The sequence below is a fragment of the Artemia sp. Qi Xiang Cuo genome, chromosome 7, assembly GCF_049724085.1.
Source record: "Artemia sp. Qi Xiang Cuo chromosome 7, ASM4972408v1, whole genome shotgun sequence".
Lineage (NCBI taxonomy): Eukaryota > Metazoa > Arthropoda > Branchiopoda > Anostraca > Artemiidae > Artemia > Artemia sp. Qi Xiang Cuo.
Window position 1 is genome coordinate 28,764,408 of NC_142800.1, and position 144,179 is coordinate 28,908,586.

The following is a 144,179-nucleotide window of genomic DNA, read 5'->3' on the forward strand; positions in this document are numbered from 1 at the left end:
ATTTTAATCGTACGCGTTTGAGAAAAAAGGGCGGGGGTGGGTGCCTAGTTGCCCTCCAATGTTTTTGGTTCCTTAAAAAGGGCACTAGAACTTTTAATTTTAGTTACGAGCGTTTTTATTAGTAATAAATATACGTAACTTACGAATTTTCTCCAAATTATTTAAGAACGACTTCTGAAACACTATATTCGTTTAATTGGAACAATGAGAAGCTATTTTTTCATTATAATGCTGAATCAGCATTATGAACCCATTCTTTTTATATATTTACTGACATCAAAATTCCGTTTTAATGTTTCGATTCCTATTGAGCCGCATCGCTTGTTTTTTTTATTGTTTTGTATTACGTATATGTTATTACGTATATAAGGGGGTTCGCCCCCTAGTCAATACCTCGATTTTTGCGCTAAAGTTCGAATTTTGTCTCGAATCACAAACCCCTGAATCACAAAGGCCACTTAATTAGAGTAGATAGCTTTTTTGAAAGTACACAAAAAACACTTTAGCATAAAGAGCGAGGTTTTGACTTGGGGGTGAACCCCCTCATATACGTAATAATTTCTGTTCGTTATAAGTTTTAATGTTTTTCCTTACTTTTAGTTGAAAAAATCCATTTTTTTTTTATTTAATTTCTGATTTTTTTTTTTAAATAACGCTGGTAAATCCGGCGCCCCCTTCATAGAAATGTCCCTTTCCCCAAGAAAACATCCTTCATGGAAAAGTCCTCCTACGTAACCCCCTCCTCTGACCCCTCGCCACCAGAAAAAAATCATTCCTGAAAACGTCTGTATACTTCCCAATAATCAATACTATTTGTAAACAATAGGCAAAGTTCATAACTTGTAGCCCTTCCCCCAGGAACTTTGGGGGATTAAGTAGTCCTCAAAGACATATTTATTAAATTTTCGCCTATGATGAACAAAATGGCTATCCCAAAATTTTGATTGGACGACTTCGGAAGAAATGAGCATGGGAGGGGGCCAAGTCGCCCTCCAATTTTTTGATCACTTAAAAAGGGCGCTAGAACTTTTGATTTCCATTCAAAGGAGCCCTCTTACGATATTCTAGGACTGCTGGATCGATACAATCACCCCTAAGGAAAAAAACAACAAAAAAAAAAAAAACAAATAAACACGCATCCGTGATCTTTCTTCTGGCAAAAAAATACAAAATTCCACTTTTTTGCAGATAGGAGCTTAAACATCTATAGTAGTATTTTCTCTTACGCTGAATCCGGTAGTTTGATGTCATTGAGATTCTATCACTTTTAGAGGGTGTTTCCCCCCTTTTCTCGAAAATAAGGCAAACATTTTCAGGCTCGTAACTTTTGATTGATGAGACTAAACTTGATGAAACTTATATATTTGAAATCAGCAGAAAAATACAATTCTTTTGATGTCTCTATTGATATAAGCATTCCGATATTTAGAGTTTCGGTTACTATTGAGGCGGGTCGCTCCTTACTTACAGTTCGTTACCTCGAACTGTTTGATAACCGTAGAAAGTGGGACATAATATCTGATTCACAATTATCCATAACTCAACATATATCTCATAATTTTCGACCGATACAATTTTTTGCATTTTTGTAGGGGCCTGAACCTCTACAATAGGGGGCTCCAATATACTGAATTTTAATGGTGCAACTTTCATCATCATCACTCTCCCCGTTGTGGGGGAATCACTCTACCCTTTACTAAAAAATTCAGCAAATCTTCTCAAGCTCGTAAATTTTGGTGGATAGTTTTAAATGTGATGAATCTTAAATAATTAGAATAACCATAAAAAGTTAATTCTTTTGATGCATATTTCATTACCAAAAATCTTTTCTTAGAGTTCTGGTTATAATTTGTACAAATTGCTCCTTACTTACATTTCGTTAGCACAAACTGTTTGGGCTATGAAGATGCCAAAAATTCGCTTACTTTGCAATCAAATCGACAACAAACACGCACCACGTTGGGTGAAATCTCACGAATTTGCCCAGTGATTTGACTGATGGTAAGGCACTTCTAAACCCCCCTCTGCCCCAGGCAAAGGTCTGATTTACTGCAGACCCTAGAAAGGTGCAACTAAGAGCCTAGCTCTTGCTTCCCATTAGATTTGAACAGGGTCATATACCTTATCTGGCTAGATCTGCGAAAGAAAACCCCTCTCCTCCTTCCCCGCACAGAATTTGAATTGGACCCAACAGAAGGCTCCAAAAAGGCGCAAATAGGATATTAAATGGTGCTTCTGACTTATTAGGCTCGTTCTTTTGCACTAAGATCTTACCTGTAAGATCTCACATCTTTCTGAAAAGATTTCCGTTCTTTTAACTCATCTTTTTTCTAAGAACTTACAGCTCACTGATCTTAGGAAAAAGTGTGAAAGAAGCTATCTTTCTGCAATATAGAACAATGATGAGAGAACTTTGATGATATACTCATCATTGTTCTCAGACCGCTGATCAGAGCAGAATGATGAAAGACGTTCGCAAAAGAACGCCAAAAGATTTCACTTTTAAGCGTTCTTTGTCAAAAGATGTAAGATCTTAGCACATAGATGAGTAAAAGAACAACCCTATTCTGTTTGGGATCCAACAAGCCCTATTGACTGATAGCCTGATGAAGAAAGTTTAAGCCCTTCTCTTCCGAAAAGATTCTATGTCATGGAATACAATGGTCTTTCTCTGAAATATGCTCTGATGACAAAAATCTGAGGGATCCCTCTCTATCCAAAGAGGTCCGATGGGTCACAGCCCCTTAAAAGACACAACGAGGGAGCCAACTATTATCTTTTATCACGTTTATTCAGCTTGAACAGCCTCTTTGGTACATTCCCTGCAATAAGAATTTAGGGATTCCCTGCCCTCTCCGTACAGAGTCCAGGTTTAACCACGGCAGCTGTTGAAATATAAAAATGAAGTTTGGTTGATTTATTATTGCAAAATTTATCCCCCTTACAAGTTAGGATTAGGAATGGGGCGAACCTCTTAGAGGCATAAGTAAAAAATAGCTTTTAATTTCAATCAAGTTGGGTCTGGTGGTACGACGACCTTTTTTGTTAGATATAGAACTCTTGTGACGACAAGAGTTCATAAACACTCTTAGTATCTCCCTATGTAGCTGAGATTGGGCAATGCCCCCCCCCCCCCAAGAAAAAAATTGCAACTCTTATTTCTTACCTGGTCTGGGAGATCTCCAACGACCTTCCATGCAGATCCGGTGATGCAAGAGTTAAGAAAAACCCTCCAATCACATTAGTCTGATTGGGTAGGGGTTGCCAGAAGGTATATCTAGATAATTAGCTCTTGCTTCCCACCAAGTTTGTTTGAGATCTGACAACCCTTTCTGCTAGCTGTGCTTCTGGCAATACTATACAAAACTCTCCTTCTCCCATTTATTAGTCAGATGGCAGTCTGACTTGTTCTCATCTAGTTCTGGATCTAAGGCTTATGTCAAAACTTCAAAAATTGAGGAAAATCAACGATTTCATAGAAAAAACAATTAAACCTTTGGGATTTCGAGATTGACTTTTCTTAGAATTATTTTCTGGAAAAGTGTAAAATTTATGTAGTTTTAATATTAAGTTCTCGAATGGATAGGCCCCTGCTCCTCACGATTCCAACATCACTTGATCAATGAAAGGTTTATTTCAGAAATTAAATAAAAAAGACAAGTTTTTTTTAACTGAAAGTAAGGAGCGACTTTAAAACTTAGAACGAACATAAATTATTCTGTATATGAAAGGGGCTAACCCCTCCTCAACGCCTCACTATTTTGCTTTTATTGTTTTGAAAAATAAAGTTGTGAGACATAGTCAAAATTTAGCGTAAACAGAGAAGGGTTGAGGGGGGGGGGGGGACAGCCACTTTAAAATACGGAATAATTTTGTACGTTTTAAGTTTTAATGTCACTCCTTAATTTTAGTTGAAAAAACTTTTTTATTTAATTTCTGAATGTTTTTGAATTAATGCAGCTTTGATTTTGGCTCACCGTACATGAATAATTAAAACGAAATTTGCATATTAATTTTACTTTTTTTGGCTAAATGGCTTTCACGAAATTTTGTTCTGACGTAACTTACGAATTAACTTACGTAACGAAATTCTATATTCATATATTTTATTACGTTTATTAGGGAGTTTGCCCCCTAGTCAATACCTCGTTAGTAGTAAGCTATATAAAGTTTCTGAACCTACATTGAATTGCGAAAGAAAAACCCATGCCTGAGACATTAAACTTACGCGTGAACATTTTAAAAGTTGGCAAGGTTTTTTTTTTATAAGAATTACACAATGAATGTATCGTTTGACGTTGGCATTTTATGAGCCAACCAGAGGCATCAATTCTTATTCAATATATGGTAGCTTGATTTTTGGTTGGGGTTTACATAAAAGAACTGGTTTTCACTACAGTTAATATTAATAACACAATTGAATTCAGAGAGAATAGTGTATTTGAGAGGATATTAGTGAAGAAAAAAATGAGTGGAGCATTTACATTATTGGAGATTAATGATGGAACCGACAGCAGTAGCAACGATAAACGAGTACCCAATATGGCTGTGAAAATAACCGCTGGTTGTAGACTATGCCTTGAATGGGACACTATGTATGCTAGATGCGTGATATCATTAAGCAAGTTTATGCAAGAGGAGCAACTATGTTTTGCTGGAAAAGTGAATATTCTCCATATAAATAAACTTCGGTCAGCATTAGATGTCCTATCGAAATATATTGATGAGAAAAAAAATGCATCAGTGAATACTATTATTGTAATTATGTTCAATAAAATTGCTTCTAAATCAAAGGTATTTTTCTTTCTATAGTAGACTAGAGTATGTTTTATAGAGTACAAAAAATTCTGGTTAGTCTGAAGTTGTTTGTGAGAGTGTTAGGACTAAAAAATCGATGGATTTGAGAAAGAGCAAATCTTGGGGAATCTAGTGTTTATGGAAAAACATTTGATTATAGATGATGATTTTCTAGAGTTGTCTATTCAAAGGAAGATATTTTCTCGGGGAATGCTTGTCGATATAATGAAAACTGATTCTCCATCATTAAACTATTGTATGAAGCTTCTACATCGTGGTCCAAATGCATTTACACAATTTATTGATATATTGATCACGACACGGCAAAATGATATTGTGGATATGCTTTTAAACATAAGTTTAGAAATTTAGGACTTTTTTTTTCATGAGAAAGACGGTGCTCAAGGATGATTTACTCCTCTCTCTCTATCTCAGACAATTTTTGTTGTTGGTAGCTCAGTTTCATTTTGGCAGTGAGAGTGTCAACACATGAAAAAATGTTCCTTACATGTCCCCTATGTATGTAGACACTAGGAAGCTGGTCATCATGTGAGAGTTGCACAATGATTGATGAGTATGATGAAAAGTGGAGATTATGCAACCCGTGTAAAATGCATAGAGGATATGCTCTACAAATTAAAGGTTGTGATTCCTGTCTTGAAGAGGTGTGTGACTCTCATCTTAGAGGCCACCTATGCTCCAATTGCCATTATGACAAATTTAATCAGTGGGAGAATACATATCCAGATATGATTGGAAAGAATCCTAACCGTGATTTTAGTTTATTGCTACGAGATAGGTGTCGTCGTGGTTTTAGATTGTTCTAGGAGGAGGAGCCGGGTCAGTGATTAAACTGCTGGAACAACAAAACAATATGGTTTCTAAGTCATTGTTGTGAAGACATTGGGTCTTAGGATTATAAGCCCACTTATATTTATTTGGCGGTGAAGGAATGTGATTCGACACTTGAGGACACTGTTTATGAAACTGCTTCAAATAGGCAAATTGAAACATGTGAATTATATAGAATGAATAAGAATAGTACCCTTAACTATACAAAAAGATATGACAAGAGTGAACTCACACTCTACTGTAGAAAAGGTGACCCTGACATTGCAGTACTTCAGGATCAGTACACTGTGAATTCAGATGATCTACCTTCACTATTTGTTGTCGACAAATACCTATACCTAGTAGAAGATGAAATCTAAAGAGTAGAAAAGTCGTTTTATCATTTACATAAATTTTTTTATTAATAAACAATTTAACATGCATTTTTAGAACATTTTATTTGTAGGGCACTAAAATCAATATTCAACACGTTTGTAAGTATATTTTCCACTAGAAAGTCGTTCAATCGAGGTAAGTCAACGTAGATGTCAAGAAACTGCTTGTAGGTGTAGCCACGAAATCTGAACATGAAAAAGAGTAGTGCATGAAAGCCACATGTCTTAGTCGTTAAATCCTGTACTCTTCGTTGATTTTGAATAATGGTTTTCCCACTGCTTTCAATAAAGTTGCTGATGTATGGCGTGTAGAATTTATACGATAGGCCAAGAGGATAAAAAAATTCAATTTTCTTCGCTGTTTGAAAGATGCATAGCCAATGGCCAGTCTTCAAAGTCGATGGACTGCTATTGACAATGATTAGGGTATTGTTAACACTTGGAGTTTTTTCAATGAAGTCCGAAGGTATACAATAGGACTTGTACTGGGACATGTATGGATCCATACTAAATACGTTGATTATTTGGTTTGTGTTCATGGTGCTAGGTCTAGTAGAACACTGCCGTCAGGTGTGATTTCCCAATAGGTTTCAAATTGACTCTCAGTCGTAGCATCGGCAAATGTGCACTCTAAACGTACATTCCCTGTTCGTACTATGCTCATATCCTGAGACCCCGACAAGTCCAAAAGAGTAACGCCATAATTTTCTGAAAACATTGATACAGTTAGTACATTTTCAAATAATTGAGAGTCATTATCGATGTCGTGCTTGGTTAACTTATACAGAGTGTAATCATATTTTTTATCAAATGATATAGTGTACTGAGAAATACCCTTCACCTTACACACGCGGCTAGATATACCAAACAAATTAAAATCATGGGGGGATTCAGTTCAGGATCCAACGGCACTACCACTTTTCACAAAGACCAAGGCCAATTTTGATGGGATTTTTCCATTGATAAATGATGAATCGTTATAGCTTCCACAGCCGGTGAAAATCTGAATTTGATTGGTGATCGTCTGAGGAACAAAAAAGTTAATTTTGCTACCATTGGCTCTTAGCCTTTCCACTGCCGATGCAACAGAGCTCATAACCTGTTGTTTTCGGACGTGGGGAATTGCCGATGTGATAATGACATTTGCATCGGGTGCTGAAGGAAGTGTTTTTCTCAAAATGAAATTCGATGGGGCCAGCTGTAACTTTATGTCAATCTTGACATTGGGGGGTAACCATTGGGATATATTGAATATCTCATGATTTAATTTTACAGCCAGATGATACTCTTGGGTCACTGCAGTAGTCAACTCGCCATCAGTATCAAAACCTGGTCGATATTCATAGCCCAATGATTGTCCTCTTAACTCCTTGTATGCCTTAGATGTCATCATCATAAATTGTATGTAGCTTGCATAGTTGGATAAATTATTGCTAGTGCTCACCAAAGTACCATTAATAAATACATTAATTTGCTTGAACAGGTTGAGTAGAATACAGTTCTCGTAGGAGAGACCTGTCGGCAGCCGTTGAAGTTGTATCATACCACATTTTCTTTGCCGCAACATTTAAATCAATAAATGTTGACGACGAATCAATGATATAGTCTTCATTGGAAAATGTTTGAAAGTTTATATTGTCCGAGAGAGGTTGTTGGGGGTAAAATTGTTCATAGTAGCCATACTTGACACTGACATCACCATTTTCAGCATTGAATAGGTTCAATGAGGAATTGATTGATGGATTTGATTCCTTGTGGGGGAGATAAGTCATCTTAAGAGAAGAAGTACTTCTTTGATCTAACAATCTTTTTCTTTTTCTTCTTCTTCTGCTTATTGCTCTTCCTTGTTTTATTCCTCAAAGTTCTTGTTGATGTCCTTCGCTTCCCGCCTGGGTGGAGACTGATAAGTGAAAGACACGCACACATCCTTTTCAATCCCTCCCCATTTTGCCGAGATTTTAGCTGCTCACCAGTGGCTCTTGCTGAAGATCTAATATTTTCCTTAAAATTCTCCTTGAAATTCTTGCCTGACCACCAGTCCTGTAGTGTGGAGGCAGCAAAATTTGATGCAACAGGTACAAGATATTTTCTGTCAAGGGGTAGTGCAGAACGAAATAGCCTAGCAAACCAGCTACCAAGACCTTAGCAAGACATTCTAGTACGACCCTTGTAGTAGTCCAATCCCTTGCCTATTTGATGTGGACTCAAAGCACCAACATAACACTCAATATCGGGACAGACAAATGAAATTCTTCTATTGTTAATTTTAGGTGATTGTGCTTTTGCCGACAACTGGTCGAGAATGACATGTAATCACTGCTAAGCCTTTTGTTATTGCTAGAGGATCACCCAATTCACTTCTTAGTGTTAACTGGTAGAGTTCCAAATACGAAGTGTTTACAGGAACGTACTGAAGATGCCTTAAACTATAGTGATGAATCAGTTCATGAGATGTTTCTCGTTCCACAACACGTAAGAGGGAGACATCTGAATTACTGACTCTTGATGTTTCTGCAAGGAAAGCATATAAAAATGTGCAAGAGTCCTAGTTGATATCAGGTAGATAGTCAGTAAAAATAACCTGATCCATCCCGTAAACGGTGCCAGGATTTTTCCCATTGATCATATTCTGTTTAAAGCCAAGAACGTCTCTCAGATTATCATTGAGAATAATTATTTCACTGTCAACACGTGAGGCAATGTATATACTGTAATTTTAAAATAACTTTTTAAAAGAAAATTTACAGTTTTTGTGATTCAAGATTTCTCTATTGACCGTACGATAGATATATGTCATCGAGTTTTTGATTCTTCAATTTAGCATGTGGATTTTTGCACTAGACGAATACCTTAATAATTGCAGCGTCAGAACAAAATGATTACTCGAATTGTATAACTCTTATATCATACGTACAATCCTTTATCAGAATGTCATAGGTATTTTTGAGAATAAAGTCGAAAAGAGTCACTTCATACGCACCGTCAAATTTGATGGCGGGGGAGAGTTTTGTCGAAAAATCACTTGTCGTATTCAAGTCGTTGTAGAGAGGATCGGAAACATTGGACATAAAAGTTACATAGAAATCATTGGGCATTGTCAATATCTTCAACACCGATCCAAGAATCAAAATTAGAGTTGTATCCTAGCCACCGAACAAGTAACTGTTTCTTACCCCTGCGAGTACGAGTCTTTAATATCTTTTCAATTTGATAGATTTCACTATTATTTTTAACTTTTTGTAGTTCATAGTCATAAAAGCCGCCGAGAATCTCTTCATCTTCGGTATCACGCAAACGATAAGTTATGGGTTTAGTGTCTAGGATTTTTGCCACTTTGAAAAGTTCTGTGGACCACAAGTAATTCCCCTTTTCAAAAACATTAGTTGTCCTATTGATTCGAACAGTATCACCAACATTGAATTTATTTTTCTTCTTGACAATCGCTTCATTGGAATATTGTTTAAGAAAGGTGTCAATTGTATAACAATCAGAATGATGAACTTCCGTTTGCATTGAGTTGGCAAATCGTTGAAGCGGTTGCTGACTAATAATGAACATAATTTTATCTAGACCTAAAGGACTAGCCGATGTATTTTTATATACGCAAAACATTGATATCTAAAGTCAGATTGTTACTATCAGTCGCTTGATCAATGCAGCCTTTATAGGACTATTGCCTTTATAGAGCAGTGTATTATATTTCTATAGTACTTTTGCAACATGAGGATTAACAAATTCACTACCCCGATCCGTTTGAATTTTTTTATACGAATCATGTTCGAAAATGCTTTCAATGATCCGAGCAACTTCAACGCCTCTCTTTGATCGCAATGGAATTGCATATGCATAACGACTGAAAACACTGATTGCAAGTAGAATGTACTTGTACGGTGTATTGTGATGTCGTTGAATCTCATCTAGAGTAAGGAGATCTGCTTGAATTATATGCAATGGGTAAAAGGCTTTAGTTTTTCGATATTGATTAGCACGAAGTCTATGATTTCTATGTAGAGTTTAACCTGGTTCATTTTGTACATAGTCTTGTACACTTTTAGTGTGAAGACCAGCGACTTTGGAAAGAGTGGTGGGGGAACTTAAACTCCCCGCATCACTAATATTTTCATTAGCACCTTTCAGAACTTCAACCATTTTGAACGTAAACACGTTGTGTAACGTCCACTACCCTTTTGTATACTGGATGGTGATGGTGACATGATACGTTTTCGCTTTTTCCTCGCCACCTTTGTCAAGTTTTTCCACTAGGTGTGCTAGTATTTTCCAAGATTGATTTAAAATCTTCTTCTTCTTCTTCTTCATGTTAATGTTTTAATGGTGTCGATGATGATGATGATGTTAATGCATGTTCATTTATTTGAATTTGTCTATTGCTAATAAGACTTTTGGGGAAGTTTAATGTATTTAGAAAGTTGTACAGATGAGCGTCAAATGATAATGGTCCTTTACGACTTGTAACCATATCATATATTAAATCAAGTAGATTATAGCTCTTGCCCTGAATTATAATCCCTTCCCCATTGTTCTCAAGTTGAATGTGATCTTGACCACTTTCCAAGAGATAAGCTAGGAGTCGTTTTATTTGTTAACAATAATATTGGGGGATTAGATTTACAATTTTAAAAAAAAAATAATACAAATACTCCTTATTTAATTGTGTTCCAGCAGCAGCAGACAGTTGAGGAGATGATTCTTTTTTGTGATCAATACCAGCAGCAGTAGCCTTCACACGATAGGGTTTATATTTGTCCACTCGGCAAAGTACATCTTAAAATAAAAACAGTTTTTATCATCTTCAATGTTCTCATTGTCAAGTTATTTACTCATATTGTTCTCAAAGTGTTCCACGGTTGAGAGAGCGAGTTCTATTGGAGTCAATTTATAGGGCTTTGCCATTGTCTCTCTAGAGAAAACTGTTTACAAGTCCTGTAATTATTAGCAGTAAAAGTTTGAAAAAGCTACCGCCCGCCTGAAAAAGTCTTTTCCTTTTAAAACTCTTTCCTTTGCTTTTAGAGGTTAATTTATGTAAGATAGAACAGTGTTGCTTTGCCCGTTACTCATCTACATCTGGAAGTTGGAAATTGCTCTTGAACAGACTTAAAAGAAGTTTCGATAATAGATTAATGAAGTCATTGTCAATACCATTGTTCTGTATGGCTTACCTAAGTAGCGGTTTTAAATTCCTTAGAACCGAAAACAAATGTGTGTTTTCTTGTATTTTTTTCTGTGTCAGCATAGCAACTAATATGTCTTTTTGTTATTCACAGGGAGATATACTGTATTTTAATTTTTGAAAATATCTTTGACTACGCGTAGATCCTTAGGACTATTTTTACAAAGATCCGACCGGATATAGCCGTAGGTTTTATTATTTGCCGGATTATATGCTGAGAGCAGAAATTTGGGAGCATTTAGATGAATTTGTTTATTGAGAATTACTAGCGAACGAGAAGCACTAAATACTCTATAAATGATATAGTTGGTTCAGTGCAATGCAAGTGTTCGCATACATTTTGTCTGATGGAAGAGATTCTGTAAAGCAAGAATAACGGAGATATGTTTTTGATGAACGAACAGTGAAAAACTGTAGCATTTCATGGGACCATTGTTAAATTGACTCAGCCAGATCGTCAATAATCAGCCAAGAGTTTGGTTCAGTAATGCTGAAAACATCAAGTCCCTGTATGAATTATATCTGCACCAATCCCGTCGTGGTAGCAATTACTTTTATTTTATCGTTTGACTCCTGCAAAATACTGTATCAGTAGTAGATTTTTTCGGCTTTTCCACAAACATTTTATCGCAATTTTTAATTAGTTTAGTTAAGAGTTTTGTTTTGCCTGACATTGACAGCCCACACAGAAACGATCTGAATGGTGTTTTAAATTGATACATGTTCCCTTCAACAGTTCACCTGGACAACTAACTGTAGACTATGGATGTCTAATGACTAAATAATTTCCCTATTACTACTCCGTTCAAGAAGAAGAAGACGAATAAAAAATCATATTATCTTTTATTATATGCATAAAAAAGTAACAATACTTAAAAAAATATTACATTGAACATGAAAGCACATTAAACATGAAAAAATAATTTTTTTTAAATTTATTTATAATAAAAAATACAAAATTTACATAGTCACAGAGAAAAAAAACACTTAAATAAATACACTTTTTTTTGTTTATAGAAGAAATTAAACGTTTAGTAGAATAATGCACTAAAAATAATATCACTTTTATTTACAGCTTTTTGTATGGAATCCCCCCCCTCCCCCGGGGGGCGGCCTCTGCGGCACCCGGGGGTCCCCAGCGGTGGGGTGGGCTGCGCCGCGGGCTGGGAAGCGGAGGGGGGGGGGCCGCTGCGGCGGGCTCGGGCCGGGGGCATTAAATAGTGGAAATTGATCTGCCTTGCACACACACACATTGAAAATTGTTTGTGATATAGAATTTGAAAGAATTAAAAAACACCCAATTATCCAAAAAACCCTCCCACCCAATTTATACTTTTTTTAGTGAATTTAAGTTAATTTTTTTAGACCGAGTTGTTTTCTGTAATCTGCACATTAAAATCGGTCTGAAATTAAATAATGACCGTGTGGTAGTACCTTCACACCAACCTCAAGTACATAAAGTCTATGTACTTGAGGATGATGTAAGGTACTACCACACGGTCATTATTTAATAATGACCCCCGCGTCCCGGCCCGCGGCGCTCCCCAGCCCATCGCAGTGGACCCTCCGGCCGCGGCAGCGGCCGCCCCCCGGGGGGAGGGGGGAGTGGGGGGGATCTCATACCAAATGCTGTAAATAAAAGTGATATTATTTCAAGTTCTTTATTCTAATAAATGTTGTATTTTTTCTATAAATAAATAATAACTTAAGTTTATTCACTCAATGGTTTTTTTTCTCTGTGTCCATGTATATGTTGTATTTTTTATTATAAATAAATTAAAAAAGTGTTTTTTTTCATTTCTAATGTGCATTCATTTTCAAAGTAATATTTTTTAAGAATTTTCACTTTTTATGCGTTAAAAAAAATAAAATATGATTCTGTATTCGTCTTCTTCTTCTTCTTCTTGAACGGAGTAGTAGTAGGGAAATTATTTAGACATTGGACTCCTATAGTCTACAGTTAGTTGTCTAGGTGAACTGTTGAAGGGGCCTTCTATAAATTCAAAATACCATTCTGATCGTTTCTGTGTGGGCCGTCAATTTCAGGTAAAACGACACTCTTAACTAAAATAATTACAAATTGTGATAAAATGTTTGGGAAAAAGCCGACAGAAATATAATACTGCTACAGAATTTGGCAGGAGTCATACTATAAAATAAAAGCAATTGCCTCCACGCGTTTGGTGCATATACAATTCATACAGGGACTCGATGTTTTCAGTATTATTGAACCAAACTCTTAGCTAATCATTGACGATCTGGCAGAATCTATTGAACAATGGCCGCGGGAAATGCTACAACTGTTCACTGTTCGCTTTCATCATCAACAGATTTCTGTTACTCTGGTTCTATACACTCTCTTTCATCGGAGCAAATGTATGCGAACACTCGCATTGAACTGAACCTTCTACATCATATAAAGAGTTGTTCGTGCTTTTAGTTCTCTGATAACTCTCAATAAACAAATCCATCCAGATGCCTCCAAATTTATGCTCTCAGCATATAATCAGACAAATAATAAAACCTACGGCTACATCCTATCGGATCTTAATCAAAATACACCCGAGGATCTGCGTGTAGTCACAGACATTTTTGACAATGAAATTACGGTATATATCCCCGTGAACACTAAAAAGACCTATTAGTTGCTATCATGACACTGAAGAAACTACATGAAAATAGACATCTGTTTTCAGTTCTAAGCACTTCCAAACCTCCGCTTAGAAAAGCCATACAGAACCATGGTATTGACAATGACTTCATCAATCTATTATTTAACCTTCTTTTAAATCTGATCGAGGGTAAATTCCTACTTCCAAAAGTAGATAAGCAACGAGCAAAGTAACATCGTTCCATTTTACGTACATTTGCCTCTAAAAGCAAAGGAAAGAATTTTAAAAGGAAAAGACTTCTTCAGGCAGGCGGTAGCTTTTTCACACTTTTACTGCCAATAATTGCAGGACTTGAAAACAGTTTTCACTAGACAGAGAATGGCATAACCCTATAAATTGACTCAAATAGAACTCGCTCTGTCACCTGTCGAACACTTTGAGAACAATCTGAGTAAATTCCTTGACAATGAGAATATTGAGGATGATAAAAAACTGCTTTTACTTCAAGATGCACTTCGCCGAGTGGACAAACATAAGCCCTATCGTGTGAGGGCCACTGCTGCTGGTATTGATCACAAAAAAGAATCATCTCCTCAAGAGTCTGCTGCTCCTGGAACACAATTAAAGAAGGAGGAATTGGATTTGATTTTATTTAAAATTGGAAATATAATCCCCAAATCTTTGCTTTAAAAATGAAAACGACTCCTAGCCTATCTCTTGGAAAGTGATCAAGATCATGTTCAAGTTGAGAGCAATGGGGAAGGGATTATAATTCAGGGCAAGAGCTATAATCTACTTGATTTAATATATGATATGGTTACAAATCGTAAAGGACTATTATCATTTGACGCTCATCTATATAACTTTCTAAATACATTAAGCTTCCCCAAAAGTCTTATTAGCAATAGAAAAATTCTAAAAAAATTAAATGAACATGTATCATTATCATCAACATCATCGACACCATTAAAATATTAAGGTGAAGGAGAAAAAGAAGAAGGAGAAGAAAACATTAAATCAGTCTTAGAAAATATTAGCAAACCTAGCGGAAAAAAACTTGATAAAGGCGGCGAAGAAAAATCATTGACATATCATGTCACCATCACCATCCAGTATAGAAAAGGGTAGTGGACGTTGTACAACGTGCTTACGTTCAAAATGGTTGGAGTTCTGAAAGGTGTTTATGAAAATATTGGTGAGGTGGGGATTTTAAGTACTCCCACCACTCTTTCCAAAGTCACTGGTGTTCCCACTAAAAATGTACAAGACTATCTATAAAATGAATCAAGTTACACTCTGCATAGAAATAATAGACTTCGTGCCAATCAATATCGAAAAACTAAAGCCTTTTACCCATTGCATATAATGCAAGCAGATCTCCTGACTCTAGATGAGATTCAAAGACGTTAAAGTGTAAAGTGACCGTACAGCCTTCTAGAAAGCGGTGTTTATAGCCGCGATAACCATGCCATGCCATGGTAAAAGAAGAGTGCCGCTGATGTTACTCAGATCCTCGAATGCTTTATCCAGAAGGATTCGTATAAAAAAAATTCACTCGGACCGCGGTAGTGAATGTTCGATCCCCCATGCCTAGCAAGTAGCTTAAAAGCTTAGCGAGATGATTTATAACATTCACAGTCCTATAAAGTGAACGATTGATAAGAACTATTCGACTTTTAATTTCAAGATATTGTACATTGAAAAATACACCGGCGTTTATTCATGATTTAGATAAAATCATGTTGATCTATAATCAATGACCTCATCGATCATTGTCCAACTCTACGCCAACGGGAGTTCATCATTCTGATCATGATACAATTGACACCTTTCTTAAACAATATTTCAAAGAATTGATTGCCAAGAAGAAAAATAAATTCAATATTGGTCATACTGTTAGAATTAATAGAACAACTAATGTTTTTGAAAAGGGGAATTACTTGTGGTCCACAGGACATTTTAAAGTGGTAAAAATCCTTGACACTAGACCCATAACTTATCGTTTGCGCGATACCAAAGATGAAGAGATTCTAGGCGGCTTTTATGACTATGAACTACAAAAGGTTAAAAATAATAGTGAAATCTGTGAAATTGAAAAGATATTAAAGACACGTACTCACAAAGGTAGCAAACAGTTACTTGTTCGGTGGCTAGGATACAACTCTGATTTTGATTCTTGGATCGGTGTTGAAGATATTGACAATGCCCATTGATTTCTTTGTAACTTTTCTGTCCAATTTTTCTGATCCTCTCTACAATGACTTTATTATTACAAATGATTTTTGGACAAAACTCTCCCCCGCCATCAAATTTGACGGTGCGTATGAAGTGGCTCTTGTCGATTGTATTCTCAAAAATACCTATGACATCCTGATAAAGGATCGCGTGTATGATATAAAAATTATACCATTCGATTGGACATTCTTTTCTGACTATGAATGGATTGAACCATTTGTATCTAGTGAATATCTATATGCTAAATTGAAATATATTGAATATGATAATATGATAGATTTGTGTTGTAAAATCAATAGAAAAATTTCGTATCGTAGGAATGGTACGTTCCATTTTAAATATTCATTGGAACACGATAGGATTTACATTACCTCACCTGTTGACACTGAAATGATTATTCTCAATGATAATTTGAGGGACGTTCTTGGCTTTAAACAGAATATGATCAATGGAATAAACGCAGGCACTGTTTACAGGATGGATCAAGTTATTTTTTCGGACTATCCACCTGGTTTCGCCTCGGACTCTTGCATATTTCTCTATCCATCTTGTGTGGAAACATCGAGAGTTGGAAATTCAAATGTCCCCCTCCTACGTGTTCTTGAACGAAAAACAACTCATGAGCTTGTTCATCACTATAATATAAAGCGTCTTCAGTATGTTCCTGTAAACACTTCTTATTTGGAACTCTGCCAATTAACACTAAAAAGTGAATTGGGTAATCCTCTAGCCATAACAAAAGGCTTAACAGTGATTACATGTACTTTTTGACACATTGTCGGCGACAGCACAATCACCTAAAATTAACAATAGAAGAATTCTATTTGTCTGCCCCGATATCGATTTCTATGTTGGTGCTTTGAGTCCACGTCAAATAGGCAATGGATTGGACAACTACAAGGGGCGTACTACATTGTCTGGCTTGGTCTTGGTAGCTGGTTTCCTAGGCTATTTCGTTCTGCACTACCCCTTGCCAAAAAATATCTTGTACCTGCTGCATCAAATTTTGCTGCCTCAACACTACAGGACTGGGGGTCGGGCAAGAATTTCAAGGAGAGTGTTAAGGAAAATATTAGATCTTCAGCAAGAACCGTTGGTGAACAACTAAAATCTCGGCAAAATGGGGAGGGATTGGAAAGAATGCGTGCACGTCATTAACTCATCAGTCTCTATCCAGGTAGGAAGCGAAGGACATCAACAAGGACTTTGAGGAATAAAACAAGGAAGACCAATAAGCAGAAGAAGAAGAAAAAGAAAAAGATTGTTAGATCAAAGAAGGATTTCTTCTCTTAAGATGACTTATCTCCCCCACAAGGAAGCATATCCATCAATTAGTTCCTCATTCAATCTATTCAATGCTGAAAAAGTTGATGTTACCGTCAAACATGGCGAATATGAACAGTTTCATCCTCAACAACCAGTTTTGGAGAATATACACTTTCATACATTTTCAAATGAAGACTATATCATTGATTCGTCATCAAAATTTAATTATTTAAATGTTTCGAGAAAGAAAATGTGGTATAATACAACTTCAACGGTTGCCGACGGTCTCTCCTACGAGAACTGTATTCTACATAGACCCCGAAGCCGCGCTGAAAAGTCGGCGGCGCGCCGCTGAAAAAAGACGGCGGCGCGCCGTCGACCTTGCATCAGCGCGCTGACGCCGCCGCAGATTCTATCGGCGGCGGCGTCACTAATACGCCGCCGTTTTTTTGTTTTTTTTCTCTCTTTTTTGGTTATAGATATAGACCTCCGGGCTTCAACCGTCATCCCGGCTAATCTGTTTATTAAAGATAAATACTTTCATCTTGGGCTCGCCATGTATATCGGTTCGTATGAAGGAGAAGAAGAAATTTTTCTTAAAACAAAAATTCTACCTTCCACTTTAATATTTTGTTAATTTTTCTTTCTGGTTTTTTCGGATGAAAAGAGTTAGATAAAAGAGCATTAGGCAATAAAGGATGTTATCATAGGTAGCGCAATCGCGCTGCCTAAGTAAAGAACAATGTTGGCACAATGTATTATTTTTTTCCATAACAGGGCAATTTGTATCGAAGAAATTGCCGTAGAAACTTCGAAAAGGGCTCATTCGATTGGAAATTGGAATAGCTATTGCCCTTTTAATAGTCCAAAGTGATTAGAAGGCAGCTAATACCCCTTCCATGCCCACCATTTCCCCAAACACATCCAATCAAAATTTTAAGATAGCCATTTTGTTCAGAGTAACTGATTTCCAAAGAGAAAATATTTTTTTTTTAGGAGGTTACTCCCCCACAACCCTTAGGGCAAGAGTTTTGTTGTTATGCCCTGGGGGTACATAAGAACGATGTTGGAACAATGTATTATTTATTGTTTTTTCCTTTAGACCAGGGCACTTCATATCGAAGAAGTTGTCGTAGAAACTTCGAAAGGGGCTCATTTAATTAGAGATTGGAGTGGCTTATGCTCTTTTTAATAGTCGAAAATAATTGGAAGGCAACTAACACTCCTTCCACGCCCACCATTTCCTGAAACACATCCAATCAAAATTTTGAGAGAGCAATTTTGTTTAACGTAGTTGAAAGTTCTGGAAATTAGGTCTTAGACGATGACAACCACCCTCACAGCCCTTAGGGTAAGGGTTGTAATTTATGCCCTGGGAGCATATACGGTGTTTATAGAAAGCGTTGCCGTAGAAACTCAAAAAGGGATCATTCGATTGGAAATTGAAAAGCCTAGTGCCCTTTTTAATAATCGAAAGTGATTGGAAGGCTTAACATTTTTTTAGTAGAGATCGATGCGGGTATAATGTATCATTTTGTTGTTGTTGTTTAGACCAGGGCACTTCGTATCGAAGGAGTTGTCGTAGGAACTTCGAAAAGGGCTCCTTCGATTGAAAATAGAAAGGGCTGATGTCCTTTTTAATATTCGAAAATGTTTGGAGGGAAACTAATCCCCCTCCCACGCCCACCCTCCCATTTTCCTTTATGTTTAAAAAGTAAATGTTGCCTTAAGATTAAATCAAAATGCACTGTGTTAATGCTAATTCCCCATAAGGCATTTCAGCAGTATCCCAAGAACAACTGAGGGTATTATGTTCCAACTTTTTGAGTTTCTTCTGCTCTTAAAATTTGACCAAATCAAAATAGTGTAATTGTATCCAAGCTTTCAAAGAAAGTAAACAAATTTTTTTGTGAATGTTATCAAGTTTTCCCTTTCAGGTCAACTACAGGAGGTATGAAACTAAATTAAACACTACTATTTGTGTCCAGATTTTTAAAAGAGTCTATGTTTTTAAATTTTGCTGAAATTTTTTTTCCAGCCTACAAATAGCAGGCCGAACTATAAATTCTTAAAAAAACGAACAGATTTAAAGTATTATTTTCCTTTTCCCTGAAAAGACTATGTCAATATAAAACGAACAGAAATTAATTAAAAAACTGTTTCCGCAAAGTAAGTTTTTCAAAGAAAAGTAAAGAACTCCATTAAACAAAAAATGAGCAAAATTAAAATCAAATAATCTACCAAGCGTGAAACTACTACAATTCAGCATCGATAAATAAACGAAACCCAAAACAAACAGAAATTACAATAAATAACCGCGTCAAACTCAAAACGAGCAAATCAACATAAGTTGGGCTCAAAACCCCTATCCCTTCCCAAGGCTAGAACATAATTTGCACTTTACAGAAAAAAATACAAATGAATATGCATTGTCAGTTTAATACACATACACTGATATTTAGTAATCAAAATGTTAATAATATTTGATTTATTAAATTTATAAAAGTAAAAACATTTATATTTTTTCAGTAAAGTGAAAATCATGCTCTGCCTTGGGAAGGCATGGGGGTTTTGAGCCCAACTCATGTTAATTTCTGCTGGTTTTGAGTTTGACTCTGTTATTTATTGTAATATCTGTTCGTTTCGGGTTTCATTTATTTATTGATGCTGATTTATGGTAGTTTCCCGCTTGGTAGATTATCTAGAGCTAGTATAGAAATATATCTATAGAAATTGATTACATTTTTTTTGCACAGTTAGCAGAGCACACTGAAGTTTAAGTAGCCTTAAACTTTGACTTGAAACGTTATAACTTGACCACTTCTTTCAGAAAAGAATTTTGGAGGGTTATTCCGTGTTGATAAGAAAAGAGGGTAAAGGTGCAGTTTAGTTCTTCCTGTAGTGTAGGGCAAAGGAGCCCTATGGTAAAGGTGCAGGTTTGTTCTCCCTTATAAAACAACTTATTTCAGCAGATACAAAGAAGAAGCCCATTTGCGGCATTCTGTGGGACCGCAAGGTCTAATACTAGCATCAGATCCCAAGAGTGGCAGTTTACGCTCGTCAAGTTCTGGCTATACCGGCCACATGTGCCCCAGCTAAACGGCTTTTTAGCACGACAGGACTGATAGTGACTGCAAAAAGATCAATGGATCCAGGCAGAGCAAAAAACTCACTTTTGTTACATCAGTTGTAACTGAAGTGATGTAACCGCTGATTTAAAATAGTTGGTGTTGTTAAGCCATGGTATCTGACATGTATACAGTGTTTTTTCGATGTTGTTATTTTTTTTTGTTTTTTCACTTCCTTTTCGTATGTATTTGATGAACAGGAGATGTTTGAACTTCAAACTTTGAAAGTTATACACACATTAGTCCAAATAATTAACAAGAAGGAAATGACTAAACACGGGATTTTATAGGAACAATGCGATGTTAAACATAAACACAACAAGTAAGTACGTCAAGTAAGTCATGTTGTTCCTGTATGTTTTTAGCCAACCATTTAAAAATCCCTACTAAAATCAAGGTTGAACGTGCTTGGTGAAGCGGAATTTTATTATTATTTTTAATCAGAAAAATCGGCGCGCCGTGGCGCGCCGCCGGTCTAAAATCAGCGGCGCGCCTAATGGCGCGCCGCCGCCGCTACTAAATCACACATTCTCCACCGTCATGTCGGCGTGGCGCGGCTTCGGGGACTAATTCTACACAACCTGTTCAAGCAAATTAATGTATTTATTAATGGTACTTTGTTGAGCACTAGCAATAATTTATCCAACTATGCAAGCTACATACAATTTATGATGATGACACCAAAGGCATACAAGGAGTTGAGAGGACAATCATTGGGCTATGAATATCGATCAGGTGTTGATACTGACGGCGAGTTGACTACTGCAGTGAGCCAAGAGTATCTTTTGGCTAGAAAATTAAACCGTGAGATATTCAATATATGCTAATGGCTACCCCCCAATTTAAAAATTGACAAAAAGTTAGAGATGGCACCATCAAATTTTATGTTGAGAAAAACAATTCCAGCAGCACCTAATGCCAATATTATTATCACATCGGCAATTCTCCACGTCTGAAAACAACAAGTAATGAGCTCTGTTGCTTTGGCAGTGGAAAAGCTAAGAGCCAATGATAACAACATTAAACTTCTTTTTTCCCTTACAATCACAAATCAACGTCACATTGCCACTGGCTCTCGTAGCTATAGCGATTCATCATTTATCAATGGAGAAATCCCATCAAAATTGGCTTTGCCCTTTGTGAAGAGTGGCAGTGCCGTTGGATCCTGGACTGAATCCCCCCATGATTTTAATTTTTTTGGTCTATCTAGTCTTGTGTGCAAAGTGAATGGTATACCACTGTACACTCTATCATTTGACAAAAAATCCTATAGAACTCTGTACGAGTCGACCATGCAATCCGTAGATCATGACTCTCAACTATTTGACAATGGAATAACCGATTCAATGTTTTCAAAAAATCATGGGGTAATAGTTGTGGACTTGACGGTTACTCGAGATGTTAGCATAGTACGAACAGGGAATGTACGTTTAGAGTGTTAATTTACTGATGCTCTAACTGAGATTGTCACACTATTATCATTGAGTCAATTTGAAACCTATTGGGAAATCACAACCGACGGCAGTGTTCTACTAGACCTAGCACCATGAACACAAACCAAATAATCAACGTATTTAGTATGGATTCATATATGTCCCAGTACAAGTCCTATTGTATACCTTCGGACTTCATTGAAAAAATTCCAAGTGTTAACAATACCTTAATCATTGTTAATAGCAGTCCTTCGACTTTGAAGACCAACCATTGGCTACGTATCTTTCAAACGGTGAAGCATATTGAATTTTTCGATCCTTTAGGTCGTTAGTACGAATTCTACACGTCAAACAGCAGGAACTTTATTGAAAGAAGTTGGAAAACTATTATTCAAAATAATCTACAAGCACAAGATTTAACGACCAAGACACGTAGCTTTCATGGACTTCTCTTTCATGTTAGGATGTCATGACTACACCTATAAGCATTTTCTTGACATATACGTTGACTTACCTCGATCGAAGGACTTGCTAGTGGAAAATATACTTACTAACGCAGTGAATACTGATGTTAATGCCCTACGAATAAAATGTTTTAAAAATGCATGTGAAATTATTTATTAATAAAAAGTTATATACATGATAAAATGACTTTTCTACTCTTTAGATTTCATCTTCTACTAGGTAAAGGTATTTTTCGACAACAACTAGTGCAGGTAGATTATCTGAATTCGCAGTATACTGATCCTGATGTATTGCAATGTCGGGGTCACATTTTCTACAATAGAGCGTAACTTCCGTCTTGTCATATCTCTTTGTATAGTCAATGCTACTATTCTCATTCATTCTATAGAATTCACATGTCTCTATTTGCGTATTTGAAGCAATTTCACAAACAGTGTCCTCAAGTGTCGAATCACATTCCTTCACCGCCAAATAAAAATCAGTGGGCTTATAATCATAAGATCCATTGTCTTCACAACGATGACGTAGAAACCATTTTCTTTTGCTGTTCCAACAGTTGAATCGCTGACCTGGTTCTTCCTCCCAGAGAAATCTAAAACCACGACGATACCAATCTCGTAGCAATAAACTATAATTACGGTTAGGATTCTTTCCAATCATACCTGGATATGTATTCTCCCACTGATTAAATTTATCATAGTGGCAATTGGAGAATAGGTGCCCTCTAGGATGAGAGTCGAACACCTCTTTCTGGCAGTTAACATGATCATCAACTTGTACTGCATCGCCCCTAAGCAATCCTCATGGTTCGTACAGTCCACGCTCTTAAACTTAAACGACAATCCGTGTTCAAGCCCCGCATGATGACTTGCTGCCCAGTTTGCACAAGCATAGGGGGTATGTATGGAACATTTTTGTGTTGACACTCTTACTGCCACAATGAAACTGAGCTAGCAACAACAAAAATTGTCTGGGATAGAGAGAGAGGAGTAAAACATCCTTGAGCACCATCTTTCTCTTGAAAAAAAGTCCTAAATTTCTAAACTTATGTTTAAAAGCATATCCACAATATCATTTTGCCGTGTTGCGATCAATATATCAATAAATTGTGTAAATGCATTTGGACCACGATGTAGAAGCTTCATACAATAGTCTAATGATGAAGAATCAGTTTTCATTATATCCACAAGCATTCCCCGAGAAAATATCTTCAGTCGAATAGACAGCTCTAGAAAATCATCATCTAGAATCAAATGTTTTTCCAAAAACACTAGATTCCTCATGATTCGCTCTTTCTCAAATCTATCCATTTTTTAGTCCTAACACTCTCACAGCCAACTTCAGACTAACCAGAATTTTTTCTACTCTAGAAAATATTCGCTAGTCTACTTTAGAAAGAAAAATAGATTTGATTTAGAAGTAATATTATTGAAAATAATTATGATAATTGTATTTACTTATATATTTTGTTCTCATCAGTATATTTCGATAGGGCATCTAATGCTGACCAAAGTTTATTTATATGGAGAATATTCACTTTTCCAGGAAAACATAGTTGCTCCTCCTGCTTAAACTTGCTTAATGATATCACATATCTAGCATACATACTGTCCCATTCAAGGCATAGTCTACAGCCAGATGTTATTTCCACAGCCACATTGGGTACTCGTATATCGTTGCTGCTGCTGTCGGCTCCATCATTAATCTCCAATAATGTAAATGCACCACTCATTTTTTTCTCCACTAATATCCTCTCAAATAAACTAGTCTCTCTGAATTCAATTGTCTTACTAATATGAATTTTAGTGAAAACCATTCCTTTTATTCAAACCCCAACCAAAAATCAAGTTATCATATATTGAATAACAATCGATGCCTCTGATTGGCTCATAAAAATGCCCACGTCAAACGATACATTCATTGTGCAATTCTTATCAAAAACAAAAACCTTGCCAACTTTTAAAATGTTCACGCGTAAGTTTAATGTCTCAGGCATGGGTTTTTCTTGCGCAACTCAATGTAGGTTCAGAAACTTTGTATAACTTACTACTCTCGCTCTTTACGCTAAAGTTCAAATTTTGCTCCAATTCTTTAAGAATGACCACTTAATCACTAAGGCTGTTAATTAGAATAAATAGCTCTTATGAAAGTACAAAAAAAATCTTTAGCGTAAAGAGAGAGTTAATGACTAGGGGGTGAACCCAATCATATACGTAATAATTTCAATTCGTTTTAAGTTTTGATGTTGCTCCTTACTTTCAGTTGAAAAAATTGTTTTTTTAATTTAATTTCTGATCTTTTTTTAAACAATGCTGGGAAAGCCGGCGCCCCTTCATAGCAATGTCCCTTCCCCTATGAAAATTTACTCCATGGAAAGATCCTCTTACTTAACACCCGACCCCCTCCCCCGGGCTACCAGAAAAAATACCCCCTGAAAACTTCTGTATATTTCCCAATAACCAATACTGTACGTAAACATTGGGCAAAGTTCATAACTTGCAGACCTTCCCCTGGGGACTTTGGGGGATTAATTCATCCTCAAAGACACAGTTATTGTATTTTTCGACCATGCTGAACAAAATGGCTATCTCAGAATTTTGATCCGATGACTTTGGGGAAAAATGGGCGTGGGAGGGGGCCTAGTTGCCCTCCATTTTTTTGTCACTTAAAAAGTGCACTAGAACTTTTAATTTCTGTTCGAATGAGTCCTCCTGCGATAATCTAGGACGACTGAGTCGATACGATCACCCTTGGGAAAAAAACAACAAAAAAAGAAATAAACACGCATTCGTGATCTTGATTCTGGCAAAAAATACAAAATTCCACATTTTTGCATATAGGAGCTTGAAACTTTTATAGTAGGGTTCTCTGATACGCTGAACCTGATGGTGTGATGGTGTGAATCTGAAGTTCTGTGAATTTTAGGGGATGTTTCTATTTTTTTTCGAAAATACTTCAAATTTTCTCGGGCGCGTAACTTTTGATAGGTAAGACTAAACTTTATTAAACACAGTTCGTTACCACGAACTGTTTGACTAGGGCATCTTTTTCTTCTGTTTCATTCTATTTTTTAGGCTAGAAACAAATTTTCTTTTCGAAATTACTAGAAATTTCTTCAATCTTCAAATAAATCTAAAAAATACTGACAAATTCTGACAATTACGGAACAAGTTGTAAAACTCATAATATCTAAGGGATATGTGCCAAAAGATTGCTCCTTTTTAGGGGGCAATGAAACAGTACAATGGAACGCATTTGAAATATATCTTTAATAAAAACAAGGGAGAGGCAGAAATACAGTGTTTCTTGAAGTCGCTACAATTTTTGTGATTTTTGTAGTTTTCCTATGCTCATTTAAAATCTATGGGGCATCATGATCTGTGGTCACTTTTGAACATGGTTCCTGAATAAATTCAGAGCTGCAACAGAAATTAGTGAAATTCAAATTTTCATGAAAAAAGTGGTAGTTATTTTATGTTTATACACGCACTTGCCCAAACAGGGTACTTCATAAAAACTAGCAATTGCAACCAACATATAATGAAGTAGAACATTTGTAGACAACAAAATATTTAAAGAAGGATAGAACATCCTATTTGCGATACCCTTTGAAATATATTCAAATATATTGAATTTTCATCAAATTTGTAAGAAATATTATTCTAAATTCAAATATGACAAGATTTTTCTCTAGCAAGTGAACTGAATAACGTTATTGAAGTTTGTTTTTTGAATTGATTTTCTAAAGCCACGCAAAAAAAGAAGAAACAGTTTATCGGTTGATTTTACTGAATTAGGATTTTTACCTTTTGGAATCAGTTTACTTAATTTCTTCTAGGCCTGGATGATGCTCTTAATAGTAATACTGTTTTCGGTAATGGCTGTAAAAGCAAGTCCTGAGTTTTTGAACCATTCAAAAACATCGATTTTTACCTTAGTACAAGCAGTCACTGCAAGAGCAACCACAACCTCTGAAATTTTGACATTAAATCTATCAAACCTCCTCATGTTAGGAATATTGAAGATTATTGTTCTTGTGTTTGGAATAGCCGGTGCTGGAAGAAGGAGAAGTAATGAAAGTTTGAGCTTTGAAATAAATGAATTAACACCAGATGTTAGAGATGCTTCACTGATTATGTCCATGTCGTTGGCAGAAAAAACAGGAGAGAGAGGTTGTTTTTATAGATTAGCCTGTGAAGATTATGAGAGGACAAAAGATTATCTTGGAGGTGCCAAAATAGTGTCAGCTTGGACTACCCATGTCAAAAGGTAAATTTATTCCTAATAATACTAAATATAGTTTGAGACAGGCAATAAATACAGTAAAAATGAACTAGGAAATAAAAGGTAATTTTAAAGGTTACATTGTATACTGAAATGGTAATGATATTGGAAAGTAACTAAAAAGAAAAAAAAGAGCAAAAAAAATGTAGAACAGGGAAAAAGTGAAAAGAAATTAAAAAATATAATAATGAAAATGACTAAAAAATGCTTCAGTAAAAGAAAAACACAAAAAGGAAAAGACCTGCTTCCTTTATTGATATCAGTGCAATAATACACTTGAACGAAGGAAAACCCTTAAATTACTGAACAGACCAAAACAAAGAAAAAAAAGAAGAAAAACAGCCACAAACCAACACAATATCCATAGAACAAGGTGAAGGCGGAAGTGAGTTTTATATGAACAGAGATTTTGGAGAAAGTGAATCATATTTGTACCTATAAAAAAGAGTATTCCACTTGGAAAAGGATAGTTTGTTATCAGTTAGGTATCATTAGAGAGAAACTATATTGATTGCTATATTTGATGTTGCCTATATTGATTTTGGTGCTTTGAACCTCTTTTCCATGCCTAGGGGCGCTACTGCCATTATAATACGGCATCCTAAGTTTTCAATAACACCGTCAAAACACAATCCCAAATAATTATAGAATAAACGCTAGTACTGAACTAAATACATATTCAAAATGAGAGGTTACTAGCACCAAGATTTAACTATTGATAATATGAGCAAATTAGATTTGTTATTGAATTTTCTGATCGGTTGAAAGCAAAGTATAATCACCTACGGAACAAGTACTGACAAAACTCTCTAAAAGTGACCCCGCGAACCTCAACGCCTCTAGACGCAAAATGCTGTACTACTTAATTGCTCTGAGCCAAAGTACTTTGCTCCGGCCAATAATTTTGCTAGAGCGTGATTCAGGCGACGAGTGACGTACTTGTTCCGTAGGTGATTATACTTTGGTTGCCAGGTTCGCATAGGTATACAAAGGGTCACTTTTTTTGTGTGGAGAGGATAGGTTCCTTCAGTACTTATTCTGTAGGTTATTATACTTTGGTTGAAAGGTTCTACGAAAAATTTGAATTGCTCAAACTAGCGCTAGGTAAATTTTGATATTAGTAAAATCTCATTTTGAATGGACCTCAAAATAACTACTGGATATGCACGATAAGTTTACATTTTTATACTGCACATAAAATTTGTCACATTTTGAGGAAAAAAACAAAAACCAAAATTTATAAATTTTGAATATTTGACGTTACATATTTTACTCATGATCAAACTCTTTCGATCCTTAATGTAACTTTTGGCCGTTTTTCATTAAAATTCAATTTATAAAGAAAATTATTTGTATTTTTGAAAGTCGTATTATTTACATTTCGACATTGACATTGGTATTTCTTTTATTTTAGAAGCTTTTAAATGGTACATAAATTTATAAATCTTGCTCACAGAATATTTTAGATTAATATCCTCAATAATAGAAAAAGCACCTGTTAAAGCATGCTATTAGTTCAGATCCACAAAATGTGAAAAGTCTTGACATGGACAGGAATGTTCCCAATCAACAAATGATCTAATTTCCTATGAATTGAGTTATATAACAATTTTTTTGTCCCCTAGTTTAAAAAGTTGGTAAGAAATAATCAGAGTTATTCTTCCGATTTGCTTATAACCTACATTCAGAAAAAATGTGTTTTTTTGGGGGGGGGGGAGAATACAAATTTGTGTTTGTTCGGAAATGAATAAATGGGGTATTTTTTTTTCTCCGGATGAAATATGTATTAATAAATTCGCTTCCTGTTCCGCGAAACGTCTACATTCAGCCCACCCAAATAAACAGAGACTGTATGTATCGTATTCGGCACTTTAATTTCCAAAAGTCTCACATGAAAGGTCATAGGTGGTAATAGGGGAAAAGTTCATAGAACCATAGCCATCTTTTTGGTCCTTGTTTTTACCCTTCTTAGTAACCTTTGGTAATGAAAAAGCCAAGCTTTGGAACGAAAATATGCCATTTTCGTCAAAACTAAACTATAAAGCTTTTTTTTTATTTTTTTTTTTACTGTAAACACTAGGTTTTGTGAGAAAATTATATAAAATACATTTCGCTGGGTCAGATGTGAACCTTTGGTTATGAAAAAGCGCAGCTTTGGAAGGAAAATAAGTCATTTCCGTAAAAACTAAACTATAAAGCTTTTTTGACCGTAAACACTAGTTTTTGTAAGAAAATTATAGAAAATACATTTCTTTGGGTCAAATGTGAACCTTTGGTTATGAAAAAGCCATGCTTTGGAACGAAAATAAGCAATTTCCGTAAAAACTAAACTATAAAACTTTTTTTACAGTAAACACTATTTAACTTAAGAAAAGTATGTGAAAGATAGGCCACTTTGTCAAATGTGAATCTATTCCCCTGAAAAATCGAAACTTTGTAGAGAAAATGTGACATTTCCGTAAAAACTGAACTAACAAGCTTTTTTGAAATTAATCAACGGTTTTTGTAAGAAAAAACCGGGAATTGAATTTTCTTCGTGTAAAATTTGAACCTTTGGTTATGAAAAAGCCAAGCTTTGGAACGAAAATATGGCATTTCCGTAAAAAAACTAAACTATATTCATTTTCTGATTCAAATGTTTATCTTCAGTCAGAAAAGCGTAGTTTTTGTTCAAAAATGAATCATTTCCAAAGCAATAGCTCTTAATAGAACTGTTTAAGTATGAACTCCAATTTTTTCCAATGAGACTATAGAAAATACTATCAAAACACATTTCTCTGATTATAATGTATATCTTCAATCAGAAAAGCATAGTTTTGGTTCAAAAATGAACCATTTCCATAAAAATAGCTCTTAATAGAACTTTTTAAGTGTTAACTCCTATTTTTCAGACGAAATTATAGAAAATACGGTAAAAACTCACTTCTCTGTTTCAGCCGTGTATATTTTCACATTTTTTTACTCAACTGTATATCTTTATTTAGAAAGGAGTAGTTTCGTTTAAGATTGAGTAATTTCCAGGGCAATGGCTGTTAATAGAACTATTTAAGTATAAACCCCAATTCTCTCAAATGAGACTATAGACAATAATATTTAAACACAAGTCTTTGATTATAATATATATCTTCAGTCAGAAAAGCGTAGTTTTGGTTCAAAAATGAACCATTTCCTTAAAAATAGCTCTTAATAGAACTTTTTAAGCGTGAACTCCTATTTTTCAGATGAAATTATAGAAAATATCGTCAAAACCCACTTCTCTGTTTCAATTGTGTACATTTTCACATTTTACTGATTCAAAATGTGTATCTTCAGTCAGAAAAGCATAGTTTCAATTCAAAAATGAGGCCTTTCCATAGCAATAGCTCTTAATAGAACTGTTTAAGTATGAACTCCAATTTTTTCCAACGAGACTATGCAACTCAACCACATTTAACTAAACCCCGTGTAACTGAATCCGCAGGTAACTGAACCCTCCATGCAACTGAACCCTCGTGCAGCTGAACCCTCGTGCAACTCAAGCCCCATTTAACTAAACCCCCGTGTAGCTGTACCCCCTTTAACTGAACCCTCGTGCAACTCAACCCTCCATGCAACCCATCTCCCTCAAAAAACTTTTCAGCCATTTCTTGTTAATTTTTTCAAATTCTAAACTATTTAAAATCGACAACGCTGCCCAAAAAATCACTTGTGTATTATACAGTACACAATCCCCCTATCTCCTCAAAAACATTTTTCAGCCATTTCTTGTTAAAAATTTTTATTTCAAGACAATACTTAATAGGATCAAATTCGCAAATCCTACACTCCAATTCGCAAATCCCATTACCCCTTTTTTGCAAATGTTAATCAAACATTTCCGATTGTAAAAGCATGTATAACGATCTTGCTTTGAAAGGTATCCATAAGTACATACTCTGAAAAGGTGCCAAGGAACGTAATCTCCCCAAACACGTCAATCAAACAATTAAAAAATGTGGGTTTTTCTTGCCCAATTCCAATGTATATTTTTATGTAGGTTTTCAATCTATTACACTTTTGACCATATTCTTGTAGGTTTTCCTGTAGGTTCTGTGGTGCTTATTAGCACACTACTTACGAGAGCTCAGTTACACAGGGCTCAGTTAAGCAGGGGTTCAGTTGCAATTGAGGTTAGATGCACGAGGGTTCAATTGCTTGGGGCTCATTTAAATGAAAGTTCAGTTACACGCGCTCCTATTTTGTATCTTTTTTAATCTTCGAATGCATTTGAATGTGACGTCATTCACGTGAAAAATGTTTTTTTCTTCAAAATATAGGGTCTAAAGTATAGTCAGCCGAAGGGTGCACATTCTGCCTATGACCCACCAAAAATATTGCAATGTCCCACTGGTGGGGCTTGTGCCCCACGTTGGGAATAACGGAAACTTCTAATTTCCGATTGGTTCCAATTGAATGGGCTGCCTAAGAAGTTTACATGACCACTTCTTCCATAAGAACCTTATATGTTTACAATGAGCAGCTTGTATTACTTAGAGCCCCTGCCCAAGGGGATCAGGGCAGGGGGAGTGGTTCAAACCCAGAGGCATAGTTATTTGCCCTTCGGACTACTTTGCACAGAACGGTTATCTTAAAATTTGGAACCGATGCATTTGGGAAAACAAGAGTGTTAGGGGAAAGGGGTTGGTTGCCCTCTGATCACTTTTGACTCTTAAAAAGGAACTAGAACTTTGAATTTCCGATCCAAAGAGCCTCTTCTAGAGTTGAGACGACCACCCCTTCCATAGATACCTTATTAGTTAACAATGGGCAACTTGCACAACTTACAGCTCTTGCCCCCTACCTTTGGGGGATTTTGTCAACCCTTGAGACATAGTTATAGGATCTTTGGACTATTTTGAAGAAAATTGTAATCTCAAAATTTAATCGGATGAATCTGGGAAAAAGAGGGCGTTGGGGTAGTCTAGTTGACCTCCGCTCATCTTGACTCTTAAAAAGGGCACTAGAACGAATGAGCCCCAGAAGTTCGTACGAACACCTCTTCCATATGAAGGGAATCGTGAAAAAATATAATAATAAAACATTGAACTCTCACCTCAGTTTTTGAGCACTTCAAAAATAAAAACAGAATAAAACAGAAAAAGCAAGACTTATCAGGGTTTCCACCTCTTTTTGAAAATTCCCATAAATTTTTTCCGCAATAAACTTTTACTATTAAGATGAATTTAAATAATAGCCTTCATTCCTGAATCAGTAATAACAAAAAATTCTTTTTACATCGAAGTGGCATAAAATAGAAATAAAAACACAACATAATTAACCAATAAATAAAGTCTATTTCATTCCCGTCAGATTTTGTCAGCTCCAACAAAATGAGCTGAAATACTTTTTCTAGTTATTATTGTTGATTTGAGCAGGGTTGAGCTGAATACGGTTAATTTGAACGAGAATTGAGTCAGCCAGGTTTGAGTTAGTCGGGGGTTGAATTGAATGAGTATTGAGTTAAAAAAGAGTTGAATTGCATGGAAGTTGAGTTTAATGGGGGGGGGGCAATAAATTGGGGTTAAATTCCGCGAAGATTGACTTACACAGAGGTTGAATTGAATAAGGGCTGAGCTAATTTTGTTGAGTTGCACGGATATTGAGATGAGTGAGGATTTAGTTGCATTAGGGTTCAGTTGGTTGTGGATTGAGTTGTACGAGGGTTCAGTTAAACGGGGATTGAGTTGCATGAGGGTTTAGTTGGAATGGGATTGAGCTGTACGAGGATTCAGTTAAACGGGGTTTAGTTTAACATGGTTAAGCTGCTAGGGGGTTCAGTTGCACAAATTTTCAGTTGGATGAGGCTTCTGTTCCACGAATGTTCAGCTATACGTGGGCTCAGTTACACTAGGGGTTGGATGAACAACTGTCCAGTCACATGGATTCAGTTTCACGGGGATTCAGTTGCAATGGAACCACACGATAGCATTGCAATGACGTTATACACTGTATTAAATAAAGAAAAAACAAGTTTTTTCAGCTGAGAGTAAGGGTCAACATTAAAACTTAAAACGAACAGAAATTATTACGTATATGAGGGGTTTCGCCCCAGTCAATACCTCGCTCTTTACGCTAAAGTTCAAATTTTGTTCCAATTCTTTGAGAATAACCTCTGAATCACAAAGGCCGTTTAACTAGAATAAATATCTCTTTTCAAAGTACTAAAAAACACTTTAGCGTAAAGAGCGAGGTATTGAATAGGGGGCAAACCCCCTCATATACGTAATGTTTCTGTTCATTTTAAGTTTGTGTTGTTCCTTACTTTTATTTGAAAAAACTTGTTTTTTTTTATTTAATTTCTGATCATTTTTTGAATAATGCTGGAAAATCTGGCACCACCTTCATAGAAAATTCCCTTTCCCATGAAAACTTCCTCCCTGAAAAGATCCTCCCAAATAACCATCTCCTCCAGACCCCCCCCCCCACCAGAAAATAACTGAAAACTTCTGTATACTTCCCAATAACCAATACTATATGTAAACCACAGCATATAAATTATAGGTATACACAGTATATATATAAACTATATCTTTATACTGTTATGTAAACAATGGACAAAGCTCATAACTCACAGCCCTTCCCCCGGGGACTGGGGAGGACTAGGTCATCCTTAAAAAAATAATTATTAGATTTTTCGACTAGGCTGAACAAAGTGGCTATCTCAAAATTTCGATAGGGTGCCTTTGGGGGAAAAATGAGCGTGGGAGGGGGCCTAGTTACCCTCTAGTATTTTGGTTACTTAAAAAGGACACCAGAACTTTTAATTACCGCTCGAATGAACACTCTTGCGATATTCTAGGACCACTGGGTTGATACGATTACCCTGGAAAAAAACAAATAAACACACATCCGTGATCTTTCTAGTGGCAAAAAACACAAAATTCCACATTTTTGCAGATAGGAGATTGAAAACTCTACAGTAGGGTTCTCTGATGGGCTGAATGGTGTGATTTTCATTAAGATTCTATGACTTTTATGGGGTGTCTCCCCCTTTTTTTGAAAATAAGGCAAATTTTCTTAGGCTCGTAACTGATTGATGGGAAAGGCTAAACTTGATGAAACTTATATATTTGAAATCAGCATAAAAATAGATTCTTTTGACCTCTCTATTGGTATAAAAATTCCGTTGTTTAGAGTTTCGGTTACTTTTGAGCCTTTTTTACAGTTCTTTACCGCGAACTGTTTGATAAAAGGTGTTGTATTCAGACAATATTTTTCATTAGTTTAAAATATGTCTAGAGGACAACACTAAAAAGACTTCAAGTTAATGGTTTTTAAGTTTCCTTCAGGTAAATATACGTCAAATTTTGAATGAAAAAAAATTAAATATCAAGGGAGGGGAGGGGCATTAAAATGTTCGAAGCGGGGCGTGGCCCAAAATTGGTTGGGAACCACTGGTCTAAAATAAACGTTATGGTACCAGGCGTAGGGTTGTTTCAATGTCCACTGACCAAATCGATTTGGAAATTGAGCCTCTAGACTTTTGTAGAGACCGAAATTCTGCATCATTTTAATATGCACAACATTATATAGCAGCTTATAAAACGGTATATATTAACGCTTGCAATTTTTTGCCGTGCGAGAAAAAGTTTAGGATTCAAAACCACGACCAGCTATAAAAAGGAAAGATAAAGGCTACCTTCAGTAATTATGACCTATTTTAAAGTAGTGTTCTGTTCAGCAATGCACAAAAATGTGGGTATTTAATAATCAATCAACGTTTCATTGAACTCTATAAAAGTACGCTTTAGACAGTTATTTTTACGACAGGAAACTTGACTAATTTTATATATATATATATATATATATATATATATATATATATATATATATATATATATATATATATATATATATATATATATATATATATATATATATATATATATATATATATATATATATATATATATATATATATATATATATATATATATATATATATATTATATATATATATATATATATATATATATATATATATATATATATATATATATATATATATATATATATATATATATATATATATATGTATATATATATAAATATATAAAACTTGTTTAAACAATTAATTAAACTTTTTGGCTTGAGTCATGCAAAATGTTCAATTATTTACTTTCCCTTTCTAAACTAATCAGGGAAAAAAAATCTGCTGGGCAATTTATGGACCAACTCCACGTCCCTCCTCAATAAACTGTGTGATTTTCTTGTTTCACATCTTAAAATTGTCTTCCAATCACTTTCGACTATTAAAAATGGCACTAGCCATTTAAATTTCCAATCAAATGGGCCCTTTTTGAAGTTTCTATGACAACGCTTTCTATAAAAACCTTATATTCCCCCAGGGCATAACTTAATACCCTTTCCCCGAGGGTTGTGGGGGGGGGGTGTCATCTACAAAAACCTAGTATCCAGAGCTTTCAACAACGTGAACAAAATGGCTATCTGAAAATTTTGATTGGATAGGTTCGGGGAAAAGGTGAGCGTGAGAGGGGGGTTAGTTACCCTCCAATCACTTTTGACTATGAAAAAGGGCACTAGCCCTTTGAATTTCCAATCGAAAGAGCCTTTTTTGAAGTTTCTACGACAACGCTTTCTATAAAAGCCTTATATGCCACCAGGGCATACCTTACAAACCTTGCCCTGAGGGCTGTGGGGGAGTTTCCTCCTCAAAAATATAATTTCTATTTGGAAATCAACTACGCTGAACAAAATGGTTATCTCAAAATTTTGATTAGTTGTGTTTGGGGAAATGGTGGGCGTGGAAGGGGTGTTAGTTTCCTTCCAATCACTTTCGACTATTAAAAGGGGCACAAGCCCTTGTCGACTCCGAAGTCCGAATTTGGCCCTTTGTGGGCTTGTGATAGTGATCTTTTTGAAATAAAATATTCTTATCTAAGCCACTCTAATATCGAATCGAATGAGCCATTTTGAAAATTTCTGCGACAACTCCTTCGATACGAAGTGCCCTGGTTTACGATACGAAGCACCAGGGCATACCTTACAAACCTTGCCCTGAGGGCTGTGGGGGAGTGTCCTCCTCAAAAACATAATTTCTATTTGGAAATCAACTACGCTGAACAAAATGGTTATCTCAAAATTTTGATTAGTTGTGTTTGGGGAAATGGTGGGCGTGGAAGGGGTGTTAGTTTCCTTCCAATCACTTTCGACTATTAAAAGGGGCACAAGCCCTTGTTGACTCCGAAGTCCGAATTTGGCCCTTTGTGGGCTTGTGATAGTGATCTTTTTGAAATAAATATCTTATCTAAGCCACTCCAATATCGAATCGAATGAGCCATTTTGAAAATTTCTGCGACAACTCCTTCGATACGAAGTGCCCTGGTTTAAAGAAAAAAAAAAGCTAAATAAATAAATAATACATTGTTCCAACTTCATTCTTTATGTTAGGCAGTGCGATTGTGCTGCCTATATATATATATATATATATATATATATATATATATATATATATATATATATATATATATATATATATATATATATATATAACTTTTTTAAACAATTCATTAAACATTTTGGCTGCAGTCATGCGAAAGGTTCAATTATTTACTCTCCCACTCTAAACTAATCAGGAAAAAAGTCTGTTGGGCCACTTACGGACCAAACTCTACTTCTCCTCCCAACGAACTGTGTGATTTTCCTGTTTTACATCTTAAAATTGTCTCTATGACTTTTGATTCTTAAAATAATCCCTATAACTTTCAATTTTCAATCAGACCAGCTCCCGCCGAAGTTTTTACGACCACTGCTTCCGTTTGAACTTGTCATTGCTTTCATTTCAACTTGTCTCGTCAAAGGAAGAAAAATATAAAATAAGATCTTCCATCTGTTTTTTTTTTTTTTAGCATCAGCTATGAGACTACGGCCTGTAATTTGTCAATATAAATGCATTTATTGAAACAATAAAAAAAATATCTCCAACAGAGAGTATAGCTTATAAGACTGGGGAGGTAAACCTGGTTGAGTCCTTTTATCAAAGATTAATCACAATTAAACTATTAAAAGGAACAAGGGAGAGAAAATAAACTAAAGAAAAGAAAAAATAATTTGCTTGATATGCAAAAGGAGAAAACATCCCAACCTAAGACAAACCAATAAACACCAAAATGAACAGCTGTGCAATTCCTATTTTGGAGGGTTTTTGCTTATATTATTTATTACAGTCCTATTTGGTTTATTTCTGAAATAAATCGCAGATTTGTTAGAGAGAAATCTGTCTGCGAGATTATACTTATTAGAAACAGGGGAAAATCTATTAGATTGAAAATCAGAATCTCTTATTTTGGGATGGCTGAAATTTTATAATAAATCTATGTGCTAGGAACCCTACTTTTTGGGATTAATGATAGCGATTTATTATACAAATAATCATACTGTGACTGTATAGCGTAATGCTATTCTGCAGTCACCACTTTACTTAACTGTTTGACAATAAAGATATGTAAGAGACTCTGGATTAATACGTGATTTATTTCAGTCAAAATGTGTTGTCAAATTTAACCAATTTTCAATGTGGCAACACTGGCTAAAATGTGAAACTACCCTAAGAACTTCAAAATTAAAAAAAAAGAAAATCTCAGAGAATCATGGTTTTCAGGTATTAATTAACTTTTTTTTAAATGTTTTTCGAAATTAATTTTCTAAAGCCTTTTGGCGATTGGAAAAGACCATTTTTCCAGGAAAAGACCATTTTCAACCAAAAAGGACCAAATTGACAAAAATTGACCAACCAATTCAAAATTATCGGATACGTTCATACAATATCCTGTAGCTTCCGTGATATGTCACGCGATGGAGCTTCTTGTCCCAAACATGACACTCTAGAGTTTGACATTGGCTGTAATATGAAAGAATAGTGGAGATGTGGCAAACCCGTGTAAAAGACTACTTAGCCATAACTGCACATAAGGAGAATAGTTAAGCAGGGATACCCTATTGAATACATAAGGACAGGGGCGTCTCGAGGGGGGGGGGGTGGACGGCCGCGCCGGCCCCCTAACTTTTTTGACATTCGGTAAAATTTTCGCCGAAGGTGAAAATTTCGGCCGAATTCTTGCAAAATCGGCCGAAATTTAGTAAAATTCTTTATTTCTTCTGAAAATTCGGCAAAAATCAGGTATGGATTTGGTAAAATTTACAAAGATCGCCCCCCAAATAAAACAAGGCTTAGGACGGCAAATTACAGACATGTACGCCATAAATGGTTGTAGCACCATACTACCACGGTTATGTGCTATTGAATAACGCTGTAGGAGAAAAACAAACATTAGACAGACCAGTTTTCTGCCGAACAATCTATAAGAAATAAGTTACTATCTATATACTTATCACGAACTGAATCTGTTAATTTGTAAGAAATCACAGGATTTCTTGAAAAAAAAAAAATCCGATGCCATCCTAGAGAACTCTTTTCAGTAAAGGTGATTCTTACCACGTGTTCCTTTTCATTAGAAGAAGTTCCTAGAACAAGAAGCAAAGTTGCATTTCTGCGTTTCTTCCAAACCCAAGATAAAAACTTGAGCATTATTTTTCTTGTCATAAGCTTCTTATATTCGGGATGTTTCTAGGATACCTAGATACTTAATATGAAGTGAGTGCTATAAGCACTAAGCCTGCATCTTGGCAAGTAATTAATGTTTATTACGGAAAATACAGTTCTCGAAATATTGCACGTTTCCGAAAGTGACTAAATCTAAAAAGGGAACTTTTTTAGGTGAGAAAAAAAAAAGTTTTTTAGCCGCTGAAAAGATGAAATATTTGATAAGAGTACCTTACAATCAAACATCCAAACAAATTAAAGGAAGTAATACATGCAGTACATCCCACAGGAATCTACTCATAACAATTAGCTTATTTAACTGTACATCACTTATGAGCACTACTCAACAATAATTTAGTAGAATTGAATAGATAACTTTTGTAACTTCATCGGTAAGTATTGTGAATTTCACTATGAACCTCTTTCAAAGAAATGGTGTTTTTCTTGATATTTGTTCGTTTTTCTTGTGGGAGTTTTGAGACATCTTTCTCCCTCTTTAACTAGCCAAAATATTTTTAGTTCCAAACAAATTCTACTGTCTTAGGTAAATTCTCTGCTGTTTTACAGTTTCAAACATTTGCATATAAGGGCTTTAAACCTTGGGGTTCTATGATTATTTTGTAGTTAGGGAGCGAGGGATATGTCTAAAAGGTGAATTTTAACACCAAAACATCCCAACTCTCATTGAGCCTTTAGATAAATACAGAATTAGTTCTAAGGGAGAGAAAAAAGGAGAGTGGAGGTAGAAATTGATATATAATGCTTAGGGCCGTATACAGAGTTTTTTTTTGTTTTTTTTGGGGGGAGGGGGTACAAATAATTAAAACATATCAAAAATGCGAAATTCATATTTAATCCCTCTTGATTTCTGTGAATATGTCTGGTCTATGCTGTTATTACGAAAATAAAGAGTAACATTAAACCCCAAAGCGAACAGAATTCATTCCATAAAAGAAGGGTAGTTCCCAATCCTCAGCCCCAGCTCAACCTCATTGTCGCAGAAACTTCGGAGGGTGCTCATTCGATTTAGAAATTGAGAGTTCTAGTCCCTTTTTTATAAGTCAAAAGTGATTGGAGACCAATCAGCCGCGGGGGGTATTTTTCGGGGGGGGGGGGGTATTTTCCACAGGGGGTATTTTTTCGGAAGGTATTTTACGGGGGAAGGGGTATTTTCTGGGGTGGAGGTAAACCCCGGCTCCCCGCGACGAGACCACACTTATCTTCTCGTTAAACAAACGGTCAATAGCCATAGCAACTTGTATAAGATTAATGCCACATCTTGGCTGCGATAATAAAAAAAGCGACACATGACATTTTGGTCGAAAATGATTTATTTATTTGTCGTTGGTTATCTCAGCACGAGGAATCTAATGGTGCAGTCAGAATTGTCGTATCTTGCACTCTTGAACCGTTATGATGATAGAAATATATATATACGCTATTTCTACTGAAGAGAATTGCCTTATGGACCTATAACGGCATTTGTCTTCTTTTTGTCAAGGAAAAAAGGAGATAAGTAGTATCCCCTTAATGATCCTAACAACAGCCCTACCCTGGATTCCTACGATAGCCCTGGATTCTGTAAGATACGTCCCTGGATTCCAATGACACCCTGGATTCCGATAACGCCCGCAATACAACCGGTCACGAAAGCAGGGGTTTGTTACGTCATAGTGGTGTTTACATTTGGGAAAACACACCTGCAATACAAGCGGTCCCTGTTTTCAATGGACCCTCAATACATCCAGTCACGAGAGCAGGTGCATGTCAAGGATTCCGATGACAGCCCTGTTTTAAACGCATCCTGTTTTAAATGGTCAACAGGTGTTATATCATAGGGAATTTAACCTACGTAAATGGAATTGAAGCTCATACGTGACCTAGTAGATTTATCGGGAATAACTTAATGACGGCATATACGTGGGTGTTACTTAATGACAGTACACACGTGGATGTTACATAATGAAAGCGCCAGGAAGAGGAATTTTATTACGAGATTTTTTCAAGCCGTTTTTTCAAGACGTTTCAAGACATTTCAGGACGTTTTTCCAAGGCATTGTTCAAGATTTCTTTAGTTCTTATGTAATGGGTAATGTTTACGGATGACACATTCTAACGCAGCCTGTTTCCTGAGCTGGTGGGGGACCCCCTTTTTAACTGATCACAGAACACACTTGGGTCTTACGTAATGACAGTACCAGGCAGAGGAATTTTATTGACATTTTTTCCAAGACGTTTCAAGACGTTTTCTAAGACATGTTTCTTCAAGGCGTTTTTTTTTCCAAGTCTTTTTTCAACATTTCTTTAGTTCTAGTGTAATGGAGAATGTTTACGGATGACGCACTCTAACGCAACCTGTTTCTTCAGAGCTTGTAGGGATCCCTGCTTTTAACTGAGGAGGACACACACTTGGGTTGTTACATAATAGTTTTTGAGATTTCATTTTGTTCAAAGCGTTTTTCTCAAAGGACCATTATATTTTAATGATTTTATTTCCTTATTAGGACTCGAAAGGTCATTCCCATCCAATGGAGCTGTGCCCTAACCGAGAGGACCAGCAATCTATTTCTATTATTCTGTTTCGAGGAGTACATTTTAGGAAGTAACCTTTGCACGCAAGGAGAACCCCTTTTCACGCATGTTAGAATGGCGATTCCGTGTTTCCTGCGACTACAATAATTGACAAGCAGAGGGTAAAAATTGACTATTAGAAATTTTCAATCACCTGGTCATTTCGTAATAAAGGCGAGAGGGGTTACAAGACGCTTGTATTGTGTAAATGTTTACACATTGAACATTCCCCCTGGAATGTGGAATCTAAAAAGACACAGACCATTATAAATAGACAATTTATTGATAAAAAAAGTTATAAAATTATGAAATAACAGAAAAAACAGTTAAAAACACCATAAACGTAAAAAACAAAACGTGAAAAACGCTTATGAAAGGATAAAATATACGCAAAAATATACGTGAATTAAAGAAAGATGAGGTTCCTTGCAATTATTTCCAGAGGGGTGGGGTTATTATTAGAGGTAAATTTAAGCCCCATATTGGGGTATTTCCGAGAGCTATTAAAGAAAATTCAACGGTTTTTTGGGGGCAGGACTATGAACCCCCAGCTGACAAGCGCATATTTGAATAATATTTTCTCTTACAATTACATATAATCTTGTTAGACATAAATATTTAGACCCTATTAAGAGCTTTGTTTTTAATGGAAAATGCCATCATTTCAATGACTGCATGTTTGATTTCAGTCACCAAATCGCCCAGAAAATTCATTTAACACCTCCACCTTAACTTTCAAGCTGTAGTCCATGTTACTCCAAGCAACTCACGCCGAAGTGGCATTATTTGACTGCCTCTCTAATACCCGCTTCAACATTCCTAGGACATTTTCCAGATATTTTCTTGCTAAAAGTCACGCATTAAATCCAATGATTCATGTTTTTGCAAGCCAACCCGACCCTATTTTATGCAAAGAAAAGCTTGATTCACTCGGTGAATCATCCTTTTGGTGAATTCCACTCATAATAGTTCACGCTGGCTTGTCGTTACTCGTGACAAAACCTCAGCCAAGCTACTTGCCACCGCCTCGTCAAGCCTACCTAATATTTGGGCAAAGGTTATTGAGCGAAAAGTGCTCAGTGTTGTTATAGGTGTTTCCAGTAGTATCTTGAGTGAAAACCATGAATCTGCGATCCTAGCGCTTGTTAAAGCTATTCAAATTGGATTATCCATTGCTATTCGATTAGAGTTCCCTGATTTTGCTACCCTTGATTCTGCCAATACTTGTGGTTTTTACCTTGGATTTGAGATCTTTTGACTACGCATTTATAGATAAATCCCAAGGTGTTGTATTCGATACCAATCTGCTGTTTACTTGATAGCTAGCTGCCCTTTAAAGCCCACCAAATGAAGTGCTCCAGATATACCCGTCCCCATGCAAATGCCAAGGACTATCAATATAAGGATTTACCAAAATATGCAAATTTTGGTAAGGATTATGTGTCCTACAGCCTTATATTTGAAGTGCTAAAAAAAGCTTTGTCTAGTGCCTCAAAATGATTCATCCCATGCAAGTAAGCTTTGTGTGTTTAAAAGTGTAATAAGAATAAAGACCTTCTGCTTGACGATTTGTTATCTCACGATATTGTTTTTCTACAAGAATGCCTTTTAACGAAGCTTAATATTTCTAGTCTTATCTCCTTCCCACAATTTGTTCACTCGCGAGACAGGTAAAACAAAAATGGCCGTCCATCTGGTTATCTAGCGACTTTTATTCGTGACGTCATCTTTGTTTCATTTTGACGAAAATTTCTTGTCGATTCAATGTAGAAATCTTGTCCTTGTAAATTTATATCTTCCCTGCGATCACCACAATATCGCATCTCGACTGCACTTGCCAAACGTTCCTCCAAACTTTCGTTTTTGGAAAACCTCCATTCTAAGAATCCCAGGTAGATCTTAGCTGGTGATATGAACTGTGACATCCTTCATGATTTGGATCGATCGATTCTTATGTTAGAATTGCTACCCAATGTATATCATAGATAATTTTGGAGATAATTTTTATCCAAGACGATGGATAAAAGTTCAAATAGGGATAAAATGCTTTTAACTATCAGTTTTAATACTTAACAAAAATGAAAATACTTTACACATTTCTAAGATAATTCTAACAGAATGAAATAATAGTTAGTGCAGATCATAAAATACTCGCTAAAAAACATAAAATTATAGCAATACCCCAAACACTTCTTATAGCATATGAAAAGTTCATACATAATCCAAAGTCATTCCTACAAACCAAAAATAGCTCTTACAAAATACAAAAACTTTACACAATCCTAAAATACTTCTAACAGAATGAAAAATAGTTGTTGCAGAGCACAATATTTGAAAAAAAAACACAAAGTTCTAACAAAATCCCAAATACTCTTTCTTGAATACAAAAACTTCAAACATAATCCATAATTCCTACAAAATAGAAATAACTTTTACAAAATACAAGATTACTTTCGACAATTCTAAAATAGTTCTAATAGAACGAAAAACAGTTGCCTTAGAACACAAAATACTTGTTACCGAACACAAAAATTCTAACAACAACACCCCAAATATTTCTTATAAAATACCAAACTTCAAACACAATCTAAAAAAATTCCTACAAAACAGAAATAATTATTACTAAATGCAAAAATTCTTTGCACAGTTCTAAAATAGTTCTAACAGAATGAAAAATAGCTGGTGTAGAACACAAAATACTTGCTAAAAAACAAAAAAATTCTCACAACATCCCGTATACATCTTATAGAATGCAAAAACTTCAAACATAATCCAAAATAATTCGTACAAAACAAAAATTATTCCTACGGAATACGAAAAATACTTTACACAATTCTAAAATAGTTCTAACAGAATAAAAAAATTGTTACTGCAGAACATAAAATGCTACAAAATACAGAAATTCTAACATCACCTCAGACACTTCTATAGAATATGAAAAGTTCAAGCATAATCCAAATAATTCCTAAAAACAGAAATGCCTCTTACAAATACAAAAAGTACTTTACAAAATTCTAAAATAAGCATAAGAGAGTGAAAAATAATTGTTGTAGAACACAAAATGCTTGGTACAAAACACAAAAAATTTAACAACATCCAAAATATTTCTTATGTAATACAAAAAGTTCAAACAAAGTCCAAAATAATTCCTACAAAACAACACAAATTATTCTTACAAAATACTGTACACAATTCTAAAATAGTTTTAAAAGAATGAAAATAGTTGTTGCAGAACACAAAATACTTGGCACAAAACACAGAAATTCTAACAACATCCAAATACTTCTTATAGAATACGAAAAAGTTCAAACATAATCCAAATAATTCCTCCAAAACAGAAATAACACTTACAAATACAAAACATACTTTACACAATTCTATTATTTTTTTTTAGCAGAATGCAACATTGTTGGTCTTGAACACAAAATATTTGCTACAAAACACAAAAATTTTTACAATACCCCATATTCTTCTTATGGAATATAAAAAGTTCAGACATAATCCAAATAATTCCTACAAAAGAAGAAATTATTCTTACAAAATACAAATATACTTTAACTAATTCTAAAATAGTTCTAACAGAATGAAAAATAGGTTGCGCAGAACACAAAATACTTGCTACAAAACGCAAAATTCTAACAACACCCCAAATAGTTCTTATAGAATACGAAAAGTTCATACATAATCTAAAAAATTCCTAAAAAATAGAAATAACTCTTACAATATAGAAAAATACTTTTCACAATTCTAAAATAGTTATAAAAGAATGAAAATAGTTGTTGCAGAACATAAAATACTTGGTACAAAACACAGAAATTCTAACAACATAACAAATACTTCTTATAGAATACGAAAAAACTCAAACATAATCCAAATAATTCCTCCAAAACAGAAATAACACTTACAAAAACAGAACATTTACACAATTCTAAATTGTTTTAGCAGAATTTAACATTGTTGGTCTTGAACACAAAACACTTGATACAAAACACAAAATTTTAACAATACCCCATATTCTTCTTATGGAATACAAAAGTTCAGACATAATCCAAATAATTCCTACAAAGGAAAAAATTATTCTTACAAAATACTAAAATACTTTACCTGATTCTAAAATAGTCCTAACAAAATGAAAAATAGCTAGTACAGAACTCAAAATAATTGCTACAAAATACAAAATTCTAACAACACCCCAAATACTTCTTATAGAATAGGAAAAGTTCATGCATAATCCAAATAATTCCTACAATACAGAAATAATTCTTACGAAAGACAAAAGTACGTTGCACAATTCTAAAATACTTCTAACAGAATGAAAAATATTTTGTGCAGAACAAAAAATACTTACTACAAAACACAAAAATTCTAATAATTCCCCAAATATCTCTTATAGAATACAAAAACTTCAAACATAATTTAAAAATCATTTCTATAAAACCGAACTAATTCTTACAAAATGCAACAATACTTTACAAAATTCTAAAATAGTTCTAACGGAATGATAAATAGGTAGTCCTGAACACAAAACACTTGCAACAAAACACAAAGTTCTAACAACATCCCAAATACTTCTTACAGAATGTTCAAACAAACCTAAATAATTCCTACAGAACAAAAATTAGTGAGTGTCACTCACCTTTTAGCCCTTAAATGGTTCTTGGCTAATTTTGTCCAATGGTCAAGGTTATATTCGCTTAAGCCTTTACCACTTTTTTCAGTCCTTTTGATAGAAGGGGCAAAAGTGTAGGTCTTCGGATATCTGATGTGTTTTTCCTTATCAGGTATCTTCTCGGGCACCCATTGAGCGAAACATCAAAGTTCATCTTCAGGGTCATCAACTGAGTGCAGGTATTTCTCACACTCGAAGTCTTCCAAGTTGAATAATGGAATGTCTTTATCACATTACACTGAAAAAACTGCATGCTTCACGAATTTTCTTTTGTATTCTTTTTTTATTTCGTAACCATTTTCAATGCATGGACTTGTGATTTTATCATAAAAGTCACTTCGATTTATAAAATTAGATGTTGCAAACAGTCGGTTTTTTATTTTACTATAACATATTGTACTTGAGATTCCATTTACAACTATAAACTTTGCGACATTTTCATCTAGCAACAGGAATGCCACTTCAATTATGACACACACGAGGAATTTTTAAATCCGATACATTCTGAGTCGATTACAGCAAACATTATAAAACTCTTGAAAAAAGTCAATGTTGACACACTGAGCTCATTTTCAATACTGAAGCATGCGAATCGTAAGTTCTATCAGGTCACGCTCCTTGACCTTCAAAACTTGTTTTGCTGGATTTTTGCTCCATCGGAACCAAAATAAATCCTGCGAGCTTACGCCATAATGATATATAAGTATTGGACCACCTAATCTAACCCCAGATGCCAGCAGTCAACATTTAACCCCACCTTGGATTTTTTTCAAAGCCAGAAACACATGAGTGTGAATTACAACCCAATTGTCAAAAATTGGGGGGGGGCCTCCCGCCCGTCCCCCCTCGGGGCACCCCTGCCTCTATGACGTAACAGAAACCTGCTCTCGTGACCGGTTGTATTGCGGAGATACCTGACCCTTGAAAACAGGTCTTCACTTGTATTGTAGGATACCTAACCCGTTAAGAGCCAGGAGCGTGTCTTCTCAAATTTAAATACCTCTATGACGTAACAAACACCTGGTGGCATTACCGCTTGTATTTCAGGATAGGGATGACTTTAAAAAGCAGGGATGACTTTAAAACTAGGGACGATATAGCACCTGCTCTCATCACCGGTTGTATTGCCGGTCCATTTAAAACAGGGACCGCTTGTATTGCACGGGTGTGTCCGGTTGAAACAGGGGCCCGTTTGAAATCCATGGGCGTGTCTTTCAGGGATGTAAATACCTGTATGACTTAATACCTGCATCTCTTAGTCCCCTATTATGTAGGTGTACATGTACGCTATATTATTGCACAGGTCTCTCCGTTTAAAACAGGGTACCGTTTAAAATCTAGGGGCATGTCTTCCAGGGATTTAAAAATTTTTATGACGTAACACCTGCATCTCTTAGTCCCATATTATGTAGGTGTACACGTGCGCTATTGTATTGCACAGGTGTGTTCGTTTAAAATAGGGGCTCATTTAAAATACAGAGGCGTGTCTTCCAGGGATGTAAACACCTCTGTGACGTAACAAACACCTGCTATCGAGACGGGTTGTATTGCGGGGGTTTTCAGAATCCAGGATGTCATCTGAACCCAGGGGCGTGTTTTCCAGAATCCAGGGCTTTTTTGGGAATCTAGGATAGGGCTGTCGTTAAAATCAGCAAGGAGATACCACTGAGACATACCCCAAAATATATTGGTTTTGAATTCGCTCAGAATACTTCCAACAGAAAAGGATTATCTTATACAGGGGAAAAAGGTGACATACATCATAAAACAGAATAATTTTGAATTCATATGGAATATTTAAATTTGAATTATACCCCTGAAAAGAGCATAACAATTTGTTAGAATATGTTCCCTTTATCTCGATTAGTCTCATCCTTCAGAGCAACCACAGTCGACAGACTTTTTCGGTTTTTTGTTTCTCCTGAAAAATTACAAAAATGACGTATGTCGCACTTTAGATTATCTCAGGCGAGATGTAAATGGATTTTTCAATTTCTGAAGATTTCACCCGCCAAAGTAAAGAGAGACAGTTAGAGGAAAATGTGCAAATAAAGTAAGGCTCACAAATTGAAATAATTCATCATGCAAACTGCGATTCCTTTTTGCAAAACAATTCTTCCTAACCATAAGAATTATAGGTATTCTGTTAGAGATGTTTTGTTATAGATATTTTATTTTACACAGTAATCATGTAAAAATGTATTTTTATATTACTTTTCAAGTCAATAATTCATTGTCGAACGAAGGTTTTTTTCTGGTCTAATAGGCTAAATGCAACCTAATTTAAAGTAAAAATGTTGGATTCCACATGATTTAATTTTGCAAAGATGAAGCCGAGGAAATGGAATTACCAAGCTAATTGTCTCGAAAATTGGCAACATTTTATTTAATCAAGTTTCAGGAAGCTTTAATTAAAATACCAGTGTTGAATGAAATTAGAATTAAGAAAAAATTTGGCAAGTGGACTCCGTCTTCAATGAAGAAATGAAACCGCTTAAGGAAATATAAATGAAAAGTTCCTTTTCCGTGTAAAAATAATTAACTTTGAAATTTTCTACAAAATGAATTAATTTTACATAGGATAAGATCTTATTTATTCATATTCCTTAGTTCATATTGAATAAAAATGAATAAAACTATCTATTCATATTTATACATAAAAAATTACTCATTATATTATTGCGTTATTCATTAATAAGCGCCACAGGCTAAAAAAAAGGCCGAATTCATGTTTCCGGTCAAATAGTGCTAAAAAAAATAATAAAAAAATGATAAAAATAAATTGAACTTGCCCATTTTGGTACCCTATAAATAATAATATAATAAAGCATATAATAAAGCATACTATAAATATAATAAAGCATAATATCTCCCGTTTTCAAGATGATATTTTTCTGTATATAAGGTAGGAAGCCACTGAAGTTTTCCAGCAAAATAGACATTTGATTATTATGGCTCTTGGGAGGGGAGGGGGGGGAAATACAGTAACGGAGATTTATTCCCTGTTTTCATGCATCTATACAATGGAGCTCTATATTCCAGTGTAAAGGTTTCAGTAAGTAATTATCTCATTGGTAGCCTATACAGATTACTTTATCGGTTTTTCAGGGAATCAAAATTATCATCACCAGAATCCCAGGTTTTAGATGCCTGTAAATTTTTGGGGTCCCAACTTTAGATCCACAGAGGCCTGACCGGGTACCAACGAATCGACTCAATTTTTACCTTGAACACCCTGGGAGGGTGCAAATAGGGAAGCTTTTAATAGATTAGAGTGGAGGAGGAGCGTGCGTAGATGTGTTGCCCTCAGGCGGCTTGATACTGCGGTGAGTTGTTAGCAGTAAAAGTTGTAATAATTGTAAGATTCTTCACGATCTGGAATCTTTTATAGTGCTTTGTTCCTGTTTGAGCTAAAATGGGTTTTGATGCACAAATTGCCAAAAATCCATACTATTTCTATCGTACTATCTCTTTTGCTTCTGAATATACTCTTTTTATTCAAGTGAGCCTTCTCCTGGTGTCCAAAGACCAAAGGTTTATTATGGTAAACTCTTGGGTAAAAAAAAAAAAATAATTAGCGATGTATCAACGAAGGCCCTTTTTTGGTAAACACAAAATTTGTTATTCTAAGTGTAGTCGTATTAAAACTCTGCTACAGGACACTGATACGAGTAGAATTCAAAAAGTGCTATCAAAAAGTTTTAGGTTAAGGAACTGTAAAAGTAAAGAGAGACTCGACACAATAGTAACCGGAACTAAAATAAATATAATTTTGATAACAATAGATACATCGAAAGAATTAGCTTTTTATGCTGATTCTAACTACATATAATTCGTTACGTTAAGTTTATTAGTTAAGTTTAATGTTACGCATCGAGAGGTACGAGCCTGGGGACATTTGTATGATTATTTGAAAAAGGGGACCCCCCCCCCCCAAAGCCAAAGATTCTTAATGAATCACACAATTACACCAGAGTTTGACCTTGTTCCAATTCTCTAAGAATGACTACTGAAACACAAGGGCCGTTTAATTGGAAGCTTTTTTTAAGTACTAAAATATTTTAGCGTGAAGAGCGAGGAATTGAGGAGAGAGCAATCCCTCTCATATACGTAATAATTTCTGTTCGTTTTAAGTTTTAATTTCGGTCCTTACTTTGAGTTGAAAAAAGATTATTTTTTTATTTAATTTTAATCAAGATGGAACCATAATTTTTGTTCCGTTGATGAATTTTGAACTTAAAGCTCAGAAATACGAAGAATAAAAGCTATAACTTCAGATATTTTCAGTTAAAGACATAACTAGACGAAATTGAATTTAATTCTTTTTTGTATTTTTGTGTATTTTGGGGTCTGGAATTTTGTTTTAAATGTTTATTTATATTTGATCCTTTATCTTAAAAATATCCACCAATATATTAAGTTTCAATAGTTTTTTGTAATAAATATTTGCTCTGAGCTAGCAGAAACAAATGCTAATAACAATTGACATGACAGAAACAAGTCCCAATGAGCTATTGTTATATCCTGTTTATGGCAGATCGTATTGTTGCCTAATTGTCTGTTGTAAGAGTTCCTGCCTGTGCGGTGGAAACTTGGATTTTAGATCTCAAAAGCGAATAGCTCCTGGTCTGACTTTAATAACTTGAACGGTGCTAGGCATATTCCTCCACGGAAAATTCTTCCACATGGAAAATTGAGCCACCAAAAAGCAAGTGGGACAAATAAAAACATCGAAGAAAAAGTGGAATTTTGGAGTGTTATACATATATTTCAAAATATAGGTAGAACGTATGGTGTACAATATGGTACAGTATCTAGTTTTACATTTTTATCTATTTTAACTCTTCTTCATATTTTTTTTTGGGGGGGGGGGATGGATTGACGATTGACCTATCATAGCTCGACAAGATACAGATTTAAGCTAATAATTTGAAAATATGAAATTAGTGGCGACCGCAGGTTAGGTTATCATATGATGGAAGTACGTAGAAGTACAAGCAATTTCTTCCATTGGACTTCGTCTGGCACCGACCAGAGGTGGCTCTATCCAAAAAACATGGGGAAGGGGATGGGGAAATATGTTTCGCAGACTGCCTTGTCATTTTTATTGACTGATGTGGGTGATATTGCTATTAAAGTTACTTTATCAGTTGTTCTTTATCGTCTGAACCTGTTCTTAATTAATAGATTTTACATCGTACATTTTCATCAGCCCATATCTCTGCTAAAAAAAAGAAAAAAAGGAAAAAAAGATCCGGTAAATTAGTGGGGTTCGCGCCCCTTTTTTACCACCTCAATTTTCTTTTCCGACCGGCTAGAAATATTGTGGGAAGGAGTACCTCCTCCGTCATGATTGACGCCCCTGCCAACAACTATGGTAGACGATGCCAGTTCACCCCTTGCGATCAAAGATGCACCCACTAGGCGTACATCAAAGATTTTCTCGTCTGAATTATCCTTAAGGGTCATTTTCTCTACTTTATTTTGAATAACAAGGAGCCAAACCCTAAGTCAGAATCAAGAAAATTGACAGAACTCCTTATTCAAATTAAGCAAAAGAAAATTTAAGTAAAGAAAATTTCAAAAATTCATCAAGCCCTGTTCAGAAAAAAACTATCGGGTATCGTGCACTAGACGTACCTCAGAGCTTTTCTCAAAAATTTGAAAAAATTTTGAAAAATTGAAATTTTCTCAGAATGTGGGGCTGAGCTTAGGCAACAAATAGGTACTATTTGAAAGACAAAGATGGCTTTAAACGATTGTTTGCCTGCTATTTGAAGCAAATTAATGGTCCTGTGTCAATTCTAAATTCTTGGTCAACCTTCAAATTGAATTTATCAAGTATTTTCCAGTAGGTTGCATAGGTGGCATCAAGATATGGCTAATTGTAGACAGAGAAAAGCCAAGACAGATTGTCCAAGTAATTGGGAGGCAAATATTTAAATGACTGGGGCACGGGTAAATGTCGGGAGTATGCAAGACTCTCTTATTGGACTACTTGTTTGTTAGTTTTTTGAAAAGGCATGCCTGCCTAGAGTCTCAGGCATGTTGACCAAGAATTGAATTGAATTGAAGTTATCAAGTATTTTGCAGTAGGTTGTATAGGTGGCATCAAGATATGGCTAATTGTAGACAGAGAAAAGCCAAGACAGATAGTCCAAGTAATTGAGAGGCAAATGTTTAAATGGCTGGGGCACGGGTAAACGGCGGGAGTATGCATGACTCTCTTATTGGACACATACTTGTTTGTTAGTTTTCGAAAAGGCATGCCTGCCTAAAGTCTAAGGCATGTTGACCAAGAATTTAAAGTTGACATTAGACCATTGAAATGCCTGGAATGACAAACAAACAAGGTACACCTGCCTATGATCATAAGGAGTCTGACAAAGAATTTAGAGTTTAGACAGGACAATTAATTCGCTTAAAATCACAGGCGAAAAATCGTTTAAAGCCATCTTCATCCTCGAAATAACACCTATTTATTGCCTAAGCTCAGCCCCACATTCTGAGAAATTTTCAATTTTTCATATATGTTTCAAATTTTTGAGTCACTTTCCCGTGACTCTGGGCGAGTGGGCGCCACCAAATATTGTCCCAAATTCATCTCTCAATTTAGCACTTGTTCAGGGATGCCCAGAGTCTCCAATCACTTTCCAAATATTATCTATTCATTGTCTGAATTACTGAATTACTTTTACTTGTATTAATTTAAAAAAAAACTTTCCGAATAATAAGTTTTTCAAAGAAAAGTAAAGGCCATTTTAAACTTAAGCTCAGCAGATACAAATACCTGTTAAAATTCAAACTCAAAACGACCAGAAATTACTATTAAAGAATAAATAAAACCCAAAAGGAATCAGAAATTAAATAAACAATCATAGCAAAAAAATACAACAAGTATTTATATAAATGAATAAATAGATCTTAAAGTGAGTAATGCTTAGATTGAATATGAAAATCAAGCTTAAAACGAAAAAAATATTTTGCTATTGAAGTATAAATGAAACTTAAAACGAACAGAAATTAAATAAACAGTAATGCAAACAAACATACAATAGATATTAATGTAAATGAATAAATAAATCTTAAAACGAGTGAAACTTGCAAATCAAGTTTAAAATGAACAAAACACACTACAAACAAGAGTTTGGGTATCGCCTCCTTCTCTCACTGTAAAAGTCTAAAGCCTACCGCGTCATTGGCGCTTTACCGAAAATCAATTTTTTTACAAATAGGGTCTTTTGTACTTAATATCGAAAATAAACATTAAAATTACAGTAAAATTTTTAACTGATGAGCTTTCAGCAATTAATACCATTATACATCAAATATTCAGTTTAATTTACAAGTTCTATCTAAAGTTGTTCAAGACGAATATAGTTTCACTACAAACAAGAATTTGGATACTGCCCTCTTCCTTAACTGTAAATAAAAACCAAAAGCGTACTGTGTTACTGGCGTTTCCCTGAAAACGAACTACATTACAAATATTTTATTTTATAGTTATTTAAGCACTTGAAATAAAAATAAAATTAGAGTGGAACAAATTATTGAACTGATGGATCTTTCAGTAACTAATATAATTATGCATCAAACATTCAATTTGATGGTTGTTTATACTTTCCAAGACTGTTCAAGACGCATATAGTTTTCAGTAAAGCGCCAATGACGCAAAGGATTTAGAATTTTATAATAGGTTTTGTATATAATTGGTTTTCAGTAAAGCGCCAATGATGCAGAAGGTTTTTATTTACAGTTAAGGAAGGGGGCAGTATCCAAACTTTTGTTTGTAGTGAAACTATATTCGTTTCACTACAAACGAGCATTCCATCTGAAAGTACTTTGAGATACCTGTTTTTAAAACAATAGTTCAAAGACCATATAACGAAAACTCCGGGGTCCACACTTCCCCCCAAGACCCGAGGGCAGGCGTTGTAAGTTACGCCCTGGGGGAATATATAGTTCTTAAGGAAGTGATGCTCGTAAAAACTTCAGAGAGGGTTCATTTGATTGGAAATTGAAAGTTCTAGTTCAGTTTTTGCAAGTCAAAAGAGATTGGAGGGCAAATATCCCCCCCCCCCCTATGCCTTCTTTTTCCAAACCCATCTGATGAAAATTTTGAGATAGATATTTTGTTAAAAAAAAAGAGTTCAAAGGTAAGACAAGAAAAACTCCGGTGTCAATATAACCTCCTAGGACCCGGAAGACGGCGTTCTAAGTTATGCCCAAAATGCATGTACGGTTCTTATGAAAGGGATGCTCGTACAAACTTCATAGAGGGCTCACTTGATTGGAAATTGAAAGTTCTAGTTCACTTTTTAAGAGTCAAGAGGTTTAAGGGCGACTAGCCCCCCCCCACACCCTATTCCCTTAACCCACCGACTAAAAATTTTGAGATAGCCAGTTTCTTTTTTAAATTGTTTAGAAATTAGATAACAAAAACTCCGGAGTCAACAAAATGTTGTTCTGGGGACGTATATGGTTCTTATGAAAGGGATGCTCTTATAAACTTCAGAGAGGGCTCATTTGATTGGAAATTGAAAGTTCTAGTTCACTTTTTAAGAGTCAAAAGATATCCGAGGGCAAACAGCCCTCGGATATTTGGGATTTCCCCCAAGCCTATCCGATAATTTTTTTTAAAATAACCATTTCATTAAAAATAGTTCAAAGGTCAGAAAAGAAAAACTCCGGTGTCGAAACGACCCCCCAGGGCGGGGAGGCAGGGGTTGTAAGTAATGCTCTGGGGGCATATGTGGTTTTTATGGAAGGGATGCTCGCATAAACTTTGGAGAGGGTTCATTTGTGAAATTGAAAGTTCTCGTTCACTTTTTAAGAGTCAAAAGAGATCAGAGGGCAACTAGCCCCCTCCTCCCTGTCCTAAATGCATCATATAATAATTTTGAGACAGAAGTTTTGTTAAAAATAGTTCAAAGTTCGGATAACAAAATCTCCGGTGTCGACACAGCCTCCCAGGGCCCGGGGGTAGACGTTGTAAGTTATGCCCTGGGGGCATATATGGTTGTTATGGAAGGGATGCTCGTATAAACTTCATAAATAGCTCATTTGATTGGAAATTGAAACTTGTAATTCACTTTTTAAAAGTAAAACATGATCGGAGGGCAGCTAGCCTCCCCCCACACTCCATTTATTTTTTTCCCAGAGGCACTTCATATACGAGGGGTCGTCGTATAAACTATATACGGGGCTCATTCGATTGGAAATCGAGAGTTCTAGTGCCCTATTTAAGATTAAAAGGTGATCGGAGGGCAACTAGCCCCATCCCAAGCCCTTTTTCCACAAATATATCTGATAGAAAATTTGAAGTAGCTATTGCATCAGATAAAATTTTTGAGTTAGCCGTTGTGTTTAAAATGGTTCAAAGGTCAGACACCCAAACTCTGGTGTTGACACAAACCCCCCGGACCCGGGGTACCGGTTCTATAAGTTCTATCCTGGGGGAATATAAGGCTCATATGGAAGCGATACTCGTAAAAATTTCCAAGAGGCCTTATTTGATTGGAAATTGAAAGTTCTAGTTCATTTTTCAACAATCAAAAGTGATCGGACGGCAGCTAGCCCCCCCCCCCATCGCCCTTTTTCCCAAATGCATGAGATAAAATTTTGTGATAGACATTTGTTAAAAATAGTTCTAAGGTTAGAGAATAATAACTCTGGTGTCAACAGAGCCCCAAGGGCCCGGGACAGGCGTTGCAAGTTATGACCTGGGGGCATATAAGGTTCCTATGGAAGGGATGGTCGTATAAACTTGAAAGAGGGCTCATTTGATTGAAAATTTAAAGTTCTAGTTCACTTTTTATAAGTAAAAAATGATAGGAGGGGAGCTAGCCTCCTCCCCCAACCCATTTTCTTCCAAATGCATCAGAAAAAAAATTTGAGATAGACATTGTGTTAGAAATAGTTCAAAGTTTAGATTAAAATAACAGCGGTGTCGACAAAGCCCTAAAGGGCCTGGGGGCAGGCGTTGTAAGTTATGCCCTTGGGGTATATGGTTGTTATGGAAGGGATGCTCGTATAAACTTCCTATAGGGCTCATTTGATTGAAAATTGAAATTTTGCGTTCACCTTTCAAGAGTTAAAAGTGATCGGAGGTTAGTTAGTCCCTCCACGTCTTTTTTCCCCTAAATTGATCAGATAAAAATTCTGAGATAGCCATTTTGTTAATAACAATTAAAAGGTTAGATAACAAAAAGTCGACAAAACCCCGCAGGGCCGGGGCCAGGTGTTGTAAGTTATGCCCTGGGGGTAGTTGCCTATAGTAAGGGTCAGATAAAAATATTTCCTGTGTGGACACAACTCTCCAGGCCCCGGGAACAGACGTTGTAAGTTATGCCCTGTGAGTATCTATGGTTCTTATGGAAGGAATGCTTGTATAAACTTCAGAGAGGGCTCATTTGTTTGAAAAGTGAAAGTTCTAGTTCAGTTTTAAGAGTCAAAAGAGATCAGAAGGCAACTAGTCCGCCCCCCTCCACGCCCTTTTCCCCCCAAATGCTTCAAATAAAAATTTCAAGCTAGCCATTTTGTTAAAAATAGTTAAAAGGTTAGATAACAAAAACTTTGGTGTCAACAAAATCCCCCAGGGCAAGGGGACAAGTGTTGTAAGTTATGCCCTGTGAGTAAATATGGTTCTTATGGAAGGAATGCTTGTATAAACTTCAGAGAGGGCTCATTTGATTGGAAATTGAAAGTTGAACATTTTATGTTAACAAAAGTTAACATTTTGTAAAAAAAAAATAGTTCAAAGGTCGGATAAGAAAAACTCCGATGTCAATACACCCCAAAGTCCCAGGGGAAGGCCTTCTAAATTATTTCCTAAAGACATGTATGGTTCTTATGAAAGGGATGCTCGTATAAACTTCATAGGGGGCTCATTTGATTGGAAATTGAAAGTTCTAGTTCTGACAAAAACCCATTTTTTCACTTTGATATTTTTACTTTGATGCTTTGATGAACTTTTGATTTTTTTTTTTCAATGTTTGATTTTGAAACAAGGAATTTTTAAAAACTTGAAACATTTTGCAATCAAAAACGAACAAAAATTATTTTCCGAAAAATAAGTACCTATTTTACTATAAGTACAAATAAATAAGTACATTGGAGCCGTATGGCCTTTACTATAGGCAACGCTATAGCCTTGCCTCTGAAAGACTACGTGACTTTTTAGGAATGAATGCGCAACCGCGTGGCAATACTTCTTCCACAACTGAAAAGCTTCGTGTGTAGTTTTTTAATACTTTTGAATCAACCGTCTCATAATTTATAATCGATAACAACTTGGTACCCCATGTTTGGTACCCCAAACTGGCAGAAAAGGGTCTAGAAATACAAGATGAGCCCTCTCCAGATCTTCTAGGACCATTGGTCTAAGGCAGTCGCTCCTGAAAAAAAGATAAGAAAAAACAAATAAAGAGTATCCGTGATCTTCTGGGGAAAGTAAAAAAGTACAAAATTCTATATTTTCCAACGAAAATATGGAATTTTGATAGGAAAATAAACAATATTCTCGCAGACTGGAAAATAATCTTGAGACCTCTACAGTAGGGTTTTCTGATACGCCGAATCTGACGGCGTAATCAAACAGTTCGTGGTAACGAACTGTAAGTAAGGAGCGACCCGGCTCAATGGTAACCGAAACTCTAAAAAACGGGATTTTGATACCAATAGATACATCAAAAGAATCAGATTTTAATTCTGATTTCAAATATATAAGTTTCATTAAGTTTAATCTTACCCATCAAAAGTTACGTGCCTGAGAAAATTTGGCTGATTTTCGAAAAAAGGGGGAAAGACCCCCTAACAGTTATAGAACCTTAATGAAAATCACACCATCATATTCAGCGTATCAGAGAACCCTACTGTAGAGGTTTCAAGCTCCTATCTACAAAAATGTGGAATTTTCCATTTTTTGCCAGAAGAAAGATCACGGAGGCGGGTTTATTGGTGTGTTGGTTTGTTTGTTTTTGTTTTTTTTTTCCCCAGGGGTTTTATTAAACAACAATTGTGACAATAAAAAATTGGGAGGGACAATTGGAACGGATAATAAAATTTATATTGCCCTTTTTAATTTAACAAAACAAAATGAGGGCCAATAGGGCCCCACCCATGCTAATTTTATCCCAAAGACATCCGATCAAAATTTTAAGATAGCCATTTTGTTCAGCATGGTCGAAAATATGATAAAAATGTCTTTTAGGATGACTTGATCCCCCAAAGTCCCCAGGGGGAGGGCTGAAAGTTATGAACTTTACTCAATGTTAACATATAGTATTGGTTATTGGGAAGTATACAGACTTTTTCAGAGGAGATTTTTTCTGGTAGGTGGGGGAAGGAGAGGGTGGGGGGCTATATGGAAGGATCTTTCCATGAAGGACGTTTTCATGGGGGAAGGGACAGTGCTATGAAGGGGGCGCCGGATTTCCCAGCATTATTAAAGAGAAAGATCAGGAATTAAATAAAAAAAACAAGTTTTTCAACTGATCAACTGATTGTGATTAAGAGGTCATTTTTAAAGAACTGGAAAAAAAATTCGAACTATAGTTTAAAGAGCAGGGTATTGACTAGGGGGCGAACCCCCTAATATACGTGTTAAAAATTTATGAATATAGAAGTTCGTTACGTAAGTTAATTCTAAGTTACGTATATTTATTACTAATAAAAACGTTCGTAAATAAAATTAAACAAGTTTCGAGAAAGCCATTTAACCAAATATAATATGCAAATTTTGTTTTAATTATTCATGTACGGTGAGCCAAAATCAAAACCTGTATTAATTCAAAAACGTTCCAAAATTAAATAAAAAACATAAGTTTTTCTAACTGAAAGTATGGAATGATTTTAAAACTTAAAACGACCAAGAATTGTTCCTTATATGAAAGGGGCTGTCCCCTCCTCAATGCCTCGCTCTTTACGCTAAAGTTTGACTTTCTCACAACTCTATTTTTTTTAACAATAAAAAACCTACGTTTGCTCTCGTATCTGTTATTGGAATGTGGGCATACATTCTTGGGGGGGGGGGCAAATTTTGTGCTGGGGGTTTTCTACGAGGGAATTTTCCATGGGGAGGGAAGTTTCCAGGGAGTGTAATTGCCAGGGGAAATTATACACTTGAAAAATTTGCCAGAATTCTTATACAAAATAATTTTTATTTGTTTTGCTTTCTCTTTTCCGTCTCAATTTTACGCGCAGAGTGGTTAAGAGTTATTTTCCGGAGTAAATTTTTACCGGCATTGAATTGTCTAGAGAATATTTCCGTGGGAAGGGTGTTTGTCCGTGAAAGTAGGGCCACATTTCCTGGCATTATTTTAAAAACGACCAGAAATTAAATTAAAAAAAACGAGTTTTTTTTAACTGTAGGCAAGGAGCAATATCAAAGCTTAAAACGAATTGAAATTATTACGTATATAAAGGGGATTGCCCCCACTAACACTTTGCTCTTTACGCTAAAGTTTGAATATTGCCCCGACTCTTTAATAATGACTCCTGTAACACAAGGGCCGTTTAATTAGAACAATAAGACGTTTTTTTTCAATAGTAATAAAATACTTTAGCGTAAAGAGCGAGGTGTTGAGGAGGGGGTAACCGCCTTTATATACGTAATGATTTCTGTTCGTTTTAAGTTTTAATGTTGCTTCTTACTTTTAGTTGAAAAAACTTGTTTTTTTTTTTTTTCATATAGGTAGAACTTGCATAGTCCCTTCTTTTCTTTATCCCTTTTATTTGCTTTGAATTTCCTTTGGCTGTTCAACTTTACATATGGGGAGAATTTTCCAGGGGAAACAATTGGGGGGGGGGGGGTTTGGAGAAGTTTTTCGTAGGGAGGTTTTCCAAGAGTAAAATTTTACAACGGGAGTTTTTCAGGGGGAAGACGTCGGACCCAAATTTAAAGTTTTCTTTTACTTGTGTAATTTTCCAAAAATGTTTAAGAGATTAAAAGTACTTGTTACAAAGGGATTGGGCATTTGGAAGAAGTGGTAAGGATACAGGCTTTGGACGAAAATGAATAGGAAGGAAGCAGAAGTGTAAAAATTATTTCATGATAGCTCTCTGTTGCCATTACTTATTAGTAGAATCATGGATGGCCAGTTTCAAGGCTCTTTACCAATTTTTTTTTTCATGGCTGGGAAAATCACCTTAGGGTTCTAATATTGCATAACATATTTCTTCAAGCGTGCATGGCTTTTCGAATTTCAGAATCTGGGAACATTTTTATTGATCTATTGCTTCTTTTTTACGATCTTTGAATTTTTTTTTCATCTTTGACCTAAGAAACTTCTGTTTTATAAGCTTTTTGGCAAAGGCATTTAGATTAAACAGGAAAAATCCTTTTATTAAAGGAAATTATATGTTTTCAAGTTTCAAAATTGATGCATGAAAAATAGAAGGACGCACAACTAAACAATGTGCTGAATCCTCCTAAGACCTGAGCCCGGTGAATACTGCCTTCTTGTCGGGCCTTATACATATACACACGTGTATTTATAAGCCAGTGGCCATATACACGAAAAAAGATAGAAAAATACATAAAAACATTAGCCTCTATAAAACTTTCTCATCATTCCATGTTTTAGTTATGGGAAGTTCACTGCCAAAATTTACGCAGTATTCCATCAAAACTTTACTAAAATACTCTTTTCTCCAAACATGACTGGTTTTCAATTGTAATAATCCTAAAGGGACATAGTACAGCTCTCCAACTACTAAAAATGATATTTCCCTTTTTTCCAGGTTCCTCCCAGTTCCTGATAGCCTCGAATCCATCATAAACGAGCTGGAAGATATGGAAACTAAGACGAATGAGCGAAAAACATGCAAAGAGGCCTATTCATGCCCAGCCCTTGATTTTTTGGCATAGTTCATAGATTGACGATTGTATTTATTACAGAAGAATGTATTTCAAATTATTATTGCTGATATGGACTGCAGAGCGATTAGTTGTTAGCTAAGAGTATTAGCTCCTTGTTGTAGTTCGGGACAATTTGCCAGTACTAATTTAAAAGTGTCATTATTGTATTTATTTGTTTAATTTATATTTTTTTTTTACAAGGCCAGACTAAATAAAAAAACCTGTAACTTGATGCTAGTTGTTCCACAACGCATTTCTTATTTGGATTGTACAATTCTGTATGTGCTGATGGTTTCTAAGTTTGACATCTGATATTATTGGTGATGGCTATAAAAAAATTGACCTTATTTGCCCATGTACATTAAAGCTAATGAGTATTTGTTATTTATATTACAAGGTGTTGAGTTAGAAGCTTGCGATAAAAATAAGCAATTTTACCAGGCAATTTTGTTTCCAAGTCTTTTTCCATTATAAATTTGCTAGTGAGAAATGAACCAAAATACGAAGTATGAATTTGAGTTTTACTAAAATAAGGAACAAAACAAGTAATATATTGTATTTGTGTTCGTTCAAGGTCATATAAAATTCTCACTAAGGACTCTTGTTGCCCCTGAGAAGATATCATTTACCTGAAGAAAAATAACCCTTACTTTAAGGCTATGAGCGTTCGCCTAGGTTTGTGTTTGTTCCCAAGCCGTATGTGTCTCATGCGTCTGTTAAACACATATATAAAACAGTCAACTGATCTGTTCTCTAAGACGATTTTGGGATGAAATTGACCTCAGTAGTTTTGCTTGCAAGCACTGACATGCATAATGATCTAGTTATGCATACATAATGACCAATACATAATAGTCATCACGGTAGTGGCAACATTAAAAACTGAAATTTCAATTTCGCTGAAAACAAAGATTTGAATAATGCAATTCTAAATTGAAAAGGATTGCAAAAAATCTCTAAAGCGAAATCCTGATAAATAATAATATACGGCCCAAGCACCGCGTCAGATCGCTCAATCAGACAGTTCACGATAAAAAAAAAACAACTGTGAGTAAGGATTGACCTGGGTTAATAGTGACCAAGACTCTAAAAAAGAAGTTTTGATAACAATATGTACATAAAAAATCTGTTTCTTATAGTGATTCCAATTATAGAAAGTTCACCCATCAAAAACTACGAGTCGGAGAAAAATTCTCTAATTTTGTATACAGGGCGGAAACCCCCTTAAAAAGGCAAGAGATCTTGAGGAAAATCACAATGTCAAATTCAGCACATCAGAGAACCTTATTGTAGAAGTTTCAAGCTCCCATCTCTAAAAATGTAGATTTTTGCTTGTTTTCGAGATGGAAGATCATAGATACGCGTTTACTGATTTGTTCCCAAGGGGTTATTGTATCGAAACAATAGTCCTAGATAATCGTATAACGGTTCATTCGAACGAAAATTAAAAGTTCGATTATCCTTTTCAATTCGCCAAAAAGATTGTGCCACAGCAAAGTGGTGTTTTCTGCCCTTTTGTGGCACCTAACTACAATTTTGACAAAAAAGAGGAAAAATTATAAGTTCGCCTCTCGATATAAATTCTTGAAAACTATATATTAAGCTTCTCAGTTTTAGCGGCAGTAATGCCGCACGGTGGCTTTTCCGTTCCTAAAGAGTCATGTAGCCCTAAAATTACGGTTAGTATACACACTTCTTTAAAGCTTGATTTAACCAAGTTGATTTACTTAATCTTTGATGAAATTACGTATAGTGATGTATAATTTCGCCTCAGCTGCTATTGACGAGGGCCAGTGGTTGATTGCTTAGGTTGGGGGAGGGGGAGGCAAACGCCTCAAAGAATGCATTTTTATATCCAAAGTTCCTAACGGTTCGTGAGCAGTCAGACAAATATAGAAGGGGGTCTGAGGGAGGGAAGAAGGCATAAGTTAATCTCTAATACCACTTCATGTTGATTAAACCTCAAAATAGGTAATGCGGGGTGATAGCTCCCTTATTATTGCAAAAAGAGAACTTATACTAGTTTCAGGCGCACCATTTAGAGGGAGGAAGTTCGTCCTATACTTTGAAAAACACCTTCTTATTTCTATATCATAGCTATTTTTTATGTTAGCAATGTGCTATTTTGAAGCAGCGAGATTGGCTAATTGGTCTTTTTTGTTTGTCACCCCTGTGCTTAGTTTTTCACAGCTTTTAAATAGCACTCTACTCCAAAAAGTGGTGTAGAATCGAAACACAAAGTACACCATTAGAAGCGCCATTGTCCGAAAACCCTATAAATGAAACTTACAGTTTCTTGGCTTGAACAACAAAGTAAAATCTATTGGCTTGAAAAAAATGGTTGCAACCACGTTACTCTGCAACGAAAGCATCTTTTTCCGTTTCTCCTTCTCCGCAGCTAGAGGTGCAATGAAATATTATGCTCGTTTTTTAGCACTAAGATGTTACATCTAAGATCTTACATCTTTCTGCTAAGATTTTTGTTTTTTCATCTCGTCTTTGTTCTATAGTCTTATAGCTTACTGATGATAGCAATAAGTGGGAAATATGCCTTATTTCTTCCATTTAGAACGATGACAAGAAAACTTTGATGATATACTCACTCATCGTTGCTTTCAGATTACTCTTCAAAGCATAATGATGAAAGGCGTCTGCACAAAAATAATAAAAGATTTAAGATCTTTGTTCAAAGATTTCACTTTTAAGTGTTTTCTGACAAAAGATTCAAGATCTTAGCACATTGATGAGTGAAAAAACAGGCCTATTATTGAGTGGCTCATTTTAGTGGCTCATTTTAAAGGAAATTGATACATATAGTGCCTTTTGTAATTAACAAAAAATAAATGTTAGAAAAAGATTTAATCGTTGTACCAGCGGCAGCTGCAACCTGGTAAATCGTGGCTGCTGCGGTAACTGCTATTTAACAGAATTAAGATCTATGGTTACCCGCTGTTTTAGTTATATTTTGTCAATGTTGTTCTGTTTTTTTTTATCTTCATTAAAAAAAATTGAAAAAATCCTTCTCCCCCCCCCCCCATGTTTTCGCAAATTGGCGCCATTGGCTAGTCCTCACGTAAATTTTTACGCTACCATTCTAGGACGATGTCTAGCAGAAATCAATTTAGCAGCCATCACTGGATGTTTCATGAAGGTGGTAACCCCTATTGTATCTTGGATAGGCCTGGGCATGATTTGAAAAACAATCAGAAGTTAAACAAAAAATAAGCTTTTTCCAGTTGAAAGTATGATGGGACATTAAAATTTAAAACCAACAGCAATTATTCCGTAAATGAAGGTGGCACCCCACTACTCAACCAACCTGCTCTTTAGGCTAAAGTTTTATACTGATTTAAAATAATTTTCCTTCCAAAAAACTTATCAACTAAGTTTATCTTTCTGTATTTATTGTTTTTTAAGAACAAAAAATCTATTCAACATCGTCATATTCAACCTACATAACTTTGGTTTAGCTTAAGGCAGAAATTTCGAGGCTATTGATTGGAAGTTTCAGGCTGAAATGATTTTTATCCAGATCGGATTACTTTAAGCATCATACAGAGTCTCTCGGCGTGTCAAATTGGGAGAGTAATACGTCGTTCTAGTGTTTGCTGAAAATTGGGAATCTTAGCTGTCATGCAATAGGTTAATTTTGGAAGGGAATGAGCTTTCGAGTCCGGGGGGGGGGGGGGCAAGATTTAGGAAAAAAAGGAAAGAAAAAATGCTTTGGGCGTTCGGGGTGAAAAAAGTATTACGTGACAATGTTGTAAAATAATTACGTAAGGTGTGTGGTCTCGTTAAGTCATAAGCGGGGATTCCCACATGGGTTCCTGTCGCAAAGCTACATAAGATTGCGTCAAGCATATTAAACTGTCCGTTTGAAACGGGTTAAGTCGGTTGGCATCAGTGTGACATCGTAGGAGTCCAGGGGGGTGTCACGGAGTCTTGCGTAGGTGTGACGGCTTGAGGGGTGGGTAGCTCCACGTATCTAACACTTTAAAGTATAGAGGTGGGTGGCTTGAGTCAGAGGGTATGGGGATTGAAATACAAATGCGTGTGTACCGTGATGTACCGTTTAAGCAGTGGTTAAGTAGTGGCAAAACAATATGGCTTCTACAACCGGGGCAGGCATGTTTGGACATGTATAGGTGGAAAAAGACCTGGTATTTTGCCTAGAAACATGGCGTGGCATTGGCTATTAACATCGTTTATTTTCAAATATATCCAAGGCAACAAACATAACCCACAAACAACAAACTTACCACCATAACCAACAGACATAACCAACAAACATTAATCATAACCATCATAACCATCAAACATAACCAACAAACATTAACAACAACAAAAAAAATATAACCAAGTCTCATAACCACATAACCATCAAACATAACCAACAGACATAACCAACAAACACAACCATCAAACAATAACCAACAAACATGTGCCATACCATATCAATGACAAACAAACATAACTAACATCCAATAAACAGCATATATGTTCAACAAACACATTCAAGAAACATGACCAAGAAACATAACCAACAAACATTAATAATATCCATCATAACCATCAAACATAATCAACAAATATAACCAAGAAACATTAATCACATCCAAAAACCATAACAAAGAACCAAAAAACATAACCAACTAACATAACCAAAAACCATCAAACAATAACAAAACATAACCATCAACAAACATAACCAAAAAACATCAAAGAAAACATAACCATCAAACATCAAACCAGATAGCCATCAAACATAACCAACAAAAATCAAACCACATAATCATCATCCAACAATAACATCCAACAAACATAACAGACATCAAACATAACCAACAAACAACAAACATAACCATCAACCAACAAACATCAACCAACACTCATAACCAACAACCAACAATCATAATCAACAAACATAACCAACAAACATCAAACAACATAACCAACAAACATCGACCATCAACAAACAAACATCAACCAATACTCATAACCAACAACCAACAAACATCATCAGCAAACATAACCAACAAACACCAAACGACATAACCAACAAATATCAACCAGCATAACCAACACTCATAACCAACAATCACATCCAACAAACATAACCATCAAACAACCGAAAACACAACCAACCAACATAACAAACAAACAACAAAATATAAAACATCCAACAAACATAGCCACCAACAACAAATAACAAACATCAAACAACATAACCAACAAACATAACAACAGAACCAACAAACAACAAACATAACCATATCGATAAACAACAAACATCAAAGAAAACCATGAAACAAAACCAACAGACATCAAACAACAAACATAACCAACACTCATAACCAACAAACATAACCAACAAACAAAACCGTCTAAAAACATCAAACATAACCAACAAAACCATCAAACATAACAAACATCCAACAAACATCAAACAAACATGACCAAGAAACAACATAACCAACAAACATCAAACATAACCAACAAAACCATCAAAAATCCAACAAAACATAACCAACAAACGACAAACATAACCATCAATCATAACCAACAAACATATGTTAATTTCCCTGTGTTACAAAGTTAAAAGAAAAGTGTCCGAATCAGCATTCGAAGGGGAGGGAATGTGTTCGGAATTCTATGGGAAAAGGGAGGACGTGTCTTTGAAAGTAGTAAGGCCTCACTACTAAAATGTTCGTGGAAAACTGGTAAGGGGTCACTCAGTGATCTTTTAGGTTTTTGACCTCCCCAAAAAGTCAGGTAAACGGACTGCCTGTAAAGTATTATGCTGCCACCTAGGAGGCCTTGAGTACAGGTAGCTGCAAATAAATCAAAACGGCAGATTGATCTAGTTGTACATTGAATAACTAATATAAGTAATCTGACACAACCGTTCCTTTATCAAAAATGAAGCAGACACAACACCGCTGTTATGTTTGCCAGTTTGTAATTAATTTAAAAGTGTCGGTATCCAAATTGAAGAATTCGGTTTGCATAATATTTTTGTCTTATTTTAAAATATTTGAGACGACTCCTGGTCGTTCAAGAATATTTCAGGTTAAGATCTTAATTGGCTAAGCAATCATAGCTAGCAGTAATTTTTTATCTTTCGAGTTACCATCAAGCGAGAACAAAATTATTTGAAAAACGTGGTCATAATATTCAAAGATAAGAAAATATCAAAAGCTAAGAAAATATTTTCTTTAATTTCCAGTTGTTTTAATATTTATCCAGCTTCTAAAAGTGAAAACAAAGAATAAAATGTCAGTTACTGCCACTCGATATAAAAAATGTTACTTAGTGTCACAAATGCCAAAACCCAATGTGACTTTCTCACACTGACCCTTAAACGCGAGAAGATTATTACCTTGTGTTTATGAAGGCAACACTATCTTTGCGTAAGGTTTCATAAGTTGTAATAGTTTTTTTGCCCATTCAACATGTAGTTAATGAACATAAGACTCAGTCATAAATCTTTATTCAATTCTTTCAGTTTTGGCCCCGTGGACTGTAATCTAATTAAGTAAAGAAATAGATATCGTGAACCCAAGTCGTTAAGGGCTCATTTGGACAAGGGTCCACATATATTTGTTTCAGTTAGAATACTTAAACATGCAAATTAAAGTAAAATTTTGATTCTGGGCGTGTAACCTAAGAAATAATAAAGTGTTGAAGTTTTTTTTCAAGTCGATTGCAAGAACTATCGTATAAAATGATCTGCAATCTGTTAAATCTGCTTTCTTTAAAAGCCTTATATTCCCCCAGGGCATAACTTACAATCCTAGCGCTGAGGGCTGTGGGGGGGGGGGGGGTTGTGGGGTTTCAATGCTCAAAGACATTATTTCCGGACCCTTGAATTACGTTCAACAAAATGGCTATATCAAAATGTTGATTGGAAGGGTTTGGGGAAATAATGGGCGTGGGGGGGGGGGAATTCGCCCTCCGATCACCTTTGACTTTTAGTAAGGGCACTAGTCCTCTCAATTCCCAATTGATCGAGCCCTTTTTAAGTTTCTACGACAACGCTTTCGATAAAAAAAAACTTATATACCCCAAGGCCATAACGTACGGCCTCTGTCCTAGAAGCTGGGAGGGGGGGTTTACTATCCTCAAAGACATAATTACCGGACCTTTCCACTACGTTGAACAAAATGGCTATCTCAAAATTTTTATTTAATGTGTTTGGGTAAATGGTGGGCGTGAGATGGGGGTCAGTTGCCCTCCAATCAGTTTTGATTATTAAAAAGGACACTAGCCCTTTCAATTTCCAATCGAATGAGCCCTACGATAACGCTTTTGAAGTTTCTACGACAACGCTTTCATTGAAAACCTTATATTCCCTCCGGGCATAATTTACCGCCCTCGCCCTAAGGGTTGGGGAGGGGGGTGTCATCCTCAAAGACCTACTTTCCAGAACCTGCATTAGCGTTGAACAAAATGGCTATCTCAAAATTTTGATTGGATATATTTGGGGAAATGGCGGGCGTGAGAGGGGGGTTAGTTGTCCTCCAATAACTTTCGGCTAATAAAAGGACACTAGCCCTACCAATTTCTAGTCGAATGATCCTTTTTTGAAGTTTCTACGACAACCCTTTCTATAAAAACCTTATATGCCCCCAGGGCATGACTTACAACCCTTGCCCTGAGGGCTGGGGGGGGGTTGTCATCCTCAAAGACCTACTTTCCAGAACTTTCAACTACGTTGAAAAAAATGGCTATCTCGAAATTTTGATTGGATGTGTTTGGGAAATGATCGGCGTGAGAGGGGTGTTAGGGTTTCTCCAATCACTGTCTACTACTGAAAAGGGCACAAGCCCTTCTGATTTCCAATCGAATGAGCCCTTTTCGAATTTTCTATGACAACTCCTTCGATACGAAGTGCCCTGTTCTAATCCAAAAAAAATAATAATAATAAATAAATAATACATTGTGCCCACATCGTTCTTCACTTAGGCAGTGCTATTGCGCTGCCTATGATACATATTCTTTGGCATGCTTTGCTGCTAGTCAACTATTATACAAAAAATAAAATAGCCTTGAATTGTCTCGGTGGGGCTTGTCTTTTTAATCCGCTTGCCATATTTACTTTCACTTTCTATGTTTTCCTTCTACATTATGGACGCCTGAGTCAAGATCGCTTCTGCCAAAATAATTGAGTCAAATTCTGATTTTCCCAGGCTGGAAAAATCAGAAAACCTCCTCGTTTATTAGTTTTTTGTTTGTCTTTTTCTTTGTCATATTTATGCATATATTGACATAATATAATATACAACTCATTGTCCATTGTTTGTTACAATTTTATATATACATATATATATATATATATATATATATATATATATATATATATATATATATATATATATATATATATATAAAGGGTATCGGCCTTGACTGGTCAAAATGTGTTGGACAGTGCTATGACGGGGCGAGTGTAATGAGCGGACGTTTCTCAGGAGTACAGGCCCGTCTCTGGGAAAGAGCAACGCAAACGATGTGCACTCACTGTCATTTTCTTAGACTTAACCTTGTTACTGACGATTGTATGCAGAAAAAACGAAGGATTTCGTCAGTATTTTCAGTTTTGCAAACAGCTATGACTTTGTTTCTTACAGCAACACTACCAGTTGATTGTAGAGGCCCAGAAAACTGTCAACGTGGCCTTGCTAACGCTTGAAACGACAGTTGTGACAATTTGATCTTACTAGTATAGATCAGTGTCTAAAACTCTGGTAAGATAGGACTGCATACTCGCAGTTCTGTCAGTTGTTCAAGAATATTTTGACAGGGAGGAAGCTTGGAGGAAAAGATTATCTTGGAGGTGCCAAAATAGTGTTAGCCTGGACTACCCATGTCAAAAGGTAAATTTATTCCTAGTAATACTAAATATAGTTTGACACAGGTAATAATGGTTCTATGAACTTTTCCCCTATTACCATCTATGACCATTCATGTAAGACTTTGGCACATTAAAGTGCCGAATACGATTTATAAAGTCTCTGTTTATTTGGGTGGGCTGAATGTAGACGTTTCGCGGAACAGGAAGCGAATTTATTAATACATATTTCATCCGGAGAAAAAAAATACACCATTTAGTCATTTCCGAACAAACAAAAATTTGAATTCCCCCCCCCCCAAAAAAAAAACACACATTTTTTCTGAATTTAGGTTATAAGCAAATCGGAAGAATAACTCTGATTATTTCTTACCAATTTTTAAACTAGGGGACAAAAAAATTGTTACTATAACTCAATTCATAGAAAATTAGATCATTTGTTTATTGGGAACATTCATGTCCATGTCAAGACTGTTCATATTTTGTGGATCTGAACTAATAGCATGCTTTAACAGGTGCTTTTTCTATTATTGAGGATATTAATCTAAAATATTCTGTGAGCAATATTTATAAATTTATGTACTATTTAAAAGCTTCAAAAATAAAAGAAATACCAATGTCAATGTCGAAACGTAAATAATACGAATGTCAAAAATACAAATAATTTTCTTATAAATGGAATTTTAATGAAAAACGGCCAAAAGTTACATTAAGGATCGAAAGAGTTTGATCATGAGTAAAATATGTAACGTCAAATATTCAAAATTCATAAATTTTGGTTTTTGTTCCAAAACACACAAATTTTGGTTTTTGTTTTTTTCCTCAAAATGTGACATATTTTATATGCAGTATAAAAATGTAAACTTGTGTGAAATGTATATCCAGTAGTTATTTTGAGGTCAGTTCCCAATGAGATTTTACTAATATCAAAATTTACCTAGCTCTAGTTTGAGCAATTAAAACTTTTCGTAGAACCTTTCAACCGATCAGAAAATTCTATAACAAATCTAATTTGCTCAAATTATCAATAGTTAAATCTCGGTGCTAGTAACCTCTCATTGTGAATATGTATTTAGTTCAGTACTAGCGTTTATTCTATAATCATTTGGGATTGTGTTTTGACGGTGTTATTGAAAACTTAGGATGCCGTATTATAATGGCAGTAGCGCCACTAGGCATGGAAAAGAGGTTCAAAGCACCAAAATCAATATAGGCAACATCAAATATAGCTATCAATATAGTTTCTCTCTAGTGATACCTGACTGATAACAAACTATCTTTTTCCTAGTGGAATACTCTTTTTTATGGGTGCAAACATGATTCACTTTCTCCAAAATCTCTGTTCATATAAAACTCACTTCCGCCTTCACCTGGTTCTATGGATATTGTTTTGGTTTGTGGCTGTTTTTCTTTTTTTTTTCTTTGTTTTGGTCTGTTCAGTTATTTAAGGGTTTTCCTTCGTTCAAGTGTATCTTTGTTAAGGATTTTCTTCGTTCAAGTGTATCTTTGCACTGATATCAATAACGGAAGCAGGTCTTTTCCTTTTTGTGTTTTTCTTTTACTGAAGCATTTTTTAGTCATTTTCATTATTAAACTTTTTAATTTCTTTTCACTTTTTCCCTGTTCTACCTTTTTTTTGCTCTTTTTTTGTCTTTTCAGTTACTTTCCAATATCATTACTATTTCAGTATACAATGTAACCTTTAAAATTACCTATTATTTCTTAGTTCATTTTTACTGTATTTATTACCTGTGTCAAACTATATTTAGTATTACTAGGAATAAATTTACCTTTTGACATGGGTAGTCCAGGCTAACACTATTTTGGCACCTCCAAGATAATCTTTTGTCCTCTCATAATCTTCACAGGCTAATCTATAAAAACAACCTCTCTCTCCTGTTTTTTCTGCCAAAGACATGGACATAATCAGTGAAGCATCTCTAACATCTGGTGTTAATTCATTTATTTCAAAGCTCAAACTTTCATTACTTCTCCTTCTTCCAGCACCGGCTATTCCAAACACAAGAACAATAATCTTCAATATTCCTAACATGAGGAGGTTTGATAGATTTAATGTCAAAATTTCAGAGGTTGTGGTTGCTCTTGCAGTGACTGCTTGTACTAAGGTAAAAATCGATGTTTTTGAATGGTTCAAAAACTCAGGATTTGCTTTTGCAGCCATTACCGAAAACAGTATTACTATTAAGAGCATCATCCAGGCCTAGAAGAAATTAAGTAAACTGATTCCAAAAGGTAAAAATCCTAATTCAGTAAAATCAACCGATAAACTGTTTCTTTTTTTTGCGTGGCTTTAGAAAATCAATTCAAAAAACAAACTTCAATAACGTTATTCAATTCACTTGTTAGAGAAAAACCTTGTCATATTTGAATTTAGAATAATATTTCTTACAAATATTTTAAATATTTTAATTAAATATTTTAAATATTTTTAATTTTATTAAAATATTTTAAATATTTTGTTGTCTCCAAATGTTCTACTTCATTATATGTTGTTTGTAATTGCTAGTTTTTATGAAGTACCCTGTTTGGGCAAGTGCGTATATAAACATAAAATAACTACCACTTTTTTCATGAAAATTTGAATTTCACCAATTTCTGTTGCAGCTCTGGATTTATTCTGGAACGATGTTCAAGAGTGACTACAGATCATGATGCCCCATAGATTTTAAATGAGCATAGGAGAACTACAAAAAATCACAAAAATTGTGGTGACTTCAAGAAACACTGTATTTCTGCCTCTCCCTTGTTTTTGTTAAAGATATATTTCAAATACGTTCCATTGTACTCTTTCATTGCCCCATAAAAAGGAGCAATCTGCTGGCACATATCCCTTAGATATTATGAGTTTTACAACTTGTTCCGTGATTTTCTGTTTTTCTTTTATAGAATTTGTCAGTATTTTTTTAGATTTATTTGAAGATTGAAGAAATTTCTAGTAATTTAGAAAAGAAAATTTGTTTCTAGCCTAATAAATAGAATAAAACAGAAGAAAAAGATGCCCTAGTCAAACAGTTTGTGGTAACGAACTGTGTTTAATAAAGTTTAGTCTTACCTATCAAAAGTTACGGGCCCGAGAAAATTTGAAGTATTTTCGAAAAAAAGAGAAACATTTACCGCGCCAATTAAAAACTGAAAGTTACGTGCAGTTACTTAAGCAATGGATATCTCCTTGGCTTCATTTTTGCGAAGTCGTCTTCAAGCTTTTCAAAATCGAGCTCCTTCACTGCAGCCTTTTCAGAGAACACAAGGAGCAAATGCGAAAGTCGCTCGTTGTCAATTGTTGTCCGAAGGTAATCCTTCACAAATGTCAACACAAAAAAAATCGTTCATTGTGAGCGGGAGTGTGATGACTACCCTCGCGACTTTAAGAACCTCAGAAAAAGCTTCTTTCAATCCTCCTAGGCTTTCGAAAAGACCTAAAGCGTTTGCTGGTTTCTGTGGAAGCTGCGACACATATGCACGAGCTATTTAAGCTTGACTCTTCAGCTCTATAACATTGATGCCAACCTTATCGAAGTTTGTGACGATCTCGAGAAGTAAATCTGTTTTCATGAAGTCTTCGGGTTTGGGGTTAAAGCATCGTGTGGCTTCTAGTAAAACGCTCTTCAAACTCATTTACCACTCTGTCCAAAACCTCGTAGAACTCTCTTCGCATTTTCTCTTCTGTTCTTGTGCCCTCAGATTCAGTGCTGTGCTTTCCAAGTGTTGATATCATCAAATAGTCCCTGAATCTTCCGGATATCTTATGAACTCGTTTTGATTTTGCTTGTTTGGTTGAATCAAGAGTTCTTGTTTCCAGCAGATCAGCTCCGACATTAATAGCCATATCCTTAGACTTGCCGTATAGGACTAGAAAATACTCGACATCACGAATTGTCTTCAGTTGGTTTTTTATTTTGGTGATTAAAGTGCAGGCGTCTGAAAGGATCAGATCTGGGGCCTGCAGTTGTTCAGAAAGAGGGTTGATCACAACAAGAGCTTCGTGAATGACATGCCAACTGAATATGACGGGAAACGACTCTAGTTGATTCTTAAGACCAGTAGCTTCTGCTGCTTCCTCCCTGTCAAAATATTCTTGAACAACTGACAGAACTGCGAGTATGCAGTCCTATCTTACCAGAGTTTTAGACACTGATCTATACTAGTAAGATCAAATTGTCACAACTGTCGTTTCAAGCGTTAGCAAGGCCACGTTGACAGTTTTCTGGGCCTCTACAATCAACTGGTAGTGTTGCTGTAAGAAACAAAGTCATAGCTGTTTGCAAAACTGAAAATACTGACGAAATCCTTCGTTTTTTCTGCATACAATCGTCAGTAACAAGGTTAAGTCTAAGAAAATGACAGTGAGTGCACATCGTTTGCGTTGCTCTTTCCCAGAGACGGGCCTGTACTCCTGAGAAACGTCCGCTCATTACACTCGCCCCGTCATAGCACTGTCCAACACATTTTGACCAGTCAAGGCCGATACCCTTTATTTTTTTGTAAATAAAGTCGGCCAAACTCTCAGCGTCAACCTTGCGTATGTGGTTTGCAACCTAGGGCTCTTTTTTTGATTTTCTTATCATGAACATAGCACACTAAGATCGCAAGTTGTTCCTTTTTTTAGAGGTCTTTTGTTTTGTCAGCAAGAACGGCAAAATATTTTGCTTCTCTGACTTCTTTCGCGATAGAACTTTTTATTTTATTTCCTATGACCTTAACGTATTCGTTTTGGTACTTATGCGAAAAGTAGTGGCCATAGGCCTAGCGAGAATTGTCCATCAGGTCCGGGTTGATTTTCGTTAAAAGACCTACCGTCTCAACGAAATTTTCTTGATTGGCACTGGACTCTCCTTCATCATGGCCACAAAATGCAAGACCTTGCCGTCCAAATAGTTTTTAGCAGAGCCTTTACATACCGTCTGTTCTCTAATATTTCCTTTTCCCGTTCTTTGGAGAGTTATGAGGCAACAGATTCGGCCGTACCCGTCTGAATAGCTTTAAATTTGGTCCAGGAAATGGTACATGCTTTGTACTGGTCACTGCTTTCGTGCAGCATTACCAGCTCTGAAATATCTTTCCACTTTCTCAATCCTACGTCGATGAATGCTCTTGCGCCATATCTTATCATAATATCATATGATATTATGTTTTTAACACGCCATATCATAAATTACGGGAAACAGTATAATGTGATAGGCCAAATCCGACGAAACCAAGCCAAAAGAGATATTCTTCAAATGGGTGACTTCGCTGCAAATCTTTGAGTGTCTTCAATTTGCTGTTTTTTAATGACCTGGTTTTTGGTTTTCCAGGAATAAATCGAAAGCAACAAAAAAAAAATTGGAAAAGGAAGAATAAACTAAGAGCTTCAGAGTTGAAAATTGGGCCCCTCAAAAAATCGGAGGGGGGGCATGCCCTTACCCCCCCCGCCCCCCCCCCTCAAATGGATCCACTGCTTTTATTTCATAGCACCTCAGGTGAACCTTTAACGGTTCATACGTAGGGTGGAGGGGCCGTTGGGCCAGGACGCATTAAGTTCTTTAAACCTTTTTAAGTATTCTTATAATTTTGCCGTGCTCACATTTTTTTTTCTTTTGTTTGTGATTTGGACGAACAAAAAGGCGAGAAAAAGAGAGAATGTAAAATAGGGGAAATAACAAAAAATACAAAAATCAGGAGAGTAAATTGTAGGGAAATATTCAGCATCAATTCTGTGTTAATTAACATGAAAAGGGTAAAGTGAATAACAAGGGGAAATAAATATTCTAGTAACCAGGGAGGAAATTAGGAGTAACAGAGTCCTGTATTTGCATGGATAATGAAAGGTTTTAGTACCTGGAAACTACTGTGTTCTTACTAGTAAATAAAACATGCTAATTGTTATTATCAAGAATTCGTAAAATATGGCTTATCCAAAACGAAAAAATCTTCAATAGAGATTTTTAATTTTATTGTAATTCTTTATACTGAAAAAAAAAAGGAGAACGACATATATATATATATATATATATATATATATATATATATATATATATATATATATATATATATATATATATATATATATATATATATATATATATATATATATATATATATATATATATATATATATATATATATATATATATATATATATATATATATATATATATATATATATATATATATATATATATATATATATATATATATATATATATATATATATATATATGTATATATAAAATTGTAACAAACAATGGACAAGGAGTTGTATATTATATTATGTCAATATATGCATAAATATGACAAAGAAAAAGACAAACAAAAAACTAATAAACGAGGAGGTTTTCTGATTTTTCCAGCCTGGGAAAATCAGAATTTGACTCAATTATTTTGGCAGAAGCGATCTTGACTCAGGCGTCCATAATGTAGAAGGAAAACATAGAAAGTGAAAGTAAATATGGCAAGCGGATTAAAAAGACAAGCCCCACCGAGACAATTCAAGGCTATTTTATTTTTTGTATAATAGTTGACTAGCAGCAAAGCATGCCAAAGAATATGTATCATAGGCAGCGCAATAGCACTGCCTAAGTGAAGAACGATGTGGGCACAATGTATTATTTATTTATTATTATTATTATTTTTGGATTAGAACAGGGCACTTCGTATCGAAGGAGTTGTCATAGAAAATTCGAAAAGGGCTCATTCGATTGGAAATCAGAAGGGCTTGTGCCCTTTTCAGTAGTAGACAGTGATTGGAGAAACCTTAACACCCCTCTCACGCCGATCATTTCCCAAACACATCCAAACAAAATTTTGAGATAGCCATTTTGTTCAACGTAGGTGAAAGGTCCGGAAAGTAGGTCTTTGAGGATGAAAACCCCCCCCCAGCCCTCAGGGCCAGGGTTCTAAGTCATGCCCTGGGGGCATATAAGGTTTTTATAGAAAGGGTTGTCGTAGAAACTTCAAAAAAGGATCATTCGACTAGAAATTGGTAGGGCTAGTGTCCTTTTATTAGCCGAAAGTTATTGGAGGACAACTAACCCCCCTCTCACGCCCGCCATTTCCCCAAATAGATCCAATCAAAATTTTGAGATAGCCATTTTGTTCAACGCTAATGCAGGTTCTGGAAAGTAGGTCTTTGAGGATGACACCCCCCTCCCCAACCCTTAGGGCGAGGGCTGTAAATTATTCCCTGAGGGAATATAAGGTTTTCAATGAAAGCGTTGTCGTAGAAACTTCAAAAGCGTTATCGTAGGGCTCATTCGATTGGAAATTGAAAGGGCTAGTGTCCTTTTTAATAATCAAAACTGATTGGAGGGCAACTGACCCCCATCTCACGCCCACCATTTACCCAAACACATTAAATAAAAATTTTGAGATAGCCATTTTGTTCAACGTAGTGGAAAGGTCCGGTAATTATGTCTTTGAGGATAGTAAACCCCCCCTCCCAGCGTCTAGGACAAAGGCCGTACGTTATGGCCTTGGGGGATATAAGTTTTTTTTTTATAGAAAGCGTTGTCGTAGAAACTTAAAAAGGGCTCGATCAATTGGGAATTGAGAGGACTAGTGCCCTTACTAAAAGTCAAAGGTGATCGGAGGGCGAATTCCCCCCCCCCCACGCCCATTATTTCCCCAAACACTTCCAATCAACATTTTGATATAGCCATTTTGTTGAACGTAATTCAAGGGTCCGGAAATAATGTCTTTGAGCATTGAAACCCCACAACCCCCCCCCCCCCACAGCCCTCAGCGCTAGGATTGTAAGTTATGCCCTGGGGGAATATAAGGCTTTTAAAGAAAGCAGATTTAACAGATTGCAGATCATTTTATACGCTAGTTCTTGCAATCGACTTGAAAAAAAACTTCAACACTTTATTAGTTCTTAGGTTACACGCCCAGAATCAAAATTTTACTTTAATTTGCATGTTTAAGTATTCTAACTGAAACAAATATATGTGGACCCTTGTCCAAATGAGCCCTTAACGACTTGGGTTCACGATATCTATTTCTTTACTTAATTAGATTACAGTCCACGGGGCCAAAACTGAAAGAATTGAATAAAGATTTATGACTGAGTCTTATGATCATTAACTACATGTTGAATGGGCAAAAAAACTATTACAACTTATGAAACCTTACGCAAAGATACTGTTGCCTTCATAAACACAAGGTAATAATCTTCTCGCGTTTAAGGGTCAGTGTGAGAAAGTCACATTGGGTTTTGGCATTTGTGACACTAAGTAACATTTTTTATATCGAGTGGCAGTAACTGACATTTTATTCTTTGTTTTCACTTTTAGAAGCTGGATAAATATTAAAACAACTGGAAATTAAAGAAAATATTTTCTTAGCTTTTGATATTTTCTTATCTTTGAATATTATGACCACGTTTTTCAAATAATTTTGTTCTCGCTTGATGGTAACTCGAAAGATAAAAAATTACTGCTAGCTATGATTGCTTAGCCAATTAAGATCTTAACCTGAAATATTCTTGAACGACCAGGAGTCGTCTCAAATATTTTAAAATAATACAAAAATATTATGCAAACCGAATTCTTCAATTTGGATACCGACACTTTTAAATTAATTACAAACTGGCAAACATAACAGCGGTGTTGTGTCTGCTTCATTTTTGATAAAGGAACGGTTGTGTCAGATTACTTATATTAGTTATTCAATGTACAACTAGATCAATCTGCCGTTTTGATTTATTTGCAGCTACCTGTACTCAAGGCCTCCTAGGTGGCAGCATAATACTTTACAGGCAGTCCGTTTACCTGACTTTTTGGGGAGGTCAAAAACCTAAAAGATCACTGAGTGACCCCTTACCAGTTTTCCACGAACATTTTAGTAGTGAGGCCTTACTACTTTCAAAGACACGTCCTCCCTTTTCCCATAGAATTCCGAACACATTCCCTCCCCTTCGAATGCTGATTCGGACACTTTTCTTTTAACTTTGTAACACAGGGAAATTAACATATGTTGGTTGGTTATGATTGATGGTTATGTTTGTCGTTTGTTGGTTATGTTTTGTTGGATTTTTGATGGTTTTGTTGGTTATGTTTGATGTTTGTTGGTTATGTTGTTTCTTGGTCATGTTTGTTTGATGTTTGTTGGATGTTTGTTTTTGGATTTCTTTCATTGAAATGTAAGAGTTGGATTATTTCAGTAGTGTTTTGTCGTGGTTTACCTTGTCACAGTTACATTCTCTTGATTTTTCAAAGTTCATTTTGGATTTCTTTCGTTGAAGTGCAAGAGTTGGAATATTTCAGTAGTGCTTTATCGTGTTTTACCATGTCACTGTTACATTCTCTTGATTTTTCAAAGTTCATTTTGAATTTCTTTCGTTGAAATGAAAGAGTTGGAATATTTCAGTAGTGTTTTCTTGTGCTTTACCTTGTCACAGTTACATTCTCATGATTTTTCAAAGTTCATTTTGCATTTTTTTCGTTGAAATGCAAGAGTTAGAATATTTCAGTAGTGTTTTGTTGTGGTTTACCTTATCACAGTTACATTCTGTTAATTTTTAAAAGTTTATTTTGGATTTCTTTCTTTGAAATGCAAGAGTTGGATTATGTCAGTAGTTTTTTGTCGTGGTTTACCTAGTCACAGATACATTCTTATGATTTTTCGAAGTTCATTTTGGGTTTATTTCATTGAAAAGAAAGAGTTGGAATATTTCAGTAGTGTTTTTTTGTGGTTTACATTGTCACACCTACATTCTCTTGATTTTTCAAATTTCATTTTGGATTTCTTTCTTTGAAAAGTGAGAATAGGTGTATTTAAGTTATGTTTTGTCATTGCTAACATTTTTCCATAGGAAGTCTCATGATTTTTCAATATTCATTTTTAATTTCATTTACGTTGGATCTTTACATTCTGCAGATATTTCTATGTTCATTTTTAAGTTCATTAGTTGTCCGGAACGATTTAGGATCGTTCAACTGTGTTTTGTCGGTTTTTTCCTTGTCACAGTTACATTCTATTGATTTTTCAAATTTCAATTTTAATTTCTTTCGTGAAATTCAAGATTTGGCATATTTCAGTAGTGTTTTGTCATGGTTTACCTTGTCACAGTTACATTCTCTTGATTTTTCAAAGTTCATTTTTAATTTCGATCTTTGAAATGCAAGAGTTGGAATTTTTAAGTAGTGTTTTGTTATGGTTTACCTTGTCTCAGTTAAATTCTATTTATTTTTCAAAGTTCATTTTTGATTTCTTTCCTTGAAATGCAAGAGTTGGAATATTTAAGTAGGGTTTTGTCGTGTGTGACCTTGTCATATTAATATTCTATTGATTTTTCATTTTTAAATTATGATTATTAATGTCTAATGATTTTTAAAAATTCATTTTTAAGTTTTATCGCTTAAAATAAATAGCTGGACTATTGAAGTAATGTTTTTTCGTGCTTTACCTTGTCAAAGTTACATTATCTTAATTTTTCAAAGCTCATTTTGAATTTCTTTTGTTCAAGTGCAAGAGTTGAAATATTTCAGTAGTGTTTTCTTGTGCTTTACCTTTTCACAGTCACATTCTCTTGATCTTTCAAAGTTCATTTTGAATTTCTTTCGTGAAATGCAAGAGTTGGAATATTTCAGTCGTGTTTTCTCGTGGTTTACCATATCACAGTTACATTCTCTTAATTTTTCAAAGTTCATTTTGAATTTCTTTCGTTGAAATGGAAGAGTTGGATTATTTCAGTAGTGTTTTGTCGTGGTTTACCTTGTCACAGTTACATTCTCTTAATTTTTCAAAGTTCATTTTGAATTTCTGTCGTTGAAATTGAAGAGTTTGAATATTTCAGTATTGTTTTTTCGTGCTTTACCATGTCACTTTTACATTCCCTTGATTTTTCAAAGTTCATTTTGAATTTCTTCCGTTGAAATGCAAGACTTGGACTATTTCAGTAGTGTTTTGTCGTGATTTACCATGTCACAGTTACATTCTCTTGATTTTTCAAAGTTAATTTTGAATTTCTTTCATTTTGGATTTTTACATTCTCTTGATTTTTCAAAGTTCATTTTGAATTTCTTTCGTGAAATGCAAGAGTTGGAATATTTCAATAGTGTTTTGTCGTGGTTTACCATGTCACAGTTACATTCTCTTGATTTTCAAAGTTCATTTTGAATTTCTTTCGTGAAATGCAAGATTTGGAATATTTCAATAGTGTTTTATCGTGGTTTACCTTGTCACAGTTACATTCTCTTGATTTTTCAAAGTTCATTTTGGATTTTTACATTCTCTTGATTTTTCAAAGTTCATTTTGAATTTCTTTCGTTGAAATGCAAGAGTTGGAATATTTCAGTAGTGTCTTGTTGTGCTTTACCTTGTCACAGTTACATTCTCTTGATTTTTCAAAGTTCCTTTGGGATTTATTTCGTTAAAATGCAAGAGTTGGAATATTTCAGTAGTTTTTTGTTGTGGTTTACCATGTCACAGTTACATTCTCTTTAACTTTCAAAGTTCATTTTGAATTTCTTTCGTGAAATGCAAGAGTTAGAATATTTCAGTAGTGTTTTGTCGTGGTTTACCATATCACTGTTACATTCTCTTGACTTTTCAAAGTTCATTCTGAATTTCTTCCATTGAAATGCAAGAGTTGGAATATTTCAGTAGTGTTTCGTCATGGCTTACCTTGTCACAGTTACGTTCTCTTGATTTTTCGAAGTTCATTTTGAATTTCTTTGAAATGTAAGAGTTGGAATATTTCAGTAGTGTTTTGTCATGGTTCACCTTGTCACAGCTACATTCTCTTAATTTTTCAAAGTTAATTTTGAATTTCTTTCGTGAAATGAAAGAGTTGGAATATTTCATTAGTGTTTTCTTGTGCTTTACCATGTCACAGTTACATTCTCTTGATTTTTCAAAGTTCATTTCGGATTTCTTTCGTTGAAATGCAAGAGTTGGAATATTTCAGTAGTGTTTTGTCATGATTTACCATGTCACAGTTACATTCTCTTGATTTTTTAAAGTTCTTTTTGAATTTTTTTCATTGAAATGCAAGAGTTTGAATATTTCTGTTGTATTCTGTCTTTATTTATCTAGCCACAGCTATACTCTGTTGATTTTTCAAAGTTTATTTTTTATCTCTTTCATTGAAATGAAAGAGTTGCATTTTTTCATTAGTGTTTCGTCGTGGTTTATCATTTCACACTTACATTCTCATGATTTTTCAAAGTTTATTTTGGATTTCTTTCATTGAAATGCAAGAGTTGGATTATTTAAGTAGTTTTTTGTTATGGTTTACATTATCAAATTTACATTCTCTCGATTTTTCATAGTTTTTCGTTGAAATGCAAGAGTTGGAATATTTCAGTAGTGTTTTGTCAGGGTTTACCTTGTCACAGCTACATTCTTTCAATTTTTCAAAGTTCATTTTGAATTTCTTTCTTTGAAATGCAAGAGTTGGAATATTTCAGTAGTGCTTTGTTGTGCTTTACCTTGTCACAGTTACATTCTCTTGATTTTTCAAAGTTTATTTTGGATTTTTTTCGTGAAATGCAAGAGTTGGAATATTTCAGTAGTGTTTTGTTGTGCTTTACCTTGTCACAGTTACATTCTATTGATTTTTCAAAGTTCATTTTGAATTTCTTTTATTGAAATGCAAGAGTTGGAATCTTTTAGTAGTGTCTTGTCATGGTTTACCTTGTCAAAGTTACATTTTCTTGATTTTTCAAAGTTCATTTTGGAGATCTTTCGTTGAAATGCAAGAGTTGGAATATTTCAGTAGTTTTTTTGTCGTGGTTTACCTTGTCACAGTTATATTCACTTGATTTTTCAAAGTTCAGTTTGAATTTATTTCGTAAAATGCAAGAGTTGGAATATTTAAGTAGTGTTTTGTCGTGGTTTAACTTGTCACAGTGACATTCTCTTGATTTTTCAAAGTTCATCTTGAATTTCTTTCGTTGAAATGCAAGAATTGGACTACTTCAGTAGTGTTTTGTCGTGGTTTACCGTATCACAGTTACATTCTCTTGATTTTTCAAAGTTTATTGTGGATTTCTTTCATTGAAATGTGTTTGTTGTGCTTTAACTTTTCACTGTTACATTCTCTTGATTTTTCAAAGTTAGTTTTGGATGTGTTTCGTTGAAATGCAAGAATTGGAATAATTCAGTAGTATTTTGTCGTAGTTTACCTTGTCACACATACATTCTCTTGATTTTTCAAAGTTCATCTTGAATTTCTTTCGTTGAAATGCAAGAATTGGAATATTTCAGTAGTGTTTTGTCATGGTTTACCGTGTCACAGTTACATTCTCTTGATTTTTTCAAAGTTCATTGTGGATTTCTTTCGTTGAAGTGTGTTTTGTTGAGGATTACCTTGTCACTATTACATTCACTTGAGTTTTAAAAGTTCATTATGAATTTACTTCGTAGGAATGCAAGAACTGGAATATTTTAATTGCGTCTTGTCGTGCTTTACCTTGTCACTATTACATTCTCTTGATTTTTCAAAGTTCATTTTGGTTTTCTTTCGTAAAATGCAAGAGTTGGAATATTTCAGTAGTGTTTTATCGTGGTTTACCATGTCACAGTTACATTCTCTTGATTTTTCAAAGTACATTTTGAATTTCTTTCGTGAAATGCATGAGTTGGAATATTTCAGTAGTGTTTTATCATTGTTTAACTTGTCACAGTTATATTCTCTTGATTTTTCAAAGTTCATTTTGGATTTTTTTCGTTGAAATGCAAGAGTTGGAATATTTCAGTAGTGTTTTGTCGTGGTTACCTTGTCAGAGTGACATTCTCTTGATTTTTCAAAGTTTATTTTGGGTTTTTTTCATTGAAATGCAAGATTTGGAATATTTCAGTAGTGTTTTGTCGTGGTTTACTTAGTGACAGATATATTCTCTTGATTTTTCAAAGTTCATTTTGGATTTCTTTCTTTGAAATGCAAGCGTTGGAATATTTCACTAGTGTTTTGTCATGGTTTACCTTGTCACAGATACATTATCTTGATTTTTCAAAGTTCATTTTGGATTTCTTTCATTGAAATGCAAGATTTAGAATATTTTGGTGATGTTTTTCGTGGTTTACCTTGTCACAGTTACATTCTCATGATTTTCCAAAGTTCATTTTGAATTTCTTTCATTTAAATGCAAGAGTATGAATATTTCAGTAGTTTTTTTGTGGTTTACCTAGTCACTGTTACATTCTCTTTATTTTTCAAAGTTCATTTTGGATTTCTTTCATTGAAATACAAGAGTTGGACTCTTGATTTTTCAAACTTCATTTTGGATTTCATTCATTGAAATGCAAGAGTTGGACTATTTCAGTAGTGTTTTGATTAGATTAGGTTAGCCTACGTACGCGCGCGCACGTAGGCTAACCTAACATAACCTAATCAAAACACTACTGAAATATTCCAACTCTTGCATTTAAATGAAATAAATCCAAAATGAAGTTTGAAAAATCAAGAGTCCAACTCTTGTATTTCAATGAAAGAAATCCAAAATGAACTTTGAAAAATAAAGAGAATGTAACAGTGACTAGGTAAACCACAAAAAAACACTACTGAAATATTCAAGCTCTTATATTTAAAGTAAAAAAATTCAAAATGAACTTTGAAAAATCATGAGAATGTAACTGTGACAAGTTAAACCACGACAAAACATCACTAAAATATACTAAATCTTGCATTTCATCTAAAGAAATCCAAAATAACCTTTTGAAAAATTAAGAGAATGTATCCATGACAAGGTAAACCATAACAAAACACTATTGAAATATTCCAACTCTTGCATTTCAACGAAAGAAATTCAAAATGAACTTTGAAAAATCAAGAGAATGTAACTGTGACAAGGTAAACCATGAAAAAACACTACTGAAATATTCCAACTCATGCATTTCAATGAAAGAAATCCAAAACGAACTTTGAAAAATCAAAAGAATGTAACTGTGACAAGGTAAACCACGACAAAACACTACTAAAATATTCCATCTCTTATATTTCACAATAGAAATCCAAAATGAACTTTGAAAAATCAAGGGACTGTAACTTTGACACGGTAAACAACAAAAAAACACAACTGAAATATTCTAACTGTAGCATTTCACGAATTAAATACAAAATAAACTTAAAAATCAAGAGGATGTAACTGCGACAAGGTAAAGACCAACAAAAACTACTGAAATATTCCAACTCTTGCATTTCAACGAAAGAAATCCAAAATGAACTTTGAAAAATCAAGATAATGTAATTGTGACAAGGTAAAGCAAAACAAAACACATTTCAATGAAAGAAACCCACAATGAACTTTGAAAAAATCAAGAGAATGTAACTGTGATACGGTAAACCACGACAAAACACTACTGAAATATTCTAACTCCTGCATTTCAACGAAAGAAATTCAAGATGAACTTTGAAAAATCAAGAGAATGTCACTTTGACAAGGTATACCACGACAAAACACTACTGAAATATTCCAACATTTGCATTTCACAAATAAATTTAAAAAGAACTTTGAAAAATCAAGAGAATGTAACTGTGACAAGGTAAACCACGAAAAAAAAAAAACTGAAAAATACCGACTCTTTCATTTCAAGGAAAGAAATCCAAAATGAACTTTGAAAAATCAAGAGAATGTAACTGTGACGAGTTAAACCATGACAAGACACTACTAAAATATTCCAACTCTTGCATTTCAATGAAAGAAATTCAAAATGAACTTTGAAAAATCAACAGAATGTAACTGTGACAAGGTAAACCATGACAAAACACTACTGAAATATTCCAACTCTTGCATTTCAACGAAAGAAATCCAAAATGAACTTTGAAAAATTAAGAGAATGTAAGTGTGACAAGGTAAACCACAACAAAACACTACTGAAATAATCCAACTCTTGCGTTTCAATGAAAGAAATTCAAAATGAACTTTGAAAAATTATGAGAATGTAAGTCTGACAAGGTAAACCACGACAAAACACTACTGAAATATTCCAACTCTTTCATTTTAACGAAAGAAATTCAAAATTAACTTTGAAAAATTAAGAGAATGTAACTGTGACAAAGTAAACCACTACAAAACACTACTGAAATAATCCAAATCTAGAACTTCCATGACAGAAATTCAAAAAGAACTTTGAAAAATCAAGAGAATGTAACTATGACATGGTAAATCATGACAAAACACTACTGAAATATTCCAACTCTTGCATTTCCACGAAAAAAATCTAAAATGAACTTTGAAAAATCAAGAGAATGTAACTGTGACATGGTAAACCACAACAATACACTAATTAAATAATCCAACTCTTGCATTTCAATGAAAGAAATCGATAATGAACTTTTAAAAATCAATAGAATTTAACTGTGACAAGGTAAATCACAACAAAACACTACTGAAATATTCCAACTCTTTCATTTCAACGAATGAAATCCAAAATGAACTTTGAAAAATCAAGAGAATGTAACTGTGACAAGGTAAACCACGACAAAACACTACTGAAATAATCCAACTCTTGCATTTCAATGAAAGAAAACCAGAATGAACTTTGAAAAATCAAGAGGGATGTAACAGTGATATGATAAACCATGATAAAACACTACTGAAATATACTAACTCTAGCATTTAACGAAATAAATTCAAAATTAACATTGAAAATTCCGGATAATGTAGCTGTGGCAATGTAAATCACAACATCACAGTAATTAAATATTACATCTATTTCATTTCAACGAAAGAAATCCAAAATGACCTGTTAAAAATCAGGAGATATTAAATTAGAAAATGTACAGCACACCAATACAGAAATTACACATTCCATCTCTTTTTTTTCAACGAAATATATACAAAATTAACTTTGAAAAATAATGGGAATGAAAAAATACAAATGTAACTTTGAAATATTACGAGAATTTAACCGTGACAAGGTCAAGCATAACAAAACAATGCTGAGATATTCCAACTCTTGTATTTCAAGGAAAGAAATTCTAAATTGAAATGTAAAACATTCAAAGAATGTAATTGCCACAAGGTAAATCTCGGCAAAGCACTACTGAAATATGTCAACTCCTGCATTTAAACGAGATAAGCTCAAAAATGTACTTTGAAGAAGAATTTGATGGTTACTGTGACAAGGTAAACCACAACAAAACACGACTGAAATATTCCAACTTTGCATTTCAAGGAAAGAAATCCAAAATGAAATTTGAAAAATCAAGAGAATGTAACCGTTACAAGGTAAAACACGACAAAACACTACTTAAATATTCTAAATTTGGATTTTAACGACAGATAATCAAATTGAAATCTGAAAAAATCGCGATAATTTAACAGTGACAAGGAAATCAACGACAATACACTATTGAAATACTACAAATCTGGAAATTAACGGAAGGAATTCAAAAATAAAATTTTAAGATCAATTGAATTTAACTGTGAAAAGGTAAACCACAAGAAAACACTACTGAAATATTCCAACTCTTGCATTTCAACGAAAGAAATCCAAAATGAACTTTGAAAAATCAAGAGAATGTAACAGTAACAAGGTAAAGCACAACAAGACACTACTGAAATATTCCAACTCTTGCATTTCAAAGAAAGAAATTCAAAATGAACTTTGAAAAATAAAGAGAATGTAACTGTGACAAGGTAAACCACGGCAAAACACTACTGAAATATTCCATCTCTTGCATTTACAAGGAAAGAAATCTAAAATGAACTTTGAAAAATCAAGAGAATGTAACTGAGACAAGGTAAACCATAACAAAACATTACTGAAATATTCCAGCTCTTTCATTTCACCGATATAAATATAAAATTAACTTCTAAAAATCAATAGAAAGTAAATATTACAAGGTAAAGCACGACAAAAGACTACTTAAATAGTCAGACTCATGAATTTCATGTAAAGAAATCCAAAATGAGCTTTGAAAAATAATGAGAATTTAACTTTGACAAGGTAACCCACTAAAAAAAACAAATTAAATGTTCCAAATCTTGAATTTAAAGAAGGAAATTCAAATTGAACTTTGAAAAATCAAGAGAATGTAACTGTGACATGGTAAACCACGACGAAACACTACTGAAATATTCCAACTCGTGCATTTCACTAAATAAATTCAAAATTAACTTTTAAAAATCAAGAAAAATCAAAGATCCAAAATGAAAGAAATTCTAAATAAACTGTGAAAAATCAAGTGAATGTAGCTTTAAAATGGTAAAGCATGACAAAACACTACTGAAATATTCTAATTCCTACATTTCAACGAAAGAAATCCAAAATGAACTTTAAAAAATTAAGAGAATGTCACTGTGAAAAGGTAAACCATGACAAAACACTACTGAAATATTCCAACTTTGCATTTCAAGGAAAGAAATCTAAAATGAACTTTGAAAAATCAAGAGAATGTAACTTTGACAAGGTAAACCAAAACAAAACACTACTGAAATATTCCAACTCCTGCATTTCAACGAAAGAAATCCAAAATGAACTTTGAAAAATCAAGAGAATGTAACTGTGACAAGGTAAACCATGACAAAACACTTCTGAAATATTCCAACTCTTGCATTTCAAGGAAAGAAATCCAAAATGAACTTTGAAAAATCAAGAGAATGTAACTGTGACAAGGAAAACCCCGATATTACACTATTGAACTATTCCAACTCTTGCATTTCACGAAAGAAATTCAAAATGAATTTTGAAAAATCAAGAGAATGTACCTGTGACATGGTAAACCACGACAAAACACTGCTGAAATATTCCAACTGTTGCATTTCACGAAAGAAATTCAAAATGAACTTTGAAAAATCAAGAGAATAAAAAAATCCAAAACGAAAGAAATTCAAAATGAACTTTGAAAAATCAAGAGAATGTAACATTGACATGGTAAACCGTGACAAAACACTACTGAAATATTCCAACTCTTGCATTTCAACGAAAGAAATCCAAAATGAACTTTGAAAAAATCAAGAGAATTTAACTGTGACATGATAAAGCACAACAAAACACTACTGAAATATTCCAACTCTTGCATTTCAACGAATGAAATTCAAAATAAACTTTGAAAAATTAAGAGAATGTAACTGTGACAAGGTAAAGGACAACAAGACACTACTGAAATAATCCAACTTTTGTATTTCAACGAAAGAAATTCAAAATGAACTTTTAAAAATCAAGAGAATGTAACTGTGATTTGGTAAACCACGAGAGAACACTACTGAAATATTCCAACTCTTGCATTTCACGAAAGAAATTCAAAATGAACTTTGAAAGATCAAGAGAATGTAACTGTGACATGGTAAAGCACAACAAAACACTACTGAAATAATCCAACTCTTGCATTTCAACGAAATAAATCCAAAATGAACTTTGAAAAATCAAGAGAATGTAACTGTGACAAGGTAAACCACGGCAAAACACTACTGAAATAATCCATCTCTTGCATTTCAAGGAAAGAAATCTAAAACGAACTTTGAAAAATCAAGAGAATGTAACTGAGACAAGTTAAACCACGACAAAACACTACTGAAATATTCCAATTCCTGCATTTCACGAAAGAAATTCAAAATGAACTTTGAAAAATCAAGAGAATGTAACTCTGACATGGTTAACCACGACAAAACACTACTGAAATATTCCAATTCTTGCATTTCAATGAAAGAAATTCAAAATTAACTTTGAAAAATTAAGAGAATTTAAAGATCCAAAATGAAAGAAATTCAAAGTAAACTTTAAAAAATCAATTGAATGTAGCTTTAAAATGGTAAAGGATGACGAAACACTACTAAAATACTCTAATTGTCGCACTTCAACGAAAGAATTCCAAAATGAACTTAGAAAAATCAATAGAATGTAACTGCGACAAGGTAAAGCACAACAAAAAACAACAAGACTATTTCAACTCTTGTATCGCATCAAAAGAAAATCAGAAAAGACTTTTAAAGGTATAGATAATCTAACTGTGACAAGGTAAACCACGATAATACACTAGTTAAAAGTTCCAAAACGAGAGAATAAACGATAATTCCCCAAAATTATCTTTCTAAAATCTTGAGAGTTTAACTGTGACAAGCTAAACAATGACAAAACACTAATGAAATATTCCAATTCCTGTATTTCAACAAACTAAATCCACATCTAACTTTGAAAGATAAAAAAAATATATCTCTGACAAAGGTAAACCACAACTAAAACACTACTGAAATATTCCAACTCTTGCATTTGAGTGAATGAAATTCAAAATGAACTTTGACAAAATCATGAGAATGTAACTGTGATAAGGTAAACCAAGGTACAAGCAGAAAGTACAATGACCATAAAAAAAATTAAAAAAAAGTTTAAAAAAAGTTATAAAAAGTTAAAAAAAAGTTTAAAAAAAGGTTAAAAAAAGTAAAAAAAAAGTAAAAAAAAAGTTAAAAAAAAGTTAAAAAAAGTTAAAAAATTAAGTTAAAAAAAAAGTGGGGGGGATTGTTGGTGGGAGGGGTTGGAGAGAGGGTGGAGGGATAGGGTTGAGGGATAGCGGTAGGACTTGGGGCCCAAGTATCAGAAGAAATTGTTTGTCTAGTATGCATCTCAAATCATCGGGGTATGCATATTCTCACGATGATGCCGTAAAAATGCCCCGAAACAGGTTACTTTTAACACCTATAAAAAATCCAATTGATAAATCGAATGTGCTTGAACTGGTTCCAGTTCAATGGTATGAGCCTGTTACGATATTGTGACGCTTAATATCAGTTGGGCAATGTCCCAGAAACAATACATTGGATGTATTTCTAAAATCATAATATGTTCAATGGCTTGTTGGTTCAGTCGATTAACGTGTCGTTCTTTTACCTTAGGAAATCACGGGTCTCATGTTCGATTCCTACATCAAACACAAATTTCATAAAAATCAATGGGAAGATACTTAGAATGTAAAAAATCGTATCATTGGAAAAGAAAAATATCATAACTAGAGTACAATAAAATGACATCAATAAAAAAAACTATTAAAATTAAAAATCCATATATTCATACAATAAAACATCCATACAAAAAAAAAATTACTGTGTACAATTAAAGGTAGCAGACAGATAGGAAATTACTACTGTATAATGAAAACGAATCACTACCATGAAAACATCACGCACTTTGAACAGAAACAACAGCACGAATTTTTCATGGTGGTTGAATCCGGTCATTGCACTGTCTGCTCGTGTGCAGGACTGTCTTGTTGTAAGGAATGTAGCTATATGGTGGGACTGTGCGCTTGAAACTGTTATAGCTACATTGGCTACCTGCCCTCCTGTAGATACTAATATAAAAAGGGGTACTGTCTGCTACCTTTAATTGACACAGTAATGTCCTATCACCCCTCTCTCTTTAATTGACACAGTAATTTCCTATTACCCCCATCTCTTAGATTGACACAGTAATTTCCTATGACCCCCGTCTCTTAGATTGACACAGTAATTTCCTATTACCCCGTCTCTTAGATTGACACAGTAATTTCCTATTACCCCCGTCTCTTAGACTGACACCGTAATATCCTATTACCACCGTCTCTTAGATTGACACCGTAATTTCCTATTACCCCCGTCTCTTTAATTGTACCAATACTACTGCAGTCAACCCTGAAAAAAACAATAAAAAAAAACAAATAAGGAGTATCTGTGATCTTCTGGGGAAAGAAAAAAAGTAGAATCAATCATCAATCATCATTCATTTTATTAATACTAAAACACTATTACAAACGCAAGGAGAAATTATTTGGCCCAAGAAGCTTGGCTTGTTGTGGGCCATAGAACACAATAATAAAGCACTAAAAGAACCATAAATATTACCTTAAATCAAACAATATATATGAAATAAGGATTAAATAGAATAAACACTAGCATGCAGTAAAAAAAAAATGTATATATATGCATAATAATAACGATAAATAAGGGAAAAACACAAAAAGGCCAAACACTAGGAAAAGATAAAAAAGGGAAAATAAACAAGGAGAGAGCAAAATTCCTAAACTGGAAGGACTCGATGAAAAACTGCCTTTGCAGACAGAAATAACGGGACATCCGGTGGGATAGAATTCCATAACTGAATTGATTTATAAACAGGAGACCTCTGGGCTGCTGTAGATGAACGTTTGGGTAAAATAAGTCTACGAGAAGAACTACGTAAAAAAGTAGAGTACCTACCTGAGCCTGTCCGTGAAAAAATTGCTGCAGAGGTGGTGGAAGTGAACCTAGAAAAGCAGAATGCGTTAAATAAAGATTACTTTTACTCACAATACGATTCAGCGGAGCTATTCCAGTATCATTATAAAGATCAGAGGAAGGGTAAAGCCGAGGGAGAAGAAAAGTAGCCTTCACAAAATTCCATATTTTCGTAGATAGGAAAATAAACCATATATTTGCAGATAGGAAAATCAGCTTGAAACCTCTACAGTATGGCTATCTGATATGCTGAATCTGATGGTGTAATTTTTATTAAGATCGCTTGAATTTTGGTGGATGTTTTACCTCTTTTCAAAAATCAGGAAAGAGTTCTCAGGATTGTTGCTTTTTATGGGTAACATTAAACTTAAAAAACTTAAAATATTCTGAATCAGCATAAAAAAAACCAACCGTTTTGATTCATTAATTGTTATGCTGTTATAGAGTTTTGGTTATTATTGATCCGAGCTACTCCCTACTTACAGTTAGTTGCCACGAGCTGTTTGATTTTTGACAGCATACATTCTACATGTATTTTGGAATCAAACAGTTAGTGGTAAAGAACTTTAAGTAAGGAGCGACCCGGCTCAATAGTAAACAAAACTCTGAAAAACGTAATTTTGATACCAACAGATATATCAAAAGAATCGGCTCTAAAATTTGTATGCTGATTTCAAATATATAAGTTTAATTAAGTTTAGTCTTACTCATCAAAGGTTAATCAAAGGTCCTGAAATGGGAAAAGGGGGAAACAGCCCCTTAAAGTCAAGTGATCTCAAGGAAAATCACACTGTCAGATTCAGCGTATTAGAGAACCCTACTATAGAGGTTTCAAGCTCCTATCTGCAAAAAAGCGGAATCTTGTATTTTTTTTTCCCAGAAGAAAGATCACGGATGTGTGTTTATTTGTTTTTTTTTTATGGTATTCGTATAGACCCAGAGGTCTTAGAATATCAGGAGAGGGCTCATTCGAACGAATATTAAAAGTTCTAGTGCCCCTTTTAAGTGACAAAAAAAATTGGAGGACAACCAGGCCCCCTCAACCACTCCTTTTTTTCCTAAATCATCCGATCAACAGTTTGAGATAGGCATTTTGTTAATCATAGTTGAAAGGTCCAATAACTATGCTTTTGGGTATAGCATTACCCCTTACAGCCCCAGGAGAAAGGTCTTTAAGTTATAAGATTTTCCAATTATTATTATTATTCATTGGAAATCCCGAAAAACAAAAAAGGAAAAGACGGAAAAATAAGCAAAAAAAAAAAAAAAGCAATACACATAAACTTAGGAGTTATACATGTGGTTTTTATTGACGAACGCTGGAGCTAAGATCTAAATCAGTAATTAGAACAAATTACACAGAACGAGAAAGAAAAACACAATTATACACTGCTCTGTAGGTACGCGACATGTTTCTTTTCGTTTATTTTTAGGCTCCTAAATACTGAACAAACATAAATAATATGAACATCATTGCATCAAGCCGTAATTGGTAAAAAAAAACAAAAAAAAAAACAACCAAACACAAATTACACTAAACGCCAAAACAAAAAATTAAAAAAAAAAAATAAAATACAAAAAAAAAAAAAAAAAACACACAACAAATACATCTTAACCAATGGGTTAATACTGACTACCAGGGAGGATTCAACTTCATTAAACGGGAATTATAAGCACGAATTTGCTTTTCCACGGCTATAATGGGGTCAGCAATGCTGAATTTTCTAATCAGATAAGAGTTGCGGGTCCAAGGGGGAAAATGTAAAAGATATTTTGCGAACCGGAAGAAGACTGAACGAATTTTTGACTTGTCAGATTTTTTAGCATTTTCCAAACCGGTGGTATGTACAGATAATGTAGTAGAGTAACAGAGTTGAAAAGTTTCGAAAGAAGACGGCGGTTGAACCGTAACTTATTAGTCACAAAAGAAGCATATGATAACCCAACTCTACGCTCAATGTGAGCAATTAATAGTTTTCGCGTGTGCATTACTGACGAACCAATGGGAAGACCGAGGTAGTGTTTGCTCATAGTACAACGTTTGCGCTCGTATCTGTTATTGGAATGTGGGCATACATTCTTGGGGGGGGGGGACAAATTTTCTGCTAGAGTTTTTCCACGAGGGAATTTCCCATGGGGAGGGAAGTTTCCAGGGAGTGCAATTGTCAGGGGAAATTATTAACTTGGAAAATTTGCCAGAATTCTTATACAAAATTCTTTTTATATGTCTTGCTTCCTCTTTTCCGTCTCAATTTTACTCGCAGAGTGGTTAAGAGTAATTGTCCGGGGTAAATTTTAACCGGGATTGAATTGTCTAGAAACTATTTCCGTGGGGAAGGGAGATTTTTCCGTGGAAGTGGGGCGAGATTTCCTGGTATTATTTAAAAAACGATCAGAAATTAAATAGAAAAACGAGTTTTTTCAAGTGAAAGCAAGGAGCAACATTAAAACTTAAAACGAATAGAAATTATTACATATATAAAGGGGTTGCCCCCTCCTCAACACCTTGCTCTTTACGCTAAAGTTTGCACCAACACTTTTATAATGACTCATGTAACACAAGGGCCGTTTAATTAGAAAAATAAGACGTTTTTTTAATAGTAATAAAATACTTTAGCGTAAAGAGCGAGGTGTTGAGGAGGGGGAAACCGCCTTTATATACGTAATGATTTCTGTTCGTTTTAAGTTTTAATGTTGCTTCTTACTTTTAGTTGAAAAAACTTGTTTTTTTTTTTTTCATATAGGTAGAACTTGCATAGTCCCTTCTTTATCCCTTTTATTTGCTTTGAATTTCCTTTGGCTGCTCAACTTTACATATGGGGAGAATTTTCCGGAGGAAAAAATTGGGGGGGGATGTTTTTGGAGAAGTTGTTCGTGGGGAGGTTTTCCAAGAGGGAAATTTTACAAGGGGAGTTTTCCAGGGGGAAGACGTCGGACCCCAATTTAAAGTTTTCTTTTACTTGTGTAATTTTCCAACAACGTTTAAGAGATTAAAAGTACTTGTTACAAAGGGATTGGGCATTTGGAAGAAGTGGTAAAGATACAGGCTTTGGACAAAAGTGAATAGGAAGGAAGCAGAAGTTTGAAAATTATCTCATGATAGCTCGTAGTTGCCATTACTTATTAGTAGAATCAAGGATGGCCAGATTCAAGGCTCTTTACCAATTTTTTTTTCACGGCAGGGATAATCACCTTAGGGTACTAATATTGCGTAATATTTTATTTCAAGCGTGCATGGCTTTTCGAATTTCAGAATCTGGGGACGTTATTATTGATCTATTGCTTCTTTTGTGCGATCTTTGAAAATTTTTTTCATCTTTGACCCAAGAAACTTCTGTTTTATAAGCTTTTTGGCAGAGGCATTTAGATTAAACAGGAAAAATCCTTTTAGTAAAAAAAATTATATGTTTTCAAGTTTCAAAATTGATGCATGAAAAATATAGAAGGGCGCACAACTAAACAATGTGCCGAATCCTTCTAAGACCTGAGCCCGGTGAATACTGCCTTCTTGTCGGGCTTTATACATATACACACACGTGTATTTATAAGCCAGTGGCCATATATACAAAAAAAAGATAGAAAAATATATAAAAAATATTAGCCTCTACAAAACTTTCTCGTCCTTCCATGTTTTAGTTAGGGCAAGTTCCTGCCAAAATTTACGCAGTGATCCATCAAAACTCTAGCAAAATACTCTTTTCTCCAAACGTGACTCGTTTTCAATTGCAATAATCCTAATGGGACATAGTACAGCTCTCCAAATACTAAAAATAATATTTACCTTTTTTCCAGGTTCCTCCCAGTTCCTGATAGCCTCGAATCCATCATAAACGAGCTGGAAGATATGGAAACTAAGACAAATGAGCGAAAAACATGCAAAGAGGCCTATTCATGCCCAGCCCTTGATTTTTTGGCATAGTTCATAAATTGACGATTGTATTTATTACAGAAGAATGTATTTCAAAATTAATATTACTGATATGGACTGCAGAGCGATTAGTTGTTAGCTAAGAGTATTAGCCCCTTCTTATAGTTCGGGACTATTTGCCAGTACTAATTTAAAAGTGTCATTATTGTATTTATTTGTTTAATTTATATTTTTTTGTACAAGGCCAGACTAAATAAAAAAACCTGTCACTTGATGCTAGTTGTTCCACAACGCATTTCTTATTTGGATTCTACAATTCTGTATGTGCTGATGGTTTCGAAGTCTGACATCTGATATTAATGGTGATGGCTATAAAAAAATTGACCTTATTTGCCCATGTACAGTAAAGCTAATGAGTATTTTTCATTTATATTATAAGGTGTTGACTTAAAAGCTCGTGATAAAAATCAGCAATTTTACTAGGCAATTTTTGTTTCCAAGTCTTTTTCCATTATAAATTTGCTAGTGAGAAATGAACCAAAATACGAAGCATGAATTTGAGTTTTACTAAAATAAGTAGCAAGAAGTAGGGGAAAAAGAAGGAAAGAAAAAACGCTTTGAGCGTTCAAGGTGAAAAAAGTATTACGTGATAATGTTGTAAAATAATTACGTAAGGTGTGTGCTCTCGTTAAGTCATAAATCCCCACATGGGTTCCTGTCGCAAAGCTACATAAAATTGCGTCAAGCATATTAAACCTGTCCGTTTGAAACGGGTTAAGTCGTGTGACATCAGTGTGACATCTTAGGAGTCCAGGGCGGTGTCACGGAGTCTTGCGTAGGTGTGACGGCTTGAGGGGTTGGTAGCTCCACGTATCTAACCCTTTAAAGTATAGAGGTGGGTGTCTTGAGTCAGAGGGCATGGGGATTTAAATACAAATGTGTGTGTACCGCGATGTACCATTTAAGTAGTGGTTAAGTAGTGGCAAAACAATATGGCTTCTAGCACCTGGGAAGGCATGTTTGGACATGTGTAGGAGGAAAAAGACCTGGGAATTTTGCCGAGAAACATGGCGTGGCATTGGCTAGTAACATCGTTTATTTTCAAATATATCCAATGCAACAAACATAACCCACAAACAACAAACTCAACCACCATAACCAACAGACATAACCAACAAACATTAATCATAACCATTATAACCATCAAACATAACCAACAAACATTACCAACAACAAAAAAACATAACCAAGTCTCATAACCACATAACTATCAAACATAACCAACATACATAACCAACAAACACAACCATCAAAAAATAACCAAAAAACATGTGCCAAACCATATCAATGACAAACAAACATAACCAACATCCAATAAACAGCATACATGTTCAACAAACACATTCAAGAAACATGACCAAGAAACATAACCAACAAACATTAATAATATCCATCATAACCCTCAAACATAATCAACAGATATAACCAAGGAACATTAATCACATCCAAAAACCATAATAAAGAACCAACAAACATAACCAACAATCATAACCGACAAACATAACCAATAACCATCAAACAACAACAAAACATAACCATCAACAAACATAACCAACAAACATCAAAGTAACATAACCATCAAACATCAAACCAGATAGCCATCAAATATAAACAACAAAAATCAAACCACATAATCATCATCCAACAATAACATCCAACAAACATAACAGACATCAAACATAACCAACAAACAACAAACATAACCATCAACCAACAAACATCAACCAACACTCATAACCAACAACCAACAATCATCATCAACAAACATAACCAACAAACATCAAACAACATAACCAACAAACATCGACCATAAACCAACAAACATCAACCAATACTCATAACCAACAACCAACAAACATCATCAGCAAACATAAACAACAAACATCAAACAACGTAACCAACAAACATCAACCAGCATAACCAACACTCATAACCAACAATCACATCCAACAAACATAACCATCAAACAACAGAAAACATAACCAACAAAAATAACAAACAAACAACAAAATATCAAACATCCAACAAACATAACCACCAACAGCAAATAACAAACATCAAACAACATAACCAACAAACATAACCACAGGACCAACAAACAACAAACATAATCATATCGATAAACAACAAACATCAAAGAGAACCATGAAACAGAACCAACAGACATCAAACAACAAACATAACCAACACTCATAACCAACAAACAAAACCGTCTACAAACATCAAACATAACCAACAAAACCATCAAACATAACAAACATCCAACAAACATCAAACAAACATGACCAAGAAACAACATAACCAACAAACATCAAATAAAACCAACAAAACCATCAAACATCCAACAAACATAACCAACAAACGACAAACATAACCATCAATCATAACCAACAAACATATGTTAATTTCCCTGTGCTAGAAAGTTTAAAAAAAATTGTCCGAATCAGCATTCGAAGGGGAGGGCATGTGTTCGGAATTCTATGGGAAAAGGGAGGACGCGTCTTTGAAAGTAGTAAGGCCTCACTACTAAAATTTTCGTGGAAAACTGGAAAAGGGTCACTCAGTGATCTTTTAGGTTTTTGACCTCCCCAAAAAGTCAGGTAAACGGACTGCCTGTAAAGTATTATGCTGCCACCTAGGAGGCCTTGAGTACAGGTAGCTGCAAATAAATCAAAACGGCAGATTGATCTAGATGTACATTGAATAACTAATATAAGTAATCTGACACAACCGTTCCTTTATCAAAAATTAAGCAGACACAACACCGCTGCTATATGTGCCAGTTTGTAAATAATTTAAAAGTATCGGTATCCAAATTGAAGAAATCGGTTTGCATAATATTTTTGTCTTATTTTAAAATATTTGAGACGACTCGTGGTCGTTCAAGAATATTTCAGGTTAAGATCTTAATTGGCTAAGCAATCATAGCTAGCAGTAATTTTTTATCTTTCGAGTTACCATCAAGCGAGAACAAAATTATTTGAAAAACGTGGTCATAATATTCGAAGCTAAGAAAATATCAAAAGCTAAGAAAATATTTTCTTTAATTTCCAGTTGTTTTAATATTTATCCAGCTTCTAAAAGTGAAAAAAAAAGAATAAAATGTCAGTTACTGCCACTCGATATAAAAAAAATGTTACTGAGTGTCACAAATGCCAAAACCCAATGTGACTTTCTCCCACTGACCCTTAAACGCGAGAAGATTATTACCTTGTGTTTATGAAGGCAAGACTATCTTTGCGTAAGGTTTCGTAAGTTGTAATAGTTTTTTTGCCCATTCAACATGTAGTTAATGAATATAGGACTCAGTCATAAATCTTTATTCAATTCTTTCAGTTTTGGCCCCGTGGACTGTAATCTAATTAAGTACAGAAATAGATATCGTGAACCCAAGTCGTTAAGGGCTCATTTGGACAAGGGTTCACATATATTTGTTTCAGTTAGAATACTTAAACATTCAAATCAAAGTAAAATTTTGATTCTGGGCGTGTAACCTAAGAACTAATAAAGTGTTGAAGTTTTTTTTTTCAAGTCGATTGCAAGAACTGGCGTATAAAATGCTCTGCAATCTGTTAAATGTGCTTTCTTTAAAAGCCTTTTATTCCCCCAGGTCATAATTTACAATCTTAGCACTGAGGGCTGTGGGGGTGGGTGGGTTGTCAATACTCAAAGACATTATTTCCGGACCCTTCAACTACGTTCAACAAAATGGCTATATCAAAATGTTGATCGGAAGTGTTTTGGGAAATAATGGGTGGGGGGGAGGGAATTCGCCCTCCAATTGCCTTTGACTTTTAGTAAGGGCACTAGCCCTCTCAATTTCCAATTGATCGAGCCTTTTTTTTAAGTTTCTACGACAACGCTTTCTAGAAAAAACCTTATATACCCCAAGGCCATAACTTACAGCCTTTGTCCTAGAGACTGGGAGGGGGAGGGGGGTTTACTATCCTCAAAGACATAATTACCGGACCTTTCAACTACGTTGAACAAAATGGCTATCTCAAAATTTTGATTTAATGTGTTTGGGTAAATGGTGGGCGTGAGATGGGGGTCAATTGCCCTCCAATCAGTTTTGATTATTAAAAAGGACACTGCCCCTTTCAATTTCCAATCGAATGAGCCCTACGACAACGCTTTTGAAGTTTCTACGACAACGCTTTCAATGAAAACCTTATATTCCCCCAGGGCATAATTTAAAGCCCTTGCCCTAAGGTTGGGGGGGGGTGTCATCCTCAAAGACCTACTTTCCAGAACCTGCATTAACGTTGAACAAAACGGCTATCTCAAAATTTTGATTGGATATATTTGGGGAAATGGCGGGTGCGAGAGGGGGGTTAGTTGCCCTCTAATAACTTTTGGCTAATAAAAGGGCACTAGCCCTACCAATTTCTAGTCGAATGATCCCTTTTTGAAGTTTCTACGACAAGCCTTTCTATAAAAACCTTACATGCCCCCAGGGCATGACTTAGAGCCCTTGCCCTGAGGGCTGTGGGGGGTTGTCATCCTCAAAGACCTACTTTCCGGAACTTTCAACTGCGTTGAATAAAATGGCTATCTCAAAATTTTGATTGGATGTGTTTGGGAAATGATCGGCGTGAGAGGGGTGTTAGGGTTTCTCCAATCGCTGTCTACTACTGAAAAGGGCACAAGCCCTTCCGATTTCCAATCGAATAAGCCCTTTTCGAATTTTCTATGACAACTCCTTCGATAGGAAGTGCCCTGGTCTAATCAAAAAAAAATAATAATAATAATAAATAAATAATACATTGTGCCCACATCGTTCTTCACTTAGGCAGTGCTATTGCGCTGACTATGATACATATTCTTTGGCATGCTTTGCTGCTAGTCAACTATTATTTTGAAAAAAAAAAAAATGAAATAGCCTTGAATTTTCTCGGTGGGGCTTGTCTTTTTAATCCGCTTGCCATATTTACTTTCACTTTCTATGTTTTCCTTCTACATTATGGACGGCTGAGTCAAGATCGCTTCTGCCAAAATAATTGAGCCATTTTCGGTTTTTCCCAGGCTGGAAATTCCTCCTCGTTTATTTGTTTTTTGTTTGTCTTTTTCTTTGTCATATTTATGCATATATTGACATAATATAATATAGAACTCATTGTCCATTGTTTGTTACAATTATATATATATATATATATATATATATATATATATATATATATATATATATATATATATATATATATATATATATATATATATATATATATATATATATATATATATATATATATATATATATATATATATATATATATATATATATATATATATATATATATATATATATATATATATATATATATATATATATATATATATATATATATATATATATATATATATATATATATATATATATATATATATATATATATATATATATATATATATATATATATATATATATATATATATATATATATATATCAAGGAGGCACACATGTGCCTTCTATAAAGAGGCGACCCACCACAATGTTAAGCGATTTCAGGTCCTAGAGGTCGCAGAGAGACGGCGGTGATCGCACTTTGTAGCCCAAGCTCAAACTAAGAAACGTTGAAAATTTCATCCTCCTCCGACTTTATCTTCATGGGGTAAACTGGGCCGGAAGTTTCGACCCTCCCACCACAGCCCCCCTTTAACGTTGTCCGATTGGGCTGAAATTTAGAGGTTAAGCTTTCCTAGGGCCCGGAAACTCATCCTCGTAATTTCAGCTCAATCCGATCACTCCTTCCCTGTTTTCAAAAAAACAAATATAGCCACTTAAAATTCATTTCTCTTTTTTTTTGTTATCCACGCCTACAGGCCACAGTTGGTAACTGATCCGGGTGAATGAGGACTCATTCGAAGCAGAATTCGACCTGTGAGGGCCTTTTGATATTTTCAGACCGAAAAAATTATCCCCCGAATTTACATTTACGAAAAATCTCGTTTTCCTATAAGAGCCCGCTATAAGCGGGCTCTTATCGTTTTCCTATAAAAGCCCGCGAAAACGCGGGCTCGTTTTCCTTTTCTCGTTTTTCGTTGAGGAGGGCTGTGCCCTCCTCAACGCCTCGCTCTTTACGCTAAAGTTTTTATTGTTTAAAAAAAAGAGTTGTGAGAAAGTCAAACTTTAGCGTAAAGAGCGAGGCGTTGAGGAGGGCACAGTCCCTTTCATATACGGAATAATTTCTGTTCGTTTTAAGATTTAATGTCGCTCCTTACTTTCAGTTTAAAAAACTTTTTTTTTATTTAAAGGCTGCGAAACCGGGGGTTTGGGGGGTGGCAGCCCCCCTACTGTGCCTCCTAATCCCTGTACGTTTTAAGGTTCGACCTTGTAACTCATCCTCTTTAACTCTTTAGAAAACATAGTTTTTTTCAAATAATATATATATATATATATATATATATATATATATATATATATATATATATATATATATATATATATATATATATATATATATATATATATATATATATATATATATATATATATATATATATATATATATATATATATATATATATATATATATATATATATATATATATATATATATATATATATATATATATATATGTATATATATTTATGCTTTCAATGTCGTTCTCCTTTTTTTCAGTATAAAGAATTACAATATAATTAAAAATCTCTATTGGAGATTTTTTCGTTTTGGATAAGCCATATTTTACGAATACTTGATAATAACAATTAGCATGTTTTATTTACTAGTAAGAACACAGTAGTTTCCAGGTATTAAAACCTTTCATTATCCATGCAAATACAGGACTCTGTTACTCCTAATTCCCTCCCTGGTTATTAGAATATTCATTTCCCCTTGATATTCACTTTACCCTTTTCATCTTAATTAACACAGAATTGATGCTGAATATTTTCCTACAATTTACTCTCCTGATTTTTGTATTTTTTGTTATTTCCCCCCATTTTACATTATCTCTTTTTCTCGCCTTTTTGTTCGTCCAAATCGCAAAAAAAAAGAAAAAAATATGAGCACGGCAAAATTATAAGAATACTTAAAAAGGTTTAAAGAACTTAATGCATCCTGGCCCAACGGCCCCTCCACCCTACGTATGAGCCGTTAAAGGTTCATCTGAGGTGTTTGGGGGGGGGGGGGGGTAGGGGCATGCCCCCCTCTGATTTTTTGAGGGGCCCAATTTTCAACTCTGAAGCTCTTAGTTTATTCTTGCTTTTCCAATTTTTTTTTGTTGCTTTCGATTTATTCTTGGAAAACCTAAAACCAGGTCATTAGAAAACAGCAAATTGAAGACACTCAAAGATTCGGCCCGTCACATTATACTGTTTCCCGTAATTTATGATATGGCGTGCTAAAAACATAATATCATATGATATTATGATAAGATATGGCGCAAGAGAATTCATCGGCGTAGGATTAAGAAGGTGGAGACATTTCAGAGCTGGTAAGGCAGCACGAAAGCAGTGACCAGCACAAAGCATGTGCAATTTCTCGAACCCAATTTAAAGCTATTCAGACGGGTACGGCCGAATCTGTTGCCTCATGCCTCTCCAAAGAACGGGGAAAGGAAATATTAGAGAACAGACGGTATGTAAAGGCTCTGCTAAAGACTATAGCATTATTTGGACGGCAAGGTCTTGCATTTTGTGGCCATGATGAAGGAGAGTCCAGTGCCAATCAAGGGAATTTCGTTGAGATGGTAGTTCTTATAACGAAAATCCACCCGGACCTGATGGACAATTCTCGCTAGGCCTATGGCCACTACTTTTCGCATAAGTACCAAAACGAATACGTTAAGGTCATAGGAAATAAAATAGAAAGTTCTATCGCGAAAGAAGTCAGAGAAGCAAAATATTTTGCCATTCTTGCTGACAAAACAAAAGACCTCTAAAAAAAGGAACAACTTGCGATCTTAGTGTGCTATGTTCATGATAAGAAAATCAAAAAAAGAGCCCTAGGTTGCAAACCACATGCGCAAGGCTGACGTTGAGAGTTTGGCCAACTTTATTTACAACGAAATAAAGGGTATCGGCCTTGACTGGTCAAAATGTGTTGGACAGTGCTATGACGGGGCAAGTGTAATGAGCGGACGTTTCTCAGGAGTACAGGCCCGTCTCTGGGAAAGAGCAACGCAAACGATGTACACTCACTGTCATTTCCATAGACTTAACCTTGTTATTGACGATTGTATGCAGAAAAAACGAAGGATTTCGTCAGTATTTTCAGTTTTGCAAACAGCTATGATTTTGTTTCTAACAGCAACACTCAATACCAGTTGATTGTAGAGGCCCAGAAAACTGTCAACGTAGCCGTGCTAACGCTTGAAACGACAGTTGTGGCAAGTTGATCTTACTGGTATAGATCAGTGTCTAAGACTCTGGTAAGATAGGACTGCATACTCGCAGTTCTGTTTGTTGTTCAAGAATCTTTTGGCAGGGAGGAAGCAGCAGAAGCTACAGGTCTTAAGAATCAACTAGAGTCGTGTCCCTTCATATTCAGTTGGCATGTCATTCACGAAGCTCTTGTTGTGATCAACCCTCTTTCTGAACAACTGCAGGCCCCAGATCTGATCATGTGAGACGCCTGCACTTTAATCACCAAAATAAAAACCAACTGAAGACAATACGTGATGTCGAGTATTTTCAATTCCTATACGGCAAGTCTAAGGAGATGGCTATTAATGCCGGAGCTGATCTGCTGGAAACAAGCGCTCTTGCTTCAACCAAACCAGCAGAATCAAAACGAGTTCATAAGATATCCGGAAGATTCAGGGACTATTTGATGATATCAACACTTGGAAAGCACAGCACTGAATCTGAGGGCACAAGAACCGAAGAGAAAATGTAAAAATAGTTCAACGAGGTTGTGGACAGAGCAGTAAATAAGTTTGAAGAGCGTTTTACTGTCCAGCTGGCAGTACTAGAAGTAATACAATCCTTTACCCCAATATCTGAAGACTTCATGAAAACAGATTTACTTCTCGAGATCGCGACAAACTTCGATAAGGTTGGCATCAATGTTATAGAGCTGAAGAGTCAAGCTTTGATAGCTCGTGCATATGTGTCGCAGCTTCCACAGAAACCAGCAAACGCTTTAGGTCTTTTCGAAAGCCTAGGAGGATTGAAAGAAGCTTATTCTTAGGTTCTTGAGGTCGTGCGGGTAGTCCTCACACTCCCACTCACAACATGCTCAAAAGAACGATTTTTCTCTATGTTGACAATTGTGAAGGATTATCATTGGGCAACAATGGACAACGAGTGACTTTTGTATTTGGTCCTTATGTTCTCTGAAAAGGCTGCAGTGAAGGAGCTCGATTTTGAAAAGCTTGTGGACGACTTCGCAAAAATGAAGCCAAAGAGATATCCATTGCTTAAGTAACTGCGCGTAACTTTAAGTTTTTAATTTGTGTGGTAGATATTCCATTTTGTAACGAATTTCTGGTCCCTAACCAGGTTGCAAAGGACAAAATCTAAATAAATTACGTTGCTTTAATGTGTATTCGAAGACTAATTTGAAGAATAGTCTGTCAAACAGAGTAATTACATTTTGAGTCTGAATAAGGGCCCGAAATTGATCTTTGACTCCCCCCCGCCCCGGAGGTTTTCTGAAATGGCGCCAATAAATACAAGACTAGTAGATTTGGTAACTTCCCGTATTGAATTTGTACAATGAATGCACTTCCTTACAATATTGCACAGCACAATGTTGCACTGTACATTGTCGCAATTCCTGGTACTCCTGTACTAAACGGACTCTTTTATATACTGCAATGGAAACCAGTCATGAAAAACCCGTGTTTGACAGGATAATTCAAGACATCGCTATAGAGTAATACAATGTAGCGCGTGGTTTTCATTGCATATACGATATTTAAACTGCTGTTTTTTGGGGTTTAGGGGGGGTACCTAGGTTAGGTTACGTAATGATATATGCTAAGCTTTACACACCCCCAGCGTGCAAATATATAGCCCAAATTTGTTTTTAAACTATTATAAATTCATCCTATTTTATTTTATTTCACTAGCAATAGCCAAACTAGCAGTACATAAAAGAGTCCGTTTAGTACAGGAATACCCACTTCCTTAATTGAATAATTGCATTGAAGACTTCCTTATTTGTAATTTTTATTTTTTATCCAACTTCCAGTCCCCCCCCCCCTTCCAGGAAATGATCGAGAATGATATTAAAATGTTTGTGTATAGTATCCGGTTTTCGATGGACTTTCATTTCATTTACAATTTCAGAATCAAACAACTGATGATGTACTAGCCGACAGATTTGGTATTATTGTTTTTTGGTATTATCATTATCTATCCATGAGTAGTTTTGGACCTACCCAGACCTCCTGCTTGGTCTGCCATCTTTTTAGGAATGGCTCTTGTAAGTATGAGGCCCAAAACACTGCCAAAAGTAGGAAAGTGTGAATTGCCAAAAGTGTAAAGCTTAGTAGACAATGAGTGTTAGAAATCGGACTTATTTCAAAAATCAAACATCTTTCAAAAGACTGCAGTATGAAAAGACATCAAAAATGTATTTTTTTGTAAAAAGTGCTTCTATTTTTTTTTTTTTTTTTTTTAGTTAAAAAAGGCACTAGAACTTTTAATTTATATTCGAAAGAGCCCTCTCGCGACATTCTAGAACCATTGGGTCGATACGATCACCCCTGGGAAAAAGAAACAAACAAATAAACACGCATCCGTGATCTTTCTTCTGGCAAAAAATACAAAATTCCACATTTTTCAGATAGGAGCTTGGAACCTCTACAGTAAGGTTTCTGATAAGCTGAATATGATGGTGTGATTTTCATTGAGATTCTATGAATTTTATGGGGATGTCTTTCCATTTTTTCGAAAATAAAGCAAATTTTCTCAGGCTAGTAACTTTTGATGGGTAAAACTAAACTTGATAAAACTTTTATATTGAAAATCAGCATAAAAGTCCAATTCTTTGATGTATCTATTGGTATCAAAATTTGGTTTTTTAGAGTTTCGGTTACTATTGAGACGAGTCGCTCTTACTATACAGTTCGTTACCACGAACTGTTTGATAATACACAAGCCAGAAAGTAGTCTAACATTTGACTGAAAACTAAGCAGCCAAGGGCTACAGCCTATAAGCCTGGGCTTTGTCCAACCTTTGTCAACAATTTTAAGGCTAGAAGCATCAGAGTGTTCTATAAGAATACTTGAAAAAGTACAACATATTTTTAATGTACAACCACTACTTCTACTGCAAGCTCATTGCATGCGCATAGGGCCAACTCAGCTGCAAGAGCTCGTTCTCCAGCGCAGTTCATTCTGAGTTTCACGTTTTGGTCCCTCCATCTAATTTCTTTACTCTGCTAAATATTTCTAAGTTCTAAGTTCTAATTTCTAATTTCTTTACTAAATATTTTTTGCCTCTTCTCAGCCCGTTTGAGAATTTCCTGATTTTAGTTGGGCTCCACCAGGATTTTCAAAAATCACAATTTTTCTTCTATTCTGCGAAGATTAAAAACGCACCTTGTTTTCCGTCTGTACAATACACATTTTTTTTTTTTCTTTTTTTTAATATCAAGCTAAAAATGAGGTAGCGAAAAAACACTTTTACTGCTTCTTGTTAGATAGGCAGTAGCTCAAGTGAGTGTTTAAGCTACCTAAGGACAATGCCTTTGGGAAAAGTTTAGCATTACTTTATCAAGTTTCCAAAGGGCCCATGCTTTAAATCACTACACCATCCAACCATTTTGAAAATTAGAACAATATAAAATATTGACTTGAAACACATTATTTTTCAGTCACTATGTAGGTTTGCCCAGAAACAGAGATATAGCATGTATTTTTAAAATTTTATAGGGGATTGAATTGTTTAGAGGGGTGAAAATTACACCTTCAAATTGAAATATCAGAAAAACCTGTTACAGAGGTTTCATCCACATAAATGTGCATCTTTGTATTTTCTAACAGTTCGTGGTAACGAAGGGCAAGTAAGGAACGACGCGGCTCAATAGTAACTAAAGTTCTAAGAAACAGTCTTGATAACAATATACATATAAAATATAAAATTTTGATGCTTATTCAAAATATATAAAATTCAACAAGTTTAGTGTTACCTATCATTTTTTTGTGAAATTGCTGAAGGTGTCGTATGGAAGAAAGCAAGGACTCCAGCTAAGAATATAAGTGAAAAGCCTTATGTTTAATAGAAAGGAGAAAGGACTTGTGCAAGGATTATCTGAGTGACAGATCATATGGAAACAAAAGGAATGTAAAGAAAGTGGAGAAAGCAATAAAATATGAAGAAGTGGAGGCCATGGATAAAATTGTCGAGGATTTGGAAGATGCAGCTAGACGGCATAATATTAACCGTAAAATTATTCATTTGTATAAGCTAGCTGACCCTAATATTAGCATTAATAAATCTCTATCCCGTTTTCAAAGTAATGTGTTTGTGTCCTTCTTTTTCTTCTTTTTTTTTTCTTTTTGTTTTCTTTAGTGATTACTCCGTCTACTGTACCTTTTGTACCTTTTTTTGACAGACAATAAATGAATAATAATAATAATAATAATAATAATAATTAAAATATTGTACTGCCATGTCAATAAATTGAGAGGGAGTAGTCAATCTGGACTTGGTCCAGCTAAAGATAGGAATGGAGCCACAATTAGCGATAATGAAAGAATTAAAGAGAGATGGGCAGAACATTTTTAGAATTTGCTAAACCGAGATAGAGTTGCAGGTAAAGATATAGAGGAAAATGAAAAACTTCGTGGTACCTTGGTTGTGAGGGAAGATTTGTTTTGCGAGGAAGAATTAACGACAGTAATAAAAGGATTAAAAAATGATAAGGTTTCAGGTGCTGATAGGGTAGTAAATGAATTTTTTAAATATGGTGGCTCTGAGGTTAGAGATAAGCTACTGAAGATTATGAATATGATTTTTGAAAAAGGGGATGTATCAAGTGATTTTAGGAAAACCTTAATTAAGCCAATTTATAAGAAAGGTGATAAAAGTGAGTGTGGTAATTTTCGAGGCATTAGTCTGGTCTCTGTAGGTAGCAAATTACTTAGTAATATGATACTTTTTAGACTGAGAGATGCCGTAAACAAAATTTTAAGAGAAGAACAATGCGGTTTTAGAAAAGGTAGAGGATATGGCGACCAAAGTTTTACCCTTAGGTTAATAATTGAGAAGTACCTGAGTCGTCAAACACCTTTAGTCCTTAGTTTTATAGATTATGAGCAAGCGTTCTATTCAGCTGATAGTAGAGCCTTGGCAAAGGTTTTATCCTTGTATGGTATTAAATAAAAAAAAAGTTTTTTTAACTGAGAGTAAGGAGCGACATTAAAACTTAAAATGAACAGAAATTATTCTGTATATGAAAGGGGCTGTCCCCTCCTCAACGCTTCGCTCTTTACGCTAAAGTTTGACTTTTTGTAAGAACTTTATTTTTTAAAACAATAAAAACTTTAGCGTAAAGAACGAGGCGTTGAGGAGGGGAAAGCCCCTTTCGTATACGGAATAATTTCTGTTCGTTTTATGTTTTAATGACGCTCCTTACTGTCAGTTAAAAAAACTTGTTTTTTTTATTTAATTTTTGAACGTTTTTGAATAAATACAGGTTTTGATCATGGCTCACAGTACATGAATAATTAAAAAAAAATTTCCATATTAATTTACTTTTATTTGGTTAAATGGCTTTCTCGAAACTTGTTTCATTTTATTTACGAACGTTTTTATTAGTAATAAATATACGTAACTTACGAATTAACTTACGTAACGAACTTCTATATTTATATATTTTTAATACGTATATTAGGGGGTTCACCCCCCAAGTCAATACCTTGCTCTTTAAGCGAAAGTTCGAATTTTGTTCCAATTCTTTAAAAATGACCGCTTAATCACAAAGGCCGTTAATTAGAATAAATAGCTCTTATGAAAGTACTAAAAAATTTAGGGGGTGAACCCAATCATATATGTAATATTTTCTGTTCGGTTAAAGTTTTGATGTTGCTGCTGTTGCAGTTGAAAAACTAGTTTTTTTATATTTAATTTCTGATATTTTTTTAAATAATGCTGGGAAGTCCGGCGTCCCCTTCATAGCAATGTCCCTTCCCCCATGAAAAGTTCCTTCATGGAAAGATCCTCCTACATAACCCCCGACCCCAGGCACGTACGCGGGAATTTTTTTCCGGGGGGGGCCAATTTGTTTCGGGGGGGTCAAATCTTTATAACCCATTATTCTGTGAGAAAAATCAGAAAATTATGGGAAAATGAAAAAATCATGAGATTTCGGGGGGCCCGGGCCCGGAGACCCCCTCCCTGCGTACGTCCCTGCCCGACCCCCCCCCCCCCCTCACTACCAGGAAAAATATCTCCTGAAAACGTCTGTACTGTATACTTCCCAATAACCAATACTATATGTTAACATTGGGTAAAGTTCATAACTTTCACCCCTCCTCCCGGGAACTTCGGCGGATTAAGTCATCCTAAAAGAAATACTTATAATATTTTCGAACATGCTGAACAAAATGGCTATCTACAAATTTTGATCAGGTGACTTTGGGAAAACAATGAGCGTGGGAGGGGGCCTAGTTGCCCTCCATTTTTGGGTCAATTAAAAAGGGCACTAGAACTTTTAATTTCCATTCCAATGAGCCCTCCCACGATGTTCTAGGACCACTGGGTCGATACGATCACCCCTGGGGAAAAAATAAATAAAAATAAACACGCACCCGTGATCTTTCTTCTGGCAAAAAATGCAAAATTCCACATTTTTGTAGATAGGAGCTTGAAACCTCTATAGTATGGTTCTCTGATACGCGGAATATGATGGTGTGATTTTCATTAAGGTTCTATAACTTTTAGGGTGTCTTTCCCCCTTTTTTCGAAAATCAGCCAAATTTCCTCAGGCGCGTAACTTTTTGTTTGTGTTTTCGCAAGAAAATAGCTTGTCTTTAGCAAACTTAGCAATCGTTATTCTAAACTCTGCAAAACTATCTTCATTTAAGCCTAAGTGCGTAGGTACTAAAGGAAGATTGAACATTTTTTCTTATTTTGGATGTTTTCGCAATAAAATAACTTGTCATTAGCAAACTTAGTCATAGATAGTTGAAAATATGCATAAATATCTTCATTTCATCCTAATTTCATAGGTACTAAAAGAAAATTGAACATTTTTTATGTTTTTGTATGTTTTCGCAAGAAAACATCTTGTCTTTAGCAAACTTAGCCATAGCTAGTTGAAACTGTGCATAAATATCTTCATTTATAGACGAATTGTGTATATACTTAGGGAACACTGAACATTTTTTCTGATTTTGTATGTTTTCTCAAGAAAATAGCTTGTCTATAGCAAACATAGCCAATGATAGTTGAAACTCTGAATAAATATCTTCATCTAATACTAAATGCTTAAGTACTAAAGGAACATTGAACTTTTGTTCTGTTGGTGTGTGTTTTCGCAAGAAAATAGCTTGTCTTTAGCAAACTTAGCCATAGATAGTTGAAACTCTGCATAAATATCTTCATTTCAGCCTAATTGCGTAGGTACTAAAGGAACATTGAACATTTTTTTCTGATTTTGTGTGTTTTCGCAAGAAAATATAGCTATCTTACACATTGAATAAAAATCTTAAGTTTTAGACTAGTTGTGTATGTACTAAATGAACAATGAAAATTTTTTTCTGATTTAGTGTGTTTTAGCAAGAATATATCGAGTCGTAAGCAACATAATAAAGATCACGATTAAAATCATCAAACAGATATACAATACATCCGCAAATATTAGTTACAAAAGTAAAAAAGAACATTTTTTATGATAGAGGTTGTTTTCTCGATAAAATAGCTTGTCTTTAGCAAACTTAGCCATAGCTAGTTGAAACCCTGAATAAATATATTCCTTTAATACGCAGTTCGTATGCACTACATGAAAAGTGTACATTTTTTTCAGATTTTGTGTGTTTTGGCAAGAAAATAGCTGGTCTTTAGAAAACTTAGCCAAAGGTCGTTGAAAATGTGCATAAATACCTTTCTTTTTAGCCTAATTGTGTATGTACTAAAGGAACACTGAACATTTTTTCTGATTTTGTGTGTTTTCGCAAGAAAATAGCTTGTCTTTAGCAAACTTAGCCATAGCTAGTTGAAACTCTGCATAAATATCTTCATTTTTAGCCTAATTGCGTAGTTACTAAAGGAACATTGAACATTTTTTCTGATTTTGTTTGTATTTTCGCGAGAAAATAGCTTGTCTTTAGCAAACATAGCCATAGCTAGTTGAAACTCTGCATAAATATCTTCATTTAAGCCTAATTGCGTAGTAACTAAAGTAACATTGAACCTTTTTTCTGATTTTGTGTGTTTTCGTAATAAAATAGCTTGTTTTTAGCAAACTTAGCCATAGATAGTTAAAACTCTGCATAAATATCATCATTTAAGCCTAATTTCGTAGGTACTATAGGAAAATTGAAAATTTAACTTATGATGTTTTGTGTTTGTGAAATAAAATGGATTGTCCTTAGCAAACATAGCCATAGCTAGTTGAAACTCTTCATAAATATATTAATTTAAGCAAAATTTATTATGTAATAAATTAAAATTTAAAAAATTTTATTATTTTGTGTGTTTTCGCAAGAAAATAGCTTGTCTTCAGCAAACTTAGCCATAGCTAGTTGAAACTCTGTATAAATATCTTCATTTTTAGCCTAATTGCGTATGAACTAAAGGAACATATAACATTGATTATGATTTTTGTGTGTTTTCTCAAGAAAATATATTGTATTTAGAAAAATTAGACATAGCTAGTTGAAACTCTGCATAAATATCTTCATTTAACCCTAATTGCTTAGGTAATAGAGGATAATTGTAAATTTTAATTGTGATTTTGTGTGTTTTTGCAAGAAAATTGCTTGTATTTAGCAAACGTATTCATAGCTAGTTGAAACTCTCCATAAATATCTTCATTTAAGCCTAATCGCATATGTACTAAAGGAAAATTGAACATTTTTTCTCATTTTGTGAGTTTTCGCACGAAAATAGCTTGTCTTTAGCAAACTTAGACATAGCTAGTTGAAAATCTGCATAGATATCTTCATTTTTAGACTAATTGAGTAGGTACTAAATGAACATTGATCATTTTTTATTATTTTTTGTGTTTTCGCAAGAAAATAGCTTGTCTTTAGCAAACTTAGCCATATCTAGTTGACGCTGTGCAAAAATATCTTCCTTTTTAGCATAATTATGTATGTAATAAAGGAACATTGAGAATGTTTATTACTAGTTTGTGTTTTTTCTAAGGAAAATAGATTGTCTTTATAAGACTTATCCATAGATAATTGAAAGTATACATACATATCTTCATTTATTAACAATTGCATATGTACTAAGGGAAAATTTAGAATTTTTTCTGATGTTTTGTGTTTTCGCGCGAAAATATCTTGTCTTTAGCAAACTTATCCATATCTAGTTAAAATTATGCATAGATTTATTAATTTTTAGTCTAATTGCCTAGGTAATAAAGGAACATTGAACATTTTTTATGAGTTTGTGTGTTTTCGCAAGAAAATAGATTGTATTTAGTAAACTTAGCCATAGTTAGTTGAAACTCTGCATAAATATCTTCATTTTTAGTCTCACAAGTAGGTATTAATTTTTCTATCTCCCACCGAAAAATTTAGAATTGAACTTTAAATTTCTTTATGTCTTTGTGAAATAAAGAACTGAAGTGGAAGATTTTTGTTTTCTCTGGAGAAATTATAATTCAGAAGAGAACTTGAACTTTTCTTCACTTCGTTGAGAAAATTTTAAATTGAACTAGAACTTTTTCCGGGAAAATATTTGGAACAGAACTTTAATTTTTTTCATCTCTTTGAAAAAGGTCGGAATTGAATTTAATAAAATTTATAATTAAATTGAAACTTTTTATCTTCATAGAAAATAATAATATTCCTAGTATAAATTTTCCTATCTTCGATGGAAAAATTTATAATTTAACTTTAAATTTCTATGTATTGGTAAACTTAAAAGTGATATGGAAACTTTTTATTTTCTCTGTAGAAATTAGAAAATAATTATGTTCTTTGATAAAATTTAGAAGAGAACAAGGACTTTTCTATCTTCTATGAAAAATTTAGAACAGTATTTTAAATTTTTTCATCTGTTTGAAAAAAATCTGAACTGAAGTGTAAAATTTCTATATTATTTTGTGAAAATAGAAATGATCAATAACTTATTTCATTTTCATTGTGAAAATTCAGAATCGAAGTTGAACTTTTCTTCACTTCTTTGAGAAAATTTAAAATTGAAGTGAAACTTTTAATCTTCATAGAAAATAATCACAATCATAGTATAACTTTTCATATCTTCTATGTAGAAATTTAGAACTGAACTTTAAATTTTTTATGTCATGGCAAACTTAAAACTGAAGTGGCAGCTTTTTTATTTTCTCTGGAGAAATTAGAATTGAATTGTGTTCTTTGGTAAAATTCAGAAGAGAACTTGAATATTTACGATAAAAGCATAAATTTTCAAATATTCTATGAAAAATTTGAAACAGAACTTTAAATTTTTTTCATCTATATGTGAAAAGTCGCAACTGAATTTAAGAAAATTTAGAATTAAAGTGAAACTTTTTATCTTCGTTAAAAATAATCACTATCATACTATAACTTTTTCCTATCTTCTACAGAACAATTTAGAACAGAACTTTAAATTTTCTCTTCCTTGGTGAACTTAAAACTTAAGTAGAAGCCTTTTATTTTATCTGGAGAAATTAGAAATCAAGTATGTTCTTTGATAAAATTCAGAAGAGAACAAGAACTTTTCTATCTTCTATGAAAAATTTAGAACAGTATTTTAAATTTTTTCATCTGTTTGAGAAAAATCTGAATTGAAGTGGAAAATTTTTTATTATTTTGGGAAAAAAGAATTGATCAAATAACTTATTTCATTTTCATTGAGAAAATTCAGAATAGAAGTCGAACTTTTCTTCTTCCGGGGAAATATTTGGAACAGAACTTTAAATTTTTTTATCTCTTTGAGAATGGTCAGAACTGAATTTAAGAAAATTTAGAATTAAAGTGAAATTTTTTATCTTCATAGAAAATAATCACACTCATAGCATAAATTTTCCTATCTTCTACGGAAAAATTTAGAATTGAAATTAAAATTTTTTATGTCTTGGGACTTCTCTTGTTCCGGGAAAATATGTGGAATAGAACTTTAAATATGACTCTGTGAGAAAGGTCGGAAAGTAAAAAGTTAAAAAATACCATTTTAGAAAATTCAAGAAAGTATTTACAAATTGGAGTGGGGACTCTTTGAGGTTGGAAAATTGGTTTAGGAATGACATTATGAATGAAACTTTTTCAGAAAAGAAATAATAAAGCAATAAAAAATTATTAAAAAATTGGTGTGGGGAGTGTTTGGGGGGCCGGGGGTGGGTGTTTGGGGGACCCTTGGGGTTGGGTGTCCCTTTTGTTTCTCAATGAAAAAAAAATATTAAAAAATTGGGTAGGGGGAGGGGAGGGGAGGGGAGGAGGGGAGGGGAGGGGAGAAGGGGAGGGGGAGGGGGAGGTGACGGTGAGGAGTGGGGAGGAGAGGGAGAGGGAGGTGACGGTGAGGAGTGGGGAGGAGAGGGAGAGGGAGGGGAGGGTGGGGGGCCCTTTGGGAGCCTGGGGGACCTGTGGGGGCCGGTGGAGGGCCTTTGGGGGTCCTGGAGGCCGGTTGAGAGCCTGGGGGACATTTGGTGACCGGGTGAAGGCCTTTGGGACCCCGGTGGTCTTTTGGGAGCTCGATGTGCCTTTGGGGGGCCTGGGGTGGGCCTTTGAGGGTCTGGGGGCCGGGTGGGAGCCCTGGGAACCTTTGAGTACCGGGGACTTCCTTCGGGGTGGGGGGGAGGGATTGGAACCCTTTGGGTTTGGGGTAGGGGACCTCACAACACTGTTCAATGAAACTTGTGTATTATAACGACCACACTCAAAAATCATCTTTTAAATCATCTTTTAAATCAACGTCTCTAACGGTTTCACCGAAATAATTCCATAAGCTGTCTAAAACCGTTTCGCCCAAATAATCCCTAAAAGTAATTTCATCGTGTTCCTTTTGTTTGGCATCTCAGTGCTTTCACAGTTCAGATTTTTAGGAAACCCTTTTCCTACGTTAATCTCTTCATCTCATAAATTTTCCTAGCTAAACTATTATGGTTTCGTTAGAATATCAATTTATCTCTCCGACTTTAAGCTCCGTGAAGCCGTATTTAAAAATAGAATATTTTCTAGAGGTTTTCCAGAGAAATTGCTTAAGGATTGTTCTGGGTACCCGGCTGACTGACTGTATTTCAAGCAACAGGCTGTACGAAAAATTTGGTTCAATACCGCTCTCTAGGGCTATAATGAAAGAAAGGTTGAGATGGCTAGGGCTCGTTGTGTGGATGAAGGATGACAGATTGCCGAAGGTTGTTCTTTTCGGCCAACCCTCTAGGGCTAAAAGGAAAGCAGGTCGTCCTCGTCTAAGGTGGGAAGACGTCATAAAGAAAGGTTTAAAGGAAATGGGAGCTTCGTGGGAGGGTGTAAAAAGGGAGGCTTTGAATAGATTGGGATGTAGGAGGAGCGTGCGTAGCTGTGTTGGCCTCGGGTGGCTCGGTGCTGCGGTGAGTTGTTAGTAGTACTAGTAGTAATGTTACCCATCAAAAGTTACGAGCCTGAGAAAACTTGCCATTCGAATTTTTCGAAAAAGGGGGACTGAAACACCCCCAAAACATAAAGTCATCTCAATGAAGATCATCCTATCAGATTCAGCAAATCAGAAAATTCTACTGTGGAGGTTTCATGCTCTTATATACAAAAATGTGGAACTAGGCAGTTTTTGCCAGAAGAAAGATGACAGATGTGTGGTTATTTGTTGGGTTTTTTTTTCAGGGGTGATCGTATCGAGCTAGTGTTCCCAAAGGATCTGGAAAGGGCCCATTTGGTCAGAAATCAAAAGTATAGTGCCGTTTTTAGCGACGAAAAATATTGGAGGGCAGGTAGCCCCCCTCCCGCGCCCCATTTTACCTCAAAGTCACCTGGTCAAAATTTCAAGATAGCCGTTTTGTTCAACATAGTCAAAAGACCTAGTTGCTATGTCTTTGAGGTTGACTCGACCCCCCCCCCCCCCGTCCGTGGGGAAGTGCTGCAAGATATGAACTTTGCCCTTTTTTACATATATTATTGGTTATTGGGAAGTATACAGATATTTTTAGGGGAGATTTTTCCGGTTGGGGGATTACGTGGGAGGATCTATCCATGGAGGTAGTTTTCGTGTGGAAAGAGAATTTTCCATTGAGGGGGAGCCAAATTTCCTGGCATTATTTAAAGCATATAAGAAATTAAACAATAAAACAAGTTTTTTCAACTGAAAATGAGTAAAAACATTAAAGCTTAGAACAAACAGAAATTATTACCTGTATGAGGGGGTTGCACCCTCTTCAATACTTCACTCTTCACGCTAAAGGTTTTTTTTAAGAACTTTAAAAAAAGCTTATTATTCGAATGGTTATTCTTAAATAATTGGAACAAAAAGTCAAACTCTAGCGTGAAGAGCATGGTATTGAGGAGTTGCCAACCCCCTCAGATACGTAATAATTTCTGTTCGTTTCGACTTTTGATGTTGTTCCTTACTTTCAGCTGAAAAAAACTTTTTTTCTTATTAAGTTCTTTCGAGAATGATTGTCAAAGAAGTAAACTATTTTTTTTCCTATGGGTGATTGTACCGAAACATTAGTCCTAGAAAACCGGTAGAGGGCTCTTTGTAACATAATTTTAGGTTTTACTGCCCTTATTAAGTAGTAAAAGAGATCACAACAGAGTAAAGTGGCGTTTTCTCCACTTGAAGAGGCCAAAATCTAGTTGAATAAAATTTTCAGACTGCCGGTCAATTTAGAATTATCGAAAAACTCTTTCAGCAATTTTTCGGTTTCAAAGTTAAAATACAGCGGTGATTTTTTTTTTTCAAAAGACTAATCAAAAAAAACTTTTTGCACAAAACAAGTTTTTCAAAAAAAATAAAGAACTCCATGAAACCAAAAATGACCAAAAATAGAATCAAATAATCCACCAAGCATACAACTACCACAAATCAGCATTAATAAATAAATGAAACTCAATACAAATAAAAATTAAAATAAGTTACTTAAAACGAGGAGAAATGAATCTGAGTAGGGTTATAAACCCTATAATTTCTAAGAGCCAGAATATAATTTGTACTTTACTTAAAAAAAGTTCTTTTAAATGTTTTCACTTTTATAACTTTAAGAAATCAAAAATTAATTAAGATTTTAAAGAATAAATATTAAACTGACAATGCACATTTTCTCTGTAAATACATTTGAATTTTTTTCAGTAAAGTACAAATTATATTCTGGCTCTTAGAAATCATAGGGTTTAGAACCCTACTCAGATTAATTTCTGCTCGTTTTGAGTTTGACTTATTTTAATTTCTGTTTGTTTTGGGTTTCATTTATTTATTAATATTGATTTGTGGTAATTTTATGCTTGGTAGATTATTTGATTCTATTTTTGTTCATTTTTGGTTTAATGGAGTTTTTTACTTTAAGAAAAAACAACTTGTTTTGTGCAAAAAGTTTTTTTGATTAATATCTGTTCGTTTTATTTTGACATACTCTTTTTCAGGGAGAAAGACTGAGCCTCTTCTGAAGTGAAACAACCATCCCTTCCATAAAACCCTTTAATACCCCCTGGGCATACCTTACAACACTTGCCCCTAGTCTCTGGGGTTTGTTTCAACCCCAGTATGATATTTAGACTATTTTGAATAGAACGGCTATCTTAAATTTCTATTAGACGCATTTCGGGACAATATGACGTGTGTGTAGGGTGCTGCCCTCTGATCACTTTGACTCTTAAAAAGGGCACTAGAGGGTCTGATTACCAGTCCAATGAGCCCCTTTTGAAGTTTATATGACTAAACTTTCTATAAAAACCCTATATGTCCCCAGGGCAAAACTACCAACCCTTGCCCTGAGGGCTGGGGGGATTTGTTATCCTCAAAGACATAATTTCCAGACCATTCTGATAGGCTTAATAAAATGGCTATATCAAAATTTTGATTGGAAGTGTTTGAGAAAATGATAAGCGTGGAGGGAGACATTTGCCCTCTGATTACTTTCGACTAATAAAAACCGTTAGTCCTCTCAATTTCCAATCAAATGAGCCCTTTGAAGCTTCTACGACAAAAATTTCTATTAAAAACGGTAAATGCCCCAAAGTCATAACTTACGACACTTGTCCTGAGGGCTATGAGGGGTGGAGGGTTGTCATCCTCAAAGGTATAATTTCCAGACCAATCAACTACTTACAAAATGGCTGTCACAAAATGGCTGTCACAAAATTTCGATTGGATGTATTTGGGGAAAAGGTGGGTATGAGAGGGGGGTTAGTTACCCTCCAATCATTTTCGACTATTAAAAAGGGCACTAGCCCTTTTTAAGGGGTTAGTTACCCTCCAATCACTTTCGACTATTCTAAAGGGCACCAGCCCTCTCAATTTCCAATTGAGTGAGCCCCTTTTGAAGTTTCTACGACAACACTATCTATAAGAACCTTATATGCCCCCAGGGCATAACTTACAACCCTTGCCCTGGTGAATCTCGGGGGTTTGTCTTCTTTAAATACATGATTTCCAGAACTTTCAACTACGTTAAACAAATGGCTATCTCAAAACTTTGACTGAATGTGTTTGGGGAAATATTGGGCGTGAGAGGGGGGTTATTTGCTCTCCATTAACTTTCAACTATTAAAAAGGGCACAAGCCCTTGCTGTTTCCAATAAAATAAGCCCTTTTTGAAGTTTCTATGACAAAACTTTATATAAAAACCATATATGCCAAGAGGGCATAAATTACAATACTTGCCCTGAGGGTTGTGGGAAGGCGGGGGGGGGATGTCATCCTCAAAGGCATAATTTCCGGACCTTTCAATTACGTTGAACAAAATGACTATCTGAAAATTTTGATTGAATGTGTTTGGGGAAATGGTGGGCATGAGAGGGGGGTTAGTTGTTCTTTAATCACCTTCGACTATAAAAAAGGGCTCTAGCCTTTTCAATTTCCGACCGAATGAGCCCTTTTTGAAGTTTCTACTACAACTCCTTCTATTCTAACTTCATATACCCCAGGCCATAACTTACAACCCTTGCCCTGAGGACTGTGGGGGGGGGGGGTTGCATTCTCAAATACCTAATATCCAGAACTTTCAACTACGTTGAAGAAAATGGATATCTAAAAATTTTGACTGTATGTGTTTGGGGAAGTGGTAGGCGGGAGAGGGGGGTTAGTTGCCCTCAAATTACTTTCGAATATTAAAAAGGGCACTAGCCCTTTCAATTTCTAAATGAATGAGCCCCTTTTAAAGTTTCTACGACATTACTTTCTATAAAAACCTTATGTGCCCCCAAGGCATAACATATAACCCTTGCCCATAGGGCTGTGGGGGGTTGCCATCCTTAAAGACCTAATTTCCGAGACTTTTAACTACGTTGAATAAAATGACTATCTCAAAATTTGATTGAATGTCTTCGGGGAAAAGGTGGGCGTGAGAGGGGGGTTAGTTGCCCTCAAATCATTCGACTATTAAAAAGGGCAGTAGTCCTTTGATTGTCCAATCGAATGAGCACTTTTTGAAGTTTCTACAACAAAGCTTTCAATAAAAACCTTATATGCCCCTAGGACATAACTTATAAACCTTGCCCTGAAGACTGTGGGGAGAATGTCCTGCTCAAAGATATAATTTCCAGAACTTTCAACTGAGCTGAACAAAATGGCCATCTAAAAATTTGGATTGGATGTGTTTGGGGAAATGGTGGGCATGGAAGGGCTGTGAGCTGTCTTTCAATCACTTTCGACTATTAAAAAGGGCACTAGTCATTTCAATTTTCAATCGAATGAGCCCATTTTGAAGTTTCTACGACAACGCTTTCAATGAAAACCTTATATACCCCTAGGGCATAACTTATAACCCTTACCCTGAGGGTTGTGTGTGTGGGGAGGTGGGTTGTCATCCTCAAAGACCTAATTTCCAGAACTTTCAACTACGTTGAACAAAATGGCTGTCTCAAAATTTCGATTGGATGTATTTGGGGAAAAGAAGGGTATGAGAAGGGGGTTAGTTGCCCTCCAATCACTTTCGACTATTAAAAAGGGCACTAGCCCTTTGAATTTCGAATCGAATGAGTCTTTTTTGAAGTTTCTACGACAACGCTTTCTATAAAATTTTATATGCCCCCAGGGAGTAACTTACAACCCTTGACATAATTTCTATCTGGGAATCAACTACGCTGAACAAAATGTCTATCTCAAAATTTTGATTGGATGTGTTTAGGGAGATGGTGGGCGTGGAAGGGATGTTAGTTGCCTTCCAATCACTTTCGACAATTAAAAAGGGCACAATCCACTCCAATTTCCAATCGAAGGAGCCCTTTTAGAAGTTTCTACGACAACTCCTTCGATACGAAGTGCCCTGGTCTAAAGGAAACAAAGATACTGCATTGTGCCAACAACGTTCTTTACTTAGGCAGTGCGATTGCGCTGCCTATGATATATGCAATCCATATAGATGGTAATTACAGACAATTATTTCTAGGCTTTATTTAGCCAGGTTTCTACAGTTAAGGTCTCATAAAATGATGTAAAATCGTACATAGTTATTCATCTTCTACCGCGGAGGAAGGTCAGTGAATCTTTCTACGGGTGGAGGGGGAGGGGTCAAAAACCTCAAAAAGTATAACTTTGGGCCTGACTCTTCTAGCTTTTATCGACATCTCAGATGATTTTAGAAGGTGAGGGAAGGGGGTAGTTTTGACCCTATTCCTCTTCATCGTCAGATATTAATTTTGGACTAGGCCTGTAATAAAGACGCTGTGGGCGATAGCTATCCTCTTATTGTAAATCTTATTTCAGCATAATATAAGAGCTTAAATTTACATGCTTTTACATCTTTACATTTACGTCACAAATTATTTGTAAAAAAAAAAATTTCCAAAGTTTGAAAATGATATCCCTATAATTGTTTTTGGATGCGTTACACGCCCCCTCCTCACTAAGGCAAATTTTAAGGGATGTGCTTTTTCAAGAATGGTTGAAGCATTGTTATGTGAATATTCAAATGAAATTAAAACGATTTTGAAGGGAGGGGCTACAAATTTTCTTACATTTAAGAGTCCCTGGACCAAAAAATTGTAAATTACAAACAGTACGTCATAGTAGCTATACTATAATAAGGTAGCCTCCTCTGCCCGTTTTACCCTGGATTAATCCATCAATACGTACAAAAAGATGTGTCAAACATTGGTAATAATAAAAATTGGTTATTTGAAAGAGAAATCTTACCGCGCAGGATACTTTAAAGCATTATCTTTCAGTTTCCATGAACAGAGTTTTAGTTGAAATACTGAACGGAAGGATACATAGTTCTTATGTGTTAGAAGAAGAAGAAGCTTAACAGTCCGAGTCTACTGCTTGTTAAGCCATTCTTGAAAGTGAAGTAAAATACCAATTTGAATATACCAATTACCCTTATTATCTAATAATATGAAACACCCGTTTTAAGGGCTGACTTGATTTTCAAATGTCTTTAAAACCGGATTACTAAACATTTTAGAGCATTGAAAAGTTTAAAATGGGCTGTGAGTTAAGCAGGTTTTTAAAAAAAGTTGATAAACAAGTTGAAGATGGCGCTTGCCAGAAAACATGTCCGGTTATACCAACACAAACTATGACAAGTGATCCGAGAATGCCTTTGACTACTAGACAGAAATACAGCATGTTGGCATCCTGGAAAGCGATAAATAGAGCAATGGAGCCTACAGGAGTTTATATGTTTATTAAGTAAGTTTAATTTTATGATTTTAAGTTCTTTTTTAAATTCGCAAATTTTTTTTTTAAAAGTGACCAATAGAAAGCAATAGAAGTATTAGGAGCGTTAGGACGCAATAAAAATCATAAATAACACCATGTAATGTGATAAATAGTGCGATCGAGCCGACTGGAGTTTATATGTTTCTATGTTTATATTAAATGTATGGAGTTTAAATTAAATTATAAAATGTACGGAGTTAAAAAATGTATGAAGTTATATATTTATATAAAATGTATGGAGTTTATATGTTTATATATGTTTAAACTTAAAGAATTTGTTTTGACTCTTTCTTAAATTCAGAAGTTTATAATAATCGCCAGAAGCCATACCAAAAAAGGTAGGAGATTTTTACTGTAATATCCATCTGGGGAAGGGTTTAAGTGCCTACCCAAAATAAGCTGCTTAACAGAATATTCCAAGCACAAAATAAATTGCCCCCTCTTTTTAACCGCTTGCATTCCTTTTTCGAAGTTATCTCAACTCGTTCAAATGAACATTTTGTAGAACTATCTTGTAAGATGAAGTTTACCAGTAATCCCGTTTGCCAAGAATAATATTTTCGGTTCGAATGTGATGTGAGTTCGGTTTGAATGTGAGTTCGGTTTGAATGTCAGTTCGATTCGAATGTTATGTACGTAAAATTTGATTGGGCTGGATGTTTAAGTAGTTAAAGAAGATGAAAACCCTTCGGTGATGTGAAAAGGTTATGCTGGTTAAATTAGGAGCTAAATTTTTAGAACCTAAAAATAAATCAGATTATGTTAGAATTTAATCAAATAGTTAAATTAAATTATTAGGTTATAAATTCATAGAGTTGAAATGCAAGAAGGTAAAAATTCTTGGTGGTGTGAAAACGTTGGGCTGGTTGAGTTTGGACTTAACTTAGAAGCAGTTATACTAAATAAATTACATTAAATTGTAATTTAACGATTGAATAATGTTGTACATTCAGTTATGAAATTGTAAAACGTGCCGGAGTTAAATTATAATAAGGTAAAAAATTTTCGGCTTTGTCAAAAACGTTATACTGGTTAAATTTAGTTAAAATTTTACTTCATTTAATTTCTCATTAATCTCATTTTCCATGAGCAGAATCAATAATGTTCTCATTTGTTTTCACCTCCCATCATGTGAAACACATCTTTATTGATACTTTCAATGTAGCTTATAACAGAATTAACCTAATCCATTGCAATATTTATCGGACAGTAGTTTACTTTGAAAAAGAAAATACTCAGAATATCCCAGATAAGCATGTGTTGAAGTATAGATAGATAAATAGATATTTTAATGCAGAATATTGTAATGGCATATCAATAAATTGAGAGGGGAGTAATCAATCCGGACTAGTCTCAATTAATGATAGAAACGGGGCCACGATTAGTAATAAGGAAAGAGTTAAAGAGAGATGGGCGGAACTTTTTGATAATTTGCTAAACCACAAAATGGTTTAGCACAGCAGGAAAAGATATAGAGGAAAATGAAAAAGTTTGTGATACCTTGGATGTGAAGGAAGTTTTATTTTGTGATGAAAAATTAGCGACAGTACTAAAAATAATAAAAAAAAATATAAGGCCCCATATGCTTATAGTGTGGTAAATGAGTTTTTTAAATATGGTGGCTCTGAGATTAGAAATAAGTTACTGAAGATTATGAATATGATTTTTGAAAAAGGGGAAGTACCTAACGATTTTAGGAAGACCTTAATTAAACTACTGTATAAGAAAGGTGATAAGATTCAGTGTCGTAATTATCGAGGCATTAGTCTGGTTTCTGTAGGTATCAAATTACTTAGTAATATGATACTTTTTAGACTGAGAAATGCTGTACACAAAGTTTTAAGAGAAGAACAGTGCGGTTTTAGAAAAGTTAGAGGATGTTCGACCAAATTTTCACTCTTAAGTTAATAATTAAAAAGTGCGTTAGTTGTCAAACACCTTTGGTCCTCCGTTTTATAGATTATAAGCAAGCGTTCGATTCTGTGATAGAAGAGCTTTAGCAAAGGTCTTATCCTTGTATTGTGTACCAGACAAATACATTTAAGTGATGTATGCTATGTACGAAAATCACACTGCTGCGGTTAAGGTAGGAAATGCGGTTAGCGACTGGCTTTGTATTAAATCAGGAGTTAAGCAAGGCTGTGTTCTATCCCCCTTTATATGGATTATTTTGATGGACTTTTTCTTAAAGAGCACAGGAAAGGCAATGGGAGACCATAGAATGAAATGGGGAGGAAAAACTCGCCTGGCTGATGATTTAAGCATCCTATATGAAAGTTTGAGCAGAATGAATGAAGTTTTAGAGGTTTTGCGAGTTCAGGGTGCTAGAATAAGTTTGAAAATTAATGTTAGGAAGACTAAGTCACTAAGGCTAGGAATAAGTGAAGATGAAAAGGTGAAGCTGGGTAACGAAAAGATTGATCAGGTGGACAGCTTCACTTACCTTGGTAGTCTTATTAGTAAAGATGGTGGGAGTAGTGAAGATATTAAAAGTAGAATAGCCAAGGCTCAGGGTATTTTTCACAGTTAAAATCAAGTTCGGAAGAATAAGAAGATAAATCTGCAAACCAAGTTTAGAATATTGGAAGGTACAGTGATGACAGTGGTCAAATATGGCTCTGAAGCATGGGAGCTCCGAAAAGCGGACGAAGATTTACTAGATGTTTTCAGGAGAAATTACCTACGGATTGTTCTGGATACCCGGCTGACTGACCGTATTTCAAACAGTGGGCTGTACGAAAAATGTGGTTCACTTTCTAGGGCTATAATGAAAGAAAGGTTGAGAAGGCTAGGGCACGTTATGTGGATGAAGGATGACAGATTGCCAAAGATTGTCCTTTTCGGCCAACCGTCCAGGGCTAAACGTAAAGCAGGTCGTCCTCGTCTGGAATGGGAGGATGTCATAAAGAAAGCTGTAAAGGAGATGGGAACTTCCTGGGAGGGTGTGAAGAAGGAGGCTTTGAACAGATTGGGATGGAGAAGGAGTTTGCGTTGCTGTATTGTCGTCAGGCGGCTTGGTGCTGTGGTGAGTTTTTAGTGGTAGTAGTAGCATCCCCCCTTACAAAATCTATCAAGATGTGGCATTCCCAATTTCATGTATTTTGCCATATTTCTTTTTGTCCCATAGCCTTTTGATCCCGTTGTTGAAACCAGCCACTCACTTATCCCCACATTACCAAAAAAAATACTTCCTTAAATCCTGTTATTCGGGACAAAGGGCCATGAAGTGAAGCAAATCCTCGCCATTTTCTCCCCACATAGGGCATGAATAAGGCCCATCCTTTAATTTCATCCTCCCTGAATATGTCCTCCTTTCTCCAGGTGCCCGAAAACTACCCCACCCTGATATATACCACTTAATATTTCCACTATTTAGATTTACTTTAAAAAATATATCATATCCCCATATCTTCTTCCATTGCCGGTAAACGCCGAGGGACACCGAGGTTCCGATTTCACATTGCTATTTCTGAATCTCGTGATCTTCCATCACACCCTTTACTAATGCTGCTGCATTTCCAACTACCAGTCCTATCCTCTTTTCATCATTACAAACTCCTGATAAACCACAACTGTTTGAAATTGATCTCACCTGGGAAGCCCATGAACTTTTCCTTCTATCCTGCAACACTTCCAGATAAGCTGCGTTTACTAACCTGTTATTTGGTAAACCAGCCACCTTTTTGCAGTATCCTATCATTCTAACCAGTTTTTTTACTCTCAGTGAAAACAATCCTAGATCACCCTTTAACATCAAACTATTAAATCTCCTGCTTAGCCCTAAAAGTTTCCTGAAATTTCCTTAATATATTCTTTCTATTTTTCCTCTTTTCAAACACCCAAACTTCCCCGCCATAACTCAATGCTGGGCCTACTTTCGTCTCAAAAATTCTCTTCCATAGCTTAATACTTGCCAGTCCTAGATGTCTAAGTGGACTCTTCAGTAACGCCCATGAAGCCCTCTGACCCATGAAGCCCAACTCGCCATTTTTGCCTGGTCACTCCTCCTCCCTGAACTTCTAAACTTACAACTCAAATAAATAAAATCCTTTACTTTTTTCATTTATTTCCCTTTAAAATAAAACTTATTCTTTTCCCTTTCTTCTTTTCCAAAAACTAATGTAACTGATTTATCAATATTTAAAACTAATTTTTTACTTCCCAAATAACTATCCAAAACCTCCAACATATTTTGCAAATCCGAAACCGATTTTGCAAGCAATACTGTGTCCTCTGCAAATAATAAATAAAACAGCTTCAGTGACATTAATTTTAACATAGGGACATTTCTATTTCTAAAACAGTCCTCAATATCATTAATAAAAAAAAAAACGCGGTGATAGAGTACATCCCCGTTTAAGGCCTGCCTTACTTAAAACTGGCCTAGAACAAGAAATACCTACATTCACCACTACTTTAACCACCTCATAGATTTTTATTATAAGTTCAACTAACCTAATTTGCAATCATAATTTCACTAAAACCCTTAACCTACTCCTTAAAACTTCATGTTGGTGCATAAGAGAACAAGCTAAAGTTTCTCTGAGAAATGAAAATAAAAAATCTGAAATTAAGTGCGGATTATCAAAGTTCTGTAGAGATAAAATTAACTCAAAGACTATTTTATTAGTGTATAGACCTTGCATCTCCGAGTTCATGCATTGTATTACTTTCTGTTGACGTTGATTCTTGACACACAAAAAGGAATTTTTCTCAATCAAATATAAATTTTAAATTTATCTCACAAATTAAGTCTTTCAGTGAAAAGTAACGATCTTCTTTAAACCAAAATAAAGCTGAAATGAAGTCAAATAATCTTCCAAGCGTAAAACTACCACAAACCACCATCAATAAATATATCAAACTCAAAACAAACAGATATTACAGCAAATATCCGAGTGAAACTCAAAATTAGCAAAAATTAACATGAGTAGGGCTGATAACCTGATAACCCCATGCCTTCTTAAGACCAGAACATAATTTGTGCTTTATTGAAAAAAAATTATCATGGATAATCAGTTTAATTGACATATACCGATAATTTTTTAAAGTTTCTATAATGTTTTAATTATTAAAGTAAAAAGTGAAAACATTTAAAAAGTATTTTGTTTTCAGTAAAGTGCAACATATGTTCTGCACTGGCCTCAGCGCAAGGGTTGTAAGTTATACCCCGAGGGCATATAAGGTTTTTATGGAAAGGTTAGTCGTATCAATTCCTGAGGGGACTCATTGGATTGGAAATCCATGTTCTAGTGCCCTTTTAAAGAGTCGAAGTAACCGGGGGGCAGCAGTAGTGATAGGTCAATCTGTTCAACGTGGGTGTCTCCCCATATAGTTATAACAGTTTCAAGCGCACAGTCCCACCCTATAGTTATAATATAAGGTAGCAGAGTGTCTCCCGCCATACAAGCAGACAGTACAATGACCGGATTCAGCCTACCATGAAAATTCGTCGTGTTCACGAAACCATGGTTGTTATTTTAGTCTATAGTTGGTAGTGGGAGTATCAAGAATGATTGGATTTGAGAAGCAGAAGATCTTACGGAATATATTCAAATTGGGAACATTTTTAGTTAGATGATGATTTTTTGAAATTATCTCTACAACGGAAAATATTTTCTCTAGAAATACTTAACTGTATAATGGGATCTGATTCTCCATCCTTGGATTATTGTATGAAGCTTATGCATTGCGAATCAAATGCATTTACTCAATTTATTGATATATTAATTGAAACGAAACAAAATGACATTGTGATTCTGCTTTTAACCACTACCAAGAAATTCAGTCTTTAAAACAATATGAAGCAAGTTTCTTTGACGATATTCGATTACTCCTCCTCCTAGAAGACAATATTATTTTTTTTATTGATTTTGAGTCAGTTTCTTTCTGTTAATGAGACGGACAATATTGAAAAAATGTACCAAACATGTTCACTATGTTTATATACCTTGGGAAGCTGGTCATCATGTGATAACTGTATTACAGTTGATGACTATAATGAAAAATGTAGACTATGCAATCCGTGTAAATTGCATAAAGGATATGCTGTACAAATTAAGGACTGTAATCCCAGTCGAGACGAGACTTTTGACTCTCATCCTAACGAATATTTATGATCCAATTGTCATTCTGATAAGTGTGACTAGTGGGAAAATACTTACCCTGGTATGATTGGAAAAAACCCTAAACGTGACTTCAGCGCATTTCTAAGGAATAGTATCGTCGTGGATTTAAATTGTACTGGGAAGAAGGATTTGGTGCACGTTTTAGTTGTAAAAAAATGAAGAGAGTGTGGCTCCTGCGTCATCGTTGTGAGGACAATGCAAGTAATGATTATAAACCTAGCGATTTTAATTTGGCTGTGACAGAAAGTGATTCTTCATATGAGAATATTGGTTGCGACATTACTTCAAATAATCAGATAGAAACAGGTGAATTTTTCAATATGAATCGTAATAGTATCATTGACTTCACAAGAAGATTTAATAAAAATGAAGTTACAATATATTGTGGAAAATGTGATCCCGACTTTGCACAACAGGATCAGTACAAGTTGAATCCTAATGATCTGCCACCACTAATCGTTGTCGACGACGATGACTATGGTGATGATGACAATCTAAATGACTATGAAAAAGAAGAAATCTAAACAAATGAAGACAATAGACTTTTTATAGTGCATATATATTTTATTAATAAACAAATTCACATGAATTTTTAAAACACTTTGTTCTTATAGCACCCAATTCAATACTTTACAGTTATAAGAAGGTAATTTCTACTAGAAAGTCATTCAAACAATGACAGTGTACATAAATGTTGAGACATTCACTGAATTTGTAATCATGACATCGAAAAATGAAATAAAGTAATGCATGAAAACCACAGCTTTTGGTCGATAAATCTTGTACTCACATTCAATTTTGAATAATTGTCTTCCCACTTCCTTCAAGGTAGTTTTTGATGTGTGGCATGTAGAATGTATATGGTAGACCAAGAGGATCAAAAAATGCTATATTCTTCGCTGTTTGATAGATGCATAACCAGTGACCCGTCTGCACAGTCGAAGGGCTACTATTAACAATGATAATGGTTTTGTTAACAGCATGAATATAATGAAGGAAATCTGAGGGTATACAATAGGATTTGTATTTGGACATAAAAGGATCAATGTTAAATACATTGAATATTTGATTGGTGTTCATGGTGCCAAATCTAAAAGAACACTACCATCGGGGGTAATTTCCCAGTAGGTTTCAAATTGATTGAGTGAGATTAATGTTACACTCTCTGTCAATGGTTTGTCAAAGGTATAATCTAAACGTACAGTACTCGTTCGGCCAATACTCATATCTTGAGTACCAGACAAGTCCAAAACAATGGTACCATGACTTTTTGCGAACATTGTATCAGTTATACCATTTTCATATAGTTGAGAATCTTGATCTAGGGATTGCATTATCAACTCATATAGGGTCCTATAGGATTTATCAAAGAACAAATTGTAGAGAGGAATTCCATTTACTTTACAGACAAGGGAGGAAAGTCCAAATATTTCAAATTCATGTGGCAAGCTTGTCCACGATCCTATGGCACTGGCACTTTTTACAAAAGCCAAGGCGAGTTTCGATGGAATTTCACCATTGATAAATGAAGAATCGGCGCAGGTACTTGATCCAGTCGCAATATGACGTTGATTTGCGATTGTGTGAGGAACGAGCAGTTTGATATTATTTCCAGAGGCTCTTAGTTTTTCAATTGCCACAGCAACAGAACTCATAACCTGTTGTTTTCGCACATGAAGTATTGCCGAAGTGAGATTGACATTAGCATCGGGTGCTGCATCAAGTGTTTTTCTCAATATGAAATTGGACGGTGCAAGTTGTAACTTTATATCAATTTTAACATTGGGGGGCATCCATTGGGATATATTGAATATTTCATGATTGAGTCTACCAACTAGATAATACTCCTTGCTCATTGGCCAAGTGAGTTCACCGCCAATATCAAAATTTTCTTTGCAGTCATAGCTCATTGAAAGACATGTCAATTTCTTGTAGGCCAGTGGGGTCATCAGTATATATCATATGTAACTAGCATAGTTTGATAGATTGTTGCTGGTGCTCACCAATGTTCCATTTATGTAGACACATATTTGTTTAAATAAATTGTGTAGTATACCATTTTCATACGATAGTCCATCGACGTTGGAGGGAGGTGAATGGTCAGACTTTTTCCTCGACACAATTTTTAAATCAATAAATGTGGACGATAAATCGATGAAGTAATCTTCATTGGAATAAATTTGAAAAAGTGTATTTTCAGAGAGGGGTTGCTGTGGATAGAATTGTTCATAGTACCTGTGTTTTACACTGACATCCACACTTTCTGCATTGAAAAGACTTAGAGATGTGGTGACAGTGGGATGAGATTCCTTGTGGGGTAGATATGCCATCTAGGAAAAGAAATCCCTTTTCGATCTAACAATTTTTCTTCTTGGTTTCCTTTTCTTACTCTTCTTTGACAAGAGTGATGATGTCTTTCACTTCTGACCGAGGTAGAGACTGATGAGTGATGAGATGTTTCTCATCCTTTTAAAACCTTTTCCACTTTGTTTCAATCGCTCGCCAAGGGATCGTGCGCTGGACCTGAGATTTTTTGAAACACTTTCTTTAAAATCTTTACCATCCCCCCAATCGTGTAGAATAGAGGATGCAAAATCTGCAGAAACCGGCGCAATATATTTTTTAACCAGCGGGATTGCAGAACAAAGCAGCTTAGCAGACCAACTGCCAAGACCATATCCCAACATTTACAAAGAACCTTTTAAATTTTCCAGTCCATGGCACAACTGCCAATGTTGGAGAGCGGCAGCATAACAATCAATGTTGGGACACATAAATATATTTTTTCTATTAGCCGTTTTGCTGTTGCTGTTGTCGATTGGGTCGAAAATGACATGTAATCACGGCCAAACCTTTTTGTTATTGCTAGAGGATCACCAAATTCACTTCTTAATGTTAACTGAAAGAGTTCCAAATACGAAGTGTTTCCGGGAACACACTGAAGATGCTTTATATTATACTGTTGAACATGTTCATCGGTCGTTTTTCGTTCAAGAACACCTAGGAGGGGGACATTTGAATTACCAACTCTTGATGTTTCCACAAAGGATGCGTAAAGAAATATGCAAGAGTCTGAGGCGAGACCAGGTGGATAATCAGCAAAAATAACATGATCCATCCCGTTATCAGCACTTGTACTTTCAACACTAACCATGTTCTACTGAAAACAAAGGGCAGCCCCTAGATTATCTTTGAGATGAATTTGTTAGTTTTCAGCAGGTGATCAAAAACAGATCCGGTGGTTCCTTATTAAGTAATTACAATTAATGGTACCAATCCCACGATATGAAATTTATCTATTGATTGCACGACACAAATCCGTCATAGTACCATATTCTTTATATCTCAATGTAACAACCGGGTATTCACTAGATTTAAGGGCTTCAACCCATTCATACTCGACAAAAAGTGACCAATGAACTGGTATAAATTTTATCACATACACAAGATCTTTTCTCAGAATATCAATAGTATTTTTGAGAATGCAGTCGACTAGAGCCTCTTCATATTTTCCATCATCGGATTTGATAGCAGGGGAGAGTTTCATCCAAAAATCACTTTTTTTATTCAAATCATTGTAGAGAGGATCGGAGACATTGGACATAAGCGTTACATAAAAGTCATTGGGCATTGTCAATATCTTCAACACTGATCCAAGAATCAAAATCAGAGTTGTATCCTAGCAGACACGAGTCACGAGTCTTTAGCAGACACGAGTACGAGTCTTTAATATCTTTTCAATCTGATAGATTCCGATGTTTTTAAGTTTTTGTAATTCAAAATCATGAAAGCCGACAAGAATATCATTATATTTCATGTCACGTAGACGATACATTATGGGTGTAGTGTCCAAGAGTTTGGATACTTTAAAAATTTCAGTGGACCACAAGTATTTAGTCTGTTCAAAAACATTAGTTGTTCGATTGATTCGAACAGTATCACTAGCATGAAATTTTTTTTTTTTCTTCTCATTACCACCGTTGGAATATTGTTTAAGAAAAGTGTCAAGTTTGTCGACATCATGATGAACTTCTGTGGGGGTTGAGTTGGACAAGGATCAATGTGGACGTTGATTATAAATCAACATGATTTTATCCAAATCATGAATATGCAAATATGAGAAATATGCAAGAGTCCGAGGCGAGACCAGGTGGATAATCAGAAAAAATAACTTGATCCATCGCGCTAACAGTACCAGCGTTTTTCCCATTGATCATATTCTGTTTAAAGCCAAGAACATCTCTCAGATTATCATTGAGATGAATCATTTCAGTGTCAACAGATGAGGAAATGTAAATCCGATCATGTTTCATTGAATAATTAAAATGAAATGTGCCATTTCTACGATATGAGATTTTTCTATTGATTGCACGACACAAATCCGTCATAGTACCATATTCTTTATATCTCAATGTAACATCCGGATATTCACTCGATTTAAGTGCTTCAACCCATTAATACTCGACAAAGATTGACCAATCGAATGGTATAACTTTTATCACATACACACGATCTTTTCTAAGGATATGAATGGTATTTTTGAGAATGCAGACGACTAGAGCCACTTCATACTTTCCATCATCGGATTTGATGGCAGGGGAGAGTTTCGTCCAAAAATCACTAGTTTTATTCAAATCATTGTAGAGAGGATCGGAGACATTGGATATAAACGTTACAGAAAAATCATTGGGCATTGTCAATATCTTCAACACTGATCTAAGAATCAAAATCAGAGTTGTATCCTAGCAGACACGAGTCACGAGTCTTTAGCAGACACGAGTACGAGTCTTTAATATCTTTTCAATATGATAGATTCCGGTGTTTTTAACTTTTTGTAATTCATAATCATAAAAGCCGCCAAGAATCTCATCATCTTTGATGTCACGTAGACGATACGTTATGGGTGTAGTGTCCAATAGTTTGGAGACTTTTAAAATTTCAGTGGACCATAAGTAATAACCCTGTTCAAAAAACATTAGTAGTTCGATTGATTCGAACAGTATCACCAACATTGAATTTCTTCTTTTTCTTCTCATTACCACCATTGGAATACTGTTTAAGAAAAGTGTCGAATGTATCGACATCATGATGAACTTGTTTTGGGGTTGAGTTGGACAGAGGTCGATGTGGCGTTTATTATAAATCAACATTATTGTATCCAAATCATGAATAAAAGAAGCTGTATTTTTTTAAGTGCAATATCTAGAAATTAAAAGTCGAATAGTTCTTATCAGCCGTTCGGCCAATGCTGTCTTTATTGGACTATGACTCTGATAGAGGATTGTATTATATTTCAGTAGAACCTTCTTTACACGGGAATTAACAAATTCACTACCCCGATCCGTTTGAATCTTCTTGTAGCAATCCTGTTCAAGGATAACTTCAAGAGCTTTAGCAACTTCTTCACCGCTCTTTGACCGCAGTGGAATGGCATATGCATAGCGACTAAAAACACTAATTGCAAGTAGAATGTACTTGTATGGGTGATTGTGACGCCGTTGAATCTCATCCAGAGTCAAAAGATCTGCTTGTAGTATTTGTAATGGGAAAAAGGCTTTAGTTTTTCGATATTGATTACCACGAACTCTACGATTACGATGTAGAGTGTAACTTGATTCATTCTGTAGATACTCAGCCACCCGATTCTTTTCAAGTCCAGTGATTTGAGCAAGTGTGGTGGGTGAACTTAAACTTCCCACTGCACCAATATTCTCATAAACATGTTTCAATACTTCAACCATGTTGAACGTAAACACGTAGTGAAGTGTCCACTGCCAATTTTTATACTAACAGGTGATGGTTAGAGGGATGCAGTGATATTAAGACGTCTTCGCTTGACTCCCCCACTCATAACTCTTGTCAAATTATTTCCACTTGGCCTGCTAGTATTTTCCAAAAATGATTTACAAACATCTTTTGATATTTGACTAAATTCCTTTAATCGTTTTAAAATATGTTTATTGGCAATAAGGCTTTTGGGAAAGTTTGATGAGTTTAAAAATGTATGCAGGTGACTGTCAAATGATACAAGTCTTTTACGATTCGTGACCAAATCTGATAATAAATCAAGTAGAATATAGGTCTTGCCATGGATTACAACCTGATTCTGATTGGCATCAATTTGAACAGGTTCACTGTCATTGAGATATGTCATGAGCCTTTTACACTGTTCACGATAGGAATGTGGCATTAGATCTGCAACACTTGTCATAACTTTAGATAAATCTTCTTCTTCTTTTGGTATTATCGTTATTGATTATGATGATGATGATGATGGAGTCATTTTCTTATTGTGATCAATGACATTTACTTTGAGGGGTCTCTCACGATAGGGCTTGTGTTTGTCCACTCGGCGAAGTGCATTTTGAAGCAGAATTCATTTTTCATTGTCGGCAATTGTCTTATTGTTAATGAATTTATTGAGATTGTCCTCGAAATGTTCCCTTGGCAAAAGAGCGAGTTCAATTGGAGTCAATTTAAAGAGTTTGTGCATTCTTTCTCTCTCTCTAGAGAAAACTGTCTACAAGTCCTGCAATGATTAGCAGTATAAGTGTAAAGAAATAACCACCCGCTTGAAGAAGTCATTTTCTTTTAAAATCGTTTCCTTTATTTTTGCTTGCTGCTGATGCTAGCGAGCGTAAAAGGGAACGATGTTGCTTTGTCTGTTGCTTAACACCTTCTGGCAGTTGAACAATACCTTCAGTTAGATTTAAACAAAGTTCAGATACGAGATTAATGAATTCTCTGTCGACACCATGTTTGAGTATGGCCTTCCTAAGTCGCGGTTTTGAATTACCTAGGACTGTGACTGAATGTCGTTGTTCATGTAGTTTTTTCAGTGTCATGATTGCAACTAACGAGCTTTTTTACTGTTCACCGGCAGATATACAATAATTTCATTGTCAAAAATATTGGTGACTACACGCAGATCCTCGGGTGTGTTCTGATTCAGGTCCAATAGAATATATCCGTAGGGTTTGTTGGTAGCCTGCTTGTAGGCCGAGAGTAGAAATTTCAGTTCACCCGGATACACCTGTCTGTTTAACGTTATGAGGGAACTGGAATCACGAACAACTCTGTAGATGATATAGTAGGTGCAATTCAAAGCAAGTGTTCTCATACACTTGCTCTGCTGAAAGAGATTGTGTAGAACTAGGGTTACGGAGATCCGTTGATGATGAAATCGGACAGTGAACGTTTGTATCATCTCCTGAGACCATTCTTCAATGGACTTAGCCAGATCGTCAATAATCAACCAAGAGTTTGATTCAATACTGTTGAAAGTGTCAAGTCCATGTATGAATTTCGTGTCTGGGGCAATAGTTTTTATTCTATCATAGGATTCTTGCCAAACACTGTAGCAATAGTAAATTTTAGTTGGATTTTCTAAAAATATTTTATCACGATTTTGAATTATTTTTGTTAAAAGTGTCGTTTTGCCAGATACTGATGGCCCAAAGAGAAAACATCTGAATGAAGTTTGAAACTGATACACAACTTTCACCGATGTCAAAACACAACTCGTTGTACATAATATCATTCCCTTGATTTAATAATAATAGTGATTTCCCTAGTAATATTCGAGAAGAAGAAGAAGAAATTTTTTCTTAAGAATGATACATGTTTTTTATTTACAGAATAAACATATGACTACAAAAAACAACTACTACATGTTTGATTAATACATACGCACACACATAAAGAAAAATCACGAAAAAGGCACTATCACATAACAAATTAAAAATAAGACACTAAAAAAACACTTATCACAATTGGAAAAAGGGGTCCCATTTACTATTGAATTTTTTCCCGACCGAGGCGATGTCTATAATCTCGACACACACTTCGGTCAGAAGTTAGATAATGTCCATGGGGTAGCACCTTCACACCATCCACACACACATAGACTTTATCCGACACGGGACACATGGCTATTTTATCAACTAAAACTGTATGGTTTTTAAATTTTAAAGAGCGAATCGCCATGACCTTCGCCCTTGGAACTATACTATTTTCCATACACTTTCTGTATACATTCATGTCGAAATTCTTATTCACGTAGTGTCTAGGCAACCCTTTGCAGACTTTTTTGATTACCTCGTTGTGTGTTTGCACACAGTACACCTTCGGACCTGCAAGTACACCACTGGAAATCAAGTCACATCCCGTCTCTGATTTTAACATTAATAACTGATTTGGGGCCTGGCGCTTCACTAGCTCCGGGTATATAGTCTCGTCCCAATTGGTAAAGTCCATTCAAGAGCTAATGTGCACGCTTTTTTCTAATTCTCCTAATTAAGATGCAATGTTAACTCTTAGCAAAGTGAAGCGGTGCCCCCATAATATACTTGACCTTCTCCTTCCGCCGGCCCTTGGCGCCTAAACACATCGTAAAAGAAAGACAACATGAGTTTTTTCGATATTTCAGTTATTGCGCTGCCAGCTGCAATATTTTTATTTAGAATTAAATTTTTTTTCTATTTAAGAGGAGCATATTCGAGTCTATGATGGTGAATGATGTGAAGTTTGGATCGGCAACGGTTCGAGCACATTCTTTTGGGTTAGTCACAATGTCACAACGACTTCGATTACGTACACCCTCACACATTTTATCGAAGGCTGAGTTCAAAATGTGTTTGAAAATTTCCTTTTCAACTTTCATTCTCGCTTCGGGATGTTTACCAACAAAAGTGCCAATAAACGTATTACAAATAGGGTTTCTGGTCAACTTGGAGGGTTCTATGTACCCTTGTGACTTTGAAATTGTTGGTTACCATCCACCGCATAAGAATGTGATGTACAACGATATTCTCTTTCGGATGAAGGTCGGCGATAAGTTTTTGTTTTGAAGGTTTCCAGTGCACACCACCATCCTCTACCTTAGAAATATTGTATTGACTCAAAGAGTCCCTAGTCACCGCTCTGTTTATGCACGGGAAAATAAAATCCTTCACCGAGGCATGATACTCCACGGGTATTTCAACACCGATTTCAAAAAAACATCCCCGCGGTTCATTCTCCTCAACATTGGCAATGTTGGGGAAATCTGAAGCCCGAGGATCGTTAATCCATTTATAATTTCCACACGGCAAAGAGTAGTGAGACATTGCCGACGGATAGAGGGAGTTCATATCTAAGAAAACTGCATCCGACTTTACACCGGTGTCATGTCCAGTCGGATCAGTTTCAAGGATACGATCTCCATGAAAAACATACCCTCCCCTCATTGATCTCTCTACAAATAGATGCTGATCCATGTTGGTGATCAAGCTTATTTCCTCTGTACTGATTTTAAGAATTAAATCCATCACCAAATGAGGAGTGGAAAAATAATAACCTAAATCCAACCCGAATTCCCCATAGATTTTATCCGTGTTCTTACACACAATATCCAGCAACGTCAATACATCACTTGCCAAGTACAATCTACAATAATCCCACCCATTTTTACACCCTCCCATAGCCCAAACCCTCTTGGCAAATTCATAGTCGACAGTGGTGCATTGGCGCTCGTAAAGTGAATCGTAAAATGAGGTGATGGACGGCAATTGTTCCTCAGAAAGCCTCGCGGTGGAGTTGTAGTAGTCATACGGATATATGCCCTTACACGTTAATAAATCATACATTTCACCGTCTGAAAAGTGCTGTTTCAGGAGGTGTTGCCTAAGGAGGGGGAAACTATTAAAATCGTCACTTTTCTTTACTTCAATGAGTTGTCTTAGGGATTTTTTTTTTCTTTTTTTTTCTTTTTTTTTAAAGGTGTGAAACTAAACCAAACCTTAACGAAAGGTGCTATGTGCATGCTGTTATTAATTCCACTACTACTACTACTGAAGCTAAGGGTATCAAGGTGAAGCTTTCAAGGAATGTTTAGGCGGGTGTTAAACTGAATCAAAACAAAGTAAGAGCATGCAGATTGTCAAAAGGCTGTAAAAGCACTATCTCAGGAATTGCTTACATGATTAAGTTGGAGCTTTCAGGGTATGTTGTGGCGGATTCTGAACTACCCAAAAGGCACTATGTGTATTCTACTAATGCTTCTACTACAATTGTTGTAACTCGTAAAGCTATGGATATTACAGTGAAACTTTTTTTTTTAAATCCCACCTCCTCTCCTCTCAGTGGCACTAACATTAAAAAAAAGTACTTTTAAACATTACAAAATCTAAATGCCACCTACACTCTACATTTTACTAAAATTAGTAGCCAAAGAGTGGTCTTCGCATTATTGTACTTCTACTAAAATAATTTTTTAAAATTATTAACAATAAAATAAAACGCTCTCCCGCAGAGAGAACGTCCCCCCTCCACAGGAAGTCCCCGCTTGCGGTGGCCATTTACAACAACAGACAAAATTTTCTCAAATTCCAATTCTGCAAAGAAGCCACTACAAAAAAAATATAAAAAAATATTTAAAAACAAAAAAAACAACAAAAAACCAAAAAAAACCTCTTTTACATTGTCATTTCAGCTTATTTTGACAACACACAAAAATAAACACACTAATATTTACGAAAAAAAAATAAGCTGAAATGACCACCAAACCCCATTTTTAAACTTCATTTTTTTTCCTTTTTTCCTATTTTTTCTTTTTTTTTCCTTTTTTGGCTGCTAATTAAAAAAGCAAATATCAATAATTTTCTTTAAACTACCTTACTGGCAACGCTGTTTTCTCACTCACTCACACAAAAAACGATCTCTTACCAATAAAAACTCAAACTCTCTCCACTCCTTACTTTCTCACTCTCTTTTTCCACCAACCATATTTACAAATAATTCATAATTCAAAATTAAAAAAATACTCTCTCCGCTCTTTTTTTATCTTAAATAATTCCATTTTCTTCTCAATTAAACTCTTAAAACCCTCTAAACACACCACTTTCTTTCTTTTCCTTCTACTCCACACATAATGACACATATTTCCAATAATATAACACAGAGAATTTTTCTTTTTCACTTCCAAATCCAAATTTGGAAAAAGTCTTAGGGATTTGGGGAAGAAACTAAAGGAGTCTAAAAAACAAATCTTATTCATGCACAATTTATCGTTATCTATTATTTGCCATTTGAATTCTAAGAGCAGCAGCTTTTCAGACGACTTGGGTAAGATATTATAAGAAAAGAACCATCTACTCATGCGTCATCTACAACTCAACCTCGTTGCAATCGTGCCAACGCCGGCAAAATAAATTTCATCTCATAGCTGAAATTGTGTATATAAACAGGTAGAAACAATTGTTGACTAACTTTTAAATTACACGATTGATGGGCCACTCCATGAAAATTACACGATCCCGAAACAATTGGGTTGCCCAAATGATCGTGGTTGCGCACCATCCCTTTACTCCCTTTCCCCGTACCCTCTTTCCCCTTTCCATCTTTCCCATTACCCTTAACAAATTCCCTCTTACAAACCCAACACATTTTTTCAGTTTTAATGGCTAACTCGTCCTCTGGGGATAGAGTAATTGGATACGATGTATTTCGCAGCCGTGATATCGATTTATTTGCTGTTTTAATGAGTGCTGTCACGGCTGAGAGCATACAATCCTCACCACACAATCTCTCAACTACCTCTACCAATTGCATGGAATTACACGAGTCTCTTTGTGCGTGAGCATAAGAGACTACAATGACCTCATGTTTTTTTAACAAGATTTGAATTCAATGGATCATACACATCTATGAGAGCGGCTTCGCAGTCTAAGGCCACCTTGTCACTCTGTTGGAGTTAATTTTGAAAGTTCTTAAATCGCAAGATGGCCCTGTCACCGCTAACCGTTTGCACAGATTGACATCCGTGACGCTTGCAATGCTTCATATGATTGTTTAACTTAATTTCCGACCGGAATTTAGAAAGGCATGTCGGACAATAATGGCATTCCCCTCCCTTGTTCCATTTACCCTCCCCCAGAACCCGACTCATATTTGGTATTGGACAAAAATGTCCAATTGAATTGGGCTCACTGGCTGGCTTGTAAAGAAGCCAAACCCAATGTTCCACTGATTCAATGGACGGAGCTCTCACTGGATATATAACCCCCTTTTTGCGGTCACCCCCCCTCAAATTCGGTTTCATATTGTTGCACAGTAACACCAATTTTTAAATGTGCTTTAGCCCGCTCAAAAATAGTTATCCAATAAAGTGTTACTGGATATTGATCATTTAAACAGTTAAAATCTACTTTAGGGAAATTTGGACTCCCATTAACTGCATAATTGTCCAACAGTGTCTTAGTAGCTTCCTCTTGCAGAGGTTTGTGAGCTGCCACAAGAAATGCACATTTGAACCGTTGAAGCCCTGTATCGAAACGAAATCGTTGTACACCTTTACACCCCTTTAAATCTTCATTATATTTTGGTCCCACCGCCCCCCACCCGCCTCTTAAAATAAAATTATTTTTAAATTTACCCACATTAATATCCAAACTCCCAATAAAAAAAACCACCGACCCACTACCCAACTCAGTATAATTATCCAATTTTGTTACTATATTGTCAACCCATTCCATAAAAACACCCTCAAAATTATTCAGGTCCGGATGAAGTGGTATCATTTCAGTACGTAAATAACGCTCATACACCTCATCCGCCTTTTCATTTAAATAAATTATTTTTTGTACGATGGCAGCCTTAATCCCATCCCTCCCATACCCCCTCCCGAATCACTCTTTCAAGAAGGGCTCGAATCTTGCCCACATAGGAGTGTACTATGTCTACCGGATCCGTTATGATGCTACCTGATGTTGGTGAATTAATTGGATCCTCAAACTCAGCCCTATAAACATATACATTGTAAAAGGCATAGTCAACTAAATTAAGATCGGGCATGACAGGGGGCGTTACGGGGATTTCATTTCCTCCACCAATTTGTTCACTGATGCGGATGTTACGTGGTGTCGAATCCCCCAACTCACTCAACAGACGCTCGAGTGTATCAGGACTGAGACGATCAGCCCATTCGACGGTAGATGGTTGATCCAAGCCCTCTTTGGATGTACTTGCTAAATTAATTTAACTATTTTATATATTCGGAGGAACCACACTAAAAGTTTCCTCACCAAAATATTTAAGGAACAACCGTTCAATACGTTTCTCTGAATTGACATTGAAATTACCTTTAAATTTGATTAGTGGTGATAATTACGGTATGAACTTCCTATCAATTTGATTGTTGTTCCTTAGGTTTGTTGCTGGTGAGAGTTCCTGTACATTTATCTAAAAAATGAATGTGAAGTTATTAGCGTGTGTCGTCTCTGTGCGTGTGTTGTCTCTCTGTGTGTTGTCTTTGTGTGTGTGTATGTGTCGTCTCGGTTTGTGTGTCTTCTCTGTATGTTTGTCGTCTCTATGTGTGTGTGTCACCTCTGTGTATTTGTTGTCTCTTTGTGTGTTTCGTATCTGTGTGTGTGTCGTCTCTTTGTGTGTGTTGTCTCTGTGTGTTTGTCGTCTCTCTCTATGTGTGTTGTCTCTGTGTGTGAGTCGTCTCTGTGCGTGTGTCGTCTCTATGTGTGTTTCGTATCTGTGTGTGTCGTCTCTTTGTGTGTGTGTGTGTGTTGTCTCTGTGTGTTTGTCGTCTCTGTGTGTGTGTGTGTTGTTCCCTCTATGCGTGTCGTCTCTGTGTGTTTGTCGTCTCTGTGCGTGTGTCGTCTCTATGTGTAAGTTGTCACTTTGTGTGTGTCGTCTCTGTGTGGGTGTCGTCTCTGTGTGTTTGTCGTCTCTGTGCGTGTGTCGTCTCTATGTGTAAGTTGTCACTTTGTGTGTTACGTCTCTGTGTGGGTGTCGTCTGTGTGTGTGTATGTGTTTAATATGATTCTTCGAGTGTAACCTGGTATAAGAAAGAGAAATTATGTCATATTTTTTTTATATGGTGATGTGACACTTCAATTAAGCTGAAAAAAAATATTTTCAGTGTTTAATGACCTAAATCTGTAGAACCGCTACCCTTTTATTACTTTGTTTAATTCTTAATTCATGCTATATCCTAACATTGACATTGAGGTTTTTTTTTCTTGTTTTTTTTTATAAAACGCACACCGGGATAGACATATACAGTGATAAGAGAGAGAGAGAGAGAGAGAAGATTCAATTTTTCTTACGTAATCAGGGAGAGAGGTGACTGGTTCCATGACTGAATCAGCCTCATGGAATGGGAGTATAGTTTGCATGCTGAGTATGGCAGTTGACTAGTTGGCAGTTGGCTGGTTTATGATGGGTCCGGATGGTTGTGGCATCTTGTTGTGAGTGTTGGATGTGGGAATTGACCAGTTGGCAGTTGGCTGGTGTATGATGGGTCCGGATGGTTGTGGCATATTGTTGTGGATGCTGGATGTGGCAGCTGGATAGTTGGCTATTGGGCGGTTTACGGTTAATGTTGATGGTATTAATGGATTCAACCTACGACCATATTGTATAACCGTCGGTCTGTTTGAAATGACCACTGGAGTCGCTTCACCCCGTCTTATCTTCTTAATTGGTAGGGGGAGCTCTGGAAAATACTAAAAAAAAGTTTGTTTTTCATGAAAAAAATCTTGAAAGAGAACCATCAGTCCTCGTCAATAGTATAACAAGAATAAGAATAAGTTTTTAAAATTTAAATTAAAAGTGTTATTCTATTTTTCTGACATGATTTAGAGATGTAAAAAAAAGTTGAAAAAAAATTAAAAAAAAAATGTTATAAAAAAAAATTGTCAGAAAAAAAAATAAAAAAAAAACTGTCAAAAAAAAAAAAAAAGTTTTCACTACAAATATTATTTTTCTAATAGTAAAAGTTGTAACACACATAACTAAAGCATTCCCATTTTGAAGTTGGAAAATATTAAATATGAATTTTTTGTGTTTTAAGTATGCTTCATGGCATTCTAAGAGATGTAAAAAAGTTACAGTTTAAAAAAAAGTTAAAAAAGTAAAAAAAAAAAGTTGGGGGGGGGGGGGGTTGGAGGGTTGGAGGGAGGGGGGTTGGAGGGAGGGGGTTGGAGAGGAGGGGGGTTTGAGGGGGGTTTGAAGGGAGGGGGTTGGTGGAGTGGGGGGTGGACAACTTTGGCATAGGGGGGGACTTTGGGCCGGAATAAAAAATAGGTATGATTTACCTCATGTACTAAGCTCGCAAGCCATTTAAATGCAGTGTTTAAATACTTTTTTCTTGTTTTGATATTGCTCTTTACCGACCTCTGGAGATCCAGGTTCAAAAAATATTTAACAATCTGTTAACTATAATGAGATCTGTATAAACCAACCGATAAATTTTATTAGAAATAATTTCTTTACCCACTAAGAATATAAAAAAATAACTTACTTCTTGCGTGTAGCTTTTGTCGATATTCCTTTTGTTTGAATGCAGCATTGTATTTCAAATTCCAATTTTGAACTGAAAAAATCACTCATTGTCAAAGTTTTTATACCAATGTTCAAAGTTAACCATAAAACAACCACACCTAGGAAATTAATTTAAAGATAGAATTTCTTAATGTCATACCAGTAAATGAATCACAAAACTATGAAAACCCTTATGACTTTTAACACAGGCATATTATCGTGAACAGAATGAATCTTCATATTCGGTTGAATCCGGTCATTGTACTGTCTGCTTGTATTGGCGGGAGACACTCTGCTACCTTATATTATAGCTATATGGTGGGACTGTGCGCTTGAAACTGTTATAGCTATATGGGTGACACCCTCGTTGAACAGATTGACCTATCACTACTGGCAGCCACCCCCTTCCATGTCATGTTTTCCCCTAATGCATCCAATAAAAATTCTGAGATAGTCATCTGTTCAAAACAGTCCAAAGATCATATAACAAGGCCTTTAGGTTCGACAGAATCGCCCAGAGTCTAGGGGTAAGGGTTATAAGTTATGCCTCACGAGCATATAAGGTTTTTATAGAAGGGGTGGTCGTGTGAACTATGGATGAGGCTCATTTGATTGGAAAGTTCTTTTTTAAG

The 144,179-nt window shown here is 35.1% G+C and overlaps 2 protein-coding genes across 2 annotated transcripts in view; both read left to right on the forward strand.

Moving 5' to 3' along the window:
- The first annotated feature begins 26,192 nt into the window (after positions 1–26,192).
- On the forward strand, positions 26,193–62,169 carry LOC148950139 (uncharacterized). Its single transcript, XM_089091467.1, has 2 exons — positions 26,193–26,619; positions 60,198–62,169. Exons 1-2 carry the CDS (start codon positions 26,195–26,197, stop codon positions 60,322–60,324), a joined length of 552 nt encoding a protein of 183 aa, XP_088947593.1. The 5' UTR covers positions 26,193–26,194; the 3' UTR covers positions 60,325–62,169.
- Positions 62,170–103,891: 41,722 nt separating this feature from the next.
- Arp10 (Actin-related protein 10) overlaps positions 103,892–144,179 on the forward strand; it is a 345,788-nt gene continuing 305,500 nt past the window's right edge. The window contains exon 1 of the mRNA XM_089091787.1: positions 103,892–104,064. Coding sequence (XP_088947913.1) covers positions 103,892–104,064 — 173 coding nt within the window. The remainder of the gene's footprint in view (positions 104,065–144,179) is intronic.

Bases quoted from the DNA above. Each gene is read 5' to 3' on its own strand.
- LOC148950139 (XM_089091467.1), top strand. From the start codon at position 26,195: ATGATGCTCTTAATAGTAATACTGTTTTCGGTAATGGCTGTAAAAGCA. The intron at 26,620-60,197 runs GTAAATTTATTC...CCTTTTTTCCAG, and splicing joins TGGACTACCCATGTCAAAAG to GTTCCTCCCAGTTCCTGATA.